This window comes from Martes martes (genome assembly GCF_963455335.1).
Source record: "Martes martes genome assembly, chromosome: 4".
Classification (NCBI taxonomy): domain Eukaryota; kingdom Metazoa; phylum Chordata; class Mammalia; order Carnivora; family Mustelidae; genus Martes; species Martes martes.
In genome coordinates, this window is record NC_137891.1 from 33,099,112 (window position 1) to 33,221,007 (window position 121,896).

General features: G+C 37.6%; 1 protein-coding gene across 2 annotated transcripts; it reads left to right on the top strand.

The window, feature by feature from the left end:
- Positions 1 to 48,484: 48,484 nt before the first annotated feature.
- Positions 48,485 to 121,094, top strand: LRP12 (LDL receptor related protein 12; the record flags this gene model as incomplete). 2 transcript variants are annotated; one of them, XM_080803087.1, is made up of 7 exons in its annotated part: positions 48,485 to 48,578; positions 82,143 to 82,199; positions 101,351 to 101,486; positions 110,411 to 110,613; positions 112,338 to 113,442; positions 114,987 to 115,119; positions 118,811 to 121,094. In XM_080803087.1, the coding sequence occupies 7 exons, from the start codon at positions 48,500 to 48,502 to the stop codon at positions 119,675 to 119,677; spliced, it is 2,580 nt and encodes an 859-aa protein (XP_080659213.1). In that variant the 3' UTR covers positions 119,678 to 121,094. The 2 variants fall into 2 exon arrangements, with proteins under 2 accessions (XP_080659213.1, XP_080659214.1); XM_080803088.1 differs by having other exon boundaries at positions 48,500 to 48,582; positions 82,120 to 82,199.
- Between the last annotated feature and the right edge of the window lie 802 nt (positions 121,095 to 121,896).

Consider the following 121,896-nt stretch of genomic DNA (forward strand, 5'->3'; position numbering starts at 1 on the left):
CCACACTTGGAACTTACTGGAGGGAAAAAAATCCTTTAGCCACGCATGCGTTTAAAATATGATTCTGATATATTCTTCTTTTATCTTGCTTGCCTCCATTAGAAGGAACAATTTCTGGTTTCGGGGCTTTTACAGTCATTGTAGAAAATTCTCTCCCTGCATGCAATTGCCCAAGTTGAAACTCAGCACAGTATCTTAGGGGTCACAAATCAACCTCAGTGTGCTTTATAGGGCCATCTTTTTCTTTTAGCTCAAATTGTATCTTAAAAAGCATCCTGACTTGATGGGTATTATGCTTGGTGGCAATAAAGACACCAATATCTTAACTTGCAGCCTGCTTCACACTTTTATAGGACCCTCCCGGTCTCTGTTTACATTTATTTTATTTGCTTGGCTCCTGTGTACATTTCCGTTTACTATCTCTGATATTTTCATAGCCTTACCTATATATCTTCCTATCTGCTAGTACTTCTTGTAGACAATATGGGGTTTAAAGCGGCTTCACTGGCTCCAATATTCATGCCCCAAAGTTGTCTACTGCTGTTGCTGCACGGTAGCTAGAAAGTCTTTCCCTTTGCCCCATCTTGCCTCCCTCCGTCTGCATTTCTCCCTCCTTTATTCCTTCCCACACCATACCGAAGAATTGCAAAGAATTCAGACCAAGTACTACCTGAAAAGTACCCCCCTATAGTACCAAAGCCATGACACCCCCTCACTTGCTGGTTTAAGCTATGAGGTACCAGCCTGGGTCCTGGGCAGTCAACTCACGGAGGGACATGACCTAGTAAGTTCACATAACCTAGTAAGTTCACAGTCTCCCATCTACAAAGCCTGAAGGAAGCTGTTTTTCAGACAGGCCAATTCACTACAACGTTGGAAAAGACTTTCACCCAGCTCAGTCTGATTCTAAACCACATGACTGTGCAGGATGAAACACGTTTCTAATCAAGCATCTAATCTCATTGTATCACACACAAACCATCAGCATCACTAATTGCTTTTATATCACTTGTCTTCAGACATAACCTGGGCTTTTTTTTTTTTTCCAACTCCCAATGTTTTACATCTTTCTACTTAAGCAAAAGAAAATGTATCAGCACTAATATTTTTAGTTTGGATGAGGGTGGGATGGCTACTTTTCACTCTGACAATCACCGTACTCCCCCAGTAACAAAAGTAATAATCGTAAAAATCAAAATTAATAAACTGTGGTTGCAAACCTAATGACTAGTCATTAGCCACATTAATTTCCCTATGTGCCAAACTAGCCATGTTGTTATTTGCTGATGACGCTGACTGAAACGGGCTGCATTAAGATGACCATCTGCTCGGTCTGATTTGATAAGTGAAATTAAGACAGGAAGCAGTCAGTTTATAGCCTGTACGACTTAAACTTATGTAACAGAAGGTAAATGATCTTTCATTTGAGGGACTGAACAGAATGTTCTCCAAGGATATAACTTAAATTAATGCTTGTTCCCATAACAATTTAAAGCGGATTTTTCATTCGGATAGCTTTGTCTCCAGTGGACATAATGAAAGCTGAATATTCACACTTTTGTGACCCGTACGTTCAACGGTTGCATTTTCTCACCCTTTCATGCTTCATCTGTGAGAAGAAGCAACAAATATTATATAAGACTTTCAAGGCCAATTAGGTTATTCAATAATTATCTTTACTTTCTGTTCCGTGTAGACCCTTGATGGTATCTTGTTTATAGAGCTTCCCATTGTTTATGGTATTAAAGAGTTCTTTGAGGGGGGGCTCAGTGGGTTAAAACCTCTGCCTTCGGCTCAGGTCAGGATCTCAGGGTCCTGGGATCTGTCCCTGCATCGGGCTTTCTGCTCAGGAGGGAGCCTGATTCCCCCTCTCTCTCTGCCTGCCTCTCTGCCTACTTGTGATCTCTGTTTGTCAAAGAAATAAACAAAATCTTTAAAAAAAAAAAAAAAAAAGAATTCTTTGGTTCTTTCATGGCAAGAGTGGACAATCCCCAGTTTTTAACATGGATGGCCATCCTCCTTCAAGCTCTTTAAATAGATTGTCGGCAGTCATTCTGGCAGAAATGGAACGTAAAGCACTAGGAACTAACTGGAAATAGCCACTTTGCTGAACCAAACAATATAGCGCTCTCAGAATCAAAACAACATTGAACGAGATATGCTGTTGTTCATAATGCATTGTTCCAGGAGATCTGATGAATTCTTAGATGCTGCATATATGTGCACACAGACTTTCACTATTCATATGGTTTTACTTCTTAGCTATTATAATTTTTCTAGAGCTTTAAAAATTATGTCTTTTTCCACTTTTATGGGTAATTCCCTATTATTGCCTCCAAGAGTAATCAAATTATTTTTATCACTTCTTCCAAGTCATTAAAAAGGACATCTAATGTAAGTGGCCTCGTAATAATAATCCCACTAGCATTCTCCTAGATAACCCCTTGCTCTCTCAATACACAACAGGACCATGTTTCATTATGTTTTATGTTCCTTGCCCCCACCCCCAACACCAATCCATTTTCCAGACAGCAGTTCAGAGCAATCTTTTAAAATGTGTCACTCCTCAACTTAAACCCTTTATGGGCCTCCCATTATTTTTAGGAGAAAGTCCAAAACCTTTAACTTTCTGAAAGGGCCTCCCTGAGCCTGTCCTTCCCCAACTCCCCAGCCTCACGTTGGGCCAGTTCCTGGCTCATGTACTAGTCTAGAAACTTGTGCCCCCTTTCAATTTTTAAAGCATGCCAAAGTCCACTTCACCTGACAGTCTTTCCGTATCCATGGAGAATGGAGACCGTATCCCGAGGCTTAAGTTTTATTAGCAGCACATTTATTTTCTCCTCTTCCTTGCAAATTTCTCTGTAACAGGTAATAGAATTTAGGTAATTTTTTGCTGTCTCCCCAGTTTGACTGTGAGCTCTGTGAGAGGTGGTCTGTGTCGTATCTACCAGAATAGCCTTTTGTACATATCACAGCATTCAGTGAATATTTGCAGGAGTGAGTATTTTAATAATAAGCTTACTGAATCATTTAGCATTTCCCTGTAGGCTTTTTATGAGACTGACGTGCTACCTACTGCGCTAATGAGGCACCTTCCCTGTAGGCTTTTTAAAAAGATTTTATTTATTTATTTATTTGAGAGAGAGAGAGAATGGGAGCAGGGGGAGGAGCAAAAGGAGAGAGGGAGGGAGAGAATATCCAGAAGACTCTATGGAGCAGAGAGCCTGATGCGGAACTCGATTCCAGAACCCTGAGATCATGACCTGAGCCAAAACCAAGAGTTGATACTTAACCAACTGAGCCACCCAAGCACACCCGCCCCACCATAGACATTTTTTAAAAAGACAAAAAAAACTTTGTTTTGGTGACAGTAGTGACAAAAGTGCTACTTCAGAAAAACCTAGCTTTCTCCTTTTCAGTCATCTTAGTAGAAAGTGCCCGCCAAATTGACACCATAGAGAGAACACGTATGTGACACAAAAGCAGGGGGTATTTCTGCTATATTTGAAAATTTTGAGTTTTGGCCTTATCCTAAGGAAACTGTCTAGTTCTCTCACGCACCTGCCTACATACGTGACAGATTCCATTAGGTCATCTTTCATCGCTCATGAGGTTGTGAAGGACATAATAGTTTGTACAGTCTTTGAGCATAAAAATACTGCTGAGTAAAACATAACTGCATCTATTGATGAACTAGTAAATGTTTAACAAGCAGCTGGTGTGGGGAGTGGGGAGGTGTGACCTGTACCACTTGCGGGTTTATGTGATGGATATAGCCCCACCCTGGCTAATTTCAAACTGTGTCTAATAACTGACTTGCAAAACTCCTGAACACTTAACAGTTGGCTCTACGAGGCCAGATGAGCATCTCTAGCACGCCACTGGCTAGATCATTTCACGAAATTACCCACACACAAGTGTATGGGATACGGACTGAATTAGTTAAATTCACTTTCAAAAGATACACTCTGTGCAACCTAACATGGAAGAAGAGAAAAGAAAAATAACTTGTAGGTACAAAGAACATATTCCGTAAGTCTACTATGATAAAGCTTATTTTGCAATCACTTGATTTCCTCATCCTCCTCCCATCTAGAATTCGCCCCAAGGCAATTTCCCAGCTTAGACCCATGTGTTTCACTTTATTCTAAACCTATAAGTAGTCAGATTGCAAGTGTTAAATATCACAAAGACACTCTCCTTCTAGTTATTAGGAACAACAGCTTAGCATTCTCTATTCCTCTGCCCCGCGCCCCCCACTTAATGTCTTGCTATAATCCATTCATTATGGAGCTATGCGGGTGCTTACCATGAGTCACTTACTGGGCAAATGGGCCCTGGGATTCAGACAGACACAATCCTGTCTTCAAGGAGCTCACAGCCTGATAAGGAGATAGACCAGGACAATCTTAGGCAGAAAGTCCTAAGACAGAGGTAATCACAGGGGCTTAGGGAATACTCAGAATGTGTATGTAATGCTCCCAACATTGAAGATGCCAACACTTAGCCTGGACTTGAAGAATGACTAGGAATTGACTATGGAAGAAAGATGGGGAAGGGAAGAGGAAGAACAAGTGCAAAGTTACGTGGGGGGAAGGTACACAATGTGTGGTTGTGATGGCTGAAACTGAACCACAGAGTGGAAGGAGGGTGGGAGGAATCCTGAGGCTGCAGTGATGGGTGGTGGCATGGGAGGACTTTATAAAGATCCTTGAGGGCCATGCAAATGAGCTTGGTTTTTATAAGGAAAATGCCTTAGGGAGCACTGAAGGCTTTTAAGTGGGTAAGTGATGGGACTGATGCTTTAGAAAGATTATTCAAGCTATAGGGAGGACACTGGATTGGAAATGGGGGGAGTGGGAGGGGAGAGACCACCAATGGGGCAAGGTCCTCAGTCCAGTAACCAACTCTTCCTCCTCTACCTTTTCCCCCTGAGCTCTCTGCTCACCTAATTCTCTGCAGCTCCCAAGTCACTGCTTTTTATATTGAAACATGGTGCCACTCTGTTGTCTCCTTCGGTCCCTAATTCTCTGTTGGGCCTAAAACATGATTCTCTAAAAACATTATTCAACAGGGGTCAGCATTTTGCATCACGAACTTCGAAGAGGGAAAAGGTACAGGCTTAACACAGTAAAAGGATCAGAAGCCCAGCACAAACTGAAGCTTTACCAAAAAGAGTATTTGGTAAAGAGTATCTTTACCAAAGGAGTATGGTTATCTATTGCTAGATCACGAACCTCCCCAGACTGAGTGGTGTCAGACCACAACAGTCGTCATCCTTATTGTCTCTCGTGGTTCTGCAGATCGACTAGATTCAGCTGGCCAACTGTAGGCCCCCACTCTCATGCGGTTGCAGTCAAATCAGTGACAAAGGGTAGTGACACCTCAAAACCCTCCTCACTCATGTCTGGTGGTGGTTGCTGACTGTTGGTTGGGATCCCAGTAGGAGCTGTCAACTGGGCCTCTTTGTGTGGCCTGAACTTCCTCTGACCATGGTGCTGGATTCCAAAGTGAGAGTTCCAAGAGAGAAAGTCAGGCCTATTCTAACCTAGCCAAGTTATTCACATCGTATCCCTTCCACCACATTCTGTTCTTCAGAAGCGAGCCCCTGTGGCCACTCCTTATGCGAGGGCAGAGGAATTAGCGTCTGCCTCTTGACGCGAGAAGTGTCAAAGAATATGCAGACATCTTTTAAAACTCTCCCAATCCCTTTCGTGGTTTTGACCAACGCAAGGGATATCCATTTTCATTTTGGTGAATCAAGCAGAAAGTGGCAAAATAAAACCATAACCAATAATTTCTAGAATACATTGAAAAAGGAGCAAAACCTCTTTTCCATTTCCTCTGAGAGACATTTCAGATGTCATCACCAAGACTTCTCAGTCTTGAGAGATTTGACTGAAAGATAAATACATAAGCAGAGACTGCAACAGGTCAGAAAGGTTCCTCTCAAGAAGCAAACATCTAAGGGACAGTACGAAGGGAATCCAAGACTGCTCCTTTAGCACTATGGAAGAAGGGCTAATTCAATTTCCAAAGTGAGAAGAATCAGCAGACTGGCAGCAGAAACTTCTCACTTTGAGGTATATACATATGTGTAGCAAGTGGTTGTCACTGTAGACTACGGATTAAATAAGTCTCAAAATGATCCTTTTATCACCTCACAAAGGTGATAAATAAGGCCTCCAGCTACCATGTATATAGTTACCTGGGACCCAGAGTGAACAAAAGTAGGTAAGAAGCTTCCCTAACAAAATTTTCTCTTAACAAGATTTGTTTCTGTCCAGGTGTGATACACTTTTCACGTCCACCTTGTAAGATGAGGACTATCTGAATTCACACAGCTTGCAAGTAGGTTAGACTAAAGTAATTTACATTACCTAAATACTCAACAGGTTTTTTTTTTTTCTTTTTTAAATTCTCAATAGAAGAGCAAAAAAGGGAACACACTAGTTACGAATGTTAAGAAAAAGCTGATGAGAACTATTACTTCTACTTGATTTTTGACAGGACCATTGGGAGATGAGAAAACACTTCTTATCCTTTTGTAGGTTGCCCCATTTCTCAGTGCGTTCTTCAAATAAAGTGATCTGGGTTCAAAGAATAGAAAGAGAAACTATTTCCTAAATTCAGCAATACTTGGTAACCCTATATTTATTGATCTGGTAGTGATCGTTTTGAAAAATGCTTCTCAAATTTTAAAGCTCATAAGAATCATCTGCAGTGGTTTATTAAAAATTTTCCCTTGTACCATCACAGAAATTCTGATTCAATAATAAGTTTGAGATAAGAATGAAATTTTGTCTGAGTACCTGCTGTGTGCCAATTCTGTGTGCTCATCTAGACACAAGGGATACAACCATGGACAAGACAAAATCTTTGCCCTTATGGAGCTAACATTCTAGACAGGGAGACAGACAATAAACAAATAAATTCATGAAATAATTTCAGACAATGAAGTGCTATTAAAGGAAAATAAACTTTCTAAGTAGGTATGGAGTACTGAGTGATGTTAATTTTAAATGGCGTTGCCTTTATTGTTTGTTATAAAGTAACATGTAAAGAGAAAACAGTAAAACACAATACATGTAAAACGAAGTGTAAGTCCCTTGAGAGATAAAAATGACTAAATTTTGCCACTTTTTGTGCTTCTTCTTAAGAAGAAAATGATAGGAAATATTTGAACACAATCATGCAGAGGTCCCAGGATTCATTTGTTCATTTAACAAATATTTACTGAGGGGCGCCTGGGTGGCTCAGTGGGTTAAAGCCTCTGCCTCCAGCTCAGGTCATGATCCCAGGGTCCTGGGATCGAGCCCCGCTTCAGGCTCTCTGCTCAGCAGGGAGCCTGCTTCCTCCCTTCTGTCTCTCTGCCTGCCTCTCTGCCTACTTGTGATCTGTCTGTCAAATAAATAAATAAAATCTTAAAAAAAAATATTTACTGAACAGGTATTATATGCCAGTCACAGTTCTGGGAGCAGGGGACAAAGCAGTGAGGGAGACAAAAATGCTGCTGTCTCACTGTTTAGAGACTTTTCAGTGGCATAGGAATGCAAGTATGAAATAAATAATATAATTTCAGACTGCAAAAAATGTTATAAGAAAAGATTAAGCATGGATCAAGTAATATGCAAGTTTGGGTCTAAGGGGTGGTGAGATACCAGTGGAACCAAGACTGAAAAGATTTTCAAAATGAAGATTTAGCTACCTTATAAGATGAGGAATACTTGAAATTCTTGCAGCTTTGCAAGAAGATTGGATAATGGAACTTATAAACCTAAACACCCAACAGTGTCAGCTGCCCCTGGTTTTCTCACCCCAGTAGACAGTCTTGTCCTTGGGAGTTGATCAGAAACTGGGAAGACCCCTGGGGAACCTGGGTTGAAAGGAAAGTTTTGAAGGGACACAGTGGAAAAGGTGACTGAGAATCAAGATAGGAATTAAGAGATTGCTGAAAAGCACAAAAGTTCTGGAAAGCATCTCCAACCCTGACTTTGGTCCTAGCTCCTGCCCCATCTCTCTGAATTATTCCTATCTGATCTCACAGCCACTCCATTCCACCCTCCACACTACAACTAAATGATGGGTCTTAGTGTGGGTCTTTATTCACCTAACAGGCCAATATTTCCCTGAGCTCTTCCAATCTGGAAACCCATGGCCATCAGCCCTGGGGAAATTTTTTAAAATAATTCTCTGACAGTTGCCTCCTTTCCATTTAATAATCTATTTTTACTATGAAATATGACATCAATTAAAAACAGCGTTTATGATGTAACACATATTTTATAAGTAACAGTCTCTGTGTCCACAACTCAGGTGAAGAATTAGAACATTAGCAGCTTGTTAGAAGCCTGGGAAGGCTAATCAGATAGGTCTGTCAGGGAAGGCTTCTCTGAGAAAGAACATTGGATGAGAGATCTGATTTAAACTTGAAGATCTGAGAGGGATGGCGTTCCAGACAAAAAGAATAATAATGGTAAGTTTTCTTAAATAGGAGAAATCTTGACATGTTCCAAGAACCACAAGAAAGTCCATAAGACTAGAGCAGAGTGAATGAGAAGTGTCGTAGAAGATAAGTTCAGATATAGGTCCAGGCAGATCATGGGGCATCAAAAACCATGACAGGGAGTTTAGATTTTATTTTAAATATAATAGAAACCACTAGAAGATTCTGAATAGGAGATTATATGATCTGATACACCCTTTAAAATTATCATTTCAAGTCTTTATCTGGGAAATTGACAGAAAATGCAATGGAGGAGCAAGGAGACCAGTCAGGAAGCTATTTCGATAAACTAGACTACTGATGGCTAAGGGAGAGAATTATGGATGAATAGTGATTGGATCCTAGATATTTTATAAGATAAACTGATAGGATTTGCTGATGAATTGGCTATGGGTTATATGAAAAAAAAAGAGGAAGGTCAAGATGACTTTAAGAATTTGAACCTGTGCAATTAAATGCTTGGTGGTGCCATTGGCTTAAATCGGGGCACCCTGGGGAAGGAGCATATTTAAGAGAAGACATAGGTAGAAAAGTTAAGGTTGAAGTGTGTGTTAGACATCAAGTGGAGATTTTGAAGAGGCAATCAAATATTAAAGATTGGCATTCAGGGGAAAGATCAAAGGGGCTCAATAGTGAGAACGTTCACCTAGGAAGTGAGACTAGATTGAGACAGCAGGGGGGAAAGCCTTTTGGTTCTCCACAGTTTATAAATAAGGAAAAGAGGGGGAAACAATGGAAAATAAACCAGTGCAGTAGAAGAAAAACCAAATCATCTCATTGTCTCTGAAAACAGTGAAGGAAGATATTCAAGACTAAGAAAGTGATCGACCAGGGTGAAAGGCTGCTGAGAAGGTAAGAATTCACCATTGGGTTTAACAAGACTGAGGTTGTTAGTAACATTAGTAATCCTAAAAAGATCAGTTTCTTGGAGTAGTGGGAACAAAAGCCTGATTAAAGCTGTCTAGGGAAAGAGTGAGAAGAGAAAGCATACAGAGTTTTTCAAGGGGTTTTGCTAAAAAGGGGAACAGAGATATAGGTCAGTAGCTACATGGGAATAAGGGGTCTAGAGGTTATTTTAAGTCTTGAGCTAATACAACATGTTTGTATACTGAATAGACAGGGAGAGTTTGTTGATGCAGGAGATTTCATGGAAAATTGTGAGGCACAGTCCTTGGGTGGGTTAGAAGGGACAAGACCTAATACACAAGTGGAAGAATTGCCTTACATGGTAACAAGGACAGTTCATCCATCGGTAGCAGGAGGAAAGGCCCAAGAATAAATTTTTCACGACCCTATGTAATTCTGATATGGGTGGACCCCAAACACATTTGGAGAAATACTAATTTAGATAAGCACTTCTCATACAAGGAAGGAAAGAAAATAGATTCATGCACGTGTCAACATGAGAACAGGAAGACAAAAGAGATATGAAAAGAGCAAAAGGACTCCACAAGGACCTCTCCACTTTAGGGCAACCTGGACTGTTGGCATAACCCCTAAAATGGAGATGCAACTCAAAAGCAGGAAAGGGTACAATGAGGTTTTGCTCCCACCACTCAAATTCTATAGACAGCACATTCCAGCCCTCTGCCCGTCATCACCTGCTCCTAGAACAGTGCCAAATCCCTTCCCATTTGCTCCAGACCAGCAATGCTTAACATTCTTGTGGTCACTGACTGAACTGAAGATCTAATAAAAGCTTGATACCTTCTTCCCAGAAAAATGTTACACAGTCACTAGAGCTTTTTGTTTGCAAGCTACAGACCACTTTGTTTAAGCAAAAATAATCTATGAAAGCGTATGAGGGAGTTACAGATACAAAGGAGAAGATGATAAATTGACTTTCAAAATAGGAATCAAGCAATTCTAAAGGGTTCCAGGAATAGGAATTGCTTGGAGCACCTCTACCAGAATGGATAAACTCCAGATGATTTCAGTCTTGTATTACCTGGTTCATGATTTAAATTCCAAAAGTGACTATTTAATTAACTTAACATGGGTCATATGCCTAGACCTGGGCTGGAGATGTATGGGCACCTTCATTAATAGCCTACCAGAGTATATCCAATGAGGAAGAACTTATATTCCAAAAACCAATTAGGGTGATGCTATTATTAAAAGAATGTGGAATGCAGCATACTAGAGTACCCCAAAAAAAAAAATTGAATGTTTCAGCCACACATAAATACAAAATTTTATGTGTTTTGAAAGGTTCACAGACACTCTGAAACCCATATATGCATCTTCTGGGATTCTTGCATCCACCAAGTAAAGAATCCTTAGTATAAATATAGCTAATGTATATTTTTTGTTATCACCTCACTGGATGCTTAGGTTATTGTGGAGAAGGAAAGAAAGTATTGACTTCCCTTTCCCATCTCCTCTCACTCGTCCCAGTCTTAAAAGTTTGCATTGTTACCCTCCTGAAAAAGAAAGATCACGTTTAATCAGTGGCAAAGCATTATTATAGCCCCATTAATACAGGAAAAGAGCTCAAGCTCTCAAACAAGAAGATCTGGGTTTGAACCTTGTTCCTACAAATCACAGACTAAGAGAACCTCAACTTGAGACCTTCTTTGAGCTTTAGGTCTTTGTCCTTAAATTTACCTACTTGCCTCAAAAGATTTTGTGAGGGTCATTAAATATAGAACACAATTGGTAATCTACAAAGTTATGGACAAATTTTATATATAATCTACATAGATACATACATATGTATAAATGATAGATAGATGATAGATGGATAGAGAGATGATAGATGATAGATAGAGTATTTCATTGGTGGTCAAACCTGATTAATAATAGAAATATCTGGGATTTTTTTTTTAATTCAAATTCTCAGTTTTCTTCCTAGACCTATAAAGTGAACATCTCTAGGGGTGGAGATACATATCCATGCATAGATGAAAAGCTTTTCATTTATTCTGAAGTTAGCTAGATTTGGGTTCCCACCACATTTCAGGCCAGAATTATTCATAGTGCTCTCCTGTGTGTTTATGATTCTGAACAGTCAATATTGCTTATTCTTTGTGAGACCATCTAGACTTTGACTGGATAAAGAAATATACTATTAACTTCTTTCACACCATAACATATAGCCAATCACATAGAGAAACCAACAACCTCACTGAAGAAGTGCCAGTGTAGCAATAACTTACTTAGAACAAATTCTCCTCTCATTTATATGCTAAGAACCATTAAAGTACGATTTTACAGCTCGTGAACATTTTATGCACCATCGATTTATGAGTATGGATGTTTCCACAGTTTCCAAACTTTGCAGAGAATCTACAGCTTCCTGCTGTCTTTTAATATGGAGGTGATGTAATGTATTCCTCAGTTGGGGGGAAATGAGAGAAATTAATAAGAATGTAAAATAGAAAATAATTGTGCTGGGCTTAGCCATAACAAGATTCTTTAACATCAGATGTGGCTTTATAATGAAGGTGCAAGAATTAATTTTTTTTCTTTGATCTTTAAGGGTAAAGAAATTGCAAAGTGTTTAAAAACCAAGGCAGAGGAGGCCTTCCATAAATACTTTTCATTTTCTCAATCTCCTTCAGTCTCATCTCTGCACTGTTTTATGCTTAATCTTAATAATGTCTTCACACTATTTTGCATTTTTTAAAATGTTAACTCTTATAACATAAGCCATAGATAAGCATGACCTGTCATCTTTCTTGTAATGAGTACTAAGTTTTCTTCCTGAGGGTGATGTTCACTTGAGTTCTATTTTCCTGAGAGAATAAAGGCAACATATCTCCACTGAGTACTTTGTCATAACCTTCCAAATGGCTGCTTCGAGAGAGAAGCACTGATTTCTGCCCTGCTACCACCTGCTAAACAGAAGACCATCTTAGAGATGCTAATATGGAGTCAGGAATACGATAAGTCAAGATGCTGATCCTTGTTAATCAATGAGCTTATTGTTAATCAATAAAAATATTTCAAGTTTTAACATCTTAAACAAAACTGACTAAAAGTGTAAATTAATAAATAAAAATACTTCTTTGCATAACTAGGATACCCCCTCTTATAGATAGAGGTATAAAAGAGCCTCCAGGACTGCATCATACAACAACAAAACCTCCTCACCAGAGATTGGAAAGAGTTCAGTCTCTCTTCTTCCTGGATCCTCCTTCCCTGAATGCTCAAAAAGCACCCAAGACTGCTTTCTGGAATCCAAAGTTGCAACTGATCTACTCTTAAATCACACAGAAGCCAGAACTCCCTTCAGGAAGCTGATAGAAACCCAGCAGTAATGAAGGTTAGAATTCTCCAGAAGTTGACACAATGCCGCTTTGCCCACGTCATTGAAATAGCACACTAGCCCCTAATCTCACTAATTGCTGATGCTGTCAACTGGTACCAGAATTCATAGTCACCACCCACAGAGACATAAAGGGCCACTCCTGGTGGCTCTCCCCATGTTGCTAGAGCTATGACCCGGGGGGGCTGTTGAAACGCAGAATGCTATCTCAGAGATGTCAATTCAATAGGTCTAGAGTGGGACCCAACAACATGCATTTCTAAGCAGTTTCCAGGTGATTCTAACACTGCTGTTTTGTGGAAGTCTGTACTTGGAGAAGCCTCCAAATTTTTCTATTTGTTTCTGCCGTTGCTTCTCTAAGGACATAAACCCTTGCTGGTCCATCCCAAAGCAAGACGGTTGGGCTGAACCACCATCATGGTGGGGACTCCTTGCCGAACTGCACCAGGTTCTTCTTGGAGTAAGGGAGGAAGACCCTTCTCTGGCCTGACTTCCCTGAATAGCAGTTCTCAAAATCGGCCACTCAGACACCTTCCCAGACCCAAGTCTGTTACCTGGATGTAGGTATAGAGAGGTTCTGACGTACACTGCCTCACAGACCCTAGGAAACTCATGGTTCTTTCACCATCTGTCTTGTCACCCAAGCCGGTCCTCTGTGTTAAGTCTTTCTACCTTCTATAGTAATTTCTCTCATGATTTTCTCATTGACATTTTTATGCCTACTCTGCCAATGGGCCTTACTTGGGAGCCTCAAGAAGTTTTTGTAACATTGACTTTTGTGGCATCTCAGTCCCTTCCCTCCTAGAGGATCACTGGGCTCCTAATGCAGTTTAGCTCACCTTTGTCATAACAACCTTTAGGACCCCTGTTTGAGGTGCCAAAAAGAGACACATATGACTAAGGGCTGTTAATAGATTTTATCAATTTGGACGATAAACTCCATTTGATAATACAGCACATTTTTTGTGTGTGAAGACACGTGTGCACATGCACATACACAGGAAAAAAGAAATTACAGATTTCATAGTAGAACAAAGAAAAAACATGCAGTTTTCCTTTGTAATGAGATTGCTGTACACCTAGCAAGCATTCCATGAGGAATAGTGGATTAAGCATTAAGTTATTCAGGAATCAATACAATATTGGTAACATTGTATAATACATCCCAACTCCTGACACTTAGTGGTAAGCATTGTGATGTTAGCACAAATATGAGCCTCATTACCAAGTAGATAAGTAGACAGGTAAATCTTTTTTTTACAATTGTTGACCTTTATTATTTCAGCATGGTATTTTATTATATATACACCCCAAGTAGGTTTGGAAAAAATATTAATAATAACAAAACCATTCCATTCCGGCCAACATTTCCTTATTTGATATGTATAGAGTTTTAAATGCATAAAATGGCAAAATTTGCTCAAGGTTATTCACTACCAGTGTTTACTCCATTACGTGCCTTAAGGCATTCTCAGCATAAAGGGTATCATACAAAATATTAGTTTCTATTTCTGTTGTTAATCTAACAGCCAGAACACCTTCTGATATGGTTTAAGATAAGAATAAATCAATCTTCAGCATCTTCCACAGGTAAATAGCAATGAAGTAGCATATAAAAAATTAATAAGTATAAGACTATTCTTTTACAGATAAAAATCCTATGTGTATTTAATAATCTAAACACATAAATACAACATAAAAATATCGTTAATAATTTTTTTAAATTGCACCTTCATAATTATTTTCTTTTTTTTATATATGAAGAGTAAGCTTTGGTTTGTTTTCATTCTTTTGTACAAGTAGTACTCACTTATGCAAGGTTTTGCTTTTATGAATTTTTTTCTTCTGTGAAAGATAACAAATAGTTATATGCACAAAATAACAATGTGGAGTTCAAAGAAGTACTGCGGAGGGAAGACCTATCTAACTGTAATTCAGATCAATGCAGACTATCAGGCTAGGGCATTGCTCTGCAAGTCAACAGACAATGTCAGGCCCCCAAAGCTTCCCACCTCTCTGTTTTTGAGCACTAACCCCCTCTCCTCCAGAGGTAACTACTATCCTGACCTTGAAAATAATCACCTCCCTGCTACCTAAGCTTGCATCCCCTAAAACCTGAAGTTTAACTTTGCCTCCTTTTTGATCTTAAAAGAGATGGAACTACATACCACATATTCTTTTGTGTCCGGCTTCTTGCACTTAACATTGCATTTGTGACATTCCTCCATGATGAGTATGTAGATGTAAGTCATTCATTTTCATTGGTTTTCATTGCTCTAAAGTATTCCATTGTATAAGGTGACACAATTTATTCATGCATTCTATTGCAGGTGGACATTTGGGTTGTTTAGAGTTTGCAGCCGTGAAAGTGCAAAACACCGTAGGTGTTTGGAGCAATATATTTTTCAGTAAATCAACAACAGAATGTACAACATGTCCCAGCACCATGCCTTGAATGTAGAGAGCTGTGAGGCTAGCACAAATGGAAGCATCATTACAAAAGATGTAAATAGACAGATAATCCTTGTACATAATTTTTGGCACGAACATGATAGAATTTCTGTTGAGTATATACCTGGGTGAGGGATTTCTGAGTCACAGAGCATGTGTCTTCAACTTTGCTAGACTATAACAAAGTGTTGTACTAGTAAACACTTTCACCAGCATTAAAAAAGTGTTCTTCTTCTTGCTCTTCCTCCAGGTCTCAACTCAAATTTTATCTCTTTGTGCATCTTTTCCTGGCCATTGTAGTTAAAGTAGCTGTCCTGGTTAAAGACTCAACCCCCTTACTCTTTAGACCATTAATCTAATTTATATTCTTCAAGCCACTTCACACCATCTGAAGTCACCTTACTTGTTTCTGCTCTCCTCCACTGGGAAGTCAACTCCATGAGTCAAGGACTTTATCTTGCCCATGACTGGCACATAATGTCTGGAACATAATAAACTCTTGATAAATATTTGTTGAGTGAATAGTTGGGAAATTCCAGTATATCATAAATATTCACAATAATGCCAGTAGAAAATACTTTATAGAGTATAAACTTTGAATCTCCTCTTTGCAAGAAACAATGCTTCTTGAATAAGAGTTTCATGCTCCATATAATATATTTAACAGCCAGTGTTTGGGAAAATAATGATCCATTTAGATTTTTCTGTAATCTGGCCATTGTGATGTGTTGAATAATTTTTCCAGTATCGTGAACACAAGTGAACACCAGCATTTCATATCCACTGTGAGAAAACAGGTGCCTATAAATCAAGGCTTCTTATTTTTTTAAGTACAGTCTATAATAATCAATTGACAAGCTTGTTATAAGTAATAATGCATGGTTTCTCGAAGAATCTAGCATGTAATTGATTCTCTGATCTGAAGAAGCTATAGGTCTGTGATGTTTTGATATCTATGGAGTCTCTCAACCATCTTTATTGTTTTGTTTTTAGCTAGCACTTGGAATAAAGGTTCATGAATCTTTATCGTGCATCTGGCCTCTCTTGAATAGAGAAGTAGTAGTGTGTGACTCTTGGAATATGCTCAGCCCTTATCTTTGCATTTCTACTGTAAGGTCAAAGTGACAAATACCCAGGGAGTTAGCCAACCGTGAGCTCCTTCTGTATCCAGACCCAACCCCACGTAAATCCAAATACTTGAGGAAGGCAAGGAGGTATTATATTGTAGGCAAAAGACAAAAAACAGAAGTACAACAGGCTATCCCAGAAGTCCCAAATCACCAAATTCTAACGTGGCCGCATAATACATGTATTTATGTTCTAAGTTCTTGACTGGTTCATAGTTTCTTCTTTTTAAGGAGTGCTGACCATATGACCTTGCTACCCTGCCTACAGTTAATTGGAACAAGGCTGGGTGCCTGACTGAAGGCAGACTGAAGGCAAGCCAGAGCATGAAAAAATGGCATGAGACCTCTGCTAGCCCAGCTACTCTACTTGGGAAAGCGGCTAACTGAGTAAGTAAGATTATTTCTCTTGGAGACTTTAAATGTAGGGCATATGCAGCATTAGAGGAAAATGGGGAAAACATGCTGGAACATGAGATTTTATTACATAACTTGCAAAATATAAATCACAGTTTTATTTCTTCTATAATCCTGCAAATATTCAAACTACTCATGAAGATCAACAATAAGAACAAATGAAAACTATGAGCATTATCTTGTGCCAAGATCTACCAACCTCTGATTCGTGCATAACCTTGTGCACCAACTTTTGCCTGGACAATGACACAATTATCCGTTGAGAGTATAGGTAGAGCAGACAGAAATCCAGAGAAAAGGTTGGGAGCATGAGCCATGAGGCAGTAGAACCGGGTAAGGTAGTAGAAACCATGACTCAACAAAAATGAGGAGGTGGCAAGTAGGAGATTAGAGAATGCAAGTTGTAAGAGCTGAAGAGATTGTGACTGAGAATAAAAAGGCAGTCGTAATGGTGAGCTATTAAGATAAGCAACAATACTGCTAAAGAGACAAAAACTATCATCAGAATCACACTGAATCACAAAAGTTCGTTTCTGTGAAGACTGATGGTGTGGGTATGGTGTTTATTGGTCTTCCTTTCATTACAAATTCAGTGTTCACAACAATCACTTGAGATGTGAAACAAAAATCTACTACCTCCAACTCCAAGAAGTTTCTGATCTAATAGATTAAGAGCATGACCCCAGAATCTTCATCTTCTCTATCTGAGCCTGATATTACAATGAATCGCCCCTTAAGAAATATTAAGGTAAACTAAGATTGTAAACATCCCTTGAAATTGGAAAGAAAAATCTACCTAGTATAGATCCCACGTGTGACTTCAATTTTGCAAACATAGCCCAGAGTTGGAGCATCTAAAACGCATTGCTGTATTGGTTTTATAATTATCTTCTCATTAAATCTTACTGCTAGAAATGCTACATTGCAAGCATTTCAAGATAAAAGTCCCTTCCCATCTTGATCTCAACAGACTACGCCAAGCTTGTCTTCCTCTGTTCCCTCAAAGAACTCTTGCTCCAGCTAAACTCACTGACTCCCAAACACGGAGCACAATTTTTTTCACATCTAAACCCACCCATATCCCCACACACCATATCCTACTCTTTGGGAAACGGTGAGGAAATGCCCTACATTTCCATGCTTTTTGCCATTTCCCAGTCAAATCATTTCAAGAACTTAGAGCATAAATATATCTTTCTAGGTTTGGCCTATGTGGAATATTGAGTGAAGACAGTGTTGAGTCCCACAAGACTGAGTTTGGGGGTTGGAATGGAAACTAGAACTTCCTGCTGGAGACAGTCCAACAGGCCAAGAATCAAGACAATAGTTAGGTCAAAATCCGCTGGTAAATACATTTTAACACTAGAGAGAGCAGGTCCAGAGACCTGTGCAAAAGCTGGTGGCAGCAATCAAGGCACAGTCAGAGATAGAAGGATAGAATGGGCAGAAACAGAGTACAAGTAAAAAAAGTCCTGGGTAATTTCAGGCCAAATGATACCCCTGGGTAGTTGTGACTTGATCCATGGGCTCATGGGTACACAGTAAATGATTCAAGCCAGATTAACAGTCCTTGTGTGCTAACCCTTCTCCTAACAGCCTGTCTACTTAGATCCTCATGGGGCTGGGAGTCTGCCAAGATGGGCTTTGGCCAGATACCAGTGCTATTTGGGACAGAATTTCCTTATGCCATTTGACAGGTAAGTACCACCTACTTGTGGATCAATGTCTCAATACCCTTACCTGTAAAATGGGAATTATAATATAACTAATCTACAAAGTAGTGAGGATTAAAGAATTAAGATATAGTGGGTATGTGCCTGGCACTTAGCGAGCACCCAAAAATTGTTAATTTTTGTTGACTCCATTGTTGTTGTTGTCTGTCATGTTGCTATAATTAACTAGTATCTAAGTACAATGGATCTTTGCATCTTTTTCCTTTATGCTGGATCTCTTACTACTGACTTTTTGCCAAGACCATGTCATATGTTGTGTGTTTGTTTCCATCTAGACGCTATATCACAAACTAAACTTCCTACCGGAAACTTCCCTGTCTGATCTTGGTGTTCATTCCACAGTCTGAATACTTGTGTTCCTCAAAACTAGTATGTTGAAAGCTTGATGCCCAAAATGATGATATTAGGAGGTAGGGTTTTGGGAGGTGAAGCTTCATGAGTGAGAGTAATGACCTCATAAAAGAGAGATGCCTGAGAGAACTCCCTCACCCCATCTACCATTTGAGGACGGTACAATCCATATCTCACAACAATGTGAGAAGTCCACAACCCAGAAAAACACCCTCATCCTACTCTTGGCATCCCAGTCTCAGAGTACCCAGTCTCCAGAAATGTGAGAAGTAAATTTCTATTGTGTATAAGCTACCTAGTGAGCTGTATTTTGTTATAGCCGTCCAAGTGGACTAATACAGTCTACTACCCACTACTTCATCATAGCGTTTCCTATCCCACCAGGTAATAGGTCATTCATGCTTATGTCCCCTTCTCCCTTCCCAGACACTTTTGAAGGCTTAACTAAAATACTTTCTTTTTCATAAAACCTTACATTACCCAAAGGGTTCTCCCCACTTTCTGAAATGACTATTGTGTGTAGTCTAAATAATTACTGCCAATTAATGACTTACCATCTCCTGAAATCTTTTTGAAAAGTTTCTTGAATTGTATTTAAGTTATGTATTGTTATTTAATGAATCACATATCAGCCTTGTGTTCCCAATAAGATAGTACTCTCCTTGATGGCAACAACTATATCTTATTCATCTTTGTACACCCCACAGCTAAGCACGTTGTTTTGCATAGAGCTCGATAAATATATGCGATTTGATTTGAAATGCCTAAGTTAGAATACCATAAAAGACTACACCGTTCCACACTCTGAGGAAGTCATTAAGATTTAAAGAGGCCATTAAGGACTAATCCTATAACTGAGAGAAGAGTAAATTGCTTACTTTTAGGCAGATGTGCTAACTTTCAAGGCCACTAAGGTTCTATTTAAGCAATTTACTGTAAGTAAATTACTAAATGGATCCAGGTAGCTCAAAAAGGTTAATACCTGTCACTTCCTCTTATGAGGTAAGCTTGTCTCTTCCTTGCTCTGAACAACTCAGCCAAGTTCATCTACTGTTTATAAGATATTGAAAATTATATTTACACAGAATAACTGTTTACACTGAACTTGCTGGTACCCAGGTGCCACTGACTTGCTAGGATATTGACATCATTCTTCCCTCCCTCTTACCTTATAGTCTAAAATGCTCATGTGTAACATGGGAGAGCAGAAAAAAAGAATTAATTCAATTGCATTCCCTGTTAGGTGATGCTGGAACTGCACTCAGGAATAGGGAGATAGATTTAAAACATTTCTATGGAAACAACATACCTGCTTCAGGGAACTGCCATCCTAGTTGAGTGTGTAGGGGCTCGGGAGGGGAGTGAGCTAGAAAACACATGAGCAATTATATACAACGTGGTACATCCTATTACAGTGATGCTTGCAAAGAAAAGTAAGGAGTCCTTCCAGCTTCAGGGGAGAAGTGGGAGCAGCAGATATTTGAGCCTTGCCTTAAGGGGTTATCAGGAGTTCTCCAGGGGAGACAAGAGGACAAAAGGCATGCCAAAAAGAGAAAGGTGGGTGAACAAAGAAATGACTTGACTGGGAAATAGCAAGAAGCATGGAAATGCAGGGCAGAAGAGATCTTAAATGTACTTTTTTTTTTTAAGATTTTATTTATTTACTTATTTGAGAGACAGCACTTGCTCAGGGGTCCATGCGCAAGCGGAGAGGGGCAGAAGGGGAGGGAGAGGGGAGAGAAAGACAGAAAGAATCCCAAGCACAGCCTCTGCTGAGCTCGGAGCCTGTGCAGGATGGGGGTGTGGGGTGTGGGGGGAGTGGGTGGGGTTGGGGTGAGGGGGTTCGGGGGGGTGTCCAGTCCTGACACATGATCTGAGCAGAAACCAAGAGTCCAACACTCAACCAACTGAGCCACCCAGGTGCCCTTCTTAGATGTACTTTAAGCTAAGTTCTGAATTTCATAGACCAAAAAACAAAAATGAAAATGAGATCAAGGGATGTTGGGTGACACTTTGTCACAAACAATGAAGAATCAAAGCAAATCTTGAACCTTCATCTATCTGACATATGTCAAGAATTGTGCTTAGCCTACCTTGATAAATGCGTACTTAGTAGACATCCAGTGAAAGAAGGAGGATTGGTAAATGAAGCCTGTCCCAACTGGAAGTTCCCACCACTTGTGTTCATTTGCTCACTCGCTCACTCACTCACTCACTCAACAAATACTTATCGGCATCAACTATGTGCCAAGTACTCTACTAAGAGGTAGGAAGCTAGGACTGCAGCAGTGACCAAGAGGGACATAACCAGGATTTCTCCAAAGTAACAAAGGAGTGGAGAATAATGCCCAGGTAAGGAGGCAGTTGGAATGGGGTGTCAGGGTTGTGGTAGGGGAAACAGAACGTGCTATGGAAACACAAAGCACTTGGGAGAAACCTAGAAGTTGAAAGAAGTTAGCAAGTGTCCCATGACGTGATAATAACACAAATAAGGCCCAAAGACATACAAGCAGCTACAAATTAAGAGAGCGCAGCATACATAAGGAAAATTAAAATATGTTGTACACATATTTTATATATGTGTGTACAAATGTATATGTATACATATACATACCTTTATTTATATATATATATATATATATACATATACATACATATACATAGAAAGTATGGAAGTACGGTTAACTTCCTTGCTCCCACACCACCCTTTAGCAAAGTCCCACTCATCTTTCAGGGTGCCAATGGGGCCTGTCTTCCCCAACACCCTCAAAACCAGGTCCCATTAGTTCCATTGGCTTCTCCTCATTGCAGACTGCAACTGCTGATTTGCCATCTAGCTTTCCCACCAAACTGTGCCCTCCCCGAGAGAGCAGGTACAATCACCTGTCAAGGTTACCTTAGGGGGAATGGGGTGTTCACAAATGCAAATCAATGGAGAATCTTGAGCGGGGGAGATTTTCCTGGATGATCCAGGTGAGCCCTAAATGCCATCACAGACTCCCTTAGAAGAGAGGTGCAGAGGGAGATTTGAGTACAGACAGAAGAGAAAAAGGCCATGTGACCAAGAGGTAGAGCTTTGAGTGATGCAACCACAAAGCAAGGAAAACCAGCAGCCGCCAGAAGCTTAAAGAGGGGAGGAACGGATCCTCCCCTGGAGACTTCAGAAGGAGCGCAGCCTTGCCAACACCAGGATTTCAGCCCAGTAATAACGACTTTGGACTTGCAGCCTGCAAAACTGGGAGAGAACAACTTCTGTCATTTTAAGCCACCAAGTCTGTGTAATTACTTATAGCAGCCATTTAGATTAATACAAATACTAATACGCATCTTTTCCCATAAGGATTGTTTTGAGTCCTTTAGTAATTAATTCCTTTGTTTTTTTCTATATCACAAAACTTGGGCTCTTTCTTTTTTTAAGATTTTATTTATTTATTTCAGTTAGAGCGAGAGTGAGAGAGAGAGAGCAAGAGTAGGGGAGGGGAGCAGAGACAGACAGGAAGCAAGCTCTCCACTGAGCAGGGAGCCCAACACAGGGCTGCATCCCATGACCCTGGGATCACAACCGGAGCTGAAGGCAGATGCTTAGCCGACTGAGCCACCCCGGCACCTCGGACTCTTTTTAATTAGATCATTTTTTAAATTGAAGCGTAGTTGGACCTAATGTTACTTTCATTTCAGGTGTACAACACAGCGATCCAACAATTGTATTTGTTATGCTGTGCCCACCGCAAGTGTAGCTACCCTCTGTCATTACACAAACGCTATTACAGTATCCCTAACTGTATTCCCTATGCTGGACCTTCCATCCCATGACTTACGCATTCCACAACAACAATTAATTCCTTTGGATAGATTCCTAGAAGCATAATTATGGGTCAAAATATACGGCCATCTTTTTAAGCTCGATGCAGATTACTAAACTGATCTCCAAAAACCATTTATATAAACACCAATGACGTAAGGGAATGTCAATTCACCATACCTTCTTCATCACTAAGCATTTTCATTAATTCTAATGTAGGCTATTTTGATATGCAAAAAAAATAGTATTTCAATCTTGTTTTAATTTACATTCCTTCAGTTGCTCATGAAGACAAGTATTTTGCCATATTTATCGGTTTTATTTCTTTGGTATGTGTGTGAAGTTAATTTTTTAAGAGACTTTTGTATATATTCCTCCCATAGTAAAGCTATTTTGTTAAGTTTGCTAAAAATACTTTTCTTATTCTATTGTTTGCCAGTTTATTTAGGTTGGATTTAGGTGTGGGTTTTTGTTGTTGTTGTTGTTGTTGTAAGATTTTATTTATTTATTTGACAGACAGAGATCACAAGAAGGCTGAGAGGCAGGCAGAGAGAGGGGGAAGCAGGTTCCCTGCTGAGCAGAGAGCCTGACACGGGGCTCCATCTCAGGACTCCGGGATCATGACCTGAGCTGAAGGCAGAGGCTTAACGCACCGAGCCACCCAGGCGCCCCTAGGTGTGTGTGTGTGTGTTTTTTAAGAGACTGTGCAAAACTTTTATCTAAAGGACTAAGACAAAGTTTTTTATTTTTTTCCTTGGTGCTTTCTTTTGCTGCTAAACTTAGAAAGTTCTGCCTTTCTACAACCCAGATAAGAAGCTAATTCTATTTTCTTCTAGATGATCTATGGGTTGACTCTAACTATTCTCTCTGCCTGAAATTCACTTTTGTGTGTGAATGTTTGCTGTGCAGTGAATAATTAAATTGATTGTCTTCACAGTACAACGATGTCAATTGTTGCACCATTTCCTGAGTTGCCTCTCTTGTTACCCCAGGGCTTTGTAAGGCCTCTTTCGTCACTTATTCCGTTCTCGTATATAATGGTACCTGTTTCGGATCTCTACATTGTGATTCTCTGATCCTACCATCTATTATAATGTCATTACCATACAGTTTTAAACTCTGCATTTTGAAATTTCTCAAAATGGTAGGTCTTATCCCCATCCATATTACTTTTTTTTGAGGTGTCCCTTTACTTTTTTTAACCTTTCAATAGCTTTTCAAAAAGTGTTTTTAAATAATATCATATTCTTTTAACACAAATTTACTCCAGAGCTCTCAGCAGAAGCATAGACACAGATCCATAAGTGTTTATAAATAGAACTATTATTAATAATTCTAAAGAATAACTAAAAATAAAGGCCACTTTTTGTCTATTTAGTGTCTGTGTTATTTTAAAGTAGTTTTTTATTCTGCCAGTTAAAAAGCAACTATGTCCAGGAATTGTAGCCAATCTTCTTTCAGTGAACAAAATTATTGCTTACACCCGTCCTTCCCCACCTCCATCCTCCACACCCTCCCTCCCTCCCCAGACACACACACACACACACACACACACACTTGCTAAGCGACATATTTTAAAAGACATTAAGATATATGATTCAAAGAGTGGTCCTCAGAGTAAGCTGAACAGACCCAAAGTCTTTTTTTTTTTTTTAACTATGATGATTTTTTTTAAAGATTTTATTTGTCAGAGAGAGAGCACAAGCAGAGGGAGCTGCAGGCAGAGGGGGAAGCAGGCTCCCTACTGAGCAAGGAGTCCGATGCAGGGCTCCATCCCAGGATCCCGAGATCATGACCTGAACCAAAAGCAGATGCTCAACTGACTGAGCCACTCAGGCACCTCCAGACCTAGATTCTTTTATAGAGCTCTTTAAGTTCCCCAAACTGCTGAGCTGTACTTGACTTGTGAGACCTGAAACCACATACACGTTATAAAAATTAGGTCAGTAGTGAGCTTTGACTAGTACGAGAAACCACTCACTTCCACATATTACTAAACATCACTGTAACTTTCAAAATATCACTATACAACCTTGCTTATTAGAGGGAGCTAATCTCGGCACTTCCTTTTGATCTTTGCTGTGCATGAACAAAGATCTCCCTTAGGGATCACCTATTTATGTAGTTAAATGTTATTAATTCTACATCCATTTGTACCTTCGATGAGCAAAGTCCTGGGAATATGACAATTAGGAAGACATAGATCCAGCCATGAAGAAGCTTAGACATAGCAAGGGAAGTCGACAAGTAAACAACTACAATGGAAACCTGAGATAACCCCTCTCTTCCTCCAAATGGAGTCAGCAAAAGTTTTTAATCAGGAGCATAAGGCAGGGTAGAAACTACAAGAATCCCTTCTCCTAACCCTATTTCATGTTCTTTGAAATGACGACTGGCAATTCCTATAACAACATTATAAGATGAAAATTAAAACAGTAGACCATGGGAACACAGAGAAGATATTTAAACCCTTCCCTGAAGAATAAGTAAGAGGGCTTTTTAATTTAAAAAATTTTAAATGTTTAAAAAAATAAAAATAAACACAAAAATTATTTTTGAAGAAGAGCAAGTAGGAGTTTTGTTTTGTTTTGTTTTGTTTTAAGATTTTATTTATTTATTTGACAGACAGAGATCACAAGTAGGCAGAGGGGGGGCGGGAAGCAGGCTCCCGGCTGAGAAGAGAGCCTAATGCAGTCAGATCCCAGGACCATGAGATCATGACCTGAGCTGAAGGCAGAGGCTTAACCCACTGAGCCACCCAGGCACCCTGGAGTTGTGTGTGTGTGTGTTTTTTTTTAATGTGGAAAAAAGATGAGAGGCATTTCAGAAAAATGGGACATAAGGATGAGAGAACATGGAATATTCTGGGAAAAGAAGCTACTTTCCCTTAGCAAGTGTAGAACTTCAGTTTATATGCCTATGTGAAAAAGATAAGATATAATATAGGGGGTCAAGTCTTAAAAAGTAAGTTGGAGACATTGAAAAAAAAATCTTCAAATGAATTTGGTCTCCATAAATTAAGGGAGTAAGATGACTTATTAACCCAGTCTTTTCCAACAGTGGAAAGTGCCACCACTCCACTTAAGCTATTATTGTCAAAATGACACAACCACCATGTTGCAGACAAGTATTTTTTTGTATTTTTTTTAAAGATTTTATTTATTTATGTGACAGAGAGAGAGCACAAGCAAGGTAGCACAAAGAGGGAGAAGCAGGCTCTCTGTTGAGCAAGGAGCCTGACGTGGGGCTCAATCCCAGGGCCCTGGGATCACACCTGAACAGAAAGCAGATGCTTAGTTGACTGAGCCACCCAGGTGCCCCAATATTTATTATAAAGTGTTAAAAGAAATGGGCCTCCTGGCTGGCTCAGTTGGAAGAGCATGCCACTCTTGATCTCTGGGTTGTGAGCTTGAGCCCCACTTTGGGTGTAGAGATCACTTAAAAATAAAATCATAAAATCATAAAATAAATAAATAAAGCATTAAAAGAAAGAATGCTGGTGGAACATATGGCAGGTTGATCAAAGAGGATCAACACTTGTGGCAACTGTGCCAATGGGGTTGTTCCTCAGTTAAAGCAAGAAATTCTGAGGGTCTGTAGGAACGAATTAGCACTGGTATATTGATTATAGGATTATCTACAACATATAAAGGAGAGAAATCTGTGATGAAGGAAAGAAGGAAGGAAGGAAGGAAGGAGGAAGGCGAAGAAAGAACAAAAGGGAGGGAGAAAAGAAAGAAGAGAAAGACTGTAAGTGACCAGAAAGTAAGGGTTTAATTTTCAGGAAAACGTCAGAGCAAATTACATAAGGAGAGTAGCTTCAGTTTTTGTAGTTCTTAAAGACTATTGCATAAGAATGTCTGTAAGCAGACATTTGGGAATTGCCTTATGACACCAACACTCACACAACTGAGAGAATTAAACCTGATAATTAAGGCTGGCAATCAGGGTTTTTGAGCTCTTGTGGATTTAATAACCCTTAATTTGCAAATGCTTGTGCCAGAAAGACTGCATCTTCAAAAAAATAAAAAACACGAAAACATAATTAATAAACAAACACCGTCGTTTGATTAAATATCAGAGGAAGAATAAAAACCTGAAGAAAACACTCTAATGATTCAGCATATGCTAATAAAACAATAGGGAAAATGTGGACCAGAATGCTTTGCAGAATGCTTTGGAGAATTCTGGGAAGAATTGGGCTTGTGCCAAATCTCACTCCTTCCCCAAAAGTTCTAAGGAAGATATGTTGTTCTAGACTAACTCTCTATCTAGGTTCCTCAATCCATTTCTTCCCATCTCCCCTAATAACTTGCTATAAAAGTTATTTCTTCTTCTTCTGGGATTTCGATATCATCTCTCTTGTTCCATTAAGAGGCCGAGAGAAGCTCGAGTTCCTCTGTTTAAAAATACACCCCCTTTGGCTTTTAATTCCCCACTAGCAACTCCTGTCCCCTCTCCATAAGCTACTCCAAAGAATAGTCTTTCTTCCCTTACTGAGTCTTCAGTGAATCGTTAAGATTCTGCGCTTTCTACTCCCCTGACACACCTCTGGCAAATGTCATCATTGACAGCCTAGCCCACTGCTCTCTTTTTGTTCAACATCTTGAACTCTCTGAATCACCCGACCATGTTGACATCACCCTGCTTGGAACAACTGTTCCTTGGTTAACAGAAAATAGCTCTCTTGAGTCCCATGCTTCTAATCTTTTCACTCCATCTTGGTGTTTTCTTCCAGATCTCCTTCCTTCCCAGTCCTCTAATGTTGATAATTGTCAAGAATTCTTTGGCCTGGAGCATCTTAGTCCCTATTTACTGATAGAGCATTTACCCACTTTTCAGGAACATTTTAAGGATAACCTTCTCTGTGGAGATTTCTTCACCTTCCCAACCCCATGAAACTGATGACTTACCTTTCTACTGCCCTTGCATTCTATGCTGATACATGTCATGCCACCACAAACACTTCACTGTACCTGAAACTCATTCTGCTATATTCTAAGTTCCTCAAACTCTATTTAGAATTGAAATTTACTCACCATTCTACTCTCAGCCCAGTCACCATGTGCGGCATATAGTTGACAAGAAAACAGGCTTGATGAATGAGTGAGTAGCCCTTACACTGTCAGGAGAATAAAAACACTATCGCAAAAGACAGTCAGTCCCTCTTGTCTAAAAATGGTAGTAATATAGCACATTAAAAATTGGCTACATCAACACTCATCCCTACCTCAAAATTTAATTCTGCTTCAAACTACAACCCTAATTGTAATAATAATAATGAAATATTAAATACCCACTGAATAATGTATTCCAAGGCAGATAGATGGCATGGGTTTTCACAGTGGCCTGGAGATTTGCTGTACAATCCACTAAGACACTTAACACTAACTGCAACCCCTCCACTCCTGCTCTCTGCAGAAACCGTGTGTCCCTGCTGACTTTGGGAGTTCCCACAGGCTGCAGTTACACACTTTTGGGCCCTGAGCCATCCAGATGCTGCTGGTGAGCACAAAGCAAAGAGTAGGAGCAGCTCTGGTTTCCATCAATGCCCTGTGCTTTCAAAGGCAGCCTTGGTCTGCAGGCAGACTCACACTGGGGTTCTACGGAAGACGTCATCCTGTGCTCACGTCCTGGCCTTACTTTCTTTTAACTTCCTCTTCCTTCCTGAATCTAGCCTGACTACCTGAATCTGACACATCTCTTCCTCTGGCCTTTCGTTCTGTCTCAGAGTTAATTCCAGGAGGATGTACGCCGCATCCTACAAGAAAAGGAAGACAGCAGGCCAGATGAGGGGGAATTCACTGAAATTTGGCAGGAATAACAGAACAGAGCTGGCAAAGGTGTCCCCAGTGGCAGAGGTCAGAGGCGAGGATGACGAAGAGCTACTCAGTTCCATCTCAGATCTGGTTCCTGGGAATCAAAGATTACCTGACTCGAGGGGTGAATTTGCTGGGTAGAGCTGCAGAAGTAGAGAAGGGAGAGTAGCCATGTTAAAATTAGAGGCAAGATATTTCAGGAAGTGGCCTAGCTCCCAGGAACAGGCAGGTGTGGAGTCACGCAGGAAGCCCACTGTCAGACTCCCAAGCCTGTGCTCAGGGGACACGCACCCTGAAATGTCAAAAGTATTGGTGAAGATCGGCACCTAGAATGTCAGACGAGGTGACTGCTCACAACGCTGTTAGTATCTCACACTCGACCCCAGAAAGTCATCAGCCACTTTTCCCCCGATACTTATCTTAATTGGTTCAAATTTCACCCTCTGAAGAAGCTTTTCCTACTCTTCAAACCCTGCAACTTCATTGTGCTCACCTTCCGTGGAAAGTTTTAAAAGATGTTGATGGATTACTGTAATTTTTCCTAAGGAATTCCACTGCGAATCTTTCTTTGTGCAGAGAATTTTCTGGTACACTCAGCATTTATCCAGTATATTTAAGTAATAACTGTATGATTTTAAAATGTCCTTATTCTGGGGTGACTCCATTTTGCTTCGTTTTGATGATAAGCTCTGGCACTCTCTCTGGATGGGTCTTCTCAGCGTCCTCAATGGACCTCTCTTCCTCCACTCGACCTTGAACTCTCCGAATTCCAATGCTGATCCTCCTCACACTCTGAAGAGTTGGGGTATGATGTTTTATCAGAGGCTTAATGAAGTTCTTAAATACTGTTTTTTAACCTGCTAAATATCCAGAGTGATCAATTCCAACACCTTTCTTCCTAACATGCTGATGCAGTCGTCGCTGTGCTTTGTTTCCTATAAATACACACCATAAATCCCACATAAAATCCATTTTATTAGCATATTTGATAAAACAAAGAGAAACATTTATAGGATGAATGACCTTACTAAAAAATAATATCCTACCATAAGAACCACATAAGGAAACAAAGCAGCATTTAGAATTTTGTCATACTTACACAAAAGACACACACAGGCATTTTGAAGGAACTTAGAAGAGATCAACAAGAACTTTGTTCACTTTGGTCATATTTTTTATTTAGAATTTAAAATAATTGATTCCACATAGAAACTGCAGGATCAGAGATTTTAAAATACATTCCATGTTATACCTATATCTATATCAATAATACTCGGTATAAATTTAGCAACACAGAATCCTTCAACTGCATTAATATTTTACCAGACTGATCAATTCCTTTCCTAAAAAATTGCTTATAATATTTGGAGAGTTTTAAGATTGAAATCTGAACTCCCATAAGAGTATACATTTGTTATTTTTCCTTTGTCTCACTTTGTTGTGATTGTTCCATATGACATGTGCATGAATGGATGCAAATTTCCGTGGCTGTTGGAAATTGCAGCACATTACCCATGTAATGAGGACTGAGATCAAGTCCTGCCTGAATGGTAATTTTTTTTTATTGCTGAAGCTTATTGCTATTAGTAAACAGTTACACTAAAGTGTTATACTCTAAGAAGAAAAAATCTTAGAAAAATTTGGAGTTCAGAAATGGACTCTCTTAGGTTCTTAAATTTGGGGTTACAAACTTCATAGCATTATACTGATGAAGTCATTATTGCTTGCATTTCAAATGTTGAAAATCACCGACCAAAGTGATTTGCCTGCTAAACATGGAGACAAGAGAACAAAAAAGATGTGGACTTAAAGGGTTATACTTATTTCACAGATTAAAAAATATCTTTGCAATTGCCAGTGGCATTTGTTTCCAAAGAGAAATCCATTTTCTGATTTCTGCATGCTTAGTTGGACTGTTTTATTACTGTTTCTCAATGGTCCACAGTTACCCTTCATGGTGTGAAACGGGTGTTCTGTGTTCTTAATGTTCCCTCTGCACCCCTTACTTGCATTTGCTTTGCTGAGGTCTTACACATGGTAAATGCTTAGAGTTCTCATTACATAGTTCTCACATCTTCCAAGACCCCTCAAGAATGCTCCTTTTTTAGAAGTAATTTTTATATTACTCCTGTTAAAGCCATGACAAATTTTGGAAATTTGCCACCTTTGGAAACATGGACATCATCAATATCTCTTCATCTGTAAAATGGGAATCATATAACGTCTCTTTTGCTTATCCAACATCCATCAGCACCTGGTTGTTTGAATGGGCACATTACTTAACATCTCCGTGCCTCTACTTCCTCTTTTACAAAATAAGGGTAGTCATACAACCCACCTCTGGTTTAAAATTAAATGAGATAATACATGCCAAATGTATAAAACAGGTACACAGTAATTGTGTAAAAAAATATCAACTCTTGTGATTTCTGAGAAGATAAAATGAATGAGTATATGCAATATGACAGAGTAGAAAGAGGAAGGGCTCCATAGTTCAACAAACTTAAATTCAAATCATGCCCTTTCATTTATTTGCTGTGATATCTTACATAAGGCACTCTACTTCTCTAAGCATCAGTTACCTCTATTGTAAAATCCAAAATTATGAATATTAACAATAACATGCATAAAGAGTAGAGTGAGTATTCAAGATGCAGTGGTTATTATAAGATTAAATGAAAGTAATTTGCAAAATATATCATTACTCAAGTAGCATTTGTAAGATATTAGTAATATCAGAGATATGTGAAATCTTTGTCTCAATCTTTACCAGAAAGAGTAAGAAGACAGCTTATTCCAAAGAAACAGGGAGATGCCTGGGTGGCTCAATTTGTTAAGTGTCTGACTCTTGATTTAGGTTCAGGTCATGATCTCAGGGTTGTGAAATCAAGCCTCGGGTCAGACCCTGCATTGGGTGGAGCCCACTTAAGATTCTCTCTCCCCTCCCAGAAAGAAAGAAAGAAAGAAAGAAAGAAAGAAAGAAAGAAAGAAAGAAAGAAAGACAAACAACAACATCAGTGAAATGTAACAAATCTCTGACCATACAAAATAATGGAATGTGTCAGCAGAATTCACAAAATGGAGAGAAAGGTCATTGAACTCACAGCTACAGTCATCTGTTTGGTAGGTTTGCTAAATAGCAACTGGTAAGTTATACAGAGATTTTGTTCTAAGAAAATCAGACTTAGTCAATGGGTGGTCTTCATCATAATCATGACAAACCTATTATTACACAGAACTAAAAAGAGAAATATGCATGTAGCATAACATAATTCCAAAAAGTCAGGATGCTAACTTCTGGTTGGCCTAGTCTGACATGCTAGGCTAGGATAGAGATTATATAGTGAGATACCCAGTCCTCTTTGCCATAGTAAAGTTGGTGGAATAAGACCTCACTTTAGAAATGGCCCATCAGGAGCACTTAGGTGGCTCATTCGGTTGAGCGTCTGCTTCAGCTCAGGTCATGATCCCAGGGTCATGGGATCAAGCCCCATGTTGGACTCCCCATTCAATGGGGACTCTGCTTTCCCTTCTGTCCCTTTTCCCCCACCTGTGTTCCCTCTGTCCCTTTTAAATAAATAAATAAAATCTTAAAAAAAAAAAAGAAAAAGAAATGTCCCATCAATCAGTGCATGATAGAATTCATGGTGATATAGAAAAACTGCTCATGATCATTACCATTGTTGCTATTATTAAAATCAAATGCCCAGTATTCACATGACACTTATCACATGACACTTTTCTAAGGCAAATTTTATATTTTAAAAACAGGTAGTAGGGAAAATACGAAAATACATATTGAATAAAAATGAGCATAGAGGATTATTTTGTTCTATTCCATGGGATATATATCTTATTGAATGTTTTATAGTTGAAAAGAAATGAGATAAAGTGCTCCATTAGGTAAGTATACCTAGCATATTGGCTAGAATGCCAATGACCACAGCAGTCATGTCCTAACTGGCTCTAACATTTGAAGACTGTGGGATGCCTGCCTGCTGGGTTACCATGGTTCCTGATTCTAGACTCAGTCCCATTCTTATGGAGACAGTAAAACTCTCTAGTTAAGTAGCTAATTGATCCAGCACTGAGACAAACTGAAAGTGGCATGGGTGTCCTCCTTGCTCCCCATTGCTGGCTCCATACCATTCGTCCTCTCCCCTCCACTCCCTGTCCTTGGCACACTGATTCTTATTTCTTCAGACTATACCACTGTGATGGCTAATTTGGTAAATATGGTTTATCAGGGATGGTTAATTTTGTTAATTCAGACTATACTACTGTGATGTGTCAACTTGGTTAGGCATGGTATCCAGATATTTGGTCTAACACCAGTCTAGACATTGCTGTGAAGGTATTTTTTTTAGATAAAATTAACATTTAAAACAGCAGACTTTGAGTAAAGCAGATTACTCTTCATAATGTGAATGGGCCTCATCTAATCAGTTAAAGGCCTTAAGAACAATGATGAAGTTCCTCCAGAATGAGGGAATTCTGCCTCTGGACTGTTTTTGGACTCAAGTTACAATATCAACTCTCCTTGGATCTCTAACCAGCCAGCCTACCCTGTAGATAGATTTTCAAACATGCCAGCCCCCATAACCCCATAATCACATGAAACATTGTTTAAAATCTCTCTTTCTCTCCCTCTGTGTGAGAGGGGAGAGTGGTGATATGATTTTATATGTGTGTGTGTGTGTGTGTGTGTGTGTGTGTATTGTGTATATATATTGTGTATATACACACACACACACATATATATATATTCTGTTACTCTGGAGAACCATGACTAATAGGGGCCCATGATTAGGTCACATGTAATTTTGCTTAAAACCAATCAATTCAGATCCTTATCTCCACTTATCTCAATAACACATTTACTTCAATAGAAGGCCTCTTCCTCACTCCCTGCCACAAAATAAGTCAAGAGCTCCAGTAGGCTGGAGAATGTGTCCTCCCTCAGCTGAGGACTTTGTTTCCTATTTCACTGAGAAAATAGAAGCAACAAGAAGAGAAGTTCTCAACCCCTACCCCCACAACCTACCCATCTATCTGCTATGGGCCCATATTCCCTGCCTTCCTTCCAGTGTACTCTGGTCTGAGAGCAACTCCTCCACTTACCCATTGTCCCCATCCCCTCTCTTTTGCCTCAAGTTTCCCTCATCCCTTTAGGCTCAGTGACATCAGCATAGAAGTATGCTGTCACTTTTCCCATCTTAAAAAATGAGTTTTAAAAACTTCTCTAATTCCACATCCCCTTTTACCTCACATCTCGAACATTTTGATTCTCTATTCCCCTTCACAACAATGTTCCTCAAAAGAGTTTCTGCACTCATGGTCTCCCATTCCTCTCTTTCTATTCTTTTTAGATCCACTCCCTTCTGCTTTTCATCCCTACCATTCCTTTGAATCTAATCCTGTCAGGGTCACCAAAGACCTTCCTGTTACAATTCTAATGGTCAAAGCTCAGTCATCATTTTTCTTGACTTACTAGCAGTTTTTGTCAGTTCACTGTTTTCTTCAACTTGAAACTCTTTCTCTTGGTTCTCAGGATACTTACGTCTTCACGGTCTTCTTCCATGGGCTGCTCCTTCTCAATTTCCTGTTGTTGATTCCTCTTCCTTTCCAAAATGAGAAGGACCCCAAGACCAAAAGGCCCTCTCTTCCTTATTTTTCCACACTTTCTTTGTAATTTCATCGAGCTTCGGGACCCGGCCCACTTCACTCTTCCCTCAGACATCCATGTGCCTCACTCTCACCTCTTTTCAGTCTTGGCTGAAATGTTGTCACCTTCTCAGTAGGACTTTCACTGTATAAAGTTGAACCTTCCTTTCCCTCACTCCTAGATCTGATCATCTGTTGTCTTGAGACCTCAAGAGCTTCCTGGGTGAAATCAGAAATGAGGCCCCTGTACATGGAGGCCAAGGAGAGATCAAAGTGAGAAATATCACTCTTGATAGTGGGTGACAAGGGAACTTATATATGAGGTTTGCCTTGGGCAGCAGCAAGACAAAGAAGTTTATATAGAGGCCTTAACTGGGTCCAGTCATATATTCAGTCCAGATAGTCTGAATACAACTTACTCTCTCAAGGCTGTGTCCTTGAAAGGGCCGCTAGTGTGGCAATAGTAGACAGAATGAATTTTCCAAGGATGAGGAAGGGGAGGGGGTGAGGAGCCTCTGAATGCCCAGATCCAGCTCTCTGGTCAGCCATCATGTCCTCATGATGACCTGCTCCAACAGTCTTTATCTCACCCTTTTTTCCTATTTATTATTCTTTATAACATATATCACGATGTCAAATATCACATTAGCTCATCTGTTCTATTTGGTGTTCTTGTCCACTAAAATCTGCATCCCATAAGAACAGGAACTGGGGCCCTCTTTGTTTACTGCTTTGTGCCCAGAGTCTAAAACATTTGTCACATCACAGGTGCTCAGTATGCTTGCTGAATGAATGATCTTGTCTAGCATTGTTAGATAGAGAAACTAAGATTCCTTGTTAGGTTTTCCTACAAACTGAGGTCTTCAAAATCTGTTGCTAGACTTCCCTCATTCTGAACATGCTCCTGCCACCTCCTTAATTGCCTGCCATCTGGATTATACTAAAAATGTACACCTTTTCTGCATGAACAGGCTCTTCTGAACATTTTACTAACAGTGCTCATCTCTGTCCTGAGGTGGGAGAGTCATTGGTCTGTTCAAGGAACATCAACGTGGCCAGTGTAACTGGTTGGAACAGACTGAGCCAGGAAGACAGTGGAAGATGGTGAGGTCAAAGTGGGAACCAAGGAGCACAGAGGGAAGATAGAGATCAAGTAGTGGCTTGGATAACCTGAAAAGACTTTAGCTTTTTCTCAGAGTGAGTTGAGAAGTCCTTGGACACTATTGAGTAGGTGTAATGTGATCTGATGTGTTTTTAAAAATTCACTCCAGCTGCTGGTTGAAAATAAATCACTATCAAAGGTCATTTAATGTTTCTGTACCTCATTTGCAAAACCAGTAAGCTGCATTAGAGATTCTTTTAGGTAGCTTCAACTTTTAAGAAATCATACAGATATGAGTGAAAAAGGATTTTTAAAAAATCCTTAGCTTAATTAAATATTTTGTGATTGATGACAAATAATTGAATCAATGGCATAACTTGACACTATTTTTTAAAATAAGTGCTTGGCAACAGTTAATTCATGGTGAACTAGGCTGCTCACCGAAGTGCCCTTCGAATTCTCAGATTCTCCTATTTGCCATGACCTCACAGATATTTTCACATATCCCCACTAAAACTTGGCTTGGAGAGCGCCTAAAAGGAAAAATGGCAGAGATTCATCAGATGCAAGATTTATGGTGAGTCAAATTTGGACAAAACTAATCAAGTCTTGGCATGGGAATTTGAAGTACAAAGATGTGTTGTTTTCCTGACAATACTTTTAAAAAAATGCAAATGCTGCTTGCCTAACCAGACCAAGCTACCTGAGATATTCAAGATTTTTCAGCATTTGATTGACTCTCAGTGTAAGAAAGGGCCATGTATATTAGTGAAGGTTCTCCGGAGAAAATGAATTAATAGGATAGCTGGCTAGCTAGCCCAATATTTATTTAAAGCAATTGTCTCGTGATTGTGGGGGCTGACAAATCCAAAATCTGTAGAGCAGGCCTATGGGCTAAAAATTCGGGCAAGAACTGTTATCCAAATTCCATAGGGCAGCAGGATGAAACTCAGGCAGGGTTTCTAATGTTGCAATCTTGAGGAAAATTCCTTTCTCAAGAAATCTCAGTCTTTCCTCCTAAAACCTTCAACTGATCGGACAAGGCTCTCCAACATTACAGAGGAGAATCTGCTCTAGTCCAAGTTTACTGATTTAAATATTAATTACATACAAAACAAATACCCTCATGGCAACATCTAGGCTTGTGTTTGACCAAATATTTGGCACCATAACCTAGCCAAGTTGACATATAACATTAACTATTACACCATGTTAATCTTCAGTTCAAGGCTCCTTCACATAGTAAGAACTCAGTAAATGCTGAACTAAGTAATACTAATTCTTAGGCAACAAGATTATCCAACTTACTTGAAATTTTGCATGCTATTCCAATTATATAGTTCTTCACTTTCCTCTTTTTACTGGAAACAAAAGAAAGAGCCATGATTCAAAGTTCTATTATTAAATTTATACATGAGAACAATCAGTATTATTATTGAGGAAGGAAAGGGCAAATTTTCTTCTATTTCCCCATCCCTATGTTGCTAATAATATCAGTTATATTTGAGAATTGCTAAGGTAAAATCCCTAGACTGGGTCCATCGATTAAATGGGAAAAACAACCTGATAATGCCCAAAAGTGTTCTAAATGAAGTTGAATCTGCAATGTTAGAAGTGATTAAATGTATTTTCATGGGACTTGAAGCCCTCTTCTCCTTGCAGCTGGAACCATAGATTTCTACATACCAGAGTTTCTTAGAAAAATCTTTTCCTTAAGAGGAACTTAAGGGGGGGTTGGAACACACCATTGGAAACACAACCATTTCATCTCGGAATACACCATTTGCCTACATTGCTTTTGTCAGCTCTCACTCTGTGCCCTGGTGCTAGGAATACCTGCAAATTACCCTTCTTGAACATCCAGTCTAATTCAGTGCTGATTATATATTTTTAGCCTAACTGGCACCCTAGTTAGGTATCTTTGTGATATTGGAGCCCTGTTTTGTTCTTGTTAGACTTCCCTTCCTTCCAGGGCAGAGACGGGACACCTGCTTCTGGATAACTAAGGCTGGAGCTGCCTGCTCAGGATCCCCTACCTGCTTGAATTTTCCAGTCCCCAACTGCTGGCCTCCTGGTTCCAGTTGTGTGCTACACACCTTCCAGAATATTCCTCCTGGCCCAGCCCTTCCAGCTGAGGCTACTTGTCCAGGATAAGACCTTCTCCCAGCTGCCATATGCTTCACATACCATGCTTTTTGGGCTTCCTTTTTGGAAACCTGTCCCTCTTTCTTCCCCCACCTCCACCCAAGTGTGAGGTCTAATTCTAGGTCCCCATTGCTCCCAGAATGCCTGTCCTCCAGCAGAATTCATAGAGTTTAGTACCCTGTACAAATGGGCCTGAGTTTTCTCACCTGTAAAATTAGGAGATTGGACTAGAAACGACCCTTTCAGCTCCGACAGTCTTATGATTCTATAAATGCCTCTCCTATTTAATGGTCCTTGACAGCACCTCAGAGAAAATAAAATCACACCAGGTCCTGAGTAGATTATTTTTATTCTGACATTTCTATGCCTAGCTCTCTTTTCTGGTGATAAGTTTCTCATCTTTGAGTAATGCTTCTATTTCTCAGAGAGTACTTTTCCTTAAATACTATAGTTATTATTCGTTCACCCAATTTATTCCAGTCAGACCATTCAGGGATGTGATAAAGACTTTCCTTCTGTGTTTCTTACACAACACAAATTGAATCTACATGGAAGACATAGCTAATCTCCTGCTTCTGGTCCCTGGGACCTTGCCACGGAACTTCCTGCCCAGGATCCACACATGCCTCTGGTATTGGGCCTTTGCTGGGGAGAATATGTTTGGGCTGGTCCATTTCTTCCTCTCTTTTGCAAAAGGAATACTTTTACACGATGTGTTTATTAGCAACCTTGTTCCCTGAGGCTTAAGTGTAAATAGAGGATTAAGAGCATAACTAATTTACATGAGATACAAACATATCCATGAAAGCATAACACATTTTAAATGATACACTGAGAAAATGTTAATCTGGCTCCCCATTGCATATCAGAATAGGCAAATCCTCTTGTCATTTACCTTCGCTTTTAGAAACAAAGTTCAGAACAATAAAATTTTTCACTCACTGAGCTATTCCTTATTTCCAAGCAAAGAACTTGAGCAGAGACTGTTGTAAGAAATGCAGTATCTGTGCCACATGCATAAACTGAACCTCAAAGAATGATTAATGGCATTGTTTCCCTTTCCCTAACAACTGAATTAAATTAAAAGCATGATCAAGCTACTTGGCTGTACAAAAGTCAGTCATTAATATTGCTTTTAAAAATTCAACAGGAAACAGCTGATTCAGTGGACATGGACACATGGCCTCTGTAGAGTTGAACTTGTCTGTCCCAAACCACATTTGAAGTTATTCCAATAGCTCTGAGCAAAATAGTGACAGGGTAATTGGCATTAAACAAGATAAAGGATATATGTTCTTTGGCTATTATGTTAGCAACTAAGTACATTGAAATAGTATCAGCCAAAAATATAATTTCCAAAAAGAACATTACTGATATAATAAATGTTTGTGACCTTTACATCTTCTAAAGGTTTGGTATGGTTCCAGGAGGAAAAAGTAGGCATTTTTGCACAGCCGTATCTTCTACCTCAGGCAAGGATTGCCTTGTGGTAAGAGATCACCTGAGATGGGCATTGGGAAAACTTCCCTGGCCCCAAATCTCTCCCCCATCCACTGACATTCCACCCTGAAATGTCTGCTTCAGATGTTTAACGTTTTCTCCCGTGTACTCCTGGCAGAGAAACCATTTTTGGCTTCAAGATGGGTTCGCTTATGAAGGTCTTTCCTGAGAGTCATTTCTGATGCAAAAGATGAGGGTCAGAAAGCATGAACAGGTCAGGAGTCTGAGGTCAGAGGAAGAGAATGTGAGTAAGGGAAAGGAAGGGAGGAAATAATGAGGTAAGGAAATATTGGGTGAGGAAGACAAACTCTGTCCTTCGACACTGTGTCTGGGGCCCATGCTGAACTTGGAAATTAAGTCTAAATTCAAAATGGATAATACTGTGACATAACCGTCTGAGGCAGGGAAATGCTAAAATGCTTGATGAAGTAAGAAAGGAATATATGGGTCACCAAGAATTCATCTTTGATCTAAATTAAAGGCCTGTGGAAGCCTTCAGATATGTATGTTAGACTTTCTTGCAGCCAATTCTATTCGTTCCTCTTCACAGCTTGACCTTTTATTACTTGCTCTCTTTGACATTGACACTCTTTGTCTTGCCTTTATCCTTTTTTTTTTTTTAAAGATTTTATTTATTTGACAGAGAGAGAGAGATCACAAGTCGGCAGAGAGGCAGGCAGAGAGAGAGGGGGAGAAGCAGACTCCCTGCTGAGCAGAGAGCCCGATGTGGGGCTCGATCCCAGGACCCTGGGATCATGACCTGAGCCCAAGGCAGACGCTTAACCCACTGAGCCACCCAGGCGCTCACTCCTTTATCCTTAACATATTCTTTGCTTGGTTTCTGTGACATTAAGCTTTTCTGCACCTCCTCCTACCCTCTGGCCATTTGTTTTCCCTCTACTACCTCTATTCCCTGAAATACTGATGCTTTTCATATTCTCTACAGGAAAACTCACCGTCTCCAAAAGCAATCCTATCGATGCTGGTAGTTTTCTATCTTGAGCCCATTTTCCTCCTCTGGGAGATATGGCATATCCAACTGTGCATTAGACTTCTCTACCTGAATGTGCTGGCCCAAAGTTATACTCACCTAATTCTTTGTCCTCTTCTCCCCACCTCACTCCCTCTCCCATATTTCCTGTTGCAGGGAAAGATGCTACCATCCGGGTGCTTAAACTTCAAATCTGGGAGTCATAGATTTTCATCTTCCAAACAACTATTGATTGTGTTAACTCCTTTCCATTTCTATGGCCAGTAAGCACTCACCAGTCCATCTCGTCCCTCACTGATCTAATATCCTCCTGACTTGTCTCCAAATTCCCTCCCCAGCCCATTCCAGGCTCCATCAGAAGGGCAATGTGACTCCTCTGCTCACAACTCTTTCAAGACTCCCCATCTCTTGCATTTTACAGAATAAAACCTACACATAAAGGCATGTCATTTAAGACCTCCTATGATATAATTTATGATTATATGTTTATTTCTTGCCTATCCCCAACACACACACACACACACACACACACACACACACACACAGTTTTATGTGAACAATACCAAACTATTTACATTCCCATATCACACCTTACTTTCCTCTCCCATTTCTACTTGATATTTTTTGTCTGGAACCTTTTTCTGTCACCCCTGGCCTACCTCCTTTTTTATTGTCAATCTGCTGCTAATGCTTCCTTCCTCAAATCAAGTATTTTTCCTCTGTGAGGACTTCTCCAACTCTCCCCTGTGGTATATCTTCTGTGTGTGTACCTCTCCATGGCAGGTGCCATGTTTGTGCCCATGTTTCCAGTCCCAGCACCTGGAAAAATGACTGGCACATATTAGGTGCTCAGTAAATATTTATTTAATGAATATTGTTACTTATTATAAGTCTTTACTTATATTTATTGGTATATATATATTGGTAGAGATAAGTGTTACTTATGTTTATTGGTATATGTTTCCCCCCTAGATTATAAACTCCTTTGTATCTACAATGACTAGTCTGACAGAGTAGAAGCTCCCCCATTAAATAATTGAGCTAGGTAATGTGAACTTCCACATTTCACAATCTTTTGAATGTTTCAAGTATTCAGAAATATGAAGTGAATTATTATGAAAATCCCAACAATATTCTAGTTAATTCTTAAAGAATTGATTTTAATTTGCTGAATAATCCATTTCAGCAAATTCATATTAATGGAGAGAACATTGAAAATAGCAAATGATAAATAATAAAAATAACTTACTTTGGAATCCAGAAGTTGCAAAGTGCTCTTTGTACTTACATTTTAAGGATTTTATTTTATTTCTCTAAGTAATCTCAACACCCAGTGTGGAGCTTGAGCTCACAACCTTGGGATCAAGAGTCAAAGCTCTATCCACTGAGCCAGCCAGGCACCACTGTACTTGCATTTTAAAATGGGAACGACGGAGGACCCAGACACTCATGATCTCTTGAACAAATCTTGAATTCATACTGCGAAGTTCTTGCCATCTGGGTTCCTTTCTCTGCCCTCTGATCCTGACTTCACGCTGGGCACTGATTTCATCACTTAGACTAACTCAGCTTAACTTCATAGATAAGAGAATTGGAATCCGTACCCCTGAATCCAGGTGTTAGCTTACAGCTTTCTAAAGAAGAAAGTTTTGAAAAACCTTCTTTTCTGAGGGTTTCTGCTGAGATGGAGAACAAAGGTCCTGTTTAATAATTAGTAAAATAAGTAGTGCCCAATTTACAGATATTATAAGGCTGGTTGAGGCCATTAACTACCCATTTAACCAGTGGTATACCAGAAATATTAAACATTGGCAATAAAATTGTACAAAACTATAGCCTCAACACCAGAATAGTTTTCCAAAACCTTACTGAGTAGTATCTTGAACATGGGCGCACCAGGTGATATGGTCTTCATCCTGCAGCGAGGGTTATTGGCTCTTCCTAGAAGACCAAGAATTAATGGTTCACTCCATTTGTGTGTGGGCTCCGACACAAGCAGCCTTCTCTGCAGACCACCTGGGCACTAATGTCACAGCAATTATTCGTTCTCTGTATTGCCCTGACAGCTTTGCTTCTCCTTTTCCCCAGGAATCTGTTTCATTCTTCAACTCCCTTATTCATTCACTCAATACATATTTACTGAGCATCTACTGGGAGTTGGAACTTCTTCTAGGGGCTAAGGATACAGCAGTGAACAAAACAGACAAAAGTCCCTGTCCCGCTGCACCTTTCTCTTCCTTTCTTTATCCACCTCCCTCAATGAAGAAGGGAGCAACCGAATATGCTAGTTTACTCTTCGGGTTAGCAAATGCACAGCAGTCCATAGGCCATAGATGGCATGAGTGAATTCAAAGTAGCTCCCCCATCTTCAGAGATGGGTCTGTGTCTCAATTCTTAACATGCTTTCCCTGAGTTAATGAGGAGTGCCCCTGAGGCGGCGTGCCAAAACCCGTTTAAAGCCTGGACTAAAGGGAACAGATTAACTGCTCTGATGAGGGTGAAAAACACTGAGAACAGACTTTCTGGAAGACATCATCCACTGAATAGAGAGAAAGGAAGAGAGCGGGAAAGAATAAATGGGCATAGCAGGGGCCTGATTCTCTCTACTCTGTCTGTGTGAGGCCACAAGAAAAAAAAGGGAGGGTGGCAAAATGTCCTAAGGAGCCTGACGCCTGCATATCTTCCTAGCCCCAGGAGTACTGCAGGTTAGCGCTGCTGGGAATCTCATCCAGAGACAGCAAAGTCAGCACAGCCTGCTGTGGGACTGTGTCCTCTTTCTCATTCACAGGCCAGCAGAAGCAGCTTCCCTGGCACTAGTTCGCTGCTTGCTAATTGCCAGTAATGACCCTTAAGTCCCACATTGAAAGGGCTAAAAGTATCTTATAAAATTTTGCACAGATGAGAATGTATAAATTGGGGTCTCCCATTCAGGAGCATCTGCACTTAAGCAGAGCTAATAATAAACCGGAAAAAAAGTTTTGGTGACTGGAGTTAAGTGACCTGGTGACCAGAACCAACGGACATAATGTTCCGAGGTGCTTAGCTCTTCTTCAGTTACTTAATTCATTTCATTGAGTACGAGAATGCGATTTTTATACTGAAATGCTTTTTGACACTATTTCTCTCACGTCCCCTGCTGTGCAAGCGAGGCAGTGGACCCCAGGAATCGAAAGGATTAGACTGTTCTTTACCATCACAGCTAGTACATATTCAAAATGCAAACCCACCTGGGTATTGCCAAGGAGAATATTCTTTTCATGATGAAGCTGGAGTAATCTATTCCTTAGTAGAGACGACCTCTGTTTTCATGGCCTGATAACTGAGCAGTTTCATATGATTTGATGTATTCTTCGGGATCAGAAAAGTCTGTCATAGATCTTTTCTAAAGATTAGGGCAATAAGCAACCTAAGGTTCTCTGATCTTCAAAGGAAACTATAAATAATGACTACAAGGTCACTGAAAAAAAAATTAGTACAAGCATCAGAAAGCCAGGCTTATGCTTCATCTAACTGATACTCACTTGAGGTTTTCTAAAATTCAAGGAAATAAAACTTTAAAAAAATGACTTTTCTTTTTAAAAAGAAATGAAGAGGCTTATGTCTAACTTAAACTAAAGGTAGTATCAGCTACTTTCAAGAAATAAAAGGAAGAGAGAGACTAACTCTATAGACTTTATTTTAAATTGTATGATATGAGAAAATTAGCATTTTCTTTTGTTATGTCAGTTATAGTTTTAATATTAGTAGACGCCATTTCTGAGTACTGACTAAGAGCCTGACATTGTATTAAGTGCTTTACCTAGAATATGGTAGAATGATTAAGAGTGTGTGCTCTGGAGTTAGATGGTCTGAGTTTAAATGCTGATCATTTACTACCGGTGTGATCTCTGAGAACACTACTGAACTTCTCTGCGCCTGTTTACTCATTGGAAAAAAAAAAGGATAATACAGTCTCAACATCACAGGATTCCCTGAGGATCAAATGCATAGCATAAAACATATATTGAGTGTAAGCCCTCAATATGTATGAGCAACTATTATTATCCCATCTAAGGCATGTACATAATTTAATGACACCCCATTTCCCCTCTGATTTTGTAGGTGGGAATAAAAGAGACATAAAAGGCTAAGTTACTCGACCAAAGTTAAGTCAGCTCTGTTAAACTCTTAAGACATAAACTTTTAGCAACTACAGTCTACTACAAATACGCTGGGAGACTGAAAATCCTTTTTGGACTTGTGCAAAATTTAAACAAATAAGTTATATATGTCTGAAATTAGGCAATAAAGAGCCATTGGGTTGCCAACACAATTGCCAAATTCACTTCTGGGGGCGCCTAGAGGTTAAGATTCCATTCCATGTGCATTTCCAGTTCACAACCTCAATCAGTCATAGGAAGAACTTAACACATGGAAGTAGATTTAGAAACCTAGCAGTTAAACAGCAACAAAAATGCTCTGAGCATTTATAAGTTCCAACGTCTGTAGTTAACTCCCCCTTCGCTCTCTTTTTCTTGGTAGGGACAACTGTTACATATGCCGACGAGATAGATGTTGCTAGCACTAGAAATTCATGCATGCTCTACAGTTGGGTTTGCAATTAAGAAGTTGGGTTTTATGAAGGCAAAACTAAATCTGTGTGGAATGGGGCTCTTTAATTCAGAGCCAAGATTACGTCTTTGACTACTTGGTACAATGCTGGGTATGCTGTCAGAGCAAGGAACATAATAAATAATAGCCACAATAAATGTGCTTGGGAACTGGTAGAGAAGTTGCCTAGATTGATGGATCTCATTTGCTATCCTATATTACACAACTCCAATGGAAATTACAATTTGCTTGTAAAGATATCTCATTTATTTAACTTCAAGTTGAAAAATTTTTCTTTCCCTTTTAGTTATATGTGTTTATCAAGTCTGTTTTTCTTTTTTAAACATAATATTCCTTTGAGGAGGAGTTAAAAGATTTAGCTTTGCTGGCAACACGCCAAGCAGAAAAACCACTATAATAAATTTTCTTTCCAATAAAAGATGATGCTCAGAGTGGTAGACTTAAATCCCCAGTCTAACCTCACAGTGTTGATGAGATTTTCAAATGCTACTAAATGCAACAGGGTCTACACCAGGAAGGAAGGAATTTTTATTGGTGACAAGAGTGAAAATTAAACCATCATATATGGTGTTAACCAAACGAGGAGGAAAAGGAAGTTTAAAATCAAAACAAAAGGATTATTTAAAGGTGTGTCTCCATAAAATGAAGAATCGTGACCCTTTTCAGAATATGACAAGGGAAAAAGAAACGGTCCATGTACTTCTCCACTCCTGAAGGCATGCCTTGAGGAGTTTGAGAACCATTGGGAAAGCAATTAAGAGGCAACTCAAATAGTTGTTTCATTCAATTTGTCTTAAACTTTTTTTAATGGTTGACACAGCCCTTTAAGAATCTCCCAAATGTAAGGAAACTTCTGCCTATAAAAAGACATGAGCACAACATTTTAATACAACTTCAGGAGGGTTAAGAGACCCCTTGAAGCCCATCTGTGGATGCAGGGACCCAGGTTAAGAACCATATCTCAGAAGCACGCTGTATGCTCTATGGGATGTAGATCAGAACCCTGGCCAAGCCAAGCCAGCAGTCCAACTGCAAAAGAACTGTTACCAATACTTACCACTTTATACAGTGTTTATAGATTTCTTTTTTTTTTAAGATTTTATTTATTTATTCAACATAGAGAGAGAGATCACAAGTAGGCAGAGAGGCAGGCAGAGAGAGAGGGGGAAGCAGACTCCCCACTGTGCAGAGAGCCTAATACAGGGCTGGATCCCAGGACCCTGAAATCATGACTTGAGCCCAAGGCAGAGGCTCAACTCACTGAGCCACCCAGGTGCCCCTGTTTATAGATTTCTAAGTGCTTTTTAAATATATGAGTTATTTGACATATTAGCCCAGTAGACATTTAGATGCCTGGTTAGATAGATTAGGTAAGAAAAGGTAATTTTGAATAACTTTCTGCCCTGTGTTGCTTACCAAATGTCTGATATTCTATCAGAATTAGAGTCTGTACAAATAAAAATGTTCCTTCATGAAACATAAATATCTTTGGCTGATGATTATTGAAGCACACAGCCTCTAATATCTCAGAATAGATATTTATTAATTCTTTGCAATGAGAAACAAAATACTTAGGTTTTGAAGCTATTAAGATAGACACCTAGATCAACATTCTCAAAGCTTTATCTGAGAACCCTGGGAAGGTACATGAGATCCTCCCTTTGCCAATTATGTATCTGTGTGAGTCTGAATTTTCCTCATATACTTCAACCAAAACAACATATTGTAACAGATTGGATGCAGAAGCAGATATGAAAATCCAGCTGTCCTCTGTTAAGCCAGACAACAAGGAGATTTACAAAGATGGAAACAATGCCACACTTTTCACCAATTTTTTGTTTTGTTTTGGAAAACAGATCTAACTTATGATGAATTTTTTAATTTTAAATCAATTTACAAATATTTTAAACTTTTGTTTTAATTTGTAAATAGTAAATATCCCTAGATACGATCTATGTAAACCAAAGCTCTTTGGATTCCTCGCCAAATATGAAGTGTTTTCAAATGGACCCTAAGACCAGTTTGAGAACTTGGCAAGTCCCAGAAGACAGGTTTGGGTGGATGAGCAAGTGTAGGGGTGGGAGGGGTATGAATGCATCTGTGAAGGGACTGATGACACTGTATGTGGCATCTTGGGGATATTGCTCCTTGAATGGTACTTAAAAGTGGAGAGGAGAAGATGCAGTCTAGTCTTTCTTCATGTTGTTTGTGGCTCATCCTAAGCACAGTCATCATGGCAACACAATTTCTACAAAGAGATCTGAAGAAACAAGAAAATAGAGTCTAGAATCCTAAAACTAGGTAAAAACAACTGTTTAATGAGAAAGTGAAGCTGCTCCTTTTTCTCCAATGAGAACAGAAAACATTTTTTTGGAGTTTGGTCGTTCTTTGTTTTTTCTTTATGTCAGCTGATACAAAATTTATTAATTATTGGATATCCTATTGTTTGTTAATAAACTTTCCATCTTTTGAAATACTATTTCCTGGGGAAAAAATCTTAAAGGGGACAATTCGGTAGGGGATAGAAGCAAAGCCTAAACGTACCTTCCAAAAGGTGTATCTTAAAATTTATCATTTACCTGTATTATGCATTAAGCATTGTGCTACAGAGTTTGTGATATAGAGGAAACAGTCTTGAATTTGGAATAAGAAAAATGGTTTCGAACCATTTATTTGCTATATTGTTGTGGGTAACTTAACCTGAGTCTCATTTTCTTATTTATAAAATGTGGATAATAATGTTTATCTCACAAGGTTGTTAGGGATTGCAAAGAGATAACCTGTCGATGGGACAGCATAGTGCATTGTAGGTCTTCAATGAATAGCCCGGAGGGTGCACGTAAAGGCCAACGATAAACCCAGTAAGGGAGATAAGATGTGTAGACACACACTTTAAAAATACACGACGGAAGGTCAGGCGTGCCAGTATCACTACAAAAGTATTTAGAAAGTGCTTCGGAGTGCTAAAGGAAGAAGGCGGTCCACTTGCGGAGATGGGGGAAGGTGCTTAGCGAAATTAGGAAGTGCAGAAAGACGTCCCCCCTCCTCCAGCCGCGCACCCAGGCCGATTTCCCACAGCCCCTCCGCTCCCCGCCCGCCCCCGGGATGTCAAACTGCCTTCCGCGGCTTCCACAACAGACTGGTAGAGCACCGCACTCTAGCCTTTCTGGACTCATGCCAGGCACCTTGACCGTGGGTGTCCAGCACCAGAACCGCGGCACGCGTGCACACTGGCCGGGCAGACGGCGGCAGCACTAACTGGCACCTATCCACCCCCAGTTCCGTGCCGATTTTAAGCGGAGGCAAGCAGGGGTAAAGGAGAGGATGTCCCAAGTTCCTAGACTCCGTTCACTCTCTCTCCCGGCAAGCACAGCCGCCCTCAGCCTCCCAACTTGTCCTCACACCACCCGCAGGGCTAGCAAGAAGGCCTCGGACTGCAGCGGAGCTCCGCTGCGGGCCCCCGGTCCCCCAGCTCTCGGGAACCTAGCAGCCGGTGTTTGCGTGCTCGCTCATCGATTGGCACTGCCTTACTCCTCCGGCTCCAGTCGCGGGGAAACGGGCCCCGAAACTGGGAAAGTCCGGAGGAGCGCGGGGCGGGAACCAAGGCAGGCGGGCCAGGTGATTACCGATCGCATGGATGAGCGCGGGTCCCGGCTCGCGCTCCGTCTGGCGGGTGGCGGCGCCGGCTAGCCTGTGCCGTGCGAGGCCGGAGTCGCGCTTCCGCCGCCCCCTCGCCTCGCGCCGGTGTGCGCTCAACCAGCCCCTGCCCTCGGGAAGGCCGCCCGGCGTAGGGCTCTCGCGCCGTCCGGGGTGGGAGCTGGCGCGCTGCTGAGGGAGGGCCGGAGGGAGGGAGCGCGGGCGGGCGGGCGGCGGCGGCGGCCCCTCCCCTCCCCCTCCCCCTCCCGCCGCCGCGGAGCGCGCAAGGAGCAGCCGGGGGCTCGGTGGCGGCGGCGTCTGGCCCCAGCTCCTCCTCCTCCTCCATCTCCTCCTCGCTCCCTCCATCTGCCGTGGTTATGGCCAGTCGCTGGAGCACAAAAGAGTCTCCGCGGTGGAGGTCTGCGTTGGTCTTGCTTTTCCTCGCCGGAGTGTACGGTAAGTGTCCGCGTCCCTGCGCCCCGCTGACCGAACAAAGCTGGGGCGACCCTGGGCCCCGAGGCCTCCAGGACAAGGGGTTCCCCGCGAAAACCGGGGAGAGACCCCCGCCGCCGGCGGGACAAAGACCCGGCGAGGGGGGGATGCCCCGAGGGGTGTCCACACGCGAAGATGCTTTCGTCCACTCACCATCTCCGGACCCTAGAGGTTGTCTGAGAGGGGTTTGGGCGTCCCGGCCGGAGCGAGTCCCGGTGGAGCGAGGGGGTGGCGGGCGCACTTCCCGACCTGGGCTGGAGGGCCCCTTGCACAATCCACACACACAAAGATGTATGACTGTGTGAGAAGGAAGAGGAGGTCGCCCTCGCCGTGGTCGGGACGGTCCTGCCACCCCCGACCCTTCCGGCGTCGGGAAGTTCTCTCCCCAGAGAAATTCCCACCGTACCAATCCCCCATCTTCTCCACTCCCTGCAAAAGCAGCCGGCTGCTCTCTTCCCACTCCTGCACCTCGGAGGCCGAGGCTCCGTGGATCCCGGGCGTGCTGGATCCTGTCCCTTCCCCAGAAGCAGCACGCGGGAGAAGGCCAGAAAATAGTTTCCAGCCCCACCTCAGTCTCTCCCTTAGGGCGTAGATGTCTGCCGTGACTCCGAGTTCATTTGTCATTTCATCCATCATTGGCCGCTAATGTTGTCACTGTTGCTTCATTCCAGTCTGTGGATTGCGTTGCATATACTCCTTTGAGGTTAAGAGACGGCTGAAGCCTGTCTGTGAGGACTAAGCTTTACATTACAACAGGGTCTGAACTAGAGCTAAATGGAATTAATTAGCAAGAGCATTCATTGTTTGAGACTTGAGTTCCACTTCTGACTTCACCGTTCTTAGTTTTTGAGCGAAACGCGTTGAAAAGGTGTCTCAATGAACACAGTTAACCTTTACTTTTTAGAATGGGGTTTGGATATCTCTAGAAGGAAATAATTAGAAGTTACCGTTCTCTGGGGATTTCACTTAGAAAACGTCTAAGTCATTTGCCACAAACCCTCCATGCACTCATGGTGTGGTGATGGAGTTAAGTCAGCACGTGATTCACCAGCAAGTATTACCTCTTTTGAAAGAATTTATCTGTGGAATTGAATGATGGTAACTTTGAAAACCTGAGAAATTACAGTCAATTTAATGAACATAAATTAACACTTACTGACAACCAAAAAATAGTTTTTCAGTGTGATTCAAAATGTACCGCTTGCTGCCTGACCTGATTAACATATTATTATTTTTGTTTGTTCGGGGTGGAGAAAGGTTTGGTCCACATTCAGTGTGATCATTGCCAGTGGTATGATTGTGTGTGATCAGAAAACCCTGTGCACGACTTTTGAGTGTTAGTTGCATCAAGTGGCTGTGATCCCTACTTGCCTGATGACTTGTGGGTTTGGGTCTACACCAGAGATCAATAAGCTATTATGTTGTTTAGTCTAGCCTGAAGGTGGGTGTAATTCTGCTCTAGGTTTGGTGTAATGGCCCAGAAGAGAGAAGAAAGCAAGAAGGCATCTTTAATCTAGGGTGATTCGAAGTGTCCTGCTTTGTCCTCTGCTATAGTCAAAATTGAATCTTATGATGTCTGATCAGAATGGATAAGTAAATGAGCTCTTTTAGCTCTTTCATTAAAACCTGTCATTAGTATTTGAACTAGAAGTCTTTTTGCCTCCAGGGATAAGAAGCTGTGAACCCCATAATTTGTCTTGGTACATTTTTTTGTACTTGTACACAAAATGACTTTCTGGTAGGTACTTACCAAAGATTTGTCTTTTTGGAATTTGTGTTCAGTGAGGAATTGTTAGGAGGCAAAGAATGAAACTCCTCTTCCAGCCATGGGGGGACTTTGTAATAAAACTAGCAAGTAATTGTGCCAGGGGTTGATGTCTGAAGCCACAGCAAGTTTCAAAGTATAAGAAAAAAGGAGGTAGTGAGGCAGGCAGAACATTAAACTATGTGAGCAGAGATAAAAGGTACCCTTCACCCTGCAACCAGAGAAATTCTCTTTATAGCTGCACTTTTGTCCTCTTCTGTCTCTCCAGCCAAATGTGGGTTTATATGAGAGAGAGGAAAAAAACCTATAACAATAATGTGGGAGATGTGCTTCTATAACAGTAGTGGAATTTGTTTAACTGGAATATGCACTAGTTATGAGGACTGGTGGATGCGTCCTGAGAAATATCCATTACCTTAGACCTTTAGAACAGATATTAGCTATAATTTATGAAACTGTCCCTTATGCACCAAAAAGTGTTTTGTTTTTTTTTTTTAAGTGGCCTCAAAAATAATTAGAAATCATCATTAAAACAACTTAGTATTCAGGGGTGCCTGGATGGGTCAGTCAGTTAGGCTTCAGATTCTTGATTTCAGGTCAGGTTATGATGTCAGGATCAGGGAATCAAGCCCCACATTGGGCTCTGTGCTTAGTACAGTCTGCTTGTCCCTCTCCCTCTGCTCCCTGTCCCCATGTTTGGGCTTGCGTTGTATGCACTCTCTCTCTCTCAAATAAAACTAAGAAACAACAGCCAAGTGTTCATAGTAACACTTAACATAGACTCAGTGAAAAAATGCAGGTTGGCCAATATTTAGGCAGTTCCAATACTAACTCTTCACAGAATGACTCTTAATTCATTAATGGCAATATTAAATGGCTCCAAGTTGTGTTTTGAATCTTGGAATCTTTCATACATCTTTTTAAAAATTCTGTTTATTCTGGTGTTTATTCTCTTCACATGGCCATTTCAGTGGTCTATGTACGTGACTGTTAAATGTGATCATTTTAGTGAAATAGTGTGACTTTCACACTTCCACATTACTTTGCTGAATGTCAAAGCTTTATGTGAAATCAAATTGTGATATGAAATATAGTTAATATTTTTTAGAAGTAGTTGTTCAAGAATCAATAATTATCTTTCAAGAGCTGCTGTCTCTTAGCTCCTGTGACTTAACTATTGAATGTGCCTTAGAGTTAGTAGAAAGTAGAAGTTGACCTCTGCTTTTGAAAGTTTGAAGGGATAAAAACATTAGTGGGAGCATCTCTGAGCTTTGCTGGGCATTGTTGTAGGCCTACTATAAGAGAAGGTGTTTCTTCAGATCTCACATAGGGGTGTCTGTCTTTTGCAAGTGCATGGAGATTTCCAAAACAGTCTCCTGGTCAACAGAAGGTGTTGGTTGGTTGGCTCATCTCCCAGCCCATAATTTGGTGATCGTAACAGTTCCAGTTGCTTATCCTTTTCCACTTCTGTTTGTCTCCCAGTTCATTGCTTTCTGACTTTTTTGGGGGGAGGGGGCTGAAACCCACCCTTAAAATACATTTTATGTTACTCCCAGCATACAGAACAAAACAAAGATTATGAAATAATACTCTTACTGCCCGTGATGAACTCCAACATTTTATATTCTATTTATCCCTCCTTCTCACCCTTCCTTTCTTCATTTGCTGGTTAAACTCATTAATTTTGGACCCACTAATAGATTGCAGTTCTTAGTTTGAAAAACACTGCCCCAGATGAGACCTTAAAATGTAATTTGAAATGTTTGTGGTGTTGAAATGTTGGTGATATATATATATGTGTGTATATATGCACACACACATATATATATGATCATTTTACAATAGCCTTGGTGAGTTGCAGATGGTTAGTTTCTGGCCACTTGCTGCCAGAGCATTTGATAGCAGTTAAGAACTCTTCCTGGCATGCACTGACTGGCCTGTGATAAAATTCTTCTTTAAACTGGTATTCAGCTAATTATAGTCAAAAGTCTTTGCTATACACAGTACTGTTCTAGAGGTTGTGATAACATAAAATATTCTTTTTATTCTTGCATTTTATATCTAATGGTGAAGTCTTTTCCCATGAATTTTATGGAACATTCAGCAGCATTTTATAAATTTCCAGTTTAAGGATAGACTAGAAGTTCCAATTTTAGAAAGGTTGTAGAATAACTGGAACATGAGAAAAAAATCTAAACCGGATTCCAATTACTTCTAAAAAAGTCAAGCTTGATTACATAAAATATGTTGAATAAAACTGAATTAATTGCTTAACATAAACCCTTCCTTGGAATTTAGAATCTAAATTATATCCATATCCTGATGACACTATGAAGGTACACAGCAATTCTATAAAATTCTAAGCGGTTATCAGGCAGAAAATATTAAATGACTACTTTCACAGGGCTAGCTATGTTCTAGGAAGAATATGGAGGAGATTTGAATGATGTCTGATAAATGATTTAGAAGGTTCCTAGAAAGTAAAATCTCTGACAAAAACATAAAAGTGATGTCAGGCTGAAAAGTGAGCAGCAGTTAAAGAGAATGGAAAGAAAGGACTGACTTTTGTGGTTAGACAATTTAAAGCTTATCAAGAAATTAAGGGAACAGTGAAACCTTTTTGTGTTTCTGATCTGTGGTGTTTTTGTAGTTGAGATTTTTTTCTTGGTTTTTTTTTTTTTTCCTTACCTTATATCAGTGCTGTTGCGGTTTAAAGAATGAAAGGTAAAAGAGAGGGTAAATAAATATAGAGGAGATTTATATAGATTTAAGCAAACAGAAAATGTTTTTATTTTAGAATGAGTTTTAATCTTGTTCTTGCTGCTAGTCTTTATAGGTAAATGAAGGTTGTTCTAAATTTGGGAGTTGAAGTTGAGTTAATGACCTATAATTTCTAAGGTTACCTTTCCCTCCAGTTTCTTCTCTTTTTCTCCTCACCCTCCCCTACCACCACCGTTTTTTGGGGAGGAGTGGGTGATAGATATACACTACTTTTTACCATTTTTTAAAGCACAGGATTAGATTCTGTTACCAATCTATCTGCTCAGTTACAGGTCATTATTCTTTCTAACTATATGTAACAATAGGTGTATATATAGACCTATCTCTATATTTTTAGTTTCAGTACTGAATTACCCTAAGGAATTCTCACTGTCTAAGCTATAGAAGGAAGGGAAGGAAACTAACATCTATTAAATTAAATGCAGATACTGTGCTTGGTCTGTATTCATTGCCAGTTAATCTTTAGTAGGTCCCACTTGGCAATCCTATAAGGTATTTGTCCCTTTTCTATAGAAGAAAAAACTGAAGCTCAGAAAGGTTGTGACTTATCTAAGATCAAACCACTAGGAAGTAGTTTGCAACCTAATCCTGTCTCTTCACTCATTCATTCCGTTAGCAAATGTTCATTTAGCATTTGATTTTATCTGGCACTCTGTAAGGCACAGTAACCCGATGAACATAGGTTCTGCCCTCATACGGCTGACAGTCTAGTGAATAAGTTATAATAAGAAGAAACCGATAAGGGGCACAGATAGTGAATAACAGACACAGGGTGATTAGAGGAAGACTTCTTTGTAGAATCATTTGTAAGACCTAAGTGATGGCTAACCATATTATGATTGGGCAAAGAGAGCCTTGCCCTTGGGAACCACATGTGAAAGACCCAGAATCAGGAAAGTGTTGATGTGGAAGAGCTGGTGTGTCACAGGTAAATGAATAGACCAATGCAGCTGGAGCACAGTGGTCATACAGGAGAGTGGCAAGATGAGTGTAGAATGTTAGGCAGGAAGGAGCTCAGGTCTTTGGAAACCATGGTAAAGAGTTTGGATTTATTTGAGTGTAACTATACAGGGAATTTAAGTGCACACAATATGATTTATGGTTTGAAAACAGTCACTTTTGCCCACTGTGTGGAGGATTGTTGTGAAGTAGACAAGAGTAGATATGGGATGATCAGGTTTGGGCTGTGATCCAGGTGAGAGACACGGGACCTTGGACCAAGGTAGTAGTAATAGTGTGGACAGAAGAGTATGGATTGCCTTTTCGATAGAAAAGAAAGGGATGTTTCCTCTCTTGTCACGACAGGGAAGAGAGAAAATATTGGTGCCAGTGTACTTAGGTCTATTAAGTTTCAGGGTGGGAAGCTGGAGATTTCCTAAAGTACTATGACGTGGAATCAGGTGAGAGTGATGAGAAGGGAGGAGAGGTTGAGGGTGATTTGCTTCTATAATTCAGTGGAGGACTTTAGACCCTTAGGAATGTAAGTTTCTGTTACTGAAGCTAGAAAAGGGAAGGCCAAGAACACTCAGAGCAAGAAGGAATATTGTGTTGAACAGCTGTACAACATGTGACAAGAATGAGGATTTCGGTTATAAGGGGAGAGGCTTAACGAGAGTCCTGTGGAGAACTCAGTTCTAAGGACTGTCATTTTTGTCAGTGAAATAAGTATAGAACGTAACTTTCTACAGTGTTGTAAGAGTATTTCAGGCAAGAAGCAATGGGTAGAGTAGAAGTTAGATGCTTTATATTAAGTGGTCAATTAAAATGCTTTATATCTCAAGAGGGACAAGGGCGTATTGGTAGATTAGAAAGTTTCAGAAAATTTTGGAAAAGGTAGGTGACCTTTTTACCTTTAGTCCCCTGGATTGATAGTTTATTTATAGAAGATACAACTTTAGAAGGTCCTGAAACCTCAAAATAAATGAAGCTGACAGAAGAATTATCTAGTTGACTCTTAAATATTTGATAACTGACTGCCCTACTAGTATCAGTTTAGTGAAGAAACAAAATTGTTTTACACTCACATTCATACCATTCAATGAGAATAACTTGATATCTACCTTTAATTCACTTACATTTCCATTTCTAGAGAAATGGGGAATGGTGCTAATCTTTTAATATTGAATTGATTAAATGGAGCACAGTACCATGTTTAGTAGTTGGGATTTACCATTTAAACATAAGTAAGAAAGTAAGCCTTTTCTTATCTGACTTAATTTCATTGATTATTAAAGTATTATTTAGGTTTTAGGTTAGTAAGTTGGAGAAAAGATGAATCTTTATATCCAGTATATCCTAAAATAGAATTCAGTTTCTTGAATTAATACCTGTGCTAGTGACACTAGAACCTTTTACCAAGACTAAGAATACAGAACACCTTTACAAAAAAATGCCTTACTTAAGTCCTCAGAATATCTGTGAAGTAAGTGAAGTGGAAGCTGCATGAAGTGATTTTGCCTAAGGCTCACCTCTCTCTACCGCTATTCTCTTTGTATAGAGACCCATCATTTTTTTGTTTACATTGTTGTAACAGCTCCCAACGAATCTTCACTACCATGAGTCTTCACTCTAGCCTTGTCCAGATTCAGTTATATACATAACAGCAGTCAGAGTAGCTTTTCAAAAGTACAGATATAATTATGTAATTTTCTTGCTTAAAACCCAAAGTAGTGCCCTGTTCCTAAAACACAGGCATAACTCACCAGGCCCCTTATGATCTGGCTAGTTTTTCCTTTCTTGTCTCTTGTTACTTCCCTTCACCACTCCCCTACCCTCTACTATGTCTCTGCTATACTAAACATATTTCTCTTATCTGCTGGCCTTTGCACACTCTGTACCTTCTGCCTGACTTTACCTTCCTTTTTGTATCACTTTCTTTATTAGGCTAACTCCTGCCTGTCCTTTGGCCTTCCTTTAGATGTTACCTCCTTTGGGCAGTCTTCATTAAAAGGTGCCCCCTCAGGAGCATCTCAGATGACTTCTTCTTCTTCTTTTTTTTTTTTAAGATTTTATTTTTTATTTATTTATTTGACAGAGAGAGATAGGCAGAGAGGCAGGCAGAGAGAGAGGAAGAAGCAGGCTCCCCGCTGAGCAGCGAGCCCGATGCAGGGGCTCCATCCCAAGACCCTGGGATCATGACCCGAGCCAAAGGCAGAGGCTTTAATCCACTGAGCCACCCAGGTGACCCGCATCTCAGACTTCTTGTGTACAGTATTGGTATTGGTCTGCTTTACTTCTATTTCCCCATGTAGCAGCACTGTCCAAAATACATAATGTGAGCTTCAAATGGAAGTCATGTACATAGTTTTAAGTTTTCTAGTAGCCATATATAAAAAAAAAGAGACAGGTGTCATTAATGTAAATTTTTTAACTCACTACTGTATATCTAAAATACTGTCATTTTGACATGTAATCAATAGAAAATAATTACTGAGATATTCTGCAGTGTTTTTATATTAAGTCTTCAAAATCCAGTATAAACTTTATACCTATAGCCCATCTTAGTTAGACTAACCACATTTCAAATGCTTAATAGCCACTTTGGAAAACAGTATCTGTTAAAAGTTGAATGTAAACATGCCCTGTGATTTAGCAGTTCTACTCCAAGGTATAAACTCAACAGAAGTGGAGACATAATGTGTGCCAAAAGACATGTACAAGATTATTCATAGCATCCTTATTTGTTATTGTCCGAGATGAAAAACAGCCCCTCTGTCCATCCCTAGTAGAAATGGATGAATTGATTCTGGCGTATTAGCGTAAGGGAACATGCACAGCAGTAGTCTTCAAACTTTTAGGTCTCAGGACACCACAATTAACTTTAAAATGACAGTAGGAAAGCCATTATGTGTGACCATAAATAACATACATTAAATAAAAATATTTAAAATGATAACTATACTTTCCCAGACAAAAATTAGTGAGAAGAGTGGCACTACTATTTTGCAAATTAATGTCTGGTTTCATAGAAGACAACTGATTTCTCATGTCTGTATCGGCAGTGTCTGTTGTGACATGTTTTGCTTGAAGTATAGGAAGAAATCTTGCCTCATATAAATGTGTTACTGTAAAGGGAGAAGTATTTTAATAGCCTTTTCAGATAAATGTGAATATTCTTTGATTCTACACCAGAACTTGGCAAGTAGTTTTCTTGTTTTTAAGTTTAGTTGCAACATGGAATCTAAAACCATATCCCAGTGAACTTTATTCTGTTAAATTCTGAAAGGGTCTTGGAGATTCCCAGAAATCTACTGAACACATTTTGAGAATAACTTGCTTATAAAGTAATGAAAAAAAAACAATGACTTGTACCGCAGTAGCATGGGTGGATTTCACATGTTGAGCAAAAGAATTCAGACACAGAATTATAAGGTACTATATGGTTACAATCTAAGAAGTTAGAATATAAGGTGATTTGTTAACTATTGGCAAGAAGCAGGGGAGATCGTGAGTGAGAGGATTGTTTAGTAGGGTAGCTTCTGGGCTGCTGGTCATATGCTATTTATTGACCTAGTTGTAATTTACACGGATAAAGTGAGGTTTTTGGTGATGGCTCATTGAACTGTAAACTTTCAATTAGTGCAATTATGTATATGTCTCAATTAAAAGTTAATTAATAAAATTTTTTTTAAAGATTTTATTTATTTATTTGGTAGAGAGACAGTGAGAGAGAGCATGAGAGGGGAGAAAGTCAGAGGGAGAAGCAGACTCTCCAAGGAGCAGGGAGCCTGATGTGTGGGACTCGATCCCCGGACTCTGGGATCATGACCTGAGCTGAAGGCAGTCACTTAACCAACTGAGCCACCCAGGTTCCCCCCAAGTAATAAAATTTTTTAAAAATAAAACAGTATTCCCTAGTAATATCTATGGAAGGTTTTCTGATCATTTATATTCTCTCTTATGTTTGGCTTTTTGCTTTTGTTTGATTTTTTTTCCTTTGGGTTTGATAATTAAAAACTGTTTTAAAACTTTGTACTTTGGAAAATTCCAAACATATCCAAAAGTAGAGAAACTAATTAACCTGATATATCCAATATCCAGATTCAACAAATTATCATTAAATGGTCAGCCTTGTTTTATTTAGACTTGTACTCACTCCCTAAACACAAATGATTTTAAAGCAAATCCCAAACATCTAATTTATTCATATTTTACTGTGTATCTTTAAGATGTGAGGACTTTAAAAAAAAAAAAACCTCAATACCATTATTGTACTTAGAACATTAATAATTCCTAATTACCATCAAATATCTATCTGTGTACATATGGCTCTGGTTGTCATATAAACATGAATTTTTAGACACTGTTTGAATCAGGATCCAGATAAGGTCTATACTCTGCAGTTGTTAATATTTATTAGGTCTTTAATTTAATGGTTCCTGAACTCCATTTTTATTTTTCTTTTTTTTTAAAGTGTGATATTTGCTATAGGTTTCTATTATTTTTAATCAAATTAGAGATTTTCAATTCCTATACTAATAAGTTTTTGAGAATAAGTATTTAATTTTGTCACATAAGTTTTTTCATTTCCAGGATGATCATAAGGTATTTATGAGAGCAAGAGGTATGCAAGTGAAACATACCTAGCACAGGGCCAGATAATACCTGAATATGTGAGTTCCTTTATCCGTGAATGGAATAAATTACATTCATGTGATTCCTAATGTTGAACTATTTTTACATTTATGTAATAAGCCATAGCAAGTTGGTAATGATGTATTTTCTTTTAATCTGCTGGACTACATTTAGTAATTTTTTTAGACTTTGTGTTCATATTTATGAGATCAATACATTGTCCTAAATTTTTTCCTCCCTCCACTTCTTTTCTTTCTCTCTGCTATAAACTAACCTCCCCTCTCTTCCTGTCTGATTATCACATCTAATCCCTAATCTGTTAGTACTTTAAGATGTACTTGTAAACTTTTTTGTTTTTGTTGATTTCAGTGGTCAGTGTAAAAAATTTTATTATTTTAGTTCTTATTATTTCACTTTTTAAGATTAGGAAAGGAGAGTGTTTATGAACTGTATAACAGGAAAGCAACAGTGAATAGCTTTGTCCTACTGACAGGAGAAATGTTTCATTCCTAGTGTGGTTAAACTTTATCTCACTTAGCAAGATAATAGAGATGAGCCTATAAGAAGTAGATCCCTTCTTATGAAAGGACCTTAAATAAGCCAATTAGATACCATAGTAGAGATGGATTCACATCTGAATGATAGAAGGCAAAGCAAAAGGTTTTTAATTGGTGAAATTCAATTTATCAGTTTTTTATTTATTAATTGTGCTTTTGGTGTCATTTCTAAAACTCTTCATCTAATCCCAGGTCATGAAGATTTTCTCTTTTTTTTTTTCCCTAGAAGTTTTATTTTTATTTTATACATTTAGATGTAAGATCCATTTTGAGTTTGTTTTTTGTAAAGTATAAATTTCAAGATGAGGCTCCATTTTTATGTAGGAAAACCAGTTCCAACAGCATTTGTTTAAAAGACTGTCCTTGGGGTGCCTGGGTGGCTCAGTGGGTTAAGCCTCTGCCTTCGGCTCAGGTCATGGTCTCAGGGTTCCGGGATCAGGCTCTGCATCGGGCTCTCTGCTCAGCAGGAAGCCTGCTTCCCTCCTCTCCCTCTGCCTGCCTCTCTGCCTACTTGTAATCTCTCTCTCTGTCAAATAAAATCTAAAAATATAAAAAAATAACAAAAAATAAAAAAACAAAAGACTGTCCTTTTTCCATTGAACTACCTTTGCACCTTTGTCAAAGATTAAGTGGTCATATTTGCATGGGTCTATTTTGTTTTTTTAAATAACAATTTTACATAATGAAGTCCAACCTTTTTAAGTGTATAATTCAGTTTTTTTATATGTTCACAGAGTTATCCCAAGTATTATCACTATCTAATTCTAGAATATTTTCACCAGAAGGAAACCCTGTACATACTAACAATCACCACCACTTTTCCCTTAACCCCGCCCCCCCCCCCATTTGGCAACGACTGATTAACTTTACGTCACTAACGATTTTCCTATTCTGGACATTTCATGTAAGTGGAATGAATCATACAATATGTGATCTTATATGCCTGGCTTCTTTCATCTAGTTTGTTTTCATGATTCAATCCATGTTCTACCATGAGTCAAAACTTCATTCCTTTTTATAGTCAAATAGTATTTCATTGTGTGGACAAACCACATTTTGTTTATCTACTCATCACTTGACAAACATTTAGGTTGCTTCCACTTTTTATGAATAATGCAGCTATTAATATTTGTGTACGTGTTTTTGCATGGACATTTTTCAGTTCTCCTGAGTATATGCATAGAGTGGAATTGCTGGGTCTTTTGGTAATTCTGCATTTACCTTTCCAAGGAAATGCCATACTGTTTTCCAAATGGAAGTACAACTTTACAATCCTACCAGCAATGTGTAAGAGTTCCAGTTTCTCTCCATCTTCACCAATGCTTGTTATTGGCCATCTTTTTTTTTTTTTTTTTTAGGATTTTATTTATTTATTTGACAGAGAGAGAGAGATCACAAGTAGGTAGAGAGGCAGGCAGAGAGAGAGGGGGAAGCAGGCTCCCTGCTGAGCAGAGAGCCCAATGCAGGGCTCAATCCCAGGACCCTGGGACCCTGACCTGAGCTGAAGGCAGAGTCTTTAACCCACTGAGCCAAGCAGGCACCTCTGGCCATCTTTTTCTTACAGGCATCTCTATAGGTATTAAGTGGTATTTTATTGTGGCTTTTTTTTTTGCATTTTTCTAATGTTGCAGGTTTTTTGGTTTTGTTTTTTTTTTTTTCACTATTAGCCGTTTGTGAATGTTTATCCAAATATTTTGCCATTTCTTTTTTTTTTTAAAGATTTTATTTATTTATTTGACAGACAGAGATCACAAGTAGGCAGAGAGGCAGGCAGAGAGAGAAAGGAAGGGAAGCAGGCTCCCTGCTGAGCAGAGAGCCCCATGCGGGGCTCAATCCCAGGACCCTGGGATCATGACCTGAGCCAAAGGCAGAGGCTTAACCCACTGAGCCACCCAGGCGCCCCCCTTTGCTATTTATTAATTGGTTGAATTATCTTTCTGTTGTTGAGTTGTAAGACTTCTTTATATATTATGGATATTAACCCCTTATCAGATATATGGGAGTATAATACATGAGAACGTACTATTCTGTTCTATTTTGTGCATGTTTGAAATTTTACAGAATAAAGCAAAAAAAGGAGGTGTTAAAATACTTTGCCAAATTAATTACATTAAAATTTGCATCACCATTCTTAACAATTATTTTGATTTCTTAAGTTTTCTTTTCCCTTTCCCTTACCATTTTCTTTGTCCCATATTATTTTTCTTTAAGTCTTTAGTTAGTTTGATTTTTTTGATTTTGCTAAAGTACTTTCTTGAGTTGTATTCTCTGTTTCTCCAAGAAATATGTGTTTTGTGTGTGTGTGTGTGTGTGTGTGTGTGTGTGTGTGTGTATTTAGGTGTACACAGCTGGAAATTTATTTTGTCTTCACACTTAAATAACGGTTTGACAGGGGGGAAGAGGGCATTCAGGTTCCAGTGTTTTCTGTTCAGAACTCTATCTAGAACTACTTTATCATCTTTTAAGTTGCCATTTTGATTCTCATTCCTTTGTTCCTTTGGAAGCATGTAGTAATTTCCTTTTGGAGTTTACAGTTTTCACGAGTATGTGTTTATGTGTGTATCTTCAGTCATTATCACTGTTTGGTATTGATAGTGATTTTCTCTGAACATATCTAGGTGTGTGTTGGAAAGGTATTTTAAGCATAAGTTGTATATGTTATATATATGTAGGCATATGTACGTATGTGTATTTTAACGCCATTATCCTGTAAGTTCTCTTTTAGAACTCCTCTTAACTAAATATTACATATCTTGGCCTTATCTTTTTTATTTCTTAGAGTTTTATATCCCTGTGTTTTTATTCTTGAATTTAAAGATTGTTCAGTTTAATCTTCTAAGTTATAATTGTCTACAATATAATTGTTTATAATTTAGAATGGTTTGTGATTCTTCATATAGTCTTCTAAGTGATAATTGTGTATAAAATATAAAATATTTGTCTTTACAAATAATTTCCCTTCATTGTAATCACAATTTTGGGGTTTTTTTCAATTAGCTCTGGAACTGACATTTGTCTCTCCTGTGAATTCTCTTACTGTCTACCTGCCCTTTTCCCTACTCACACCCCCACCTCTGAGATTATGATAGGAATTTTGGGTCCTTTTCTCAGAAAATAATCCACAGAAGCACATTCACAGAGAATTTTGTGTATGATATTCTGTGATTCCAGATCTCCTTAAAGCTCATGCATGACCCCTGATAGTGCCATTCTTGAACGGGCTGCATTGGTATCACCTGGGAACTTCTTAGAAATTCAGAATCTCGGGCCCTGCCCCTGATACTGAATTAGAATCTCCATTTTAACAAGATTCACAGGTGATATCTTTCATATTCAAGTTTGAGAAGCACTGCTGAAGATTAGAAACCTCTGTGAATTTGTGGTATACGTGATCTATATTGATTGTTTCCCTTTTTAAAAAAAAATTTATCTGATATATCATCAGCATCACTTTTTAAAAAGTCATATCTCGATCATGTGTACATGGGTTGTGCATGGGTTATTAAAGTAGAAATATTTTTAAATAGTTGCAATACAATATAGTTTTTTTATTAATTTTTTAATTTTTTTATAAACATATAATGTATTTTTATCCCCAGGGGTACAGGTCTGTGAATCTCCAGGTTTACACATTTTACAGCACTCACCATAGCACATACAATATAGTATTTTAATAGTAAGCTGTGCTATATGAAATGGCAAGAGATAAAGAGAGACTGATTTATAAACTCATTTTTCTGTCAATAACAAACATGTAGCAATCACTATGTGCTGGGAAGTGTTTTAATCACTGTATATCTTTGTGTATATATGTATACATGTTTGCATGTGCACACACACTTTTTTCTCATAACAGCGGTATCAGCCTGGATACTATTATACTATCATTTCATAGATAAGGGACCTGAGACACAGAGGCTGTGTATTTTAGCCAAGTTCACATAATCAGTAAGTGGAAGAGCTGGGATTCAAACCCAAATAGTTTGGCTTTATAATCTGTGCTCTTAATCATTATGCTCTACTGCTTTGTAGTTTTACTTAACAGACCTCCCTAAACTCAATGTTGCTTATATGCAAACTGATTAATTTATGATACATTTGCTCTTTTAAATTCATTACTGGAACTCATCTGCTTGCAGTGCTGATAGATGAGCCACAGATACCAGATCATTAGTGTTTTCTGAAATAATTTTGGTTTGCTATTAATTGAGATTTCTAAATGGCAAGATGCTGGATTATTGGATTTTATGCTACCTACCCTCAGAGTTTGCTATGAGCTTATTAAATAACTTAAACAAATACTTTCCACATAAAATGTTCATTTTCTTCCTTCCTCAGTACATGGACAAAAGAGAGCTTATAGAAAGGATAATGGACAACTAATAAAATTAGAAACAAAAATTAATTTTAATTTTACAAAGAAATCCCAAATAAATGTCACATACTAATTTAGTAAATAAGTGAAAATCAACTTCTGTTATGTTCAGTAAAGACAGAAAAATCAACATGTTGTTAGGGTGCAATGAAAAGAGCGTTCATACCTGACTGGTAGAAATGGTAGTCCTTGGCTGACAATTTTATTGGCATTACTTGACATAGATCTGGGCATTTTTCCACATCACTTTTCCTCATAAACTGTTCGATAATGTTGAACCCAAGATTGTCTGCAGTTTTGTTCACACTTATCTATACTGTAATAGTCATGCTTTTATAATATTTATCTTAATTTTTTATTGTTTTCCTTGTGGTTAAGTCATAAAAATAGAACTACTGGGTCAAAGGTTGGAGTATTTTCAAATCTGTTCAAAAATAAAAATAATACCCAATTTAATTGAGTGCTTTTCATACGCTAGTCATGGCTTTAATTGCTGTATGTATATATTATATGCTATACATATTAATGACTACATGTATTTTATTTTTCTGTGTGAATTATGTTTCAAAGTGAGCAAATAACATTTGTTGAGAAAATTTTTGCAGAATTTCAGGTAATGAATGTATAAAGAATATTTAGGCTATAATCATTAGTATCTATTGACAAAACTATGAAACTATTAGGCAGTTAAATGGGAACCCTACAATGGAGGAATCAGATTGCCCCATCTATACGTATTGATTGATCTCAGTCTCATGAGAAGAAGGGCAAGCAGATAGTGTGTGCCTCCCAATGTGAAACCTATAAAGGATCCATACAGCAGAAGCTCTGAAGTACTCCAGCCAAAAATGCTGAACCTGTGTCAAATCAGCCGTCTACAGCAGGGATTGGGAACTGTGGCCTTGGAGCTGAAACCAGCCTGCTGCCTGTTTTTTGTTTTGTCTTGTTTTGTTTTCTCATAATGTTCAAATGCAGCCAGTCTGGTGTGTTTAAGTATTGTCTGTGGCCACTTTCATGCCACGGTGTCAGAGTTGAGTAGTTGCAGCAGACACTGTGTGACCCACAAAGCCCAAAATATTTACTATCTGGCCCTTTTACAGAAAAAGTTTGCCAGTCCTTGTGCTAGATGAGCAAAGTTAAGTGACACCAACAGGAAGTGTCACCGCAGAATAGCAGCCTCTTAAAGAACAACTGATCTAGTTTCTGAAACCAATCCGCTATGGAAAGTAAGGGAGTATCACTCTAGATTAAGAGAGACTTAAACACACCCAATGAAACATTGAGACTTTGGTTGGATCCCACTTCAACTGTAAAAAGACATTTGTGAGTCAGTCAGGAAAATCTGATTATGGCCTGGCTAGATTAAATGATACAAGAGTTATTAATTTTGTTAAAGGAAAGTATTGAAGTTGGGTGAGAGAGTATCTATCTTTAGAGATGCGTATTGAAGATGCATATAGAGGTGAAATGATACGTGGCATGTATTTTAACATACTCCACACAAACATACAAAAAGAAATGAGTAGCAAAGGTAGAAAAGTCAAACTCAAGATTCTGATATCAAGGCTCATATACTTTGCACTGTATCATCATGACATTGTATTCTAGCTCTGGTAGAATTTAGTATTTCCTTCTCTGTTGCTTTTAACCATTACTGACCTATCGTTTTAGAATTCCCTCATCTCTTGGAATCCATGTCAGTGTATGCACATCCTTGGCCTTTCCCTGTTCCACTGTATTTAAACATCATTAACAGAGGAGCATCTATTAAGGATGAATCTACATCTTCTGGCCTTAGTGGGAGAAGAGCTTGGTATTCCATACGTCATTCTGCTCCTCAGTAGCTATGAGATTTTAGTCCTGTCACTTAAATGCTGAGTCTCAACTTCCTGGGCCATAAAATGAGAGTATCAATTATTCCTGGGATTGTTTTAAAGTTAAAGGATGTATATTAGGAAAGTACTTTGTACATGATGAAATTATTACCCAAAATATGACCCATTTATATTTTGGAAAATACAGTGGGGAAGTTAAATGCATGATCTTTACAGTAGGACAGACCTTGGTTTGCGTACAATTTCATAGCCATATCACCTTAAGTGAGTTATTTATTCTTTCTAAAATTTAGTTTCTTAATTTGTAAACTAGGGGTAATACCTCAAATATTTGTTCTGATGATTAAGTAAATTAAAATTTGTGAAAGTACAGAGTATAGCACTAATACATACTAGGTAGATAAATATTTTTTCTCTTTGTTCACTTGGAGAAACATACCAATATATCAGAGATAGGTATGTGTATGCTGCATAATATTTTATGGTTATGTGAAAAAGATAATCCTCAACTTCGTGTATGATACTTGTACAGGGAAATGCCACATTGACAGAATACACGGCAAGGCACTATATTAAGATTCTGTGAAAGAATAAGTTATGAGATGTGCTTTTGTAAAATAAAGAACCAGCCGTTTGCTCAAAGAAAAAAGAATTCTTTAAACATATTCATTAGATTGATGAGCTATAAGCTATTAAGAACCCAGGAGTCACTGATGATCAGAAATGTAAAAGCATCAAGCCTTTGGTTTGGTGTCTCCCCTAACACCCCCCTCCCCCCCAGCAAGTTACTAAAGCTAATGCAGAGTAGAATCCCTTGCAGTCTGTAGACTGGAAGCTGCTCATGAGTTTTGAACAGTCGTTTACCAAATATTTTACATATTGAAGGACAGTGGTAAGGAGTAGCTCTCTAAAGCCCGTAATCCAAGTGAACAATCAGATCTGAAATCTTGCTTCCCCCTTAATAGCTGTCTTCCTATTTATATTCCTCCATCTTCTTTCCTGTTAGCGCTGGAGCAAACTATAACGTGAAACCAGGTTATTAATTATACGAGGGTGTTTCATGCTTAATTTCAAAATCTGATCATTTTGATTCATTAAACCAACAAACATTTACTGAGATCTAACTCTGTCAGAATCTGGAAGATAGTTGTTGGGGAATAAGAAGGCAGGGAGAAAGAGTGAAAACGAGAAAAAGAGGAGAGAAGAAAGAGGGGGAAGATTTTCCTTGCTATAAAGACACTCAGAATTTGATGTGGAAGATGCCCAGTTAATAACCCAAAACAAGATGATAAGGACTGTGGTGGTAATATGCTCATAACTCAGTGCTGACATGATGTACTGTGGGGACCTCAGGAATGACTCTTAACTCACTCCGCAATTGATAGAGATCTGTTTCCCAAGCCCAGCTGAAGGAGTTAGGCAAGGAACTGGTGATGGCGCGGTGGACTGTTTCAGGGAGAGAGAACATCATGTTCAGAAATACCACAGTTTCAGAGACTGTACTTTGGCAGTGTGTCAAAACCAGAATATGTATGTATGAGGTAAAAGTAGGAGTAGTAAAAGTTAAGGGTCAAGAGATAGAGAAGAGCCAGATTCCAGTAGGCCCTGGAGGCTCTTACTACAGGTAAGGAGTTAAACCACTTACAGTTTTATAAGCTGAAGATTAATATCAGATATGCCTTTAAAAAAGGTCTCTAGTAGCTTGTGAAGAATGGATCAGAGAACTACGAGACCAAAAGTAGGAAGCTTGCAAGCTAAGTCATTTATTCATACATTCAGCAAATACACTTGACCCTTGAATAATGAAGAGGTTAGGGATGCCGACCCCTCCCCCACACACAGCCAAAAATCCATGTATAGGGGTGCCTGGGTGGCTCAGTGGGTTAAAGCCTCTGCCTTCAGCTCAGGTCATGATCCCAGGGTCCTGGGATCGAGCCCCGTATCCGGCTCTCTGCTCAGCAGGGAGTCTGCCTCTCTCCCTCTCTCTCTGCCTGCCTTTCTGCCTACTTGTAATCTCTGTCTGTCAATAAATAAATAAATAAATAGCTTAAAAAAAAATCCATGTATAACTTTTGACTCCCCCAAAATATTAACCACTAATAGCCTATTATTGACTGGAAGCCTTGCTGATAACATAGTTGATTAACATATTTTGTATATCATATGTATCATATACTGTATTCTCACAATCAAGTAAGCTATAGAAAAGAAAATGTTACTTAGAAAATCATAAGAGAAAATACAGGTACAGTACTATACTGTATTTGCCCCCTCTCCCCCCACCAATCCATGTGTAGATGCACCTGTGCAGTTCAATGTTCTTGAACTGCAACCAGTATTGTCCAAGAGTCAGTTGTACTTATCAAATGTCTGCTGCGGACTAGTCATCCTCTGTATTTCTGTTCTTGTGGAGCTTATTATTTAATGCATTAAAACAAGAAAGAAATATCTGTAACATGAAGGAAGGATATAGCAAGATAGGGAAGAAAAAAGGAACTTAATATATAGTGCATGAGCAGAAGAAGGGGATGGTGAAGAAGAAATCTGAAATGACTTCCAGGTTTTTATGTGGACAACTGAGAGATGCTGGTGTCATTCACCAAGGTAAAGAGTATAGGCAGAGGAGCAGACTGAGAGTTGATAAAAGGAATTCAGTTTCGGACATGAGTCTGAAATACCTAGGTAATATTAAGGTAATACTTAATTCCTGTTCAATAGGAAGTTAAAAGACAGTTTTTAATATGGAAATAATAATAGCAGCTCCTTTATAGGGTGATTTTGAAGATTAAATGTACTGAAGCATGGAAATGGCTTAGACCATCATCTGGCAAATAGTACTCCTCCTATTAGTTGTTGCTGTCATTATTTCAGGAGTATGGGCTTCGAGCTAGACAGATCTGCCTAAATCCTGGCAATGGCACCTCAAGCAATTCTCTTAACCTCTTTAATTCTCAGTTTCTCTGCATGTGAAATGGGGATAGTATCTATTTTACAAGGATGCTGCAAGAATTAGTAGTAGTGTATGAAAAACACCAACCACAGTGGCTGACATAAGGTGAATGTTGGGGAGGGGATGAGTATCACGGTAAAAATTTGCAGCTCAAGAGAAGATTCTGATTAGGAGTAGAAATTTGAGATTTATCAGCATGGAGAACTTAAACCTTTAAACATATATGCTGAAAAGAAGCAGTTTCTAGAAAGAGAGAAGATAATATGCCAAAAAAGACCTCTGAATGGTTGGCAGGGGAGATGACTTACTGAGAGTACTGGTTGAGTAGGTTGTTCGGAGAATAAAGAATAATGATGGACTTGTTTAGTTTTTGAGGGAATTGAAGGTAGAGATGGATAAGGCTTTATTAAAAGGTTTTGCTCCTTGATGAGTTGAAATCATGAATTTTTAGTGACACTGTCGTTCCTCATAGTTATGTGATTTTTTCCAGCTATCAGAAAACTGGATTCAGAGTTCGTATTCCTGAGGATGAAGTGTTTGATAGGTGGGTCATTGGTAATATTTGCTTGAGTTTCAGAAATGTGCTGGAGTAAAAGCTAGATTGAGGAAGGGCTTGAGCAGATGATAGGTTAGGGAAGCTCCGTTAGTGAGTGTAAATTCTTTCAAAAGGTTTGGCTGAGAAAAGAAAGACTAAGAAAAGAAATGGAGAGGTGCACAAACAAGAAAAAGGTTTTCTTTTATGAATGAGGAAGATCTGAATACGTATGTTATCAAGAGAAGACAAAGGAACCAGAAGAGAGAAAAGATCTGAAGGGAAGGAAAAGAGAGGGACTAATGAATGACTCCAGGATCCAGAGTGATTTTAGACACTGTGTCCTCAACTCCTACTATGAGCCTCTGATAAACTTGAGAATTATCTTCCCACTCAGTGAAAAACTATTCATAATGTCATGTTCTCTAGTCATTGATATTACCAGAAGTAGAAGCGAAGTACTCACTGTCTCATCTTGGATAAATAATAAAGGTAAGAAAAAGACAGCAGTATGGATATTTGATACAAAAAAAAGAAAAGAAAAGAAAACATGGAGTTGATGTCAAGAAAAACTTGAATTTATAAAAGGTACTATGATTTTAACAATTAGTTATTTCTTTTAAGCTTTGTCAAAAGTATACTTTAAAAATGTAAATGGTTACTGATTTTTAAATTCTGCTTTCTTTATATTTCTACCTGTACAGGGGTATTTTCCTATTGTCTGACACATTAAAAATCATTTGTCTTTATTGTTATTATCTGCAAACACTGTTTCTATTTGTTTGCTTTGGTCTTTTGGTAAATAACATAGTGTTATCCAGGAGGTCAGCAAAAATAGGAAAGCTGCAGCCATACATTACTCTTCTCATTATTGAGTCTCATGTATAAGAACGTTTTTGAAAGTGACCTATTGCTATAGGAGAGGGTAATGTATATACTTTAGTATTTATATTAAATGATAGTTCTTGTACCATTTTGTCAATAATATTTAAAAAGGCATCACCTTTATAATTTCTTAACTGTAACATTATATAGAAAAACTTGAAACTAAGTAGCTATGTAGTTTTATGTTGTGTTAATTTTTGTCAGAAGGTAGTATTCCAGTACTTAATATTCAGTCCACATGAATTAACTTGCAAAAGTAATATATACTGTAATGAGTCAAACAAAGAAATGTGCCAGCAACAAAAGCTTGTAATTTCTGTCCTCCTTTCTGTCTTGGAGATGGGGGTAAGTGGGTAGGGTAACAGTGGTAGCAGTTTATTTTGTATCCTTCCATACATTTTTCTGTACTGTAACTTGGATTCACAAAATACACCAGAGGTCACAAATTCAAATTCTAACCAAGACCAAGAAAGTAATACAAATGAACTAAGAGGGTGGGGTGTCAGTGTCAGAATGACAATAGAAAGTCATGGGCACTTGGTCACCTAAGAAAAAATATGTCCTTATTCTAAAAGAGATCAGCTCAGTAGGTTTGCATGCACGAATACATTTAGACAGATATTCAAGGGAAGCCAAGGTATTTATTGTTTTTAAGTGAAAACTCAATTTTTAATGTTGGAATTAAGAAGATCTTGATTTGAGCATATCCCTCCCACTTAACTAGCTGAAGAATCTTGCACATTTTACTTAATCTGAGTCAGTTTCCTCATCCATAACATGGGGGATAACAGTATCTATTCTTAGGAAGAAGATTAAAATAATACTTCATGAGTTCAGTACAGTGGATAATGCCTTATAAATGTTGACTGTCTGTGAGCAGTATTTCTCTGACTTTAGGAGTGTGGAAAGGGAATTGACTACACAGGGGCCCAGGGAGCTTATTTGGGGATGGAAATATGTGTCTTGATTGTAGTGGTGGTTGCAGAATTGTGTGCATTTGTTAGAACTCATCAAACCGTATACTTGGAATTAATGAACTTTTTGCATGTAAATTAAACCTAAACAAAGCCAATTTTTTAAAAAAGATAACTGCGTTTCCCTTCTCTCTGTACTTCAGTTATGTCAACTATTAAAAACAGAGTTGGCATCAGAGTTTTCCAGCATGTTTGTCTCCAGTATCCCTTTGCAACTCCGGTCACAGGCTCCCATATTGCAGAAGATTTTGCCTGTTGAGAAACAAGAAAGAAAGAACTTCCTTTATTTGTCAGTTTCACTTTTCTGTTGTACTAAGCTTACCATGTACTGGGTTATCTGTTTGGGTACTATGCCTGGCACCTTAAGTAAAGTGGCCTCTAGTCACTTTTCAGGAATGTTATAATATAATCAACAAGCTAATTACCTACTATTGAGTAATAAGCTATGATATCTAATAAACAAAAAAAAATTAGAAGCAAAAACAATATATTGGTGTTTCCTTAAATGAGAATAAAATACTAGTAGCACCCAGTGTGTGTGCATGTGTGTATACACACACATCCCAACTTATTCTGTGAGGCCAGTACTACCCAAATACGAGAGAAAGAGAACTACTAGTTTCCCTTATTAAATGAATGCAGAAGTCCTCTACCAAATATTAACAAACCAAATCCAGCAATATGTAAATAGGATTATAAACTATGACCAGATGGAATCCTTCCCAGGAATGTGAGGTTCAACACAGGAAAATCAGTCAGTGTGATACAGCATATTGATAGAATAAGTGACAAAACCACAGAGAAATCTCAGAAGACACAGGGAAGACATTTGACAATAGCCAACACCATTTCATAATAAAAACACTAAAGGAACGAGGAATAGAAGGAAGCTTCCTTAGCCTAATAAAGGGCATCTATGAAAAATGCACAGCTAACATCATACTTAATGGTGAAAGACTGAAAGCTCTCTATGATCAGGAGCAAGACAAGGATGTCCACTCTCACTTCTTTAATCAGCATCGTATTAGAGGTTCTAGGCAGGGCAGTTAGGCAAGGAAAAAAGGCATCTTATTTGGAAGAGGGGAATTAAAACTATCTTAGTTTATGGATTTGACATACTTGTACATTAAAAAAAAGTTCCAGGGAATTCACAAAAAATTTATCAGAGCTAATAAACAAGTTCAGCAAGGTTGCAAGATATAAGAAACATATGTATTACTATATACTAACAATGAAGAGCTGAAAAATCTAGTTAAGAAATTAGTTCCATTAACAATAGAATGAGAAGCTCCCAGCTGGCTCAGTTGGTAGAGCATGCAACTCTTGATCTCAGGATTTGAGTTTGAGCACCACATTAGCTGTAGAGATTACTTAAAAATCTTTTTTTTATAAGTATGTTGTTTTTTTTTTTTTAAGATTTTATTTATTTATTTGACAGACAGAGATCACAAGCAGGCAGAGAGAGAGGAGAAAGCAGGCTCTCCACGGAGCAGAGAGCCCGATGCCAGGCTTGATCCCAGGACCCTGCGATCACGACCCGAGCCAAAGGCAGAGGCCTTAACCCACCGAGCCACCCAGGCGCCCCAGATCACTTAAAAATCTTTTAAAAGTAGCATGAAAAATAATAAAATATTTAATAGACTTAACAGTGCAAATCTTAAACTCTGAAACTGCAAAATATTGTGGCTAGAAATTAAAGATGTCCTAAAAATGGAAAGACATCCCCATATGTATGTATTTGACATAATATTTGTTAAGAATTGGTATTAATACTCCCCAAGTTGATCTGTAGATTTAACACAGTCCTTATCAAAATCTCAGTTCTCTTTGAAGGAATTGGTAAGCTGATCCTTAAATTCATATAGAAATTCACGGAATCAGAATAACAAAAACAATCTTTTTTTTTTTTTATTTCTTTTCAGCATAACAGTATTCATTGTTTTTGCACCACACCCAGTGCTCCATGCAATATGTGCCCTCCTTAATACCCACCACCTGGCTCCCCCCAACTTCCCACCCCCCACCCCTTCAAAACCCTCAGGTTGTTTTTCAGAGTCCATAGTCTCTCATGGTTCACCTCTTAATGAAGAACAAATTTGGAGGAATCATGTTCCCTGACTTGCAAAGTTCCCAGAGGAAGACGGCATGACACTGGTATAGGAATAGACAGATCCATGAAATAGAATTGAGAGTCCAGATATAAAAGCTTACATCTGTAGTCAGTTGATTTTTGGCAAGAGTGCCAGAATAATTCAGTAGGGAAAGAATAATCTTTTCATCACATTGTAATGAGACAACTGGTTAACCCATATGCAAAAAAGTGGAATTTGACCCCTTCCTTAACCGCATACAATACTTAATTCCAAATGGACTAAAGGCAAAATATAAGTGCTAAAACTATAAAATTCTTAGAAGAAAACATAGGAGTAAATCTTTGTGACCTTGGATTAGGAAATGAATGCTTAGCCATGACAGCAAAGCACAAGTAATAAAATTAAAAGTGGGTGAATTGGACTGGTTCAAATAAAAAAAAAAAAAACACTAAAAAAAAAAAAACACCAACACTGTGCTTCAAAGGATTCTATCAAAAAAGGGAAAAGTCAAACTACAGAATGGGAGAAAATATTCGCAAATCATGTATCTGATAAGAAGTTAATATCCACAATATGTAAAGAATTCTTTTTTTTTTTAAGATTTTATTTATTTTTTTGAGAAGAAGACAGTGAGACAGAGGATGAGAGGAGAGAAGGTCTGAGGGAGAAGCAGACTCCCTGTGGAGCTGGGAGCCTGATGTGGGACTCGATCCCGGGACTCCAGGATCATGACTTGAGCCGAAGGCAGTTGCTTAACCAACTGAGCCACCCAGGCGCCCCTATGTAAAGAATTCTTATAATTCAACAAAAACAAAAGACAAATCCAGTCAACTGTGAAATAGACATTTCTCCAAAGAATATACAAAGCCAGCAAACACGAAAAGAACTTCAACATCATTACTCTAAATTAAGGAAATGCAAATCAAAACCACAGTGATACCATGTCATACCCATAAGGATTACCTAAGATAAAAAGGGACTATAACAAGTGTTGGTGAAGTTGTAAAGATATTGGAACTCTTACACACTGCTGATGGGAGTGTACAGCCATTTGGAAAATAATTTGGCATTTCCTCAAAAAGGTAAATGTGGTGTTACTAAAAGACCAGGTAGTTCCACTCTGTATATACTCAAGAACTGAAAACATATGACCACACAAAAACTTGTACACAAATATTTGTAGCTGCATTATTCACAAAAAGTGGAAACAACTCAAATGTTTGTCAGCTGATAAGTAGATAAACAATATGTAGTTTATCCCTACAATGACCATAAAATGGAGTGCGGTATTGATTAATGGAACAATATGAATGAACCATAAAAACATTAAGCTGAGTGAAAGAAGCCAGACTCATAAGATCCCATATTGTATGATTCTGTTTATATTAAATGTCTAGAATAAGCAAACCCATAGAGATAGAGCCAGAAACTAGTTGTTGTTAGGGGCTAGAGGAGGACAGAAAGACGAATAACTGCTAATAGGTATGAGCTGCTTTTGGGGGGTGAGGAGAACAGTCAGTCTTGTGATATTGGTAATGGTTGCATAGCTTTTGAACATACTAAAAACCACTTTTAAAAGGTGAATTTTGTGGTGTATGAAGTATATCAATCTCTTATAAGAAGTATAGGTGTATAATTTCTTCTGCTTTTTCCCCTGAGTTCTGAATCCCTTCAAATTTTCTTATTGACTCTTGTGAACCATAGGAGTCACAGGTAGGAACCTTTGAACTTATATAGTCTTTATGGTTCCTTTCTAGTGTATTTTGTGAGTTCCTACATCAGTGGTTTAAGCTATTTTAGAATAAAGAAAATTTTTTCCATTTGTATGAACAGTGTCACTGAGGTTCTCAGCAGTAGGATTCGTATCTATCTTGCATGTTCTTTAAGGGATTGATTCATTCTCTGAATATTAAGAACTCGGGTTTGTTTGGTGTTTGTACTTTGACTAATAGTTCATTGTTATTATACCCTTATTTGAAGACCTTTCAAACATAAAACTTTATTAACATAATACTACAGGAATTCTAAACATACAGGAACGTTGAACTCATGAATGTCTATTAAGACTGGTTTGAAAATTTAAAAGTATATTTTTCTAAAAAGTAATGCTATAAATGATTATTTTAAGGGATGGGTAGGTTCAGGCCAGTTCATAAAAGACTATTAAATCCATAAAGAATGGCTGCAATTAAAACGATTAAAATAATAATTTCAAAATACAATTAATTAAAGAAAGCAGGAAAATATCTGTCTTCCAGAAGTTTCTTGATCTTTTTTTCCATGAAACATCTCATTATAGGTATTTGTTAGACACTACAGAGTGTCTCTTGAGAAGAATGTACTGAATTTTTCATATACTTTTAAGGTATCTTGGTCTAGTAAACATTTGGGGAAAGTATGTGTATTAGTCTGCTCAGGCTGCCATAATGAAACACCCCAGACGGAGGGGTGGGGGGAAATAACACAAATTTATTTTCTGACAGTTCTGGAGACTTAAAGTCTAAGATCAAGGTGCCATCAGTGTTGGTTTCTGATGAGGTTTCTCTTCCTGGTTTTTGGTATCTCTTTCATTGTGTCCTCACATGACCTCTTTTCTGCACAGATGGAGAGAGAGATTCTTTATATCTCTTAAGGAAATCAGTCTTATTAGATTAAGTTCCCCACTTTATGACTTCTTTTAACCATAATTATCAGCCCACATTGGGGTTGGGGTTAATATATGAATTTTGGGTGACACAATTCAGTTTTAAAACAGTGTGCGAGTCTTTACCTTACTTTAACCAGAAGTAACTATGTTCAGTTTTTTAACTGGGGGAAAAAAAAAAAAGGTGCCTGGCTGGCTCAGTTGGTAAAACATGCAACTCTTGATCTTGGGGTCATGAATTTGTGCCCCACGTTAACAGTAGAGTTTACTTTAAAAAAAAGAAAAAAAAAAAAAGATGAGATTGGGCACTATCAGAGCTTAATACCTAAAGATTTAAAAGCAATTTAGAAAAATATTACTATGACTTCAAAAACATGAAAATCTGAAAAGAAAGATAGTCCAGGGAAGTTATTAAGATCTCAAAAATAATTTCTGGTTATTAAAATTCTAAACAATCCCAAAAAGAATGAATGGTGGAGAAATTAAGGGGTTGCTCAATGACTTCAGACTAAGGAAGAACATATTCCTAAGATAGAAAGGATATTTAGCCAACAATAGATTATAAATATTACTAATGTAGAGAAAACTCAGGATTGAGCAAAAATGCCAAGAAAAATAAAATGGTCTTTGAAACACTTATTTGTAGGATAAAGAACTAGCAGAAGAGCATATAGAGATACTGCTTAGGCCGATACTAATACTGGTAACGTTCACTTCTCCTCTATCAACATAGGAAGCTCTTCAGACCAAAAGGATGAGTAGCCATTTTTGAAAAGCTTCTTGAAGGACACACCTGCAAAGATTGTAGGAGTTCATTCAGGCATTCTAAACAACTTTAAGAGTTCTGATTTGGATACTAAAATATTCCCAAGGAAAGAAAGGTCAGAAGAGTGGAAACAGAAAATGCAGTTTTGATTTTCCAAACCAGGGTGGGAGGATGAGAATTCCGTAAGCCAGCAACTACTCATAGTGCCCTGGAGAAGATTATAAATAGAGAATACAATATAGGAGAATACAGAAGAACATATAGGAGAGGAAATAATTCTTTAAGTTATATGGATTTGGTAAGAACAAGGTTAGAGAAACTATTTCCTTTTCTGATTGATAATCAAACTAGTAGAAATGTTGGAGACAAATGCTTGTTATCTTCTACGAGGGTCAACAAGTTGTCTTATACCCTTTACGCAATTTAGAAAAATTTGGTCTGGATACTAGAACAATGAATTTAGGCTCTCTTGAAATGTAGCAGTGTTCGGAAAATCTCCAGGAGAAAGCTAGTGCAATAATAGGGCTCATATTAATTTGTTTCCCTTCTCTCAGAAATCATAGTCTTATACTGCCTATTGTCCAGTGTCTCAATTTTTTTCCACATTTTTTTTCAACTTTTTAAGTTGTTCATAGCAAAATTACTGATTCATTACCAATTACTCTGTCATGAACAACAGCAGGATTTCTGTGTCAGGGTTTTTAAATATCATATTTTATTGCTACTAAAATGGGTCTCTATCTTCTGACTGACTCTTGTTTGTATTTACAAAGGCTTTTGATTTCTGTATGCTATATTTTATATCCTGCTACTTTACTAAATTTATATTGCTTAAATTATTTTTCTGTTGACTGTTTTCAGTTTTCCAAATAGATATACAGTTATATCATCTACAGATAGATGTGGTTTTACCTCCTTTTTTCCAAATCTTACGTTTATAATTGGTCTATTTGCATTACCTCATAGTAGTAACTACAGTGGATACCCCTGTTTTCCATTCCTATTTTAGTAGAAAAGTCTCTAGGGCTTCCCACCTGAATAAGAAGCTTGCTAATTTTACTTTGTATGTTTGTTTCTATTTCATATATTTTTCATTATTTTCTCAATAGATTATCAACTCTTTGGGACAAGGACTATGCCTATTACTTACATACTGACCTACCAATCGTTTATTTGAGCAGATATGGACTAAGTATCTCCTAATATGTATTATGTTCTGTGCTAGTCACTCATCAGCAAAACAAAACAAACCCAAGTTGTGTCCCATCACCGCATCACACAACCCCCCAACCCTGCTGCCAGCATTAAGATGTGGTGGGAAATAGAGACATTACACAGATAACACAAGTGTGGTAAATTTTCAAAATACTATAGGAGCTTGTAACAGAAAGATCTAACCTAGTACAGGGAGATCAGGAGATACCTCTCTAAATAAATAGTATTAAAGCAAAGTCTAAAGACAAGAAAGACAGCTGACACTTTTGTAAGAGAAATCCAGTGTTTCTGGAAAGAAGAAATAGAGTAGAAAAGTGGATCACAAGAGATGAAGCCTTTGAAGTAGTTAGGAAGAGCCAAGAGTGTGGAGAGTCTGGTAAGCCCTATTAGGGTTTGGGACTTTTCCCTTCAGTATAGTAGCAAAATAGGAATGATGTTTGCTTTTGTGAGTAGCTATGTATCTATGTTTGATAACTGTTCTCATGACACATAGAAAATGAGATTGCAGGATGCTGAGTACATAAGTTACTTGTAAATGATGCTCATTAACTTTTAAACCAATGACTTTCCCACTTATCAACTGTAATCACTGTGGCAGTGGGCTTTAATTCTGAGAGCTAAGCACTATTGCTTTTGTAAACAAGAAATATATTCATTCTGAATTCTTTTTAAAAAGTAAGGAACACAAACTTCTTATTGTCTGTGGATTTGAATTTTCAGTTCATCCAATTACTAGCTTTTTGAAAAAAATTACTAAATTGCCGGAAGTTTTTGTTTTCTTATCTCTAAAATGAACTATTGTTACAAGGATGAGCTGAGGGAGGGGTTGTAAAGCATTTAGGACTTGGGGGACACATATTTATCAAATCTTAGCTGTATTTATTAGCTATTTAAGAACTTCCGTTCTCAAAAAGAATAAACACACAGAACGTTACCAAGTAATAGGGATGCAGACCGTGAACTTAGGCATTCTCTTAATGATGACATCTGATTATTCAGGTGAGTAAACCATGTCTTAGGAGAAGTAGTTTAATTAAGGTTCGTGACTGAATAAATAGTAGAGCTGGGGATGATTCCAGGGAGTCTGGTCCCAGAGCTCAGACTCACTCATGCTAAATAGCCGCTTTTCTAAAACAGTATCTCTTTTGGAAGATTCTTTCTCTCTCATTTGATTGCAGCCAAAAACTGAAAACCATCTTGCATTTTGGAAAGAAAAAATGATTAAATGGGGGAGCTTGATCATCTTTGTAATTTGGTTAGTGAGACTAAAAAATTTTAAGTCATAATACATTATTTCCTGATTTAGGTGACAATAAAACTTTTTCTTACTTGATCACTGTTTCTTTAGGAGTTCTAATTAATTTGCTGATCCACTAATGAGCTACTAATGTTATAAAGAAGTAATGTTTATCAGACTGTGTGTTTTTCCAGTGCATGTTACTCTAAAGGGGACTCCTGAGAGAATATCTAGCATGACTGCATTTGAACCCTGTAGTTTTAATAAGGAGATGATATGTCTACATCCTCATATGTGTGGGGTTTTCTTCAGTTGGGAGCCGAAGGAAGGGCATTTGGGAGAATGTAATTTGATTTGGGAGCAGTTTGTTTATAATATCAAAATAATTGTGTTACATAACTGTCATCTTTGTAAAAATACTTTTAAGAGTAGTAGTATACATAAAGTAACTCACTTCATGTGATACTTAAGAAATGGGATAGTTTGTTTGACATTAGCAGAAATTATCATTGATTTTTTTAACTTCTAAATAGGGTTTGTTTGTTTTTAAGGTAGAATACACGTATGGGAAACTACCAGTATCGTGTTTTATGTTTTTGGGTATTTATCAGTTTTTAAAATACTTAATAATACATTTATGAAATTGTAATATTTGATATTATTTCACACTATATCAGACTTCTGTTTATTTAGAATGGTAGGGGGGAAGAATGGTGGGAAATGAACTATCTTCTCTCCAACTATTTTTTTGGTAATACTAATAAAATTTATGAAGCAGTCCACACCTGTTGTAACAAACTCAGTCAATGCTGAAGTGCAGAAACCAGGTCTTCCTCTCTAATTCCCGTTCCAGAGGTTTTCTTCCACAATTTGTATATACCCTTAGACTCTTTATATATATATATAGAATCTATCTATCTATATATATATATATCTCATGTGCTTATAGAAACATATGCATTTAAGTATGCATACATCATTTTAAAGTTAAAATTAGATCATAGTTCTAATCAGATCATATTTTAATGTTACTCTGAAACATATAACTTAATGTGCAAATCTTTCCAAGTTAATATATATAGAATTAATTCAGTTTATTGAATATTTTACTATAAGGCTATATTAGCTTATTCATTTGCATGCTGATGGAGATTTAGATTAAATTCTATTTTTTTCTATTTTAGAGAATTTTACAAAGCGCTACAAAATAGATAGTCTCCATTTAAGACACAGAGAGGTTAGGAAACTTGACCTAAGTTGCATAGCAAGTAAGTGGTAGAGCTGGTATTAGAATCCTGGCAATCCAGTCCAGGGTTCAGTCTTAAATACTACATTATGTTATTCTTTTCCTTCTGCCTATCTTTGTCTATCTGCTGAATTAAAAAAAAATCAATGTATGAAATATATTTAATATTAAAACTTTCCTGAGGATAATTTAGTATGCTACCTTAAGGATGTTGGGAAAAACCTTAGGGTCACAGACTACACAGCTGTAATTTATGGTTATAATATAGGAGTGGAAGATTTAAGCCAGTGTTACTCAAATGTTAATTGTGCATACAAATCTCTGGGAGTAGGGGAAGCATCTTTTTAAAATGTACATTCTGATTCAGTAATCCGAGACTGCATTTGTAATAAGTTCCTTATGATGCCAGTACTGCTGATCTGCTTGTTGAGTAGCAACACTTTTGGCAGTTTATATCGCCCTTTGGCAAATCTTGTTAGTTGTTTTATTGAATCAGTTTTTATATCATTCTATTTATGCTACCAATTTTTATAAGTTGTATGTGTTGAAGAAATAGGTGGGAGTTTCTAGTTTCAATTCTATGTCTGTATAGCATTTAACATTGCTGGGAAAATTAATCGTGGCTTCTGTAGTATTAATGCACAATACTTCAATAACAACAATCAGATTCATTTATGTACTAAATACAGCTTACACACCTATGTCACCATTTCCACTCTATCGTTTGTGATGGAGGGATACACATTTTCATTTTGAAGGCTATTGCTGTGGTTGAACCAAAAGGCTGTTTAATGGCGATTTCTGTTTTGGTAAAAACATATTTTACACAGTTACAAAAGTGAATACCTTTTCAGTGCTATGTCACTCACTCTGTCAATTGGCATGATTTGATGTCATCATCATGACCTCTCTCATTCATCAGCTCTTTGAGCACCTGCTCTGTTCTAGGAACTGTGCGTGCAAGGGTGAGCCAAATAAACACAGTCTGCCTTCCTAGGGCCTAGTGCACTGGGGGGATGCTGTACAATAATCAAGCAATAGTGGAGGTGTGATGGTTGTAAAAGACAAGTTGTTACCTGCTATGCTTGCTATTGTCTCTACTCTTTCAACCATCAAAGAGAATCCTGCCATAGCTCTCTATGCTTCTCCCACCCAGCTTCCGCCCCTGCCCCACTGCAAGAATTCTTTCTTGTCAGCTGGATTCCTGAGCTGTTGTAGTGCCAAACCTACCTAATAACTGGAGGGAGACTTTACAAGATGAAGGGACACCATTCACATTAATTGGAGTAAATATCCTCGGCACTTTAAATGAGAGTTTGAGGTGACCCTTAGTAACTTATTTCAGTTTCTAAGTGCCCAACTTTGTAGGAAGAGGTATAGGAAATTGGCAGATACGAAAATAGAGTATAATTTTGTCCCTACTGTTAAGACTATTCAAGTTGTTGATGAGAAGAAGTTGAAAGATTTAGAAGACAATGCAAGACTTTATTATTTGTTTTAAGTACCAACAGGTAGAATCCTTAAGCAGTAGCCACATTGTGGACTGATTGAACATGCTATTAGTGGAATGCTGTTTTTAAGAAGTATGTGATTCTTGGGGCCCTGGGTGGCTCAGTTGGTTAAGCATCTGACTATTGATTTCGGCTCAGGGCATGATTTCAGGGCCATGAGACCACCTCAGGCCCTTTTTCTAAGCAAGGAGCCTGCTTGAGATTCCCACTCCCTCTCTCTCCGCCCCACCCCCTTCTCACACATGCACTCCCTTCCTCTAAAAACAAAAAAATATGAGATTCTCTCTTTTCTAATAGTAGTTCCGAGTATTCTTCTGAAACAATTTTTTTCTGACAGTAATTACATCTGTATATTTGATCTTCATATATGTTACACTGCATGGTTGTGATTTCCAAAATGTTTTGTTATCCCTGATACGACTGTAATTTGGGGCTTCGTTGTATTGTTTTGAAGGTTATTGTAAGAGAATATAGTTTCTGAGTATTACAAAGCAGTTCTGTGTAGTTGTTTTTCTTTTAAAGATAGACTCTGAAAAACTTTTATAAATTTTATCTTGGAAATTAGTTTATTATTATGTTTAATTTTAGGAAATGGTGCTCTTGCAGAACATTCTGAAAATGTGCATATTTCAGGAGTGTCAACTGGTAAGTCATTTTTTTGTAATGTTTAAATTTCATGCATGACTTATATGGTAAATATTGAAAGCCACCTGGTATCTTACAAAGTGATATTTGGCTATAAAAATTATTACTGCTTTTTGCAGCATGTAATAAGGAATGAAGTAACTGGAACATGGAGAAATTCTCATAAGATAAAATTGATACTTGCATGCCCGTGGATTGATTATACTCTTCCAAACAGACGGCATAATTATTTTTTCATACAAACATTGAACCAAAAAAAAAAAATTAACTCAAGTTGAATTAGTATTTTCTTTCCTTACAAAGTTATATGAAATGAAATTTATGAAAATTTAATTTTGAATGCTATTTCTAGTATTAGAGCCTTAGAAGTTAAACATTTTGCTTGATTTTTATATTTGAGTACTACTATATATAAAATTATTGTTCTGGAGTGCACAATTTATATGTTATTAAAAAAAACAACCAAACAACATATTCGTATCCATGAAATTCAGAAACTTGTTGAGGTAAATGCATTTTATCCACTCATCTAAACCTTTATAACTTAATAATTATGTAAAAGCCTGTAACTATTATAATTTTCCTTCTTAACATGCCTTTCACAGCTTTGTTTCCATTTGTGCTCTATCAACCCTAATTACTTAAGGGAGCAAAATCTTTTATTTTTGCATATACTGAAATAGAGTTTCTTACCATTATGTTATTATTTCCCTTTAGTCTTGATAAGTTTTATGTAGGTAAAAAAAATTACACTTTGGGTATTTATTAAACTACTGATTGATTTTTTCATGCCATCTTGTACTTTGCTTGTTTTTCCCTCACATGAAGCAAAACAGAGTTTCCTCTTTTGTTTTATGCCTGATTTTATATTCACAAAGTTAATAGACTTAACAAAACTTCTAAGAGATAGTTTGCACAGCCGAACACATTGACAAGTGTGGTTTTCTGAAAATGGAAGCAAGTGCCTTTGTAGCCCACCTAGACCCTTTCACAGTTTGTCTCTCTGTTCTCTTGTCTTCTAGTTGTGTGATTTTACACGTCAAGCAAAAATAAGCTTATTTGAAAGATAACCTTAATTTTCTCCCTTTTCTATTTTGAATAGCTAATGAAAATTAGGACTATCTTTCCAAGTTGTCACTATGAAATAAGAAGATTGTGTGCAAACATTTTAACTTATACAATCAAATGATACTGTCTAATTCAGTGATTTTTAAAAATGTTGGTCTAAGGACCCCTTTTAAGCTTTTAAAATACTGAGGACCATGTTAATCTACTTGGGTTTCCGTAACAAAATACCAGAGGCTGAGTGGCATACATAACGGATATATTTATTTTCTCATAGTTCAAGAGACCAGAAGTTCAAGACCAAGGTGTTAGCAGGGCTGGTTTCTGGTGAGATCTCTCTTCCTAGGTTGCAGATGGACATTGTCTTGCTGTGTCCTTACATGGCCTTCCATCTGTGTGCAGAGAGATTCCTGGTGTCTCTTGCTCCTATAAGGACCCTAAGTCCTATAGGATTCCATCCTACCCTTAGGACCTCATTTAACTTCATTTTCCTCCTGAAAGGCTCTATTTCCCAATACAATTACATTGGGCTTCAACAAATGAGTTTGAAAGAGGGCCCAATTCAGTCCATAACAAGGACTTCAAAGAATTTTTTTATGTAGGTTATAGCTACTGATATTTACTGTATTTGAAATTAAAACTGAGAAATTGTTTTAAAATGCATTATTTGCAAATAATGGTAATGAATCTATTGCATGTTTACATCAATAAAATAATGTTATAAAAATGATTTTTCCAAAACAAAAACATCAATAAGAAGAATGGCATTGTTTTATAATTTTGCAGTCTCAAAGAATGGCTTAAAAGAATATAGCTGGATTCTCACATCTGTTTCTGCATTCAGTCTTTTGTAATATGTTATTCTGTTTGACATATATGAAAACAATTTAGTCTCATCCTGATGTGTAATTGAAAAAAGGAGGAGTATTTTAATAGCCTTTGCAGATAATTGTGAGTGTTCTTCTTTGCTACCATACCAAAATTCAGTAATTTGTACTTCAAAGTTAATTTTGAGTAGAATCTGAAACCATTTTAATGAACTTTCTGTTCTCTGTTACATAAAATCCCAGTTGGCCTTTCTTGCCCTTGGGATGAATTTTTTTTCTTACCATCCATCATTTTTTTAAATGCCTTAATAATTTACAAAATAAGGGTGTTCTGAGTTATGCAGATTTATATGGAGCACGAGAGTTATGGCAATTTGGACAGATAACAGTATTTGGAATTTTGCTTCAACTCATCAAGATTCGATTCTACTTCTTAATTTTTATGTTTGCTTGAAATTAGACTAAAAACTACTAAGCTTTGATGTTTGTTGAATGTCAGAATTACCATTATATAGATTCCTGTTTGAAAAAAATTCAGTTTAAAAATATAGCACTTAGAATATGTAGAATGCGTTTTTCATATATTAATCCTGTTTATTTTATTTTTTTAAAAGATTTTATTTATTCATTCATTCATTCATTCATTCATTTATCAGAGGGAGAGAGAATGAGAGTGTACACAGCAGGCGGAGTGGCAGGCAGAGGCAGAGAGAGAAGCAGGCTCCCCGCTGAGCAAGTAGCCTCATGCAGGACTCGATCCCAGGACCCTGGGATCATGACCCGAGCTGAAGGCAGCGACTTAACTGACTGAGCCACCCAGGTGTCCCTGTTTATTTTCTTTAATGTTGATTTTTCTACTTCTGCATTTCAGACATATATTTAGAAATGTGCATTCATTTGATAGGGTTGCCATAACAAAGCACCATAAACCAGGTGACTTAATAAAGGTTTGTTTTCTCACAAGTCTGGAGGCCAAAATCTGAGATCAGTGTGTTGATAGAGCTGATTTCTTCTGAGATCTCTCTTTGGCTTGCAGGTGGCAGTCTTCTCCCTGTATCTTCACAGGTCTTTGTTATGTGTCTCTGTGTGCTAATCTCTTATTATAAGGACACCAGTCCTATTGGATCAGTCAGTACGGTCCACCCATATGACCTCATTTTAATTTAATTACCTCTTTTATGACTCTGACCCCAAATCCAGTCACATCCTGAGGTATAAAAGGTTAGGACTTTAACATAGGAGTTTGGGGAGTGAACAATTCAGCACATAACAAAATGTATATTTTAATTAAATGTTTATGCATCAATAAAATGCTTAATTTCAGAGGTCAGTGAAACCTTATTACGGCTTATTGTTTATCCTGAAAGTTATTCTTATAAAATCTTTCTTCTGTGGAAGGAGAATAATATGAAATCCAATTATTATGAGTAATATGGAAGGGGAAGAATAATATGAAACCCATTAAAAAATAAGTTGATACAGTCTCAAAAGGTGCTTTCAGATACACAGACTCGTTGTGGTTTTGCTGTCGTATGCAGCTGTAGAACATGTAATGCTTGGCACGGTCTAAGCCATCTGATTTCTGTGCATCCCCACGTGAAATGAGAGTGCCTTGGGGGCTGGTTTAAATGAACTAGCCCTTGGAAGAATCTCTAAATGTAGGACTTGCTTTCTGTTGAGACCAGCAAGCAGCAGAAGTGGCTTCTACTCCTCACCTGTTCTCTTTACCTCTGCTACTCTGTCTGACAGTGCTCAATGCTCTTGTCCCGTCATTCTGTGCATTTTGGAAATTGTACTGACAATTTTAGAAATAATTCTAACTTGTCTACAGTTAGTGTTTCCAAGTAGTTTATTTTCCAGATCAGGCCACTTTCAAAGTGAAAGGCTACACTACTTGTAATTATTCTGGCACTACAGACAGAACCAGAACTGCCCTGGACAGTGCAGGATATAGAGACACCCTGTCTGTGATGAATTAAATTCACTTAGCGTGTGTTGAGCACCTGATGTGGACCTTATGCCAAGAAGGGTGGGAGAGAGCGAGTAAAATATTCTTGTCTCAAGGAACTTACTTAATGGAGAAAATCGACATGTGCAAACTGTACCTCTAATGTTGTCTTCAAGTGGTAAATCCTATGATGAATAATAAGCATATTAAGTAAGGTGATGAATTTATAAAAGCCTATTTACAAAAGGACAGCATTCATTTTTCTTATTTTATCATAAATAACACCAAGTACTGAGTTTTATTTATTTATATGAATTTTGAGAATTCATGTGAACTATGAGAATTATTTCTGATTGATAATATATTTTTGGTTCTTATGCTTGGGATAATTTATTTCTCTCTCTAATCTGTTCATTTTTTTCTTCCTCCTCCTCAAATCTCTACCGAGAGAGTTAAGTGTTAATCCTTTTGCTGGTTCTTACACCACAGAGTTTGGCATAAGAAAACGTAAAGTAGGGGCGCCTGGGTGGCTCAGTGGGTTAAAACCTCTGCCTTCGGCTCAGGTCATGATCCCAGGGTCCTGGGATCAAGCCCCACATCGGGCTCTCTGCTCACTGGAGAGCCTGCTTTCTCCTCTCTCTGCCTGCCTCTCTGCCTACTTGTGATCTTTGTCTGTCAAATAAATAAATAAAATCTTAAAAAAAAAAAAAAAGTAAAGTATCAAAGAGTATATATTGGATGATTTTTAATGGGGGAAAATTATTAGATACAATTTTATTTCCTATATGTTTTTTATTTAGAACTTCCCATTGTCCAGAATTTTATCTATATGATATATGATAAAGGAGAAAAGACAGATGGTATTTTTGTTAATCTAATAGTATGTGAAAATTGTGAAATTACATCCTAGAAACTGCCAAGTAATTTAATTGTATATGTTGCGAGAGTAGGAAGGCAATTTTAACATTCTTTTTTAAAAATGTCTAGATCAAATGTCGCATGTTCTTTAAATGTCTAAACTTCTCAAACACCTAAGTTACAGCTCATCTGCTGCATAGAATGAGACATTTTTTAGGTTAGATTGATTTATAACAAGACCTTTGCATAAATTAAATCTATTTGACTTTTTAAATTTATCTACTTCAAGCTGAATTTTACTCTATCATCTGTGATATTTATTTAAATCAATAATTCTAGAAATAATTTGATTATGCCCTCCCTGTTAATTAATTCCAAATCTGGATTTTTATTCGTTTCACAGATTTTATTTACTATACAAGGTTCATTAAACATTTAGAAAACATGGAAAAAGAGCAAAAAAATTAAGAAAGTTGCCCATTAACCCTGTGTTAGTATAATTCATAATATTTTAATTTGTCCTTTTTCTATGTATACCTTAAAAATAATTGCATATCCATTAAAATTATAACTAATTTTGTCTTCTGCACTTTCTATTTAACATTTTATAGACTACATTTTTTTTCATAACCACTATTTTAATGCCTGTATAAAGTTTCCATTCAGTATCTATGTTGTAGTGTTCTTAAACTTATCAATGGATTGTTCCCAATGGGTTTTCCCTAGTCTCAGTCTTAAAAGGGACATATTAATTTATATCTTGTCTTTTATTTCTAAGACTTTTCTCACAAAGATTTCTAGAAGTGGAAATTACTCTATCAAAGGTCATAAATAATTTAGAAACCTTTTCCTAGATAGCTTTGAAAAAGGATTGTATCAGTTTACATAGCTATCTGCAATGAGTGAGAACACTTCCTTGGGTATTATCATGTTTTTCTATAATTTAACTTTTCTTTTACTATGTTTCTATTGAAGTCCCAACCTTTCATTTTCCCCAGATTGTTCAGAAATGTAATTGTTTACTTCTCTTTTTGATTCATGGCCTAGAGTTGTGACATTGCAAAGAATAAGAGAATGAGATTGGCTTTCTTACATATACGTTAGGCAAAACTACCTTGAAATTTAAAGGTTTTTCTGGTTGCTAATAGGAACAGGTCTTGGAGCTTGCTGCTTTCTCAAATAGAAAGCTTTTACGTGTGAGGATTAACATGTTATTCCCAATTCATCTGTGACACAGCTTCAGAATGTTCCTACCTTAAAACATCTGTACCAAGGTTAGCTTATCTTGAGACTACTCTATATTTAACATGGACTTCTTTGTCAGGCAAAGCCATATTTCTGGGAGCGGAGAAAGAGAATATCAAGTTAGGAAAGTTTCTTTCTTAATCCTTGTTTATATTAACTGAATTAGCAGAGTATATAAAATAGACTTCAAGTAGTTTTTAAGTATTGTTCGCCCTTTTGTTTTGTCAGAATTTTTATTCTACGAGAGTCATCATCAGGGCAGCTAGGTGGCTCAGTCAGTTAAGCTTCTGACTCTTGGTTTCAGCTCAGGTTGTGATCTCAGGGTCATGATCTCATGGGTGCTGGGATCATGCCCCAGGTGGGACTCCCTGCTCAGCTGGGAGTCTGCTTGAGATTCTCATCCTCTGCCCCTCCCTCCACTCACCCATGCACTCGCTCTGTTGCTCTCTAAAATAAATAATTAAAGAAAGTCATCAGAGCACCTGGATGGCTCAGTTAGTTAAGAATCTACCTTCAGCTCAGGCCATGATCCCAGGGTCTTGGGATCGAGCCCTACGTTGGGCTCCCTTCTCAGTGGAGAGCCTGCTTTTCCTCCCCCTCTGCTGCTCCTCCTGGTTGTGTGCGCGCGCTCTCTCTCTCTCTCTCTGTCTCTCTCTGTCAAATAAATAAATAAATCTTTTTTGAAAAGTCGTCATCTTTGTGTTTGTGTATTTGCATTTTACAGTTTGTATTTTAGTACTTAGAGACTTAGCACACTGCTGATCCTATAAGCCTTTAAAATAAATAATTATTAGTTGTGGCCTTTTTAAATTAGGATATATTATTTTCTAAATTGCAATTATTTTGCTTACAAATTAATTAGTAATATTTTGCATTAGTGTGGAGCACTATAGTAAAGTGGCTTTTGTTTTTAGCCAATATTTTAGGCTTAAATACTATAATGTGGTATTTTGAAGTATCCCTGGAAGATCATCCAGTTTGATAACACTTTTATTATCCTAGAATTTTCAGATCTTCTGAAAAGAAATAAAGCCTAAACTATAATTATTTGATAGCAGTTTACAATTATTTTTTAAATATAGAGAAGTTGCATGAATAAAACAGCAGGTATAAGTGGTCCTTTATACCTTTCCTATGTGATTTTAATATTATTTTCAATTACTCAGTCAAATACTGGACCTCCTACTAAACTTACTAAAAAGAATTTCACCAGTTCTTTTGACCAGTATTATGTGGTGTGTCTTTTACACGTGTTTTAAATGAGGAAGGGGAAGAAAGTTTATTATATTTTAGATGATACTGAACCCATTAGGGTGTTTAGGATTTCAGAATATGAAAAAATAGAACATAATGTGAAGCCAAGAAACTGTCCTTCAAATGAATAAAGTGAGTAGAGAATACAAGATGAAGTACATTTTTAAAAAATAATACACATAGCTTAGGACACTATTAGTTTTTAAAGGCATTGCCTGTATTGAGAGTGTTTGTTTATGAGACGCTTAAGCTTCTGGAGTAAAGCACTTCCTGAAACTTTTAGAAAAGAAAGTAATGGTAGCATCATAATATAATGTATTATACTTTTATAAGTAACATTACATAGGATATAATTATTACTTACAGTGTTTTATTATACAATAATATATTTTATATGAAGCATAGTTCTATGTTATATAATCATAGTATTTCATGTATTATCAAGTCTGTTGAACTGCATATTTATAGCAAGATCATTATATGGTATAATTTTATATTATTATAAGAAGCAGCAAATAAATTCAGTGTCAGAACAGTAAGTATGAGCACCCGGACCATGGGCAGAACAGGTGGTAATGTGACAGCAGCGTGTGAGGCTTAGATGGTGGAGGTGAAATTCACCCACTCAAGTGCGTAGGCCAGATCCAGTGAAGGTATAACACGTTGCATTCAGACATTTGACATTTTCTTTTCTACTCTGTAACTCTGAGGATAATTCTTTCTACTTTGAGAATAATTCTTCCAAGTGTGATAGCATGTTAATTATTTGTAATTTTGCTAAGGCCTGACTTTGGATTGGATGTACTACGCAGCTGTTGTACAAAAGCCAGTCACTTGGCGGAGGAGCAGAGTGGACTTTGGATTTCAGTGGCCTAATAGCTCTGTGTCTGTTAGAGCTGATTTGTCTTAAACTACAGTACTGGAAATACAGTATCCAGAACAGAGTAGATGGAAGTTGTTGTTCTTCTTCTTTTTAAGATTTTACTTACTTGAGAAAGAGCACAAGTGGAGGGAGGTGCAAAGGGAGAGGGAGAAACAGGGAACCTGATAGGGGGCTTGATCCAGACCCCAGGATCATGACCTGAGCCGGAGGCAGACGCTTAACTGACTGAGCCACCCAGGCACCCTTGGAGTTCTTCTTTACTCCTCTTTTAAGCACACTCTGGACAGTATGTTTATTTCTGAGTATCACTCTTGACAAGACACTAGACTAGAATACTCCTGGAAAAAGATGCAACGTATACTAAAAGAACTACGTCAAAGGTGATAAAAATGGCTTAGAAAATCATGAGCATCAAGACCAATTTATGTTTGCTCAGGTGCTGATTTTTGCTTTGCTTCTTCTATTTTTCCACAAGAATCACAGCAAACTTAAATTAACATTTTTCCCCATTCAGGAAATAGAAGTAGTAGCTTGCTTAGCATTTTAGTCTTCCATAGTACTTAAAATTGGGAAATAGAGGTGCCATTATCAATAGTTTTCTATGCCCTTACAGGAGAATAATTGTCATTTCAGGCCCTTAGGAAAAGGTTTAAAAGGTTGAATCTTCCACCATTTACCTTATCTTATGCTTTGCTGGCAAAATTCAGAATTACTCTTACTACTTAGAAATTTTAGGATAAAGCTGTTTGGATAGTTCTATTAAGGGTACTCTCCTTATCTTAGTCATATTGTGCTATGACCCTTTTGGAACTGGAAAAACTGTGGGTTTTTCTTTTTTTTCTGTTTTTCCTTCTTTTTCTATATTTTTCTATATTTTGTGCCTCTTTTAACTTTTTAAAAAATATATTCTGTTTTACTGTCATGTAACCCTTGATCACTGTTTGTTCTGAACTTTAGTGGCCCTCAAAAAACTAAGGGGTTACCTGCCTTGATTAGAGTCAAAGACCACATGAAATATTTTGGCCCTCAAAAAACATTATTTAAAATAATAGGAATAAATATACTACTGCATTCATTCTTAAGTATCTGTGCTAATGCAAAGGAATATTCATTTAATTATAAGCAGCTAGATGTAGGATTTCCTGCTTAAAGTAGAAATGTGTGATTTCTAGTAACAGGTTTGAAAATACTGAGAGTCCTGAGTGTTGAGTGATAGATTTAATATAAATTTTCCTGCTTGTACTGATCTTACCTTTAAAAAAAAAAAAAGATTTTATTTATTTGTTTATTTGAGAAAGAGAGCAAAAATGGGAAAGAGAGAGCATGAGAGGGAAGAAGTCAGAGGGAGAAGCAGGCTCCTTGCTGATCAGGGTACCCAATGTGGGACTCGGAGTTCGGGATCTTGACCTGAGCCAAAGGCAGTTGCTTAACCAACTGAGCCACCTTGGCGTTCCTGATCTTACCTTTTAAATAACAATTAAAAACCTTCCCATCTTAGACTAGTAAATATTGCTATTAGAATGTCAGTAATTGTTTCCATAAAAGGGGAAGTTCAGTTTTCAGACTTTCTGAAAATGTTGGAATGAAATGTGGAGTAAATCTAAGGGATCACCACCCATGTCCAGTCTCCGTCTCCTTCCAGTGCTGTCCACCCTCAGTGTGCTGACGGTTCTGGCATTTACACTGTGTGAGATCTCAGCTCGGATACCAGGTGTGCAAGGAGTCTGGGCAACAAAAGGTTAATGAAATCAGGACACAGGGACGGGGGACAAACCCAGTCAAGTTGCAAGAAGAGAACTTTCAAACTGAAGTTGTTTCTTCCTAATGGTGGACTTCTTGTTTCCTGTGGAAGTTACTGGGGCTTAGCTGTGTCGTAGAGGACAGCCTGACAGAGGACCAGTCTTGCTCTTCATTCATCTTTGGATTCTGATGCTCACTTGAGACTTGCCCAGTGTTCTCAGTGACCCATAGACTTCATACTCCACACGCTTGCTTTCTAGATTCTGTCTTAACATTAAGAATACTGCCATCTTCTGGGGCGCCTGGGTGGCTCAGTGGATTAAAGCCTCTGCCCCCAGCTCAGGTCATGATCCCAGGGTCCTGGGATCGAGCCCCACATCAGGTTCTCTGCTCAGCAGGGAACCTGCTTCCTCCTCTCTCTCTGCTTGCCTCTCTGCCTACTTGTGATCTCTCTCTGTCAAATAAATAAATAAAATCTTAAAAAAAAAAAAAAAAGAATACTACCATCTTCTGTTAGTCCTCCAGCCTTCCCTGCTTTTCCCCTTCTCTGTTCCTCTTTCCTTTGAAATACCTCCTTCAGCCTTCACTGCCTCCCCTTGTTGCTGCTGTTCTACCCCGTGCCCCAGATATCCTGCCTATAATTAACTCCTGTCTGTACATTTTTCTTATTAAAGGTCAGTCCTAAAATACTCTTCCAAAGAAACCAAGAAGCAGATTAGTCCCGCCTTCAGTCACTACATAGACTTGTAACAAATAGGAATCTTGACAAGTTTTTAAATCTTTTCTCTTTATGTTAATACAGGACCAAGAGAACGTTTTTACAAAATAAACTACTTTTATCTTCACTGAAATTCTGTTGAGTCAGCACCTGCTATCTTCCTGATAATTATTCCAAGTGTCATAGGGAATTCGCTAGGGCAGTAGTGTGTGTCTTAGTGGCTAGGACTGCAGCCCCTGAAGCCTGTTGCCTGGGTTCAAATCCCAGTTGTGACACTTCACTAGCTTTTTTGTGATCTTAGGAAAATTGATTTCTCTGTGCCTCCATTTTTTTTTCTTGTGTGTTAAATAGGAATAAGAAGAGAATTAAATAGTACTAAGAATTAAATAATATTAAGAATTAAATACTGAGAATTAAAAGGAAGTACCTGAGGGGTGCCAGGGTGGCTCAGTCAGGTAAGCATCCGACTCTTGATTTCACCTCAGATCATGACCTCAGGGTCATGAAGTTGAGCCCCACATTGGGCTCTGTGCTCAGCGAAGAGTCTCCTTGAGATACTCTCTCTCCCTCTGCCCTCTCCCCTACCCCTCTAAATAAGTAAACCTTTAAAAAAGGGGAAAAAAAAAAAAAAGGAAGTACCTGACACAACAGCATTATCATTATTAGTAATGAGATCCACAAGCCTGACCACACACTCTTCCCTTTGATTATGTGCACGGTCCTTCAGCTCATGAACCATAAACCTCTGACTTGAAACAAGAATCTCATCTTCAGGCTTGTGCACCATACTTAACCTTTAAGTTTCAAAGTGCTGCCCTTGTCCTACACTAACTGGACCAGTAGGTGTCTGGTTTTCATGCTAATCATCCGTCTGCATATCCTAATTTTCCATGTCTCAGTGCCTGACATTTCTCATTCAGGCACAGTCTTTTCCATATATCATGTGATTTCCTCGTCAGCCTTCAGAATCTTCCTTCTCAAATCCTAAGTCCCATTCGGTAGTCACCCTTTGCTGCTTCTTTATCTAAGAGATGGCACTTTTTTTAAGTACCTCTATTTCCATTGGAATTAATTTCTTCTTGCTAGTGTTTTCAACATTTGGAATTGCTTTTGTATTATCAGCCATAATGGAGTTAATATTTATAAAACACCATACTCTGAAAAACGAGACAGTCAAATGATGGTGACCACCACTGACTATGAAGCTGTCCTTTGCTTATAAACAGACGGAGCATGCTTTTGCTCTTGTTAGATAGTGGAACTTTCGTGAAGGAAAAGTTTACAGGTTAGAGGAGCTAAGAAGCTTCTTAGCTGACCTCTGTGCCTCACCAGTTTCTTTCTTTGCATCACTTCACTTCTTTTCATAGTAGCCTGCGTTGGCTTGACTGGTATCTACAGAATTGGGTCATTAAATTTTTCTGATTTGGAATATGCTCTTTCTTTACTCTGGCTCTGCCTACTTCCGTTTGTGAAAAAATGCTGTGTTAATAGTCAAGTAAGCCCTCCCTGTTCTATACTTACATAATGCAGGTTTTTTGTATGTGTGTCTCTTTGTGTCTGTTTAATAATACCATATGCCCTTATGATGCATTGTTTATAAGGACTTTAAAGTATACTGTGTCATTCAGGACCATATTGTTTTGTATGTTCTCGTAATTACAATATAGTTTCTTGGATTAAATGAATAAGCCTATCTCATTCCAAAACTGCCATTTCCATGAGAGCATGAATTCCCTACATGCTTTTTTCATGTGTCTTTCATATGTATTTTATGTACTTCAGTGGTCAGTAAAGCATAGTTGATTTTTCTTTGCATTTCAGTTTTGTGGCTTATTAAAACCAAAGGCAAAAGGTTCCATGTCACTTTCAGTCTACGCTACTTATAGTCATAAAGTGTCAACTCTTGTCAGTTTTGAAAAGAAACCCAGTTCTTCATCTGTAGAACAGGAAATTCTGATTTTGTTTCCTTTTACAGGTAGTTCAATTCTAATCATAAATTTCCTTGCCTGCCTCTTTTTTTCCTCGGGCCTTAAAACCGTGAAATCTCAAATTGAAGGGCAGTTTCTTTAACATTATTTTGAAGTCATTCTCTCCTCTCCTCTGCCATGTGTCCTGTGAAATAGCAGTTGTTTGAACACTTCGTATTTTTTAAATGATTTCTTTAAATTTGATAGTTATAGTCATTAATCTAGCTTAAAACCATAGCTCTTTGCTTTTCTTTGAGATTAAAAAATAGTATCAGGTTAAACCTGAAGAAGTCTTGAGTATTTCTCAGTTTTGCCATTTTCTGAACTATGCAATGAGATCTTTGTATTCTAAACCTGAAAACTAATATCAAAATCTTATTGAGAACACCATCAGAGAATCTCTACCTATTCATTCCTCAGTTAATTCTTCCTTTCTTAATTGATAAAAACAGGCTAAGTTAAAAGCTGTTTTTATTTAGTTTAGCTTTTGAGTATAGCTTAACCACTAGCATTATAATAATTTCAATTTTTCATTCCAGTTGTCCTCTTAGAACCACTATGAATTAAATAGGCTTTTTAGAGCTAATCAGATAACCTAATCACTACATAATTTTATGGAGAAGATGCTGTCCAAATGGAAAGTTGCTGTCTTTTGAATTGGAACCTCCTTAACTTGGGAGTTTCTGTTTCTAGAGTTACAAGAAATTTATCAAAGGTAGATATAATGGATTATCATCCTCCAAAATACTTGAATGCTTGTTTATATCTAAAGAATAAATTAGGTAGATATGTTTTTGTAGATATTTCTATTCCAAGAACCGAAAGTTGATACTGGTTGTTAAGAAGTCTATTAAGGAAGCAGAATGAACAAAGACTAAAATATAATCATTTCTGGAAAATTTGACAATCTGCAAAATTAAACACTAAACTAACAGGGCTTATGAGAAAAGTAGTGTTGGTGCACATCACTTACAACTCTGTAGCTTTGTAAGGATAGCCCTGACAAAATAGCAATCAAAATGCTAACAGTCAGTTATCCCTGACACTTATACCTAGAATCAGTCCAGACTTTGCATCCATATCCTCTGGGCTTCACACTTACTCCTTGAAGACATTTGCTTCTAATGGGGAACAATTTAATCAAAAATAAAAATATAATTCAGGACACCTGACTGACCCAGTTGGTAGAGCATACCACTCTCGATCTCAGGATTGTAAATTCAAGCCCCACATTGGGTGTAGAGATTACTTAAAAAGGAAAAAAAAAATTAATATTTTATTTTTTAAGACTTATTTATGTATTTTAGAGAGTTTGTGTTTTGGTGAGCTGGGGCGAGTGGTGGGGAGATAAAGGGACAGAATCTTAAACGAACTCCCCGCTGAGCATGGAGCCCAGTGCATGGGCTCACAACCCTGAGATCATGACCCAAGCTGATACCAAGAGTCAGACACTTAACCAAATGAGCCACCCAGGCACCCCTACAAAGAAAATCTTTAAAAAAAAAAAAAAGATGTAGGGCTTCTGGGTGGCTCAGTGGGTTAAGCCTCTGCCTTCGGCTCAGGTCATGATCTCAGGGTCCTGGGATTGAGCCCCGCATTGAGCTCTCTGCTCAGCGGGGAGCCTGCTTCCCCACCTCTCTCTGCCTGCGTCTCTGCCTACTTGTGATCTCTCCCTCTCTCCATCAAATAAATTAAATAAATAAATAAATAAATAAATAAATAAAATATGTGTGTGTATATGTACATATTTATATAGGGACTTATATATATGATTATGTATAAGCATTAGAAAAGGAATGGGTAGAGTAAATGTAGGTAAAAGAATGTCAGGTTTGGTTTATCCCAAATTGGGAGTGTAATCAAAGTCTGGAAGGATGACGTTCAAACTAGTAGAATTATAGAAACAGTTTCGTTGCAAAACAAAAAAAGATTCACTTTCTAAAGCACTGTTTTGTGGGTATATATCCCAACCTTATCCTTACCCTACCTTCTGCCCATGTCGTCAGATAACCAGTTAATTGGTGGCATAATTTCTCATTCTTTCCAGAGCATGATGGTGCCCAGTATGTATTAAATGAATAGTCACTGCCTCTTTCCACTTAGTCTGAACACATCTCACTACAGCATTCCAGGCATTACTACCAACCAGTCTGACTTGGGATCATGTGCTGTTATTTATTGACAGTTTATTGTAATCCAAGCGGTGTGCTAAGTCCTTTACCATAATAGTTGTATTTAACCTTTGTAACACTAGGTGGTATGTATAGTGTTTTAATCCCTATTTACAAGTGAGGGGATGGAGGCTTAAGTATTATCAAAGTGAATATCTCACCACATATCTTTCATATAAAATATAAAATGAATAACATTAAATATAACAAACTAAGAAAAATTGAAATTACAGTTGATGGTATGTACTTGAGCTAAAGGGTTACGATGAGTTAGGAATGGGGAATCATTAGAAGACACTGAAATAATGAAAAAATAGAGGACTCAGAAAAAGTCAATTGGAAGACTGGGGTAGATGTTAGGAGATAAAGCAGGACTAAGAGGTGATGAAGGCAGTGTCCGTGTTTAATTTGGAAATTTCTCATTTTAGTTGCTCTTAAGGCCTGAGTTATTTACTATGCCTGGAAGTCCTTAAAATTGCCTGTAATATTTTTTTTTAAGATTTTATTTATTTATTTGACAGAGATCACAAGTAGACAGAGAGGCAGGCAGAGAGAGCGGAAGGGAAGCAGGCTCCCCGCCGAGCAGAGAGCCCGACACGGGGCTTGATCCCAGGACCCCGGGATCACTACCCGAGCCGAAGGCAGAGGCTTTAACCCACTGAGCCACCCAGGTGCCCCAAAATTGCCTGTAATATTAAAGTAAATTTCCCTTTTATTTGAATTAAGTAAAGTGACTATTCCTTTAACCAACTGATGCCTAAGACAATAAGGATTCAGAATATACGATAAAAAGAAAGATTTGGGAAATACACTGTTCTGATCATGTTGAATTTGAGGTTGGAATGTCCAGTGGGCATTTAATTATGTAAAATCTCTGGGTTAGAGATCTTAAACCCATGAACTGTAGAGCATAGTTGAAATTGTAGGAGGGAATGAGACCTCCCATAGAGAGCGAGGAGAGCAGAAGGCCTAGGAATGAACTGCAAACACCAGCCTGCCAGAAGCTGGCCAAAGATGATGATCTAGAGCTAGAGAACTAACACAGAACAGTAAGAGGTAGGAGGTAAGCCAGAAGAAGTGATGTCAGCAAAATCAAGGTAACTAGAGTATCAAGAAAAAACAAACCCCCCTTAGATACTCCAGAGGGATCAAGTAGGATGGGGATTGAGCATCCCTTCGATTCAGCAGTAAGGTCATTGATGGTTTTGCCTGCTAGCAAGGTTTTTATGGAGTTAAGAATTGAAAGTCTGGTTTCAGTAGGCCAGAGAGAAAATGAAAAGTGAGAAAACAAGGGAAAATTTATGAGTATATCCTGATGAGCCATCAGAAATGTAGTAGAAATACATCTTTATGATGGGAGATGGGAATGGGCATGATTTAGGGCCAAAATAGACCTTAGAGGTATTCAAGTAGGAACTTCTTATTTTAACACACAAGGAAGCCAAGACCCAAAGAGGTTTCATAGCTTACACTATGACAAAGCCAGTAAATGACAGGTTGAACAGATAGCATCTAGATGTTATGATTCCAAATATACCTATGTATATAGATAGATTGATAGATCGATAGATCGATAGATACCTATCTATAGATAGGTATCTATCTATAGATCTATCTATAGATACCTATCTATAGATCTATCGATCTATATATCTATATATATATGATAGATCTTAACCCAAATTTTTAACCCAAGGGGACAGAAACTTTCTTAATGGTTTCTAATGTTAATCTTACTCTTTTGGCATTTGAATTTATTCTTTCTTAAATAGAGAAAGGAAGAAGTTACAGTTGTTCTAGAGTATATCTATCTACATGCCCAATGTATAGCATATGGAAAAATGTGTTGATAAAAAGCCACTGGTTGGATTTGAGTTATGTCGCATGTTGCAAATGTGCAAAGTTAAGTCAAGATATGTGTTCATAACCAATTAAAGGAGCAACATGATACTATCATTTTGTTTTTAAAATACTTATTGAATTAGAAATGTGAAATACTAAATCTTAAAATATCCATTCTTATTTATGGCTGGCATATCTTATTCTTGGGCAGTTGTATGAAAATAAAATAATCACAATAGTATTTTTGAGCATCCATATCAGAACATAACATACTTAGTTTTTGGTATAAGAGCACCACCTATGGGTTTCTCAGTATTCAGGGGGTAGAAATTTAAAACAAAACCTAATGAAATTCTTCCTGGCTTTTCCCCTGTAAGTACTCTATACATTTATTTAAAGGCTAACAAATTGTCTGCTTTGCCATAAGTTATTCCTTCCTGGTTTTTTGTTTAGTACACTACTCCCAAATGCTTTGGCAAGAGATAATGAACAAAGGAAAAGTTCTGATAAATGACAGGATATCTTTTCTTTAATTATTATCATGATAATTCATTAAATTTAAAAGCAAACCTCTGGCACGTCATTGTCAATAAGCTCACATTTAGATAAATTTAGTCTTTCTCTAAAGTATCATTCATCAAAATTTAAAAAAAATTATAAGGGAAATTTTACTCTTAATGAAAGTTAACCAAAAATAATTGGAAGTTTCAACTCTGAGTGGGCAATAAGATGTGTAGTAGGCTTTCGCTGTATTGTATCCTTGAAATATTCTATGTTATGGGTCTGTTTTCTAAAAGTGATTGAAAACAAGATCCTTTTGGGGCTATGTACCCTAATTCTAGGGTAGATGCATTTTAGGCATGAACAATTTTTCTTCAGTAAAGTATACTTTCAAAACCTAGATTGCACTGTTTCTTCAGGGAATGGGTTATTCTGTGGAAATAAGGGTTGACTCCTTCAGCAATAAAGCTTGCTTTATTTTGATCATTATAGCTAAACCTTTTTAAAATTGCATAGTATGCTTCTTAGCATTCTAACCTTAATTGAGTGGATTGTAACCTCTGTTACCCAAAAAATGCCACTTTTACAAATTGTAATTGTCATTATACTTGCCTATCTATTAATGGGGTGAACTAATTTTTTTTTAAGATTTTATTTATTTATTTGGCAGACAGAGATCACAAGTAGTCAGAGAGGCAGGCAGAGAGAGGAAGGGAAGCAGGCTTCCCGCTGAGCAGAGAGCCTGATGCGGGGCTCGATCCCAGGACTCTGGGATCATGACCTGAACTGAAGGCAGAGGCCTTAACCCACTGAGCCACCCAGGCGCCCCTGATTTTTAAACTAACAACAGAACTCAAAAAGCATGGACGTTCCAGCCACATACTACACCCGGCACTTTGCGTGCAAGGATTCTTGTACTCACCCAGTAACTCTTTTAGCTAGGTATGACTACTAAGTATTACAAAAGGAGAGAGTCTTCTCTTAGCTTTTGGAAGATGGGCAGTATTATGCATGTTCTGAGCCGTCATGGTTTTTCACTTCAGCACATACTTTTTTTATTCTGAAAATTGCCCCCATTACTTCTGGTAACTGTCTCCGGACCCCGAGCAGCTATTTTCCTTACTTCGAATCTGCTGCTCTTTTAAAAATCAAATAATCTAATATGTTGAAATTACATCAAATAAGAGATTCTAAGGTTTTAAATTTTACTGAAAGCTTGAAACATTCATCATGTATTTTTTTGGACTCCAATGACTATTTTTTAAATTGAGGGAGAATAAATTGTCACATTATCTGCTGACCTCTGGATAGGTAAGATGTGAATTATATCACTCTGAGAGTTCAAGATCATGCAAGGAGAATAAACCAGGAAAGTGCTGGTAGTAGTTTAAGCTCATTACTGTATTTCTTCATGATATTCAGATATCTAATCACATAATGATATTTTAGTCACCTTTTCAAGGCTTTATTTTAAAAATAATTTAGGATTCATTTATCACCCTGTAATAAAATTTAGAAATATTAACAGAATAAATTAAAGAACTACTTTGCAGTACTTTTGAAGTATAGTGCTTTGCAGTCTTTATCCAGTCACCCACTATCTTCGTAACAATCTGGCATCTTGCTATTATGTTTATATGTGCTTTCCGTTTTTTATTTTGTTCAGAAGACTCTTTATATAACAGTCTTTTAATTTCAAGTGTCCAAAAACCAAAATGGTACTCTTAAACAACAGTAATTCAGTAAACATTGAACTTTATAGTTAGTTTGTAAGAAAGAAAATGAATTTAAAAGGTGAGTTTTGAAAAAAGATAGATGAATCAGCTGGTCAATAGCCATGGCTATAGCTAATAATCCTGACTTTTAAACTGTTATTCAAAGGCCCAATTGGAAAACTTTTCATGCCTCCCCAAAATGTGTACTTAATTAGAGTGAAATACTTTCACTAAAAGGGAAGAAAATAAAATATCTTACTAAATAATAAAAGATATTTAAGGTTCATGATGGCATATTTTATTGTATATGATTTGATGTCTGATGTGTGGGTTTTTTTTTTTTTAATAAACACTGATTTATTTAGTGCTTTGTTTTAAAGTATAATAATTAGCTAAGATTGCTTTGGCTTCTTCCAGCTTGTGGAGAGACTCCAGAACAAATTCGAGCACCAAGCGGTATAATCACAAGCCCAGGCTGGCCTTCTGAATATCCTGCCAGAATCAACTGCAGCTGGTTCATACGGGCAAACCCAGGGGAAATCATTACCATAAGGTAATTCTGATAACCCTTCCGAATTACTATATAATATTACAAAATAATAAATTCAGTTTCCAAGTATCCATCACTCAGCATGCAGTTATATAAAAGATAATTTTCTAAAAATGTAATAAACTATAGTTACTAGTACCATATTAAGGGTCGGAATAATGGTCCATCCTTCCCGTACTATAAGGGTATGTGTTTTGAATATTTTTCTGATGGTTGTAATGGATTTCCACTGAGCCATCCATATTCCTGTAGATTACCTTTTAATAAAAGGTGCACATTTGTAAAATAGCTTATTAGGATCAAGAGTGTAATCTTTGGCTGTGGGACAGATAAACAGAACTCACTAATCCACTTGGAAATCTAGCCCATAACCTTAGTCTTATTAGTAGAGTCCTCTGTCTTAACAAGCTAAAACATGATTGTAGTGTTTACCTGTGTATATGTATGTATATAAGACTTGAAACAAGCTAATAATGTGTCTAGAAAAATCTCTTTTATAACTTTGAAACACAAGAACTTTTGAAAGATATGCCTAGGAGAAATAAACAAAAGTTTAAGATTCTAATAAATATAAATAAAGATTAAGATTCATTTTAAAAACATTTAAAATTGCAGAAAAGCAGTATGGGGATAAGATACTAAGGAGAGAAGATTCAGTGGAAGTAGATAACGCTCGCTTAAGGAAATTATATCAAGGCTATTAGGAAAAAAATTTGCCCAAAGGAAGAAAAAGAAAAAATTACTGTGCCTTAATAAATAACTGTGGTTAGAACTGAAACACAAATCAGAAAGTCATGCCTATCATAGAGGCAGTGACTGCAACAGCATAAAGGCATCTTCAACATTGTTTCATTAGTAATATTTTTATAGGTAGTAGGTATGGGATTTTAGATTTAGAAGAGACCTGGCAGATCACAGATTTCAATCCCTTCTTACATTTTTAAAAAGTAAGATTATAAGTTTAGCCTACTTTTGCAGGGGTTTTTGAAATATAATTAATGAGCGTACAATGTTATATTAGTTCAAGTGTACAACATAGTGATCAACAATTCTCTACATTATTCAGTACTCACCATGGTAAGGTAGTCACCATCTGTCACCTTACCAGTGTTACTATAATATATTGACTACATTCCCTATGTTGTACTTTTCATCCTGTGACTTATTTATTTTACAACTGGAAGTTTGTACCTCTTAATCCCCTTTGTCTATTTCATCCATCTTCCTTATTTATATCCCTTAACTAATGAGACAACCAGTGTCTCTTGAGAAACACAACTGTGTTCAATCCCCCTTTTTCTGTGGAAGCCATAAAACAGGGGCCATCTGGTTTGTTTTCCTCTGGTCCCTTCTGCCCCAAGCCATATCTTCCGGAACACTGAAGCTGAGCTTGTATAGAAACTGTTCTCTGAGAAGTGTGATTCTCTTGCCTGATGGATTGTTAGTATGTGCCACTAAGATGATCCTTGTGCAATAGTGCCAGTGTTGGAACCCGGACAATATGCCTATTTTCTGTTGCTTATGATATAAACATGTTTACAAAATAGCATTTTAACCATAGGGATTCCTTATATTGGATTTCTTTCAACATTAAACTAGAGTTTTTAGAGATTTTTATCTTTTAACTAAAAATCCAACCCCAAAATTAAATTTGCCGCCTACCAGCTCAGTTCCATAAGACTTGGAAATTCTTGCCATCACGGAGGAGGCGACCTGGAGTACTGCCATTTGGTTCTGAGCATGTGTTGGACCCTTGAGATTTTACAAAGAAACACTAAAACCAAGCACAATACTAAAATGCAGAACAAAATTAGACATAGGCCACACTTCTAAAAGAAAATTTCCTAAATTCCAGAATAAGTTAATGAATTTGGATTTACACAGCCCAATGAGATCAGAAGGTGATTTTAGTAATTGTCCTAGTTCTTACTGAAATCATTATCATTAAAAATACCAAACTTTAAAAAGATTACACACACACACACACACACACACAAAGGACAGTCAAGTTTCACTTGTGAATATTGGTGTAATCTTATATTGTTCAAAAGAAATTTATACCATGATCAAATGCAGCTCATTTAGGCAGAAAAGTGAGTCTATTAGAAAATTCTAAATTACTTAACCATATTGACAAGTCAAAGAAAGTGTATGATTATCTAGAATAGACAGATGTTTTAAAGCATTTTGATAGGGGCACCTGGGTGGTTGAGTCAGTTAAGCATCTGCCTTTGGCTCAGGTCATGATCCCAGGGTTCTGGGATCGAGTCCCACATCACGCTCTCTGCTCCTTCCCTTTCCCTCTGCCTGCCACTCTGCCTATTTGTGCTCTCTCGCTCTCTCTTTCAAATAAATAAAAATATTTTTAAAAATAAAGCATTTTTGATAAAAAGAAAACATCCATTCCTGAGTTTAGATAAAATTAAAATCTAGATAAAAGAGGGAGACTAAAATTATATGAATGATGTATAAGCAATACTTAGAGCTCTCCTTATAAAACTGGTTAAAAATGGTAACATGAAGACATTTTTACCTTATTCCTCTCCCTTGAAACTTACCAAAATCAACAAAAGCCATCTTAACAAGAGGAGATAGAGGATTGGATTTTAATTCCCTGCTTGAAGCCAAGAACTGGAGTCAGGGTGTTTTGCTCAAGAAAGAAGCCTTAAGGGTTAGGGGGATAGGGTAACTGCGTGATGGACATTAAGGAGGGCACATGATGTAATGAGCACTGGGTGTTATATAAGACTGAGGAATCACTGAACTCTCTGAAACTAATAATAAACTATATGTTAGCTAAATTTAAATAAAAATTAAATTTTAAAAAAAATTTTTTTTTAAAAAAGGCTGAAACAAACTTGCATTAATCACTATCCACTGCCTGAACTTGAATGGGACGGAAAGCTTAGAGAGGACATACCCTTACAAATAGGGATTTAACCAGGGTACCTGCTGACTCCAGACAGGCTCTGTAATACTCTGAACCACCTCTGTAATGGAGACCCAGGTGAATGTAGCTAAAGCACGTAGGACAACACAGATGGGGGAGTACAGAAAGAGAGTGGATGGAAAGGAGAGAGAGAGAACCAGAAAGCTTCTACAGAATGAGCCTTATTTCCAGAATGTATGGAAAATATTAATACTAACAAAAACAGCCAACAAAACCCAAATACAAATTTACTCCAGATGTGATAAACTTTATTATTTTGTTTTTATTTATTGTAATTCCAGTACGGTTAGCACACAGTGTTATATTAGTTTCAGGTGTGTAATATAGTGACTCAGCCATTCTTCACATCACCCACTGCTCATCACAAGTGCACCAGGGTTTTTTTTCCCTTATCTTTTTTTTTTTTTTAAGATATTATTTATTTATTTGAGAGGGAGAGAGAGAGAGAGAGCGCATGAGAGAGGAGAGGTCAGAGGAAGAAGCAGACTCCCCACTGAGTAGGAAGGCCAATGTGGGACTCCATCCCGGGACTCCAGGATCATGTCCTGAGCCGAAGGCAGTCGTTTAACCAACTGAGCCACCCAGGTGCCCCTTCCTTAACCTTTTTTATGCTGTGAACACTTTAGTGGTAAATCCTTTCCTAGAATGTTTTTAAACTCACAAATCAGAATACATATTATCATAAATGGAACCAATTATATCGAAGTATAGTTATGAGATATTTTTACAAGTTTGTATTATAGTAATATATGCTTATTAACATATTAGGCAGTGATGGTTCTAATAGCTACTATAGTTTCAAGATGATTTTTGAGTGTAAATAGTTATTCTAGATATCTATTAAAGCTGAAATATAATATGTAATTATCTGTGATCTTCGCTAGTGACAGGTACCGTAAATACTATCGTGGTTTGTTGTTTACATTCATAAGTGGAATGCAAAATTTCAGTTAGAGATTAGTGAAAGTAATGTTGTAAATTTTTCCACCAAATCTGAGAATTTGAGAGGCGAATAGAAACACAGAATACTCCCACTTGGGCTTTATTAGAACAGAAGTTTGTTTTAGTATTTGAATTACAACATCTAAAAGATAACTACTGAAAAAATAGATAGCAATCTTGAGTATCTGGTAAAGTAAAAGAAACTTGAAAAAAAAACAAAAACAAAGCCTGTGAATACAGAAGAACACAGGAAAGGAGGAAAATGAAGAATCTCCACCAATAGAAGGGTGTTCAATAAAAAACTCATTTAACCTTTAAAAGACAGTCTGATCAGGTTTATTGGTTCGTTGATTGGTATGACCCTCCTATAAAGGGCTTCAAAGAACATACCTAAAATAAACACGGTTTGGAAAGGGATAATAGAAAAAGATAAGCTTTGGATATACTGATAAAGAGAAAGCTAGTGTAGGAAGATTAACATTAAGTGTAATTGAGTTTAAGACACAAAATACTAGTAACAAATAATCCACTAGGGAATGGAATCATGATAAACTTTGTGTACCTCATAACGTAGCCTAAAATACATGCAAAGCAGCAAAATATGGAGAATTACCAAGTTTGATCCAGTTAGTGGAAGTTAGTAAACATATCTTTAATCAGAATTCAGTAGATTAAACCAAAATAGTAAAGACAGAAGATTTGATAAACAAAAGTTAACAAGCTTGATCTATTAGGAACATGTATTTTACATATGTGTTTGTTTATATTTATTTCCATGAATAGAGAATATACATTGTTTTCAAAAACATGGGGAACATTTATTAAGAAATTGATTATGTGTTAAACCACAAAGGAATTCTGAATTCCATTTCCCAGACTTTGCATCATTCAGATTGTGTTCTCTGACCACAGTGCAGTTATATAAGAAGCCACAATAAAAAACTGGGGGGAAATAACAACAAAACACATATGTTTGAAAGCATATTCCTAAATAACTCCTGCACTAATGCTGAAAATCACAGTAGAACTCATAAAATATTTTGAAAATAACCATAATGAAAGTATTACATATTGAAACTGTTGGAACACATTGATAGAGTACTTAGTGAAAAATCTACAGCTTGAATGCATTGACTTAAAAATAAGCAGAATGGGAAATAAATGAGCCCAGAATTTACGTAAGCATATAGAAGGAAAACTACAGGGTAAATCTTAAGTAGAAAAAGTAGTAAGAGAAGACCAGAAAATAATTAAATAGAAAGAATAAACAGGGGCGCCTGGGTGGCTCAGTGGGTTAAAGCCTCTGCCTTCGGCTCAGGTCATGATCCCAGGGTCCTGGGATCGAGCCCCGCCATGGGGCTCTCTGCTCAGCGGGGAGCCTGCTTCCCTCTGCCTCTCTTCCTGCTTGTGATCTCTGTCTGTCAAAAAAATAAATAAAAAATCTTTAAAAAAAAAAAAAAAAGAAAGAAAGAATAAATAATATGATTCAATAAAATTTAAAAACTAGCTTTCTGGAAACCTTGGGAAAATAAATCTCAAGGCAAGACTGAAGAGAAAAGAGAAAAGGTACTAGTAAGAATGAGCAAAAATGCCTGTAATTATAAATATAATAATAGAGACTTCTGAAGTCATAAGGTAATATTAGGATATTATGAATGGTTTGTGGTAACTCTGTCATATACTTAGATGAATTGGACCATTTTCTAGAAAATGTAAATTACCAAAAATGATTTAAGAATTGATTTCACTAAAGAAATTGAATCAACATTCAGAAAAAGATGCTAAACCCAAGTAGTTTTCCAGGTGGTTGTTACTTAATGAATAGATAAGGAATTCCTTAACCTGATAAAAGGTATTTGTTGAAACAATTTTTAATCAAATTTAATATTGAAGTTAATTTTAGTACCAAGGGCCAGGATGAGGATGTTTGCTTTCACAGATCATACTAGAACACTGAGTCTCCACACAACAGGACAATAAATAGAAAGGAACAATATGAAAAATAGGAAGGAACAGATGAAACTCTCCTTGTTTGCCACTACTGTGCTTTTCTTCATAGAAAATCCAAGCAAATATAAAGCCCACAGACAAGGGAAAAAAAAGATTTTAATATAACAAAATGCTATTTGCAGCTTTGTAACGAATTTTACTATCAAGATAAAATGATTTCTACAAAAATTTAAATTCTCAAAAGTGACTCAAAAGGTTAGGGAAAACTGATTAAGGCAAAAAACAAAGAAATTGAAAATTTCTACCTTAGAGCTATACTTTAAACAGGCACAGGGCACAGGTATGTGATCATTGTCTTTGTTATATAAACTACTATGAAGTATAAAAAAAAGGAAACCTGAATATTATTTTTACTTTTAAACGTATTTTAACAATCCTAAAGGAAATATTAGCAAACCAAATCCAAGAGTGTATACGTGAATAGATATTCATTGATCCTTTCTTTTGTTCTGGGTAAGGATCCTGCTTTCCTCAATCTTAAACATTTTAGTGGATAAAAGTGTATTAAGGGATTCCTTAGCTTGAAACTGACTAGCCCACTCATAAACCATTATCAACTTTGGATAAAAGTTTTTTAAAAACTACTCAAAAGTCCTGGAGAATAATCAGAAACTGACAGAAACCAGAGGGAATTAAGCCCTTGAAAGAAGGGATCCACGCTGGTGGAAGCTACCTTTGCTTCCTGTTAGCTCCCCAGGCGGAATGGAGTAACGAGAACTCAATCTTGGGTGCTTGAGGTGGTATCACAGGGTGGAGTTGAGGCTGTCAGAGTAGCTGGAAATTGAAAAGGCAAATCCTGGACAGGAGAGAGCCCCAGTGTAGGAAGCCCTTATATCTGCGTATAAATTCGCCTCAGATTTTTTGCTCTTTTCTGAGCTGTGCATGCTTAAGAGACGCTATGGAACCTGGTAGAAAAAGCTGCTCCAAGATTTCAGCAGCTGTGCACTGCAGCTGAGGCTGAGTTTGGAGTCTGCAACCTGCTGAGTTTCAGGACCTTGGTAAATACCTTGGGATTTTATTGAAACCATGGAAATGTCATACATTATCAGGAAAGAGAACGTCCTAAAATTAAGAATTCACCTAAGACTTAAGGGCAAACCTGAACCAAACCTCCACAAGTGCATGATGACCAGACCAGGATGTTCCCTGCATGATAAAACAAAGTAAGTGTAGAAATCTTGACCCGTCCCTGAGAACACATAAAAATGAATTCAAGATAAATCCTAGATATGAATGTAAAAGCCAAAACTCTAAAATACTGGAAGAAAACATTGTTGAATATCTTGACTCAGGCAAAGGTATTTTAGAGAGGACACTAAAAATACTAAACATAAAGGGAAAAATAGATGAGGCTTCATCAAAACTAAAATTAAAAAACCTCTGTTTGTTAGAAGATACTGTTAAGAAAATGAAAAGGCCATCCATAGAAACCAGAAGAAAATAGTAGCAATATACATATCTAATAAAAACTTGAGTCCAGAATATAAAATTTGTTGTTATAACTTGAGAAAACAACCCAGTTTTTTTAAATGGGCTAAAGACTTGAACAGACACTTCACAGAAGATGTAAGAATGGCCAATAAGCACATGAAAAGATGTTAACATTAGTCTTCGGGGAAGTGCACGTAAAACCACAGTGAGAGATGTCAGTTCACGCCAACTAACGGCTGAGGTTAAAAGGACTGACATCACCACCTATTGGAGAGAATGTGGGGCAGATATCTGTACATATAGCTTGCATTATAGACATGCCCCCTAATAGGTACATGTTTATACCACATAGAGAATTTTTAAGTAAATAAGAAAAATTTCTGATGGATGAAGGATGATATAACAAAGCAATTCATAGGAAAAGAAATAGTAAACATAGGAAAAAGTGTTTCAATCTCAGTAAATAAGGAAATGCAAAATAATTGGCAAAGTTTTTTAAAAAGAATATCCCAGTTTTCCAGAATCATGGAGTATAAGGTTCCTTTCATAAAACTCAATGGAAATTAGTTGGTATAAATATTTCTGTCAGTGTCTGTCAGATTTAAAGTGGAATTTTGTCTTTGACCTAGCAATTCTACTTCTAGAAAAATTTGTCCAAGAGAATTATTTGCTCATGTAGAGATACCCGTATAAGGATTCTTTAAAGCATTGTTCATAATAAAAACTAGAAACAATCAAATTATCTGTCAGTCTTTGTTATAGTTACTTAGACTGTTTAAAGAGAAAATATCCTGATGTAAAAATCCTTGGAAAATTAATTTCATTATCACAGTTTAAGACAGAGGCAAGGAAATAAATTCAGATATTCCTTTCTTGGTGGAGACATGTTATTGGAGAATAGTATTTCAGTTTCTCTTTTTTCATAGCGGTAGCTAAATTTGTATGTGCTTTTGACTTCTTTTGCATGCCCATATTTTGTGAACTACAAGTCAATCTTTGACTTTTACATAACTTCTGGGAAAAAAAAAGAAATATTCACAAACTTGGAGATTTTTTTTCTGATAAAGATTGCTTGTTTTTGCTTTTTTTACTTTCCTCGGATTTGTGCTATTTGCTCTCCTGAAAATGTAAGCTGTAAACTTTTCACTAAGCAAGCAAATGAACCAGTCTAATCTAAGAAGAAGCTGACTTTCTCTGTGTATACTTCAGTTTATCAGATTATGGAGTGGCATTTCTAGTTCAAATACAGGAGAATTAGGATATTCTGAATTCGAAGTGATCCTTCCTAAACACAAACAGAAGAAAAAGAAACAAGGTGCCAACTATTTTACCTGAGGGGTTTTTTTTAGCATTATTTTGGAATCGGGTATTATTTATGAAGAAGTATTATTTGAGAATCTGGTAAAGAGATAATAAACATGAGGAACTAGAAACAGTGTTATTGTTTGCTGATGATATGGTTGTATGCCTGCAAAACCCAGGAGAATCAATGAATATGGAGGCTTATAGTAAAGTCCTCAGTAATATTATATTATTATGAAATTTTTTCCAAAATTGCCCTTATTAGTAGCCTTTTCTGACTTTTTATTTCTAGTTTTCAGGATTTTGATATTCAGGGGTCCAGAAGATGCAGTTTGGACTGGTTGACGATAGAAACCTACAAGAATATTGAAAGTTACAGAGCTTGTGGTTCCACAGTTCCACCACCGTATATTTCTTCCCAAGACCACGTCTGGATCAGGTTCCATTCCGATGACAGTATCTCTAGAAAGGGTTTCAGACTGGCATATTTTTCAGGTGTGTTTTTAAAAAAGAAGACAGATAATGAACAGAATTCTGTAATATTAAGTACCGAGTCACTTTGGGGCGAGTCTTCTAAAACAATATCCATTTAATTGTGACTAAGCCTCAAGGCTGTTGACATTGAAGAAGGTTCAGATGCCCTAGAGCACAGTCTCAGAAAGGTGTTTTGTATATTCTAATAAAATGACCAATTTTATAATCAGAGGTCAACTTTCTTTTTAAATATTTAAATGCACTTATTTTAAAAGTAACTTTTTTTCCCTCAAGTGTTTACTGATACTCTGAAAATGACTTCAGAATGTATTTTTGTGTCTGGCCATTGTCTTCACAGAAAAGACATTTCATCTCACTTCTGTGACTTGTAGTATCAGAAGTCTTCCTGTACTACTCTGAATCTCTGAATCTTTTCTTTTAAAAAGTGTGGCCAGATCATATATATGTGTATAACTCAGAGTGTTAGAATTATATATACTTTTTGCTGAAAGTCATTTTACATCTTCTAAAATTTGTAATCGTCTTTCAGCAAATATGCAGCTTTTTCTCTTTTTTCTTAAAAACCCACTCTTTGTAATACATAGCTTCTGAAGCACATTTTCTGTCACCTCTTTACCAATAAGTAAATTGTTAATGGAGAAGTAAGTATTATCTTAAACATTGTTAGTTTTGGGGACCGTAAGTACATAATGTTTGATTTTCTTCCCCTACCTCGTTATTGGTGTATGGTTAGGATGGTACACTACAATAATTAGAATTTTATAGGCATTTCAAGTTTTTTTCTCTTTCCCCTTACTATTTTGATGATAAATTTATACCTTTAGCTGGGATTCATGCAGCGTTTTGCATTTATGTAAAACAAGAGAATTATAAAATGGAAGTGTTGTGTTATGATACATGACATTACCAACATTACCAACCGTATATAAAGTTAATCTTAGGATAATCTTAGCAGAAATTTGGGTCTAAATAATAGGATTAAAAAATAGTGTATGCTGTATGATATATAGCAAAATATTGTATACATATAAATAAGAACTAGAAAAGAATATGAAAAATTTGAAAAAAATTGATTTGGAAAGGTGATTATTGTGGGTGAATTTTTCTCTATTCCAATATGTCTGTCATTCTAATGATGTTTATACAATAAATAATTTAAAAATTTTAGGCAGTATGGTCTATTGGCTCATATATCTTAGATTACTAAATGTTCTACAGTAAAATGGCTCTCTATAAAAGCAAAATTGTTCTCCTACCTTTTTTTTTCCAAGTTTTTATTTCAATTCCAGTTTAACATGTTAACACAGCATAAAGTTGATTTCAGGAGGAGAATTTAGTGACTCATCACTTACATACAACACGGGGTGCTCTTGTCACAGCAAGTACCCTCCTTAATACCCACCACCCATTTAAGCCATCCCTCTAGCCACCTCCCCTCCAGCAACCCCTGGTTTGTGTTCTCTTCACTTGAGGTCAAAATACAGAGGTCTTCATGGAACAAACAATAAGTGTTTAATAAATTGAATTGTTAAGCCAGTATTAATTTGTTGAGCTGATATTAATTTGTTGTTAGAACCTATTTTTTAAAATAAGATTTTTTTAAACCCCTATCATTGGGACTTAGTTAACGTTTATTATAAAAATACCACTTGCTGTTCATATCTTTTAAAGAGTGGTTTTTCCCCCTTTCCCTCTCCATCTCCATCCTCCCCATGCCCTCCCAGGGAAATCCGAAGAACCCAGCTGTGCTTGCGATCAGTTCCGCTGTGGCAACGGCAAGTGTATCCCCGAAGCCTGGAAATGCAACAGCATGGACGAGTGTGGAGACGGGTCTGACGAGGAGGTCTGCACGCGGGAGGCCGACCCCCCGACGGCCGCTTCCTTTCAGCCCTGTGCCTACAACCAGTTCCAGTGTCTGTCTCGGTTCACCAAGGTTTACACTTGCCTCCCCGAATCTTTAAAATGCGACGGCAACATTGACTGTCTGGACCTCGGAGACGAGATCGACTGTGACATGCCAACCTGTGGGCAGTGGCTGAAATATTTCTACGGTACTTTCAATTCTCCCAATTATCCAGATTTCTACCCTCCTGGAAGCAACTGCACCTGGTTAATAGACACTGGTGATCATCGTAAAGTCATTTTACGCTTCACCGACTTTAAACTCGATGGGACTGGGTATGGTGATTACGTCAAAATATACGATGGATTAGAGGAGAATCCACACAAGCTTTTGCGTGTCTTAACGGCTTTTGATTCTCATGCACCTCTTACGGTTGTTTCTTCTTCCGGACAGATCAGGGTCCATTTTTGTGCCGACAAAGTGAATGCTGCAAGGGGATTTAATGCCACTTATCAAGTAGATGGCTTCTGTTTGCCTTGGGAAATACCCTGTGGGGGTAACTGGGGGTGTTACACAGAACAGCAGCGCTGTGATGGGTATTGGCATTGCCCAAATGGAAGGGATGAAATAAATTGCACCATGTGCCAAAAGGAAGAATTCCCATGTTCCCGAAACGGTGTCTGTTATCCTCGTTCTGATCGCTGCAACTACCAGAATCATTGCCCAAATGGCTCAGATGAAAAAAACTGCTTTTTTTGCCAGCCAGGAAATTTTCACTGTAAAAACAACCGTTGTGTGTTTGAAAGCTGGGTGTGTGATTCCCAGGATGACTGCGGTGATGGCAGCGATGAGGAGAATTGCCCGGTAATTGTGCCTACCAGAGTCATAACTGCAGCCGTCATAGGGAGCCTTATCTGTGGCCTGTTACTGGTCATTGCATTGGGATGTACCTGTAAGCTCTATTCTCTGAGAATGTTTGAACGAAGGTCAGTATCGAGACGAAACTGTAGCGGTTGTGCCTGCTACAGTAAACATGGTCCCAGTGTTTGCAACAGAACTTTAGCGTGATCAGCAATAGATTTTGGTTTTATACTATTTTTGAAAATAAATATCTTTCATGATTTATGAAATGACTGTGAAAAGATTAAGACTCAAGAGGCTAAACACATTTTAAAAACTAGTAAATACTTAGAGTTACAAGGGGAGAAAAGCCAATCTGTATTTACCAGTTTCTTTTTTCAGATTAATCTGTTTTATAGAAACTTTGCAAGCTGCAGTTCTCAGTTTGAAGGTTTTACCCTGTGTTTTTATACATATGAAATCAGCAATTGCAAATATTTGAGAACCTGTTATGTTCAAGGCACTATACAGATGAGTAGAAAAATGGACAAGGCATTATCTCACAGGCACTTTACAGTTAGCAGGAAGTCACTGGCGGGTGGAATAAGATGACAAAAACATAAATGCTGTAAGAGCTATAAAACAAAGTGGTAAAAAAGTCAAAAGATACTCAATTTGATGAGAGGCTATGGAAAGGCTTTTACTGAAGAAGTGCCATTTGAAATCTGTAAGTAGAACGTAGATAGGGAGAAGGTATTGTAGTTGAAAAAATTAGCCTGGGAGAATGCTTAGAAGTCGGAATCCCCAGCATTGCTTGAGAAAGTTGCACATAATTCAGTGTGTCTGGAGCCAAAGATACATATGAAGGGCTAAAAGGTAAAACTTGGAACACGGGGCCAGTGACATGTTGCGGGCAACCATAAGAGCCATGTGTCAGAGTTCTCAGTTAAGTAAGAAATGGTCAAGTATTAAAGGGTGACTTTCAGGGAAGGTTTTCTTCCGTGTGGTGCAGGATAGACTGGACCTGGGAGAAGCTGATGGTGGAGAGAGAGGTCCCTTAGGAGGCTATTATGGAGACAGTGACCCTACATTCCAGGAGAGTTACAAATAATAGATGGGACAAGAACTTCGTGTCCCAGGCAGCTAAGCTAATAGATGCACAGAATCAAAGTAATCATGCTGACTCTTTTCTTTGGGCAAGTATAAATGGTCAGAAGACTTCTTACTGTATTGCAGCATAAGAGCTCAGAGAAGAGTCTGAGGTCTTGAGTTTAAGAACAAGCTATGCCATACACAAGCTGTGTATTAGTGACTCCTTTCACTCTTTGCCTCATCTGTAAACTAAATGTATTGAACTTGATAATTACTTCCACCAAAATCCAAAGCCCCTTTATGTTCTTAGGGGTTTAAAGATCTAAATACCTTTACCTTTTATGGGGATTCCTAATTCATTAAAACTTAGTGATCCAGGCTCCTAGTATAAAGCCCCATGAGGATAGACTGTCTTCTTTATCTTTGTATTTTCAGTGTAGAAACCACATAGATAGATAGTCAATAAACGTTGGTGGACTAAGCTTTAAAAATGGCCAAAATACTAAGGTTCAGATTATTTTCATCGTTGATTAAAAAATTATTAGTTTAACTTGCCCTTTTTTTTTAACCCTTTTTAACCCCCTGTTTTCTCTCAAAGGTCATTTGAAACACAGTTGTCAAGAGTGGAAGCAGAATTGCTAAGAAGAGAAGCTCCTCCCTCCTATGGACAACTGATCGCTCAGGGTTTAATTCCACCAGTTGAAGATTTTCCTGTTTGTTCACCTAATCAAGTATGTTGCAATTTATTATTTCTGTTTCATAAAATGAATTCTATATTTGTGTATATAATAAAGGACCTTTGTCTTAATATTTGCAGTCAAATCAAGTATTAAATACATGGAGAACTTGAAATTTTATTTGTTTCATTGTATTTTAACAAATGCTACAAAATCAATTTTTTATTCTTCTGATTTAGTTATGTGATTCTTAAGCATTTTACTGTTTAGGATGATTTGGTGCATTAAAATTCAGAAGTAGAGTTTGGTAAGTTATTTTCTATTTGAATTAAACATCTAGAAGATTAAGAATGAATATTAAAATTAGTATGCTAGTAATATATTAGTAATATGCTAGATTAACCAGTTAATAAGTACAAGTAATTGCAATTAATTAACATTTCCACGTGACTTGAGGGAAAACTTCACAGCTAGATCTTATAGTGTTTAAGAATTCATTTCCTTTTCTTTAAATAGTAACTCATTCTTTATTAACGTTTCTAAATTTTTTAAATTTCTATTAGCACTTTGTAAAAAATTTATTTTTCAGGAATGATTGGGTGGGTGGCCCAGTCCAGTTAAGTGTCCTGAGTCTTGATCTCAGCTCAGGTCTTGATCTCAGGGTCTTAAGTTTGAGCCCCAGAATGTGCTCCATGCAGAGCTTGGAGCCTATAATCAATCAATCAGTCAGTAAAATTGTTTCTTCCTTTCTTTCCTGTCTTTCCCTTCTTTTTCAATGCTTCAGTTATACCAGGGCTCATAAAGGCATAAGAATGGGGTGCCTGGGTGGCTCAGTTGGTCAAGTGTCTGACTCTTAATTTCAGCTCAGGTCATGATCTCAGGGTCATGGAATCAATCTCCACTTCCGGCTCCTTGCTCAGTGGGGAGTCTGCTGGTGATTCTCTCCCTCCGTCTCCCACTGTATCCCACCCCCCAACCTTCAAGCATGTAGCCAGTTGTGGAGTTAGAGGAAGCACATTCTACACAAGGCAGGTCTCATCTTTGTAGAAATTACAAGTTCAGGGGTTCCCAAAATGATTTTCAGTTTTGACAATTCACTGCATGGACTTAAAACACACTAAAAGCTGTTATACTCACGGTTATGGTTTATTACAGGGAAGGACCTAGGTTAAATCAGCCAAAGGAAAAGACACATAGAACAAGGTTCAGGAGGGTACCAAACACGGATCTTCCAGTTCTCCTCTCCCCATAAAGTCAAGACAGTGTTACTCTCTCAACGGAGGGGTATGATGGTGTGCACAGAATATTGCCACATAGGGAAGCTCACCCAAGACTGGGCCTCCAGAGTTTTTGCTGGGGCTCCATCACATAGGTACGATTAACTGCGCAGGGTGGCTGATCTGCTGACCCAGCACACCAACCCTGCCTCACCTTGCTGGTGTGGCTTTGAGCCTCCCCCTCAGACACAGCATTCTCTGTATCTGGCTGTCCCAGAAGTAGAGGGCAAAAGTCAGACCTCATCTGGGGTAAGGTTTAATTCTTTACTACATACTACACCATTCTTTAGGTTTATAATTTACCCTTATGAAGGAATTCTCCTTCAACAAAGTTTTAAAATAAAGTACATTTGTGAATAGTAAGCTAGATTTTATTTAGTTTATGAGATTAAACTTTCAAGTTTAAAACTTTTGGTAACAAATTCTCAAATTTTTTAAGTTTTTAAAAAGAGAAATATTCTCAATTACTATCCCATTCAAAAATAGAAATGCTTTGTTTTTCTTTTTCTTTTTTAAGATTTTATTCATTTATTTGACAGAGAGAGAGACAGGGAGAGGGGAACACAAGCAGGGGGAGTGAAAGGAAGGAACCAATCAGGGAACCCAATGCGGGGCTTGGTGCAGAGCTTGATCCCAGGACTCTGGGATCATGACCTGAGCAGAAGGCATACACTTAATGACTGAGCCACCCAGGCACCCCTAGAAGTGCTTTCTAAAGAATGCTTTCCTCTGCATCATAAACTGAAGAAGGATATAAAATTATTCTTAAAACATTCATGATATCCCCTTATAGAATCTAATGTTAAATTAATTTTAATTAAGCAGACTTATAACTAAGTAGAGAAGTTCACCTCGCTATGACAGACTGTAATGTGAAAGTCAGCATTGTTGATCTTGATGGGACAAAGTTGCATAAAAGGCAAGCTTGTCTGCAGAGCCTTCTGTTCATTACTGGGTGTAACACAGTGCGCACACAAAAGCCTCAGAACTCGAATGCTGAATGGCGAGGACCACATGTATGAAGAAGTTCCTTAGGGATGTGAACCATTTTTTTAAAATTTATAATTAGGTACTTCTTAATTTGTGGAAAATCTCGATTTGTATAGCAAATCTATGTATGCTGATATTCAAACTTCTTACTGACAATCTGTGGTTTACTAAGGCTAGATTATTAAATATTCCTATGAAGGTAGTTTCTTTGCTTTCTCTGAATTATATTCCTGAGTTTATGTTTGACAAGTAAATTTAATAACCATCTTGAAGAGATAAAGAGCACATGCTGTCACATCTTTCCTTTCCCTCTTTTCTTCTGTGAAGGTAAAGACAAAAGCTATTCATTTTGACAGAGGGAAATTATATCACCATTGAAATGGGAGTACATCAACTCACCATTCTTTCCTGGAAATATTGTGTGTTAAATACCAAATGCCACAAATGAAAACTGTCTGTTCCAAGTTTGAATACTCCTTTTTATAACCACTAGATGGAGCTTAAAAACTGTTTTAAATAAATGTTGCATGTCTTAAAAATAATCCATAAATGTATTCATCTAGGAAAAAGCAAATTTTCAAAGAATAAAGATATGATAATTTATGCATAATGCTAAGCTGTAGAAAATAAAACTTAATCTTTAAAGACTGAAAAGAGTCCAAATGTCTCAAATACCATTGTGTAGTGCTATAAGCAAATTGTGTTTTTTAGCTTATTTCCTGTGCTGTATTATAAATTAATTCTCTTATTTATGACAGTAAAAATCAATCTTCAGTGTCCATTCATTCAACAGATCTTTGAGAACCAACTATGAAATGTCACTTTCACTTATTTTAGAAAGTTTCAGTCTTGTAAATCAAATCTAACTTGTTCTGTGTTTAAAAAAAAAAAAGTCAGGGGATGCCTGGGTGGCTCAGTTGGTTAAGCAACTGCCTTCCACTCAGGTCAAGATCGCAGGGTCCTGGGATCCGGCTGCGTCGGGCTCCCTGCTCAGCCAGGAGCCTGCTTCTCCCTCTCCCCTACTTACACACTCCTGCTTTCTCTCTGTCAAATAAATAAATAAAATCTTTAGAAAATAAAAAAAAAAAATTTTTAAAGGCGTAGAACAGATTAAGGGCCTAGTTTACCTTCTTAGCTAGAGTATCAAATAATTTTGTTTTTCAACTTTGGCATACTTTTAGAATTGGATTACAATGTACAGTTTTAAAATAAAATAGTTGATATTAAACGTCACTTTAAAGTCACATATATAAAGTGGAGTGTCAAGAAAATCTAAACCAAGTCAACAGTGGTACAAGTTATAGATTAGTTTCTGTAGTAAGGTGAACTTGTATAGATGAGAGAATTTAATTCATCCTTCATAGACCCTAGCAATCAATAATAGCATTTTTAACCATAACACATTCTTACTCAAAGGGTGTTTTTTATTTTCATACTTCATTGTTAGCTATCTTAAGATCTTTTCTTATTTTTTGTAGGCTTCTGTTTTGGAAAACTTGAGGCTAGCTGTACGATCTCAGCTTGGATTTACTTCAATCAGGCTTCCAATGGCAGGCAGATCCAGCAACATTTGGAATCGTATTTTTAATTTTGCAAGATCACGTCATTCAGGGTCATTGGCTTTGGTCTCAGCAGATGGAGATGAGGTCATCCCTAGTCAGAGTACCAACAGAGAACCTGAAAGAAATCACACTCACAGAAGTCTGTTTTCTGTGGAGTCCGACGACACAGACACAGAAAATGAGAGAAGAGATATGGCAGGAGCATCTGGTGGGGTTGCAGCTCCTTTGCCCCAAAAAGTCCCTCCCACAACAGCAGTCGAAGCAACAGTGGGAGCAAGTGGAAGTTCCTCAACTCAGAGTACCCGAGGTAGTCACACAGAGAACGGAAGGGATGTGACAAGTGTGGAGCCCCCGGGTGTGAGTCCGGCCCGTCACCAGCTCACAAGTGCACTCAGTCGTATGACTCAGGGGCTGCGCTGGGTACGTTTTACGTTAGGGCGATCCAGCTCCGTAAATCAGAACCAGAGTCCTTTGAGACAGCTTGACAGTGGGGCACACGGAAGAGAAGAAGATGATGATGTCGAAATGCTGATTCCAGTTTCTGACGGAGTTTCAGACTTGGATGTGAACGACTGCTCCAGACCTCTTCTCGATCTTGCCTCAGATCAAGGGCAAGGGTTTAGACAGCCATACAGTGGGACAAACCCTGGAGGAAGGCCAAGTAATCGAGACGGCCCCTGTGAGCGCTGTGGCATCGTCCACACTGCCCAGATACCGGACACTTGCTTGGAAGCAACACTGAAACAGGAGACGAGTGATGATGAGGCTTTGTTACTTTGTTAGGTACGAATCGCAGCCAGGGGGATTGTGTACAAGGAGGAGCAATATCCATTCGTTGTTTTGTAACTTTACAATTAAACTAGTTTTAATTTAAAAACAAAAAAGATGCAGGGTGATTTCTTATTACCATATGTTAGCCTGCATGGTTAAATTAAACAACTTGGAACTCTATGAACTTTAGAGTTTACTATTTTAGCAGCTAAAATTGCATTACGTATTCATATGGTTCAGCAATGTTCTTCCATTTGTTCCTAATTGTTTTTATCCTGGTACTGTAGTCCACAGTAGAAGTATGGCTGCTGAAACTCATTCGACTGTCAGTTTCTCTCTCCTATGTTAAAACATTTGTTTGTACAAAGTAATACCTTCTTTTCATTGAACTCTTTATGCTTTTTGCCAATACATCTTGCAACTTAATATACCAGATGTTAAGGTTGTTAATGTACAAAAAAAGGCCCCTTATATTCACCTGTGTTTTTATTTGTGTAACATTGGTCTAAATATTATTGGATCTCATCGTAATATGAGCTTGTCAAAGGGAAAAACCCCGTCTAAAAATTTTTCTCTTACGTTTAACATTCAGTGATGTGAAATTTAGATAGCGTTAGACAAATTAATGGCAAAAACAAAACTTTTATAGATTTTCTAATGTTGACTTTAATACTCTAATATGGTACAAGCCAAATGGTAAAATCCCAAGTCATTTCTTTTTTCATCTCTATTTAGGGACAGAATTAAACAGATGAAGATACTCTACTATGCATTAAATCTTGAACTTTATAAAATATGTACAAAAATTGTACAAGAGAAGTTCTATCTGGTAATGTCCTTCCCTGGTACAGGGTTATGCTTGTATTGGACCCTAGGGATTTGCACTAAAATCATATCAAGGTCACAGATGAGTTTAGTGCACAAGCACTATCACTTTAAATACTGTCATTTGCTATCACGATGACTATGTATTTCCATAGCTTTGGTGGGGGGGCGTTTTTATTACAACTTGAAATTGCTTTGCTGGTTTCATATTTATTTGTTGTATTTAAAGACTACATTATTGTAAGAGTGATTTTCAATATATTTTATTCATGGGGGGATCATGCTACATGTCGAAAAGCAAATTAAGAAATCATTTGGATCGACCCCCCTTCTTTTAAGTAGAATGAATTGCAGACCCCGCATATTTTTTTATTGTCAATTCTTGTTTATTTATTCTTTAGCTGTCTGTTTTAGTAGCTTAATGATTGAGTATGGAAAATGTATTTGTGTGTGATTATTGCTATTTATTAAATTTTCAATACTTTGCTGAATGTCATTTTAAAGCATGTTTGAGGTCTTGTGTATCTGTCGTGTTATGCTGTCAGGAAGAACTGACTGAAATGTTTTAATATGTATCAGAAATTAAAATCATTTTTTTTGTATTGCCTTGAGGTACTTTTTAAATCAGAGTTGCTCTTTATTTTTGTTGCAGTATTTGGGTACAGATACAGATGCAGGCTGTAAGATACACAGTGTGTCTAGAAGAGAACTCGGAGGGCGGATAGTCTTCCTTAACCACTTCATAGTAAAGTAGCAGGTTGTACCAGCACTCGAGGGTCAAAATTCCTAAGGAACTGAATAAATTTGCCTTTGAGAACACTGTTTCTTAATTAATATTTCTTAAAAGATACAAGAACTCAACAGGTCTCTTTTTTTATATGATTCTCAGATGCATTTCAGACCCCTGTAGAATATTTTCCTGGCCCAATTTACATTTCCTAATTAGTCTTGTTTAGGTCCTACTAATTAATATACTATATTGTATAGGTTTCTTGGTTTTAATTTCTGGCATGTGTCTTAATTTCTTTTTTTGATTAACTAATACATCTTCCTGGTTCAAACAATAAAAAGTAAGTCTCTCCCCTATCCCTGACACCCATCCTTTAGTTTCTTTCCAAAGAGATCAGTACCATCCCAGATTCTGTATACCAGAGATAGATACCATGTAGCTACATAAATGTATCCATAAGTATAAATGCCATATATGGTAATACAAATTGTAGCATACTATGCATCCTATTTCTGCACCTTTTTTTAAGGGAAAAATATATCTACTTGAGTTTAAATATTAAAGTTAGATATTTCTGTTACTTGATTTTTCCCATTTAAATCATGATCTGTCCTGAATTTAAGGCTCCATTTTTTTCCCCAGTTACTTTTATCCTGGAGCTCTTTACTAAACAATG